The following is a 139,457-nucleotide window of genomic DNA, read 5'->3' on the forward strand; positions in this document are numbered from 1 at the left end:
CCATCATAAAATCCTGACGTGATATAGTCGCCGGCCGTCAGATATATCGGAGCGGCCGAGATGCTCAAAAATATCTGAACATGCACTCTAACGCCTTGACAATATAGGTGTGTTCAGCCATTTGTGAGCAGTTTCGCCGCTCCGATATATCTAATAGCTGTAAGTATGTGACTTGATTGACGTGAAACACACTTTAAAGTCACGCGGACCTAGCCGCCGCCATACAGTAGAAGTTCTACTTATATGGTCATGTAAAATTTCAGAATGTCTATTTAAAATGAGAGTGTAACTTCTAATGTATGGAGGATAACAAGAATCTGTAATTCTGGGCCCAAATTCGACATGTACAACTGTTAGATTTCTCATCCACGTCGAATCAACAGTTGATTTTATTGCATGTTGATTCTATCAAGTGTTGATTCGATAATATCTTTTGGTACCTACAACCAAAACTCAACTCTGAACTCGGGGTGGTTTGGTTTGGTTTGGTTGTCACCTAACTGTGGATTGCTAATGTCAAATTTTGACATTGTACGTATTCGAGAACTTATGATTTTTCCCACATCAACGGGAGATCAACACGATACGTCAAACGTCGCTTGTCGAATAGGGGTCCTGAGGGCCGAGGTGTTGCCTCCCTATCACACTTACGTACGATTTTACAAGTGCAACAGAGAGGCAAAACGTTGAACGTGGTTGGCGGTAGGCCCTCTGGAATAAGGACGCACACACGTCGCCTACGATAACTCTTGTCGCGGTAACGACGCGACTGGATTATTGTTACGACCACAATAAAGGCACTTGTCCCGCTGCGTTACGATATTGTTGTAATACCGCCGTCAGATACATCGGAGCGGCAGAGGTGCTCAAAAATATCTGAACACGCACTCTAGCGCCTTGACAATAGAGGCGTGTTCAGATATTTGCGAGCACTTTAGCCGCTCCGATGTATATGATAGCGACTGTAATATCGCATACACATTTGCCATTGGACGTGCTTCGTCTAATGACATCCAGTATTTCATATTGAAATAGCGCATAAAATATTTTTATGTTGATTAAGTAATGATTGCTAGTTGTAATGGCCTATTCTGTACAGAAATATAATGAATTTGATCACTCTGTATACGAAACTCCGTATAAAGTAACCTGTTTTCGTTGCGTTTCAGTGTTTCATACACAAGAATATGGGAATGAAGTTATTTTATTACATTTAATAGAGCTAAATTTGTAGCATTAAACATCAAAATACTGTGTCTTAGCTTAGTACCTACAACATTGATGGCGCCTGACGCTTTTGTTGATTAAGGCGTTTTTTAATGGCATATTATTTATATTCAGTAGCTACCTGAAGGAAAAGGAAAGTTGACATTAAAAACTATGTACCTATGTTATAAAAATAAATCTAAAAAGTTCATATTTTTCAACTTACCTCTAGCTCGTAACGTGGAACTTATTGAATCGCTTTTAGGCTCATAATCCTAGATAGTAAACCCGCGTATTTTCTTCATTATATTATCGAACTTGTGCGGTAATGTATGTTGAACCTTTTTTTATTGTTAGGTACTTTTTCTTACTGTGTTAACAATTAAAAGATGGGAAAAAAGTTTAGTTTTTTTTTCGTTTTAAACTATTAGGTAAGTGTAATGCGACATAAAATAGTAGAAAATAATAAAATTGAACTAAAAAAACCATATTAATGTTGTCATGTCAATTGTTGCCATGTTTAAGCATTTTACGTCAAAAATGTGACAGTTACGTAGGAAGTCAATAATCTTCTACAATTTCTTGTCGAGCAACATTTTTTGTTAAGGATTAAAATATTAATTAGAGTCAGACCAAAAAAAGTCTGCAGCGGATTTGATAGCCCACGCAGTGCAATTGTCATTTATACGTCATGATTTCATAGAAGTTTGACGTTTAAAATAACACGTGCACTGCGTGGGCTATCAAATCCGCTGCAGACTTTTCATGGACTGACTCTAGCTAGAATGCACGCTAATACAAACACTTACCATGTAAAAGCCATACGCCGCGGCGGAAAATTGCCGTAATCTCTATCTCTCTTAATTACGCGTTTTGTTAGCGATGCGTAGACCAGCTACCGGTGCATACCGGGCATGTATGAGCACCATAATGATGTACACGGGAGCTACCTGTGCAAAAACCTTTTTACCTCCCTCTAAAGCGTCCTATGGGCATGTTAAGGTGATTTTACATGAAGTACAAGATTTTCGTGTCGAAAATAGAATTGTCGTAACAAAGTAGAAGTTATTTTAACTCTATAAGCGATACCTATAATATCTTGAAATTCACTCATAAAGTGAGTATGCACTTTTGCAGCTCGCTGTATACTGTAAACCTTTTAACATGATGATGATTTTGTTAGTAGTAGGCATGATAAGTGTGTTTTTTTACCATACGTCTATGATAAATAGTTGATGCCATCACACTGTTAACTGACAGTTCGTAAACCTTCTTACAAAAGGCATAAGATTATAATTAATATCTGGGAAGCCGAGCTTTGCTCGGAAAATATATAAAAACTCAAGAATGTGCGTTTTCGCAGAGATATTTAAACCTAGATCGATTTATCGCCCCCGAAAACCCCTATATAGCAAATTTCAACGAAACCGTTAGAGCCGTTTCCGAGATCCCCAAAATATATACATATATAAATAAACAAGAATTGCTCGTTTAAAGGTATTAGATAGAAGATATGAATAAACATTTTTATCGCCTCCTAATACGATCTCATGCCCCAAAGATTCTCGGCGAAAACGTGCAAGAAATCGCTCTATGTAAACGGAACTTTAGAATTGCAAAACACATACACCTCTGTACCATGTGCCTTGTACCTATTATCTGGATAATACACTAACTCATTCCCATTACCTATGTACCAGTGCCTCAGAAAAACCAGTATGAGTTAGACCCCTGACTACTTATAATTGTTATAGGCTGCAAGGTAACAATAAAATGGTTGCTAAAGTATAGTATAAGTATGGGTAAGGTTCGTGGGAAAATTCATAACATTTTGGAGTCCAAGGGTCTAAAGTTGTTTAAAAATAACTCCGGTGTAATGGTTGTGCGCGATTATTATTAAAAGAAAAGAATTTCTGGGCGTTTAGCTTTTTACTTGCAAGAAATTGTTACTGAGATAAAGATGAACTAAATAAATAAGAGTATTTATAATTATGTGTAATAATATGAAACTATTCAGCTACCCAGCTACTTCTGCTCTCTAGTTTAACCAACCGACGTATTACGGATGGATATCTTTATCCACGTGATAAAATAACTGTCACTTTTTAACACCGTGGAATAGAAAGTGACGGACACCGTTTTATCACGCTGTCACGTAGACAAGACATGATATGATTGTCGCATCATATCCGCACTGAAGAAGGTTAAAATAGAAGTATAAGCGGCATTCGAACTAAATAATCTGATTTTTATGTTAAAGGAAAAGATTGATTGATTGATTGATCAAGAGGGACTAGACGGGTGATCTGTAAGCTCGCAAATTCAAGTCTTGGCCTGAACGGTGAATTTTTCCATTTATCCTTTGAATAAAAAAAATAGTATCCCTCGCAGACGTATCTAATAAAAATTATAATAAATAATAAATAATAATAAATATGATAGGACATTTTTTACACAAATTGACCAAGCCCCACGGTAAGCTCAAGAAGGCTTGTGTTGTGGGTACTCTCAGACAACGATATATATAATATATAAATACTTAAATACATAGAAAACAACCATGACTCAGGAACAAATATCTGTATCATCATACAAATAAATGCCCTTACCAGGATTCGAACCCGGGACCATCGGCTTCATAGGCAGGGTCACTATACCCACTAGGCCAGACCGGTCGTCAAAATTAAACCTATAAACACAATACATTTTTAGGTACATCTTATACATTTTTTTGACATTACTTAATACATACATACATGCATTTGACACCTCGCTCGTAAGTACGAGTACCCACTTAAATATTGGCGCTTATGAATCCCAATTGTGAGCAATTCCCCTGATTCGATTCTCGATTGTCTCGCCTAGTCGCCATTTATTATTAAAGGTTTATCTTCGGATTTTAAAATCTCAATTAAGGAATTAAAAGGCTTTTTATTTTATTTTATTTTATTTATCTTTGGATGGTAAGGGCGCCAGCATTGCTCTTCCAGCATTACTGTTGCAGCGTTGCTGCTACTACTGCAGAGTTGTACCATTTTATACTAGGTACAGTCAGCATAATAGCAGCGTATATATAAAACAACACCCCAAAAGTAACTGCCACCCTTCTTTTCCAAACAGAGATAGGTAGTATCTCGACATTTCGTTGATCCTAACTCATGTCTTATGAAACCCCCTTAATTTAGTTATTGTATCACATAATTTTGGTAATACAATGATTCCCTTAAAATATCCAAAAGTTCCATTATGGACAGGTTACAAAAACCCCATTCACTCTAAAGAAGCCGGTTAGTTAGTCTGGATTCCGTCAAAAGACAGTCAAGGGTATTGAAGTCAAAAAACTACAATAGACCGCCGCCTACTGGAAGCCACATACAAAACCCACACGTCTCGCTACCTGCCTCTGCCTTTAAAAAGGTCATAAGACGAGATAGTGTATTATATTCTCAAGTAGAAAAGAGCGCCGGCGAGTGTTGTTAGATGTAGTTAGATCTAATATAAAATGAGCTATAGACTTCTTAGTGCAACTTGCACCATCCCGCTAACCCGGGCTTAACCAATTTAACCATTGAAGTATATCTCAGGATTATACGAATACGGGCAATAAGAATGGGGCATGAATGGGGCCAGTACAGCGGTGTGACACCGCTACAACGCGATTGGTTGATGAGTTCGCATCACGCGCGCGATTGGTCGCAACTAATTACGTTAAACTGCACGATTGGATCGAATTCGTGAGTGGCACCGCTGAACTAGTGCCAGTACCATTTTTAGTGCCCGTAAGGCCCGTCCTTAGAGATGTATATGTCAATAGGCTTAACCGGTTAAACCGTTAACCCAGTGTCAAATACTGGTAACCATGGTAACTTCAGGTCTATGCGGTCAACCCCGGGTTAGTGGGATGGTGCAAGTAACCCCTAGAGACATAATCCTCACCTCCTCGTGCCAGTGTCAAACTCCCAGCTCACCGGTTAGCCAAGTGACAACCGCAGCTTACATTTTTAACCAGCTTCAAGATTTTGAACGAGGAAGTTCTCAATTCGTCTTCTCAAATTCTCAAAGTGTCAAATGGTTCAACTTCACAATTAGTTCCATTGTCATCCGATCCGATTGTCATTTAGTGATTAGATCCTGAAGAATTCGAGGGAACTCTTCAAATATTACAGGCAGATCTACCTATAACTCGTGCATTTTTTCTCGGAAGTCTCTTAGAGAAGTGGAATTGGTAGCATACTATGTCGTAAAGTCGATTTATTTTGTTACTGTGGCTAACCTTTCGTCTTTGCGCGTTTAGAATAATTCCCGTGGTCGCACGCCCGGGTGGCGGGGTGGGGGGCAGGTCAGAGGGGCCGTGAGAACGCGCGCGCGCCGCCGGTTCCCAGGCACGCGCCCGCGCAGCGCGCGCCGACGGCAGAGCCCAAGGCACAGCCCAAGATGGTTGTGGTTACGCGGGTGGGTGTGGGTAATTCTGCCCTGCTATGCCAATTAGCGTTCGAGTAGCTACGTTGGGGTACTAGATCAGTGCCCCAAACGCGTTAGTTCCGCGTAGCATTATTCCCGATCGCATTTTTCCCCACTCGCGTTAGTTCCGCGTAGCATTATTTCCGGTCGCATTTTTCCCCACTAGAGTTTGTTTTTCAAAAAACATTTAGTTCACAACTTAGCTAGACGGAGCCCCGCTTCGCGGGGCTCCTATTTTTGGACGGTTTGCCCTTCGGGCATCTGAAACTACCTAACGAACCTAACCTACCTAACCTATTAATTTAGTGTGACGTCCATGAAAACATTACACTTTGGGGAAAAAAGTGTAGGTAGGTTAGGTTCGTTAGGTAGCTTCAGATGCCCGAAGGGCAAACCGCCCAGAAATAGGAGCCCACAAAGCGGGGCTCCGTCTAAAAATGCGACCGGGAATAATGCTACGCGGAACTAACGCGAGTAGGGAAAAATGCGACCGGGAATAATGCTACGCGGAACTAACGCGAGTGGGGAAAAATGCGATCGGGAATAATGCTACGCGGAACTAACGCGGGTGGGGAAAAATGCGATCGGGAATAATGCTACGCGGAACTAACGCATTTGGGGCACTGATCTAGCTACTCTGAAATAACATATATATACCTTAAATTCTTTACCTGAAAATTCAATTTCCAACGTCATATTTATGTTTTCGACCCATGGATTTTCGACCACACGATAACCACGCTTTTGAGACAAGTGTCATGTAAGTACTTATAATATTATTGTTACCATTTAAAAAGTTTCAAATCTCAGTACCTACATTTATTAGCCCGAATCTAATATTTATGACATGATCAAATCAATTTTGATGTATCAGTCGACCAAACTCAGTTTTTTGGTTAGGTATGTTTCGACACGACATGATCGCTAATAAAAAATCTTTAGTAGATTTACAGAAGTTTATAATGACACACATTAACGCTGTTTTTGGGAAACTTGTTCTATTGGTTACAGTACGTACGTACCTGGAGGCGCACAGTGGTAAAGGAGGCTACACCAGTTGGCCTTGGCTGGGCGGAGCTGGAGGAGGCCGCGCTGGACCGCGTAAAATGGAAATCCCCTCCGAGAGCCTTATATCCCTGATGAGGGATAACAGGATATCATCATCATCATCATTGGTTACAGTTCTCTCGCACAAATAAATTCAACTGGTTGTCTATAGCTCGTACGACTGTTATACCTACAGTATCCCACTTATTACTTCTAAAAAAAATGGTTGTCTATAAAGTCGGTTTACGGACGATAATTTTGCGGATAACGTCATAAGAAAACGTGGCCGTAACGTTACCATGGAGATCTGTCCACAACGTTACCATAGAGATATGTCCACAACGTGACACTTTTTCGTGCATACTACCGGTGTTCATCGATTTATAAGACGTTATCACGTCAAAAATATATTTTAATTCCAATGTAATTATCTTCCAAACACCTCCACCTCCGTTAGGTGTACTGGGACGAGCATTCATTCGAAGCGAGGTCGCGGCGGTCGCGCGCCTCGTGGGCTAGTGTTAGATGCACACTTTCCTTCTCGCACTAAAACGACATTTCTACAGACACTTTCTATGGCACTTACGTCGTTTATCTTCTGTGATATGACATCAGTTCAAGAGAATAAAGTATTAAGAGTAGAGATTCTCGCCATCAGCGTTAGATGCACATTGTGTAACTTACCTAAAATGTCATATATCCAAGCATTTCTTATGACACATACGCCAGTTGTCGACTGCTAGCATAGAAATACTCAAGAGCATAACTAAAACGTCCTATCTCCAAAGTGTTCTAAGACACTTACTTCATTTATCAACGGAGGTCGTAAAGTTCAATAGAATAAAGTATTAAAGAGTATAGATTCTCGCTAGGTTCAAGTCTTTATGGATACAGTGGCAAAGATCATAAATATAGCCGCCGGTAGATAATTGAAAGCGGAGACTTATGCCGGGTTGCAAAGGCTGGATGTTGATGGTCGAATGTGAGGAGAAAAGCCGATGTGTCTGAGTCCCACTACATAGAGGTTTGATGTTTGTACATAGAGTCAGTTTTCCCTGCAATTTTTGACGTGATAAACATAATTTCGAAGGGGTAAGACATTGCCATTTAAGGTACCGTTAGGATACAGATAAGCAGGACTGCAGTAATTGCAGCCCGACAGTACTGCCGACTGCATTAATGTTAAAATGGAGACCATCATACACGTGCTGAATAGATTATTTGATAGATCGCAGCATCACAAACGATCATTTTTTGCTACTATGTAACAAACAGATACCTAATTAATATTATAGGTAATATAAATAAAGCATAAATAATGCGCACGCCTCTGACTTCTCGAATCACATTATTACTAATGATTTTCTGTACGAATAATCCATATTATATATTCTTTAACTTCACTTCGATCCTCTTCGATTTGACATTGATTTGGCACATCCCACATGCGCCAATGTTATAAATCAAATCCAGTTACGATTATTAAATTTCGAATGCGGTTTCTCACAGCCTCACATCAAAATATGATGAGCATAAACCGTAATTAGGTACCTGCAGGGGCTGCCTGTTGATTTAGTGCCGACGTCATTAGCGTTAACACTGCGTTTTCGTAACTACCGGCAGTACCATTTTTAGGGTTCCGTACCCGAAGGGTAAATACGGGACCCTATTACTAAGACTCCTCTGTCCGTCTGTCTGTCTGTCATTAGGCTGTGTGTCTCATGAACCGTGATAGCTAGAAAGTTGAAATTTTCACAGATGATGTATTTCTGTTGCCGCTATAAGAACAAATACTAATTTTGTACATTATTGTGTGTAAAACCTGTGCCTTTATGTGTGTAAAGAAGAAAAAGTTAACTTGGCGAAAAAAGTGTAGTAAAAAGACACATTTCCACTAAACATAGTTAAGAATCCTTGCTCCAGAAGACAAGACAAGACCTTCGATTAAAAACTTACTCAAATGGGTTCCAATTAGCGTAGGCTCCTTCCTACGAGACCACAGACAAAAACGGATACATAAATAATTATGTTAAACTAACACCCTTCTTCTTCTTTCGGGGTTAAATATAGGAATGTGATTAAATTTAGAAATTAATCGAATTTGGAAAATATGAATTTCATATCTGCACTACGTAAGCGCGATTTTTTCAGTCGTCAAACCTGATTTAAATAAAAATGGTATTTCCAAATAGGTCATATTATCAACTTTCGTTTAATATAATTTTCTTTAGGATTGCATGAAAAATATAAATGTTATTGAGCGGAGAAGCCAAACATGTGAAGTGATTCCGTTTCTTTGCTCGCGAGTGTAGATTCTAAATAAATGCATCCAGAACTTCCCAAAAACTACAGGCTGGCTTCGGACCTGGTTTACAAATCTTCATATACTTACTATAAACATTCAATATTTCACACATGGCTTCCCTGGAATTGCAAGCGGCTGAGTATAGCCTCTTGATTCTCCTAGATGACGTCATGATTCTCCTAGATGACGTCATGTCATTGTAACGATTTTTAAAGAATTATAAACTTCAAATTCCATATAAAACAGATATTAATGACACAACCTCACGAAGATAGGCCGCAGTATCCGCTTACCGCACGGCCACACTTAAAAAAAGAAAACTGCACCCACCTCAATTTTAAGGTAGGAGTTCTCCCCTTTGTGAGACCTCGTGCGACGGCGTCATTCCTAATTTATGCGCGGTCGTGCCGCCGCGGGCTCACCGCGTATTTCAAAAAGACGTATGTGCTTTTACGATACGATCAGATACGACGTTTTACTAATAAATGGCATCTGATGATGACTCGTGACGTGCCGCCCGCCGCCGCTTAAGCATTAGTTCTCAATACATGACATCACCAAGTTATGCTGGTCAGTTGGATGTACTAATATGTTACCAGTGGGGGGTTCTTGGTAAAATGGGCAGAGCACGTGCAAGGATGCGTGAATGCAGTCACGCCGTACAAATAGTGGCATTCTCAGGTAAATGCGATGTGCAACATGTTGGGTGATTGATATGTTTGGCTTTGGTTCCTAATCTGTCTATAGTGTGTAATACACCTTCACTTTGCTATAATATTCCGTTCCGTTCACGAAACACTTATTGGTCTATATCGCTGTACATACATTTGAAATAACACGTAGGTAAATGTGACCTGATCTTGTTGTTGTTCTTCTTCCTCAGACGTCATTTGACTTAATTATTAGCCAGTGTAGGTATACCTTCATCCTTCCCAACAAACATAATATCTTATATATTCTTCAAAAGTCTTCAGTTTGCGACGAGACTAGTGGAAGCAGAAGTATTCACTGGGTGAATAGGAATAGTTTTGAACTTTGAGTCAGATTTTAAAGGAATATTTCCGTGAGCACCACAAACGTTAAGGTTAGGTATATAACTACCTATTAATGTGTAAATCCTATATGATGAATGGTGACCAGCATTTGAGAGGATAGCGACAAAACGTATTTTTAAAATGTAACAAATCAAGTGCGATTAAAATAACTCCTGTTGTTGTAAAAAATATTGCCACGTTCGCTTCCTATTTTTCCTTAATATATTATTTCGTTCGTAACCTATACTCAACCACTCTATAAGATCTCAGACATGTCCCAACGCATGAAAGGGTGCTTAAATAAATTTTCAGAATAAATTATTGTAATAGCTACAAGTACAAGATTTTTAACGCCGACCGTCCCCAATTTAACAATTTTGATATCAATTTATCGGCAAGCATTTATTTAACATGCCGTGAAAAGACCTCTTATATTTTAAGCAAAAAAGTAGTATCTGTAAGACTTTCTATAGCACATACGTCTTTTTATATAAAGACACGGTTGAGTAGCGAGTGGCAGAGCGCACGATACGTCAGTCTGTCTGTCCGAGAGGATATCAGCTACGCCTTTCAGAGCCCACTGGCTATATAAAGTTATATTCAACGTTAATTTAAGTGTTACGGTCCGTATGATTATTGAAGACAACATACATTATGTTGGTCTTAAAGATATGGGCACAAGTTGACCCTCAAATTGCCACACTTTTAAATTAATCTCTTGATAATTAACCTTGCATTTATGACTGCTTCGTTTGTGTCTTATAGTAAAAATAAAATTGTCAGTAAAAATATGTTATGCCAAGTTCAGCGGTAAGGTGCATTGTAACGTCGAGAGCAGGGTAAGTAAGCAAGGGTAGGCCCTACTTACTGTAATCAAAGAGAATAAAGTCTATAGAGACGGATTGTCAAAGTAAATTATGTAGCCACTGTAAATTTACTGCCATCTTTTGACAGAACATAAAACTGTTAGAACGCCATTTGACTTTGATCCTTATTCTTTCAGTAATATGTGTTAACTTATTAAATATTAATATTCACGCCATCTACTCGACTATAGGCCAAAGGTATGGTTCCATGTTTTCGAGCGATGGCGCCACAACCTTCAGCCTATGCTCGAGTAGATGGCGTGAATATTAATATTTAAAAAGTTAACACATATCAGTTAAAGAATAAGGATCAAAGTTAAATGGCGTTCAAACAGGTTTAATCTTCTGTCGAAAGATGGCAGTAAATGAACTGTAGCTACATAATTTACCATGACAGTAACTCTCTTCTTCAAATCCTCTTTGCTGTAATGTTGCAACAATAGAAATTGCTTCTAGTTTATTCTACAAGATGTGACAGGTATATGTATACCTCATACAACTTAAATCTATTTTTCAGTGCCTTAAAAACAGCAAAAAGTCATCATTACACTCTTTTTCCAGAAATATCCTCGGACCCTGACAAAAAATGCCAATTTACTTTAATAAAAACACGTATGAAGCCACGTCATCGCAAATAACAAGCCCGATTCTCTCATTATCCGATGAAGATTGTTCTTTGTGGATATGCAATGCGAATTTCCACCGCATGATAATTTCGTATGTAATGAGCGGGTGCCAGCTTCCATCAGAGACCGTGAATAAAGACGTATCTAAGTGAAGCTTGATGTCAGATACGACGTTGTTGTGATGGAGAGAGTCTATTGAGTTTGTGAGACCGGCGATGCTACCGGAATTACTGCGTAATCAAAAGAGACGATTCTGCAGTTAGAGCAAATAAATGGCTCTTGATTTGTTCTTCAGCATTCTAAGATTTTCTATAGATAAAAACATTACATGATGAAATAATGTAGGTTAAAGTCAGGTCGTTCAGTGATATATCCAGGTGGTTTTGTATTTGGTTGGTTAGTCAATAAATGTTATAACTTAATATAACTACCCGAAAATGTACAAATTATTTGTTTACTTTTAATTAAGTACCTAAAGATGTATCAATTACGAAAGCGTATAAATTACGTCATCATATAACAACAGAAAAAATCTTACAGTACAAAAGGCCATAAGGCATTTTCTACCAGTTTACCTTAACCCTTAAATGCATGATTTTTTACTACCATTAGAAAGGTACACTACGAGGGTCGCACTGAAAGATTCGGGAATGGGACACTTAGAAATAACATAATAGAAACAGGCATATAATTTATAAAAATGTAACTCTTTATAAAACTTTTAAGGTATATTCCATTTGGTTGTCATTTGTATTTAAGAATTACTGGCAATTTGAAAATTGTATGTCGAACATTATTTGAATTTTTGGCCAAGTGATTTTTCGGATCATATTTTTAAACGGTTTTCAATATGCCCTCAGCGAACAAATAAAAGTTACAATGGGCTTCTGTTATTTTTTTATGAACTAGAGTTCATCGTACGCTCGTTTGCAGTTAAAATTAAATATGAAAGTCACTTTCATTTTATCCCATGGGTGATCTTAAAGAAGCATGTCATTCCAATCCAAAGCGACGTCAAAAATTCAAATCGCATTTGTGCTGTTAATTAAAAAGACTGCCAAAAAAGTTGCATATCGGCAGATTTCGACATTCCTAAATATTCATATGACAACAGTAAAAAAATCTTTTATATATATATATATATATATATATATATGTAAAAAAACTTCAATTCCGTTGGCTACTCCACGAATTTCATACAAAACCACTAAGGCCCCAAAATCGCCATACAAAAAGGACTTTGGGATTATGAGCCGTGTGCATTACAGAATGATTACTTTCAAAAGAAAATTTATATGCGTGGTCAGTTTGAGTTTAAGTATGCATTAAAATAAAGATTGACTGTCTAGATGCGACAGTTTTCTCTATTCCCGACATTTTCAGTGCAACCCTCGTATTTGTGATATACCTATGATAAAGTTTTTAAATATAAAATAATTACATATCCCGAAAAAACCGTTCAAAATCACATAAGTACTAAAAATTATCAAAGTGTGGATTTTTCCAAGTTTGCCGACTTTTCGTCTTAAAACGAATGTAATTTTTATAAATTAAAAATATTGCGTATAGGTATTTAACCCTTAAATCAGTACCCTATTAATTGACTTTTGGCATAAAGGTGCGTTCAAGAACGTAAGCCTTTTTATTTTAAAACTGTGAGCTGTCTAATGGTTTGTAGACATTTGGAAACACTATGCATTTAAGGGTTAAGCCTAAGCAGAGAGATTGTGAGCGGTGCTACAATAACCATAACAACAGCAAAAATACATGTGTAGGATAAAATTAACTTGATAAGGTTAGGTAACCATTTTCAAAGATTCTGGAACAAAAAAGTCATATTATGTAAGTAAGTATATTTTAGTTAAAACATATTGGGAAAATGTAAACGAAATTACGAGATGTTTACAAAATGCAACCATACTAAACAAGTTTTGCAAGATATCGTTATTTAAAATTGAAATTGATTCTGTATTACATATTCCATTGCATAAACGCTTATAGCCGGCCATCTTATTTTCAATTAAGCTCAGATCTGATCCTCTAATTGATCTGATAACTTGCGCGGTATCAATTATCTGGGTACCTAATAGTTTGTGATATTGATAGAGTAAAGTAAAAACTGTAAGAACCTTTGAACAGCGCGCAAAGCGGGACGTTTTGGTAACTCAAAATCTCATACAAAATTAAACTCGCAAACGCGAACGTCACGTCACGCTTTCGAATGAAATTTACACTAGGGACGGATTTAGTAAAAGTCGAAGGTGGAGATTGAAAAAATCAGTACAATTATTTACTACTAGCTTCAGTTCTGCCCGCTTAAAAAATGCAAAAAATATTCTAAATATGTTCCGGGTCTCAAACTAACTCCATACCACTTTTTTTTCAATCGGTTCAGCAGTTTAAACGTGAAGAGGTGACAGACAGACAGACAGACATACAAAGTTACTTTCACATACAATAGAAGTAAGGATTAGGTTCACCTATCTCTTGTGGATATACTAGAAATTTAGGGCTAAAACGCCAATTTATCTGATTGAACCTTTATCTGCATAAATTGGTACCTATATTGACATTCTCTTTTTTTCCCGGTTTTAACGGTCTGGGTCCTGGCCGAGGCGACTGACACTTCTGTTCTCTATAGACGTGATCACCTATCACCAGTCATAGTGATAAATCGAAGTGTCGGCAGCCTCGGCCCGGACCAGTGCCGTTCTGGCGTGCATAATACTTAAGTCTATGTGTAAGTGCTTGCTTTACGCTATAAGGTAGCCATTAAAATACGACACTTGAATTAAGCGTGTGAACTGGTGAAAGGATGAAGCTTAGGCCGAGATTCAAGGAGACGCAACATTAGCGTAACACACGTATAAATACACACACACACTAAATACAACATGCCTAGAAAAAGCTTTTATTTCTGTATCTTAAGAACAGTTACCTACTTGTTTTACGGGGCAAAGTTATTGTTTAACTCCTCATGGTAATATTGATACCCAACTTACCCAAGCAAGTGAAAGATTCCAAAATTGAATCACGAGCTAAGCGAGTACAAGTTTTACATACAAATCAGGAATGTTGCGGATGCAGATATTTTGACATCCGCGGATGCGGATGTCAGGATTAGGTACTTAAAAGACGTCAAACATAACATTTAGTAATTTTAATTTAAAAAAAATAAACGTTTAGTTTTTGTGCAAGAATATAGGTGCGATATATTTAATAAACAGTAACTTGGCGGATTTTTCTGGATCTAGACGATTTCGTTATAGGTAATGACGAAATTACCTACAGCACTTACGCCGCCACTAAGACGTTCCTGTACCGACTTGTTCGACATCCGCATCCGCATTAAGCTCCGCATTGATTTTATGCGGATGGGGATGGGGATGCGGATGCGGATTTTGAAAATAATGCGGAAGTTCCGCGGTTGCGGATGCGGATGGGAATATTCGCAACATCCCTGATACAAAGCTTCTAATACTCGCTCTATTGTCTCTGTGCATGTAATAATTTTTAGCAACGAAAATTAGTACCTACCTGACGTAGATATATTTTACGTAAATGTACGAGTCAAGTTTCACTTAATTCAAGCATATCGTTATAAAATGCGAGCGTTACTCCGACTGCATGGGAGCCGCTTTTTGGCAGCAGGTTCGTGCAAATCTTAATTCCCCTATAATTGTGCAACTTTTCCCATAAAATCCCCTACCTTTAAAGGCCCGAGCCCATAAAAAAGAATGTTACTTGTTCGATACTTGTTTTATTGTAAATTTCGATTGGGCAGCGTGTAATGACTGTAATAAGACGCGCTGCGGGCCCCATAAGTCACATACGCCAAGGAACGGGATTATAAGACAACGGATCATCATTATCTACCGTTTATATCGTCAATATACCACGGCTGGAGTCCGCCCGGCAGCGTCACTCCGAGGACTGGGTACCAACCAAGGGTGGGACTAGGTAGATTTCTGTCAGATTTGACCGTAAAAAAAAACTTCAACATTTATTCAGCAAATAGGCCACAAGGGCACTTTTACACGTCTTTTTTAATAACAATACATCAACAATTTTATGAAATACAACTGCAACTACCAATTCAAACTAATGTATTACAATTACTTAAAGATGTATATGGTCTCTTAATGTCGAATGCATAAAAAAAACTATAATAAATAATAATATAAAAAAGTACAAATACAAAAACACAAAAAAGAATCTATAATATTTCGATGTGTAAATGTCTCTAGATCAAGGGCGTATTTTGAAATTTGGCGCCCCGGGCCAATACGTTTCTCCGCCCCAGAAGTCAAGAAAGAAAAACAAAATGCAATCCGCCAGGGACGGCACGTGCCGCCCCCGGGGGTTGGCGCCCAGGGCCATGGCCCGGATGGCCCTAGGGTAAATACGCCCCTGCTCTAGATGATTGGTTAGAAAGATTGGTCAGTGGGGTTGGCAACTGTCAACTGTAGGTGATATATTTATATTTATTTATAAGTTAGAAAATTTCAAATATTTCCAGGAGATCCATCCACGCGACGACTTAATAATGTTCATCAATATTGATTCACTCAAAACGAAAGACGCCAGCCAGTCGCCTCGATAACAGCATTAAAAATCCTCTTATGACATAAATAACACCACACTCACGTTTCTCGATGCTCTCACAGTACTAGTCACGAACTTATACTTCACTTAATTAGCGTAAATAAGACAGTTTTGCGAAAAAAAACAACGCGAGCCGTGAAAAGGCCCTTGTTTCCACCGAACCGGATTCGAGGATTTAAAGTCGGCGTCTTAGGCCACACTTTATGTCACTGTTTATTTTTTAATGAGGTTTATCGTCTTGAATGTACACGCAAAAAATACAGGCCATATTTCAGTATTTATTTAAAATGTATAAACTTGTTCTTAATAATACTGGAGTTACATTAAGAGCTTTTTTGTAACTCGTAAGCATGTTCAAGCTATTTAACTTGGCCGTTTAGATAACAACTGTTATTGAAAACTGGGAATTCATCATATATAGAGTCTGTCTGGAAAGAGAAGAGTCGTAGAATGTATTGGATCCCATACATTTCACGACTCTTCTCAATCCACACAGACTCTATTATTTGTTTTGGGGAGTTTGGGTCAAACAGATCACTGTGTTATGTATTTCCTGTAGACATACACAAGAGTTAAGGGCTATAAAGGTTAATTTTCTTATTTAACCCTTATCCACGTGAAAAGGTCCTCCTTTTATTTAGAGAACTATGATAAAATCATTGCTTACATGCCCACAAGCTGTTAACTATTGCCCACAGGAGAGAAAAATGTACTGTTCGCGCGAACACACTAGTTTTCTCTCCTGTGGGCAATAGTTAACAGCTTGTGGGCATGAAAGTAATGATTTAATCATAGTTCTTTAAATAAAAGGAGGACCTTTTCACGTGGATAAGGGTTAAATAAGAAAATTAACCTTTATAGCCCTTAACTCTCGTGTATGTCTACAGGAAAGACATAACACAGTGATCTGTTTGACCCGTTTACGATATTTCACTTAATGCAGCAACTGAGTAACCTGATTTAAAAATATTTATAACGTAAATGAGTATCTTCCAATCAAGGCTCGGAAAACGCACCATTTGGAAGCATAACCCTGTTCCGTACAACAGAGACCTCCTTATACCAATGTCAACGATTAAATATGCCCCAATGACGCCCGTAGACTGTGAACGAACATTTTCGACTCATAAATGGGTCCTAAATTATGGTTATGTTTTCAAAATGACGGGAGTTGTTCCGAGCCTTTCTTCCAATACACAGAATGTAACCCCAATATCGATGCTTGAATAGTAACCATAAAAATCGATTAATCATCGGTCTTTTCGTTCAGTCCCATCATCGGCCCATCACTTTGAGAGCAACCCTTTTGCGATTTAAAAAAAAGTATGAATACGCATTACGCAAGTCACCGCGCGTATGAAACGTCACTTATTGAACGCATGGCGACGAAAGAAGTGAATTGGCATTTAAGAAAAATATATATCTACTTGCAATCTACTGTATTATCAAGGTATGAAGTCCGTATAGAATTGGCCTATAATTTGCTTTGTAATGCTACATCGCATAAATCTTCATAGCCGGCTTGGCTAAATCTGGGACTTTATAGGTAATTTTGTGTTTATTTTTATTTTAAGAGAAGTTAATTGCAAAGTTTCGAAAATCTACCGAGTCTAATGTAATCATGTCTATGAATTTTACTCATATTCATAGGTACCTATTAAAAACTTTTTATATATTAGTTGGTTGTCAATTTACTTATAATTGTATAAGTTTTATAACACCCAAAAGAATCTAGTTGCACTTTAAGAACAGTATTGACAATGCTCTCTGCTGACCTAATTTCAATTATTATATTATATCACTACCCATTAAAACCATTGCAGGTCTTCGTTAAAGTTAAGTGGCACACAATAAAAAGTAAATGAGTCTAAATTAGCCATTACGCAGAGGGTCAGAGACGATTGCCATTATTATGTGCTCTTAATGCGCGCATGTCGACAGTCAACTGGAAACATGTCCACTACTAATGATGCTGTGAAAAATACGTAATTTTTAAATACTTACAGGATGTTTTTGTTATGTTGACCCTGACAAGTTAATATCAAATTACTTAAATTAATTTTAATTTGTAATTTTAGTTTAGTTTTTGAATCTTTAATTCATAGTTAGTTTTAATGTTTTTAGGGTTCCGTACCCAAAGGGTAAAACGGGACCATATTACTAAGACTCCGCTGTCCGTCCGTCTGTCACCAGGCTGTATTTCACGAACCGTGATAGCTAGACAGTTGAAATTTTCACAGATGATGTATTTCTGTTGCCGCTATAACAACAAATACTAAAAACAGAATAAAATAAAGATTTAAGTGGGGCTCCCATACAACAAACGTGATTTTTAACCGAAGTTAAGCAACGTCGGGCGGGGTCAGTACTTGGATGGGTGACCGTTTTTTTTTGCCGTTTTTTGCATTATGGTACGGAACCCTTCGTGCGTGAGTCCGACTCGCTTTTGCCCGGTTTTTTTTTATTGCTATCAATTATTGTTAATTGTAATCCAAATTTTGATTAAATTTAAGTTAAATTTTAAATTAAATTAATTAATATGCATCTAGGTTAACATACGACCTTCAAACCTTCAAAAAAAAGCACACTCCCAATTCTAACCCCTCTGGTGTTGCGGGTGTCCATGGGTGACAGTAATCGCTTACCATCCGGCAATTCGTCTGCTCGTTTGCCTCCTTAATCGTAAAAAGAGGTACTTTTAGGCTGTGGTGGCTCCAATCCCGAAAACCGGAAAAAAAATTCAATTATTATATTTTATTACTTTATATACCGGTGTTTTCTTAGAACAGCTGATTTTTATTTAAGAATTTGGGTTTGTAAAGGTTGTCGAGTTAATAACTTCTAGTGTGGTCAAACAACAAACTTTCGTTCGTATTCTTAGCGTCTCTAAAATTCAACCTGTAGGTTATTAAGGTTTTATTATTTTTTATTTATTTATTCAGAAACTCTATTGCATTTTTATGCACTTGCCACATTCAAGAGTATGATTTTTTTTTCATAACTTAATTAGTCAATGACTACCCATCGAGATGATTCTGTAGATATGTAATTTATGACGAGCACTAACTCGATTACGTTACCATTTATTATTAACTACTTACAGGCTTTTTATGGTCATCTTTCATCTCGATTTGGCTTTATTATGCCTAGTTTTAGCTTAATCGAATGCCGTAAAGTGCTGGAAGAATGTCTTGCAAATTAAAGAAAATAAGAATGATTGAGGATTGAAACATATTTTTTCCTAAATACAAATATATAGGTACCCATATATAAGGTAAACATACTGGTGCTCGACGCGGTCCTAGTACATGTCATCTTGAAACTTAAGTCATTGTCAATACAGATGACAACAAGGTGTCATCTATTGGGCATTAGCATGTCGAGCACTAGTATGTTTACCTTACGTATGGAGTTTTTGAAAAGACATCTCTACTCGTTAAAAACATCACCAAAAGAAATACTCCCAAGAATTCTAAAAACGTCAAGTCACTGTGACGGTTAAAATCAATCATTATGGGGTAGCGATCAAACTATCGCGCACTCATCACTTCAGCCGACTACTTTACTTGAGACGGTTTTATCCGACTGAGGAAGTGAATGTTCCTAAAATGTGGGAATATACAACTTTAACTTATAACATGATTTGATTAAATTATTAAATGAAATACCATCCAAAAAATGCCACTACGAGTACATACAAAAATATGAGAAGCTTCCGAAATTTTTCAATGTAGAAATTTCGTAGTTTTGGAAGTCCTAGTAGACTTCATTAAATTTTATTGAATGTCCAATTGACCACCCGAAAAGGGGATAACGCTCAACAAAAACGACCCGTAATTAAAGTTATCCATAATTTCGCTACACTGATTCCGCTGCTTATTTATAGTTCTAAAGCCCTATAAATAAGTGTCTATAGGAAATGAAGACGTATAATTTAATTTCCCCATCCTAGTAACCGATAAAGCCTAAAGGTGGTCCAGTCGTGAGTGAAAGAGAGAGGCGACATAGCGTAGGTGCTATTTAGCCCTCAAGGTGGCAGGCTTCGTGACTTACCGGGCGCAACAATAAAGAAAAAACTGCGGCCGCCTTAAAAATGTTAAAATAAATAAAATGCACACGTCGGGGCTTATCTTACGGTTGAGCGCTGCACGCTGCGAGGACAGCGAAGGGTCGGCGTCCAGTGGGCTTGGAAATTATAATTTAGGTACCTACATTTTATTTTTATTATTTAAATACATTACCGTGGGGCTTAGTCAATTTGTGTAAAAAATGTCCTTAATATTTATTATTTATTTATTTACACGGCATCACAGCATATGCCAATACCGTAACAACCCGTACCGTACCGTTACCGTACCGTAATATCGTAACTGGTGAATTTCCAATGTAACTTGGAACTCCGGTAGCCGTTTAAGAAGTGTAACACTCTTAAGGTAGATGTCGCTAGGGTCCCCTTGACCCGTAATATGGTGGAAAGACTTGCTGGCTATGGATGAGGTCTTGGTGGCTCAGATGGCAGAGCGCAGGAGTATCGATCCAGAGGCCGTGAGTTCGTCTCACCCTAGACAGTAATTTTTCCACTTTTAAATTTATTCTAAGCGTAATATGCCAATACGTTAAAAGTCAAATGCAAGTGCTGGAAAGCCTTTCATCCATCATCTCACAAAACCTCAGACACTCCCGGCACACATTCGCCCATCTCCACGCAAACAAGTCACACTCTGGTGCTGATGTCAGGGGTGCATTGAGCAGCGATAATGCGCGGAGGAGTTCGAGTGGCGAGTTTCTGTGCGATACTGTGCGCGCCGCCAGCACGGCCAACAGTGTACATATCTAAACCTACCTTCTGGGTAGTAGAGTCCCTGGCAAGCTCGGTTCTCCATACAAACGTAGTTAAATTCGTTCTCATTTTAAAACGACTAGCTAGATTGCTCTGAAACTTTGTACTTACAATAAGATAAGGTATATCTAGATCTAGTCCTGTAATTAGTTTATGTAGCTTCAGATACATACCATAGTTAATAAAAATACAGCGAATTGAAGTTTTTCATACAATACATGTTTTTGCTCTATTTCGTTTGTTTTATAAACTGAAGCTATATAAATTAATTACAGGACTCGATATGCGATAGATATACCCTCATGTCGTTTTATGTGCAAAGTTTCTTTACAATAAAACAAATGAGAACGAACCATTTGTACGGGAAGGTGAAATTCGGCCGTGCTTGCTGGGGACTCTTAAAGAGGATAGTTTGTGACCGGTTCTCCATACAATCGTGTTCCCCGGTTTTAGTCCTGAATATTGACAACTAGGAAAATATTTTTTCACCATACTAGCTTGTAAAGGTTCCCTTTATTCTTCAAAAACAGATGAGAAGTTTGCATTTTGTCAACAAGTTTGCGAGTTGTGCAAATCTTAAGTTGTTTCCTCGTGTTGGTTTTTTGTCCCACTATCATCTTCGAGTTGTCCCGACCCTTGACGATTTTCCCCAGTTTATGTTTCTGCACTTACAAATTTTTATAGTATTATTTATTTTATGTAAATTTTTCTTCAGCATTTTATAAGTTTTCAAAGGAATTTATCACTTTTTAACTAATAAACAAAAATGCTTGCGACGCGGACATTGCAACTCAATTAGTAATTCAACAGAATTCGATTGCTTGATAAATAGATGACAGTTCGAGTCGTGATTTAATTGCAACCTTTTTACACAGCCATATTAAAAAGGAATTTTAAATCGGCAGTGTGCGTTACGCATGCGTGGCGTGTGCCGGCGGCAGGTGCGAGCGACCGGTCTGCGTTCGCGCCGGCCCTCAGACACGAAACAACTTAAGTCACATGTTAAATGCATGAAAATAGGACTATTCACATCAGAGCATGACCACTCTATGTCTAAAAGGGCATAAGTCACTGCGGTAAACGAATGGAGATAGGATTATTCGCATCTGAGCGTATACTGTTGTTCGCTCTACTGTCAAAAGGTAGTATGACAAAGACATTTGTATTGAGATGTGTCTTTTTGTTACAGTACGGCAGCACTGTGTACTGTCTTAATGATAAATAGATGAATAAGTCATGAGGTCTAAGGGATTTAGGCTATTTTAGTTTAAAGATGTGTTTGGTATTAGGAGAGCATTGATTTATCATGCTAATAGTGAATAATTTATGTAGGTATTAACCAAAAAAACAATGCCGCCTGAGATGAAAACGAAATGCTGCTTTTCGGTACTTAATAGAAAAAATTGGGGGACGCCGATCTACACACAAAAAAGCCTATTCCTTCAAGTTTACTAGTACTTATTTGACCAAAGTTTCGGTTCCGACAGGTTTCGGCATTTAAATCATGTTTCGGTCGAAGGTTCGATTTTGGCAAAAAAACTGCCGAACCGCGTCGAAACGTGTATTTTCGGTAGTGTCCGACCGAATTTTCGCTTTTGGTTTCCGCAGGTTACGGCAAAACTAAAGCAAATCTGAACCTTAGCTTAAAACCCGTTTTCCGTCGGTAAATATACATACTATGTATTTTTTTTATAAAGAAATACATACAGGTACAGTATCAAAAATGTTGCCAAACTGTATAACAGTTTGTTGGCGGTGGTACTACTGCTCACAACACGTGTATTAGCATAAGATTGTCCCATAATATTTATTTATTTCTTTCTCACAGCATCCGACCATGAGTTATATCTTCAGGGTGATCACAACCTTTGTCTGGGTTTCCAATCTGCCCATAAACTTTTACAACATTATCATAAAAGAACGCTTAAATGGCGGCTTGATTGCTGTTAAGTCTGATGCGAAAATGATTAGTCCATTAGTCGAAGGGTTTAAATGAGTGAAGGTTAAATAACAAATGTATTTTTATATCGAAAATGAGCAAGCTGCCTGATGGGAAGCGGTCATTGTCGCCCATGGACATAAAGAACATCAACATATACCTTTAATACACTAATGTGTACTCTTGACCCTCGTTACGCTAAAGAAATACCTCAGGAGATTCTTAGTTCAATCTAAATCCTGAACATTCATGTTATTACCTACTGCTGAGCATAGCTACCACCTTATCCCCAGAAGTGCCCCTGCGATCTTCCAAATGTCGTCTACCCAAGGAGCTAACGGACGCCAGGCGCTCCTTTCAGCCGAAAGCGGTCATCAATTCGTTAAAATTTTGGTCCATCTACTTGGCAACATGTCTCGCCCAACTCCATTTGAGTTTGGTATAGCCTGTGCGATTTCTAAGATCCAGTTCGCCATAGATTTACTATGGCGTACTTGATCTTATTAGAAAAGCCGACAGACTATAACACGTACGAGATAAATTTGACGAAATTTAGCTATTTTGCACGGATTCGAATTGGGTACTTAGTTCGAGAAATTGGTGAAAATTATATTTCGTCCGTAGGGTGTTTTAATGTTTTTTAAAGTTGTATTCAAGCGATTAACTTTTTATTTCACGATTTGTAGAAAAATAAAGTCGTATACTGGAAGGTCTACACTGAAGGTCGTGGGACGTTATGGTTCTATTAGGGCTTTGTTTAGGGTTCCGTATCCCATTAAAATACATGCAAAAAGGCAGACAAGGCCCTTGACTTCCGACTTCCGAGTTACAAATCCGTCTTAAAATAACTTTGAAAATGCAATCTTCCTAAATCACTCTTTCCGTCTTTTGTACTTAGAATTACTACTCACATCTTAGCCATCCGGTTGCGTTCCACTACGGCTTCAGAGCCCAGGGTCCGCTTGCCGATTTGATTTCTAGATTCCATTTTGTGATTTTGCACAGTGTTCAGAATCCTCTTTCGTGAAACCACTAGCGCGCATGTCAACTCTCCCAATGGGGTTTTTAAAACTACCTTAACTGGTATTTCATACAAATAAATGAAGATACGGAACTCTTACTTTTCAAACTAGGTTCACACTCAACTAAATGTTTATTTGGTAGCGTCGAAGCCGGTCACGACGGTGTAAGGCCGGTCCGCGGCGCGTGCATTCCTCTCCCAAACCAGAACGGCCTAACTTCTCACATAGTGCGTGTATATAAACCTTAACGGAATGTGTCGTGCAATTACAGAGATCGTGACGCGGCCGTCCTCTGCTTGCAAGCGGCGTAACGCACGCAAAATAGCGTCAGCGGTTTTTTTTTGTTGACAAATTGCCATAGAGTTTAAGGCTCGTGATCTAGGCGTTATTCATAAACGCACTACACGCTTCAAATAGCTAGACTAGAGTCTGTGCGGAAAGAGAAGAGTCGTAGAATGTACGGGTTCCCTTATATACATTCCACGACTCTTCTCTTTCCGCACAGACTCTATTAATCATTTAACTTAATTTGTTTGACTTATGTATGTATTGTATGTATTTGAAAGAAAGTGATAAAATATAAATTTGCTAATTGAGGCTTGTAAAGTTTTATAAAGCAAAATAAATCTCTAGATGCTAGCACATCTAGATGTGTAGTGCAGATACGCTTTTTTATTAGGGTTCCGTACCCAAAGGGGAAAAACGGAACCCTATTACTTACTAAGACTCCGCTGTCCGTCCGTCCGTCCGTCTGTCACCAGGCTGTACCTATCTCATGAACCGTGATAGCTAGGCAGTTGAAATTTTCACAGATGATGTATTTCTGTTGCCGCTATAACAACAAATACTAAAAAGTACGGAACCCTCGGTCGGCGAGTCCGACTCGCACTTGTCCGGTTTTTAACTATTTTTTCCGCGTAATAAATAAGCTTTCCGCCAATGCTCTACGCCATTTCCATCATCATCATTGATTAGATGGATGGTTGGTAATCCTCAACTGTACGTTTCACCAGAACCTTCCTGGTATGAAATAAACTGTCGCCCGCGGTATTTCCGGTCCGATACGACCTTCAAGAAAAGAGCGTACTCCCATCTTAAAGGCCGGCAACGCACTTGTTGTAGGTGTCCATGGTTGACGGTAATTACTAATTACCGAGCAGACAAATCGCCTGATAAATGAAATGAAATATGTTTATCGCGAGAACATAGTTTGATTGATACAATCGCAGGTCTTAAAATAAAAGTAGTCCATGGTAAGCAATCAGGCGATTTGTCTGCTTGGTTGCCTAAAAAAACCGGGCAAGTGCGAGTCGGACTCGCGCACGAAGGGTTCCCGTACCATAATGCAAAAAGCGGCAAAAAAAACGGTCACCCATCCAAGTACTGACCCCGCCCGACGTTGCTTAACTTTGGTCAAAAATCACGTTTGTTGTATGGGAGCCCCACTTAAATCTTTATTTTATTCTGTTTTTAGTATTTGTTGTTATAGCGGCAACAGAAATACATGATCTGTGAAAATTTCAACTGTCTAGCTATCACGGTTCGTGAGATACACCCTGGTGACAGTCGGACGGACAGACGGACGGACGGACAGCGGAGTCTTAGTAATAGGGTCCCGTTTTACCCCTAAAAAGGCAAAAGGTACATTTATGTTACCTACAGCTTTCTAAGTATTAAGAGAAACAGGGAAGTATGTAGTTACTTTGCAATCTCATTATGGCAGACGGATAGACAGACACGCCCGTTTTAAAAATCCACTATAAAAACCAAAATAAACTTAACTCATACTAAAAAAGTTTTTGACCCATTTGACTCATTTTTTTAACGACGAAATGCAATAAATAACATTGGCAACACTGTTTCAAGACTCGAAGTGCCTGCAGTAATAACCTTTTTACAATTCTGTGAAGTCTCTATAAACTAGCTTGGCAGCCAGGAACATATTTCACGTTCGGTTAATTGCCCATCATAATACTTAATTACATATAAAATTAGCGGGAATGCAACGCATATTGCTGTAGATTACCTTTCTTAGAGTTCGCATAGTAAAACACTTGTGAAAACTGGAGCTTATAATAACACGACGCTATTTAACTTGGCTATTAGATAATATTTGAAATGTAGTTGATAGATATTAAATACCTATGTAGTACGAAAATTCGGACCCAGGAAAGTTTAGTTTAAAGTTATTCGCTACGCTCGGTCGCTCGTAATCCAATTTTGGAATCTTTCGCTTGCTCGGGTATCAATATTAATTAACACAAGGAGTTAAAAAACAACTTTGCCGCCTTGTAAAACTAGTAACTAATTCTTTTTGCTCTCACATTTAGGTACCTGACTATGGGAAAGGTTATGATTTGAGTAGTCTATGGAGCCTTAAAGATATACTAGATAGAGTAGTCTCGAAACTACTGAACTAATTTTAGTTAACGAGGTGTCAGACTATTTATCTCTATGGTCCGGGTGACATTTATAAAAACACAGGTACAAAATAAACATAAACATATTTCATTTTTCAATTATTTTACAATAAAGAGTATTTATATTGTATTGTATTTTGCTTGTTTTGAGCACTCGGAAAGAAAGCGAGAACCCCGAATTCCATACAATCCGGACCGCCAAAAGGAAGCTGCAGTGCTGAAGGCTTGGTCCTCAGGTCAATAAGTTTGGAGATATTTATTTTATTATTTTATATTTAGGCATTCTTGTGGTTATTTGACTTTCATTTAAAGCTTAGATGCTCTCATTAAACTCTCCTCCATTTTCTATACTCAGAATTTTTACAAAGCCATTTTTCATGTATAAGACATAGTCTTATATAAAATAATCCATCTACAGGTAAATATCTGTGAATGGCCCGAAGCTGGTAAATCGAGCTATGGCCGCGACCTCGCCGGTTCTTCGAACATTAAATCGTACGGACTTAATGGTCAGTATCGAAATGACAAATGTATGTATCAAGCGTGATTATGATTATATGTGCTTACGTTTTATCCAATCATATATGTTTTACCTGAAAATCACAAAAGCTGAGCAAAATAGTAGTACAACGAGTGACATTACATGTTCAAAGCACATTTTTGAGACACATATTTGAATTAAGTATTATAATTTAGAACCATATGCGGTAAAGAGTTAAGTATTATATTATCAAAAAATAAATCAGAAATCGGATCGGATATTTAACATGCATTTTACACATGATAAGAGAGATAGATACGCATTTTTTGCACAATTGATAGCATTGAAATGGATATTATGGGGTCCCTTTGTTTCCCATAAAGTTTTAAGTCATAATGTATTGTTGGTCATATTATCGTTAGACATAAAACTGAAACCGTTAACTTTTCAGGATTTTCGTAAAGGTTATTTTGTAGATAGGTTAGGTTAAGTTTGTTTTGTGGCAATCCTGAAAAGTTACGCATTTCTGAGAAAAACTAATTATGACTAACGAAAATTCGGACAAACAATATATTATGACTTAAAACTATTTGGGAAACAATAGAGACCCGGATATTATAGCTGGTACAATGATATGGATGTTTCGTCATATTAGGATTTATTCATTCCTCTAGATTTTTTAACACTTAGCCACTTGTATAAAATGACTAGCAACCTGCCTCAATTATACACTTAAACCTTCCTCAAGAATCACTCTATAGATAGGTAAAAACCGCATTATAATCTGTTCAGAAGTTTTAGAGTTTAATGCGAACGTACATACACACAAACAGACAGACGCGTTTTATAAGGTGTAGTGAAACCAATACTTCAATCTCATTTAACATAACAACATTCTGCATAATAACATGCCTACTGTTACATCGAACATATTGCAAGCTTGCTAAAAAGATCAGTTATTGTGCCAAACTTCCAATTAAGTCCACTCGCTTCCTGACTGACGACATACAACCAACGCTAATTAGGTAGCGTATAAAACGAGCATTACTCCAAACACTTCAGATTGCCATCAAAGTTACGAGCCCCCTCAAAGCAGGTGCAACTGAGATTGTTGTGTGTTCACAAACACTTTGTATTGGTCTTGTGGACAATGTAAAAGGTCTCTCTCTCTCTCTTTGGTCGGTCCCTCGTGTCTGAGGAGTATAAGGGTTGCATCTGGAGCGGATGATCTGTCTCCACCGGTTTCTGTCCAACGCGTCTCTGAGGACCGTGTAGAAAGCAGAGGATGACGAGTCTTTAACTTGATCGGTCCATCTTATTGGTGAACGACCGCGTGATCTCCTGCCTGCGGTGTGTCCAATCACAATCAGTTTTACCAAACTTTCGTCGCCTCTGCGCACTGTGTGTCCGAAATATGACAGTATGCGCTGTTGGCATATGGTGGATAGACGAGTTTTCACTCGGAGCTGGGTTAGGATTGATGCATTCGTACGTCTCGCCGTCCAAGGTATTCGTAACATTCGTCTCCAGCACCACATCTCAAATGCATCAATCCTTTTTTTTTGTGTATGTTAAAGGTAACACGCCATATATGAAGACCCGTAACAAGGTTTTCAAGTATGTATCTATTTGACAATGACCCGGTGGACTCTAAAAGTCTGAATGCATTGACATGTTGTATCTAAGGACGGGCCTTACGGGCACTACGAATGGTGCTAGTTCAGCGGTGTCACTCACGAATTCGGGCCAATCGTGTAGTCTAACGGCTCGGCTACGACATTGCGCGATTCGCGACGGCGGCAACCATAGGTTGGAGAGAGACACAGCGATCGGACCTTTCGTTCCCACCTATGGTTACCGCCGCCACCGTCGCGACTCGCGCAATGTTGTGGCCGAGCCGTAACGCAACTACATAGTTGCTACCAATCGCGCGCGTGATGCGAACTCATCAATCAATCGCGGCGTGGCGTTAGACTGCAAAATTGGCTCGAATTCATGTGCGTGACACCACTGTACTGGCCCCATTCTTATTGTCCGTAAAGCCCGTCCTTAGATATATTATGTCAATGTTTGAATGTATAGTTGAATTTAACAAAGAGCATCCCGTAGGTAAGGCCTTTACGCAGTAATATATAAGTCAATGCCTTTATTACTTAGCCTTTTGAATAGCCAAGCTGAACTTTTAGCACATAATTCGGGAGCAAAAATATTTAGCGGATCGAAAATGGTTTCTTATACTCATTAAAAAGGATTTAAGACCTACTGTTTAAGAGTTCATTGGCATTTTTGTTCGTGAAACAACAACTAACTTAACAAGCTCTTAGTACTACTGGTATAAGTAGGTAGGTATTAATTATGCATTTCCCTACTATATATAAGTTAGGTTTCTTTTATGGTAATCCTGAAAAGTGACGCGTTTCTGAACCAAATAAATTATGACTAACGAAAATGCGGGCAAACTGTAGATTATGAATTTTTGGGAAACAATAGCGACCCACTTGTATTATTTATATTACATATGTATACTTATTTAGCCAAAAAATGTCGATAAAAACGTTTATGGCGTCATAAAATCGTATATAAACCGAGATAAGCATAAATAAATCCAGATTATGACCTCTATAATGTGTTTGACATTTAGCACAACCTATAGTTAGCGCATAAAACTATTTTCGTCTGGCGAATTCTTTCGTTAAATACTTAAGGCCCTAAAAATAGGTAGTAAAAAGCTTAATAACTTGAACCACAAAACTTTTTATAGAGTTTTTATAGAGCTTTTTGGGAATTTGTTGAAAATACCTACCAATTTTGACTAAACGGTTAAGTTTTGAATTCAACCGTCAAGGTGAAAGTGGGGTTAACATTTTGAACATAAAATATTCGGCATATCCCACACGGCAGTAGATTTCGGCGCAAAGGGTCTACCGCTAATATCGAAGTTCGCAAATTGCGGGCATCGTTCTATTTTACTCCAATTAAGGGCGTGATTAGAGTGACAGAGAAAGATGCCCGCAATTTGCGAACTTCGGTGTTCGCGGGGCACCGCTACGTTCAGATTGGGTAATTTTTATTTGGATGGAACATTCTTATCGCATGTATCTTTTAGTTTCGACACGTTTATGTAAAGTTTACATTGTTGAGTTATTAGAGGTAGCGTGCGGATAATTAATCGTACAAAGTATACGCTATTATACAGGATGTTAAATGATTTAAACACGGGTTTAAGGTTTAACACTGGTAGTGCTTTATTAACACGACCATTGCCTGTCATTATTTCGCGTGCGATTTATATTTGGATGCCAGAACTTTAATGTAAGTGAATAATCAAGGGAATATAAGTAAGTATGTAAGTGTTATTAAGTAATTAGCTTAGCTAGTCATCCTCGCGATAGACCGGGCCGTGTCCGGGCCGGATATTCCGGAGCTTACTTTTCTATGACATGACAGGCGATCACGCGATGCTTTCCATAGAAAACGATGCGCCGGAAGCTCCGGCCCGGGTACGGCCCGGTAACGTGAGTCATCCTTAATATAAGTAACAATAGTAATAGACTGTGGAGTTGTCATAACCATATTGAAGTAAATTTACAGATAAATTTATCAAATTATTCTTACTTGATAGAAATTTCTCCTTCAGTAACCAATTTGTTTTTCAGGATAAGAAAAATGAAAAGGCTTTTCTGTAGTTTCGTTTATTGGAAAATGTTCAAAATGGTGGAGATTGGCATAAAAGAAGGGTGCCAGTCTATGGCACTTAAGACTATTGTGAGTTCGCTGTAAAGAAGGACTCAATGAAGTATGTAAGTTTATTTTTATTTTTTTTAAGTTTATGAAGCTTTATCGCAAGGTCTACACTACAGCTCACAAAGCCACTAGTAATATCTGTACTAGATTTGCACCAATTACAAGCATATCTATGCTTATTTATTACCCTCACGTAAGCCTTAAGCTTCATGGATGTTCACTATTAAAGTACTATAGGTACGCTATAATCGAATCAGATCAGACTGAATCAGGTCAGATTGATGAAAGCAAGTTGCTATTAAGTAAAAAAATATGTGCTATTGTATAAAATACATATTCTTCTAGTATAATTAAAGTAGCAAAATTCAAATAACACTATTTATAAAAATTAATGCAACATTTTGCCTGTTCTTCCCGTCTGGCATTTCGCGGTTCATACAAAAAGTCACAACCGTGGCTATTACTTAGGCCGACGCCTGGTTACAGCGACATTTCGATGCTTAATTACCTGCGCGTTAATGCGTGCCGCAAAATAAATGGCCAGACGGAATTTTATCGGGCCGGCGTCGGCTCGGTTGCACATTTTAAAGTTATATGCCCATTTTCAGAGGCCGTATTCAAAGATTCAAACCGCGTTGAGTGGAGGAGCAGCCTTTTAAGAGGGGAAACCAATGATAGGTCCTGGTTTTAAAGGGGTCCCTTTGTTTCCCATAAAGTTTTAAGTCATAATGTATTGTTTGTCATATTATCGTTAGTCGTAAAACTGAAACCGTTAACTTTTCAGGAAGTTCGTAAGGTTATTCTATAGATAGGTTAGGTTAGGATAGGTTTGTTTTATGGCAATCCTGAAAAGTTACGCGTTTCTGAAAAAAACCAATTAGGTATGACTAACGAAAATTCAGACGAACAATACATTGTGACTTAAAACTATTTGGGAAACAATAGAGACCCGGTTTTAAAACGTCTAAAACACATGCGCGATGAGGGTCGCCTCGGTGCGGACCCTCAATTTACTTTTATTTGTCATAAATGTGGGCGACTGCGCCGTTCAAGGATCGGGTTATAGCCACGAGCGACGCTGTCGCTAGATAGTATAATTCATATATACTGCCTATATCATCTGTAAAGATGTACAAGGCCTGATGATGATGATGATTCAAAGATTACCACATAGTGTATCATCTCGCAAATTTTATAGAATTATCGATGTTGGGCCCCTGGATCTTAGAATTCACAATTAAATGATTGGCCGTGAAATGATCGGTTGGCCACATCATGAACAAGTCAAATGTAACCTAACAATTTCATGAAGTGATCTCTTAGTGGTACTAAAGGGGCCCACTGATTACCAGTTCGCCGGACGATATCAGCCTGTCAGTTAGAAGCAAAATTTGACAGCTCCGAAACTGACAGGCTGATATCGTCCGGCGAACTAGTAAACTGTCGGCCCCTTAAAATGGCATTTCATCGACATCGACACAATGTTGTTGAATATTTTTTTTGGTTTCATGTGTCATAAAATATTAATGAGACAGCATTAATTATTTTGTATTGTTAGGTACCAATTTGTAATTAAAATTATTTTTCGTTGAAATATAAAAATGTTACATAATGGAATCTGTGTTATTTTATTTTGATATATCGAGATAACTAGGTAGGTAAATTCGAGAAGTTACAAAAATACCTTGAATACCACTCCGGCTAGCGATGTGAATTTTATAAAAAGATACAGCCTTTTGTCTGAAGGTTCGGCTGCGTTCAAACTGTAAACCTACGCACTGCCTTATCGGGAGCGCTACATCACCTTCGATAGCAGGCGTGGTTGTTACGGATCCGAATGGATTCCCACCTACCTCCTATAGGTAAGTTTACACAAATCCACATTACAATATTGAAAAGAAAATGTATTACTAAAGCCCTATGAATACACCTTAACTAAAATTAACAATCTACATAATATTGAAGAAAACTAAAGGGGCCCACTGATTACTAGTTCGCCGGACGATATCAGCCTGTCAGTTAAACGCAAAATTTAAAGGGGCCCACAGATTTCCAGTTCGCCGGACGATATCAGCCTGTCAGTTGTTCGGAACTGTCACCTTTTGCGTTCAAACTGACAGGCCGATATCGTCCGGCGGACTGGTAATCCCCGTACAGAGAACCTGCCAGCTCCAAGGTTGCCAGTGGAGTTGACCATCCTTTTAGATTTTAGTAGTTTCTAAATTCTAAATTAAAAACAGCTAGTTGAAGAAATGACACCAACATGACAATGACACTTGACACTGTTGATCATAACCATAACAGTTTTATAACAATTTTTTAAAGTTCTAATCGCCCTCTAGGCTTCTTTAATCATAGGTACTGACCATTGAAAATCCTTTTAAATTGTTTTTATTACCCACCTGTTTTAGAGTGTGTTTATCTGTTTTCAATGGAAACTAAATTATCATCTCTAAATTTTTTCTTAATATTAATTCTACAGGAAGGTTTATTTATGTTTGTACCTGCTTTAACATTATCAATAGTAATTTACGAGCACAATTTTATGCTCATTAAATTGTAACTTCGTTAATAAAACTATGTTAACCTTGAATTAAACCTTTCCCAGATTTTTTAAACCGTCTGGCAATCTACATTTATTTTCAACTGGTTTTATAATTATCTTGAATCGTATGGTGTTACAACTCAACTGCGTCAAGATAAATACAATAAATAGTGAGACAAAGGTCAAACAAATTGTCGCAGTGTATTTACGAACGGGCCTTCACAGTCTAATTAAACTATTATAGTAGCGTCTACTCAAGCTATGGTTAAAGGAAAACAATGGACAAATATAGACATGCAATCAAAGTCCTCTACTCTGTATCTTTAGGTATGTAAATAAAAGTAAACAAATAATTTGTACATTTTCGGGTAGTTATAAAATTTATTGGTTAACCACCACAACAAAACCACCTGAATCTGTCACTGAACGACCTGACTTTAACCTACATTATTTGATCATGTAATGTTTTCATCTACCCTCAACTGGCTTAAGGAGCCATTTGAGGGTAGATTTTGTTTACTTTTATTTAAATACCTAAAGATACAGAGTATAGGTATCGATGAGCGGATGTGGTGGACGCTGATCTGCGCGAGCTCCAGGTTGAAGACTGGTGAGAAACGGCACAGGACCGGGATCAGTGGCGAGCAGTCGTGTTGGAGGCCAAGACACACTTAGGGTCCCTGCGTCAGAGGAGTAAGTAAGTCTCCACTACGTTGTCTCTTAAGCCATTAAAGGCTTAACAAATTGCCGAAGCTTTAAACAATTCCGACTACACTAATTAAACTATTACATTAGGTGTCTGCATTCCTTACGCGATAATCGAAGCAAAAACGAAATTGCGCTAAATTCAATTGGCCAATTCGATTTTTTCCTCTCATCAATTCAATTAAATCGACGAAGTTGTATAAAGGTATTAACACGCTTGGATAATAATAGAGTTAAGCCGTTTTGAAAGTAAATAGTTACTCCTAGTGGCTCTGAGCGTAATTGGAAAGATTAATGCTCGGAGTAAAAAATCGATTCTTTCTCTGGATCAGATTGGACATATTGAAGGCATGATCAGAATTAAGAGTCACACGAACCCATCGCTAAAAAGACGCTCCCATGCAATCCGAGTTACGCTCTCTTTTTAAATTATGGTACAATTGCATCTCGATACAATCTTGTGAGATTTGGCGTTTTAATGAAATTGTATGGAGATGACACATGTCATCATACTCATAATGTTTGAAAAATACTATTTTTCAACATTTACGTATTTTTTTTTTTTTAATACTATGTTACATTTATTTACATACAATATATATACAGTGGTACTACTAAACTAAATTAATAACTAGCTTAAATCTAAAATAGGCCCTTGAGGCATTGTACCAAGGATGCTGGCGGCATTTCCTCGCTGTATCGCAATGCTGATACGTTGTGCGAGGTAGCCGCCAGCTCTTCGGTCACCAGTTACGTCAACCAGACATTTACGTATTAACATATTTAATTATATCTAAATCGGGTACTAGTTTGCTTTGCTAAAAATTGTTACTCAATGAAAATAGAGCGAGTGTCTATAAGTTTTTTATATAGAACTTCTACTAAATTTTGAGTTTGGAGTTTTGTAGGGATCAGGACTGGTCATGCATCGACACAGAGAAGTTAGGTTTGAACTCCCTTACTTATACCTTTATTAGCGAAGTGTACGGAACCCCTAGTTGGCTCGATCACGGTATTCTTACCCGGGCGGCCGTGCATTCAGTGCGCGATGTGCGAGTCAAATATGACTCATTCTGGTCTGATCACTTCCCTCTTATCATTGAATGCGATTTAGAGTTATTAACGCCTAAACTGCTTAGCACAATAACCGCGAACAAAAAACTAGTTTGGGGAGAAAGAACGGAACAACAAGTTGAGCTTTATAAGAGGGAGGCTCATTCAAGACTGGGGCGTATAGACTTCGACCATAATTTCACAAACTGTGCAGATAGATATTGCAATAGCGTGGCTCATAGGCATATTCTGGACAACCTGTACAGTAATATTGTAAACGCATTAAGTGGGGCAGCAATGTGTGGTAAGGGTAGTAAAACGAAGGGAGCAAGGGGTAAACGTGTAATGGGGTGGAATGAACACGTCGTCGAGGCTCATCGGGTGGCCAGGGCGAGGTTTCTCGAATGGGTGTCTTGCGGTAAACCCCGGAGTGGTATGATGTTCGAGGAGATGTGTGTCAGTCGAAAAGCATTCAAATCTCGGTTAAAGTGGTGCCAAAATCACGAAGAGCAGTTAAAAATGGATGCTCTCGCTGAAAAACATTCTAAGGGCAACTTCCGGGGTTTTTGGCGTGACACAAAAAAGATGAACGCTCGCCCGGGTCTTCCTGTAAGTGTTGACGGGATGAGTGACCCCAAAAGGATTGCAGATGCCTTTAAGGATCATTTTCGTGTACAATCTCCGTTGGGTTCGGGGAGGAAGGCGCCCGATACTCTGACCGGCTTGGTGGGGGGGATGAGATTTACAGCTAAGGCAGTCGCACAGGCAATTAAATCTATCGCGAGAGGTAAATCCCCAGGCCATGACGGTCTGAGTGTCGAGCATCTCCTGCATGCTGGTCCACATATTGCAAGAGTCTTAGCTATGTTTTATAACCTTTGTCTGAGTCATTCATATATACCTACTGTTATGTTAAAAACGATAGTCGTTCCTGTAGTTAAAAATAAAACAGGAGACTTAACGGATAAAACTAACTATAGGCCAATTTCTTTGGCAACGATTATTGCTAAAGTATTTGACTGTTTGCTTAATACACAGTTAGAGAAATATCTGGAACTGCACGATAATCAGTTCGGGTTTCGGCCTCGACTGTCCACAGATAGTGCAATACTGTGTCTTAAGCATACGGTCAGATATTATACCGATCGTCAGACCCCGGTGTATGCCTGCTTCCTGGACCTCTCTAAGGCCTTTGACCTCGTGTCCTACAAAGTACTATGGGAAAAGATGGAGAACATTAACATGCCCAGGGAATTAATTAATATCTTTAAGTATTGGTATGGACACCAGGTCAATAGGGTCAGGGGGGCAGGTAAAACATCGGAGGAGTATGGGTTGGAGTGCGGGGTGAGGCAGGGGGGGTTGACCTCCCCCGCACTGTTCAATCTGTACATGAACGCACTAATCGGCGAGCTCAGCAGTCAGCATGTCGGTTGTCATGTGGATGGCGTGTGTGTGAACAACCTTAGCTACGCGGACGACATGGTGCTGTTGAGCGCGTCAGTGTGTGGTCTTAGAAGGTTGTTAACCCGTGGAGCGCCCTAAACAGACACGTGTGCTGGTAACTAGTATAGGAGTTCCATACTACGGTAATTCTGGGGCGCTCCAGGGGTTAAGAATCTGTGAGGAGTACGCCATGAGCCACGGCTTGAAATATAACGTTACTAAGAGCCAATGTATGGTCTTTGAGGCCGGCAGTAATCGACCATTGCATGTACCTGAGGTAACTCTGTATGGAACACCACTAGAAAGGGTAAAGAGTTTTAAATATTTAGGGCACATTGTTACTGTCGACCTGAAAGATAACGTTGATATTGAACGGGAGCGGAGGGCATTGTGTGTAAGGGCGAACATGTTGGCTCGCAGGTTTGCTCGGTGTTCCAGCGACGTGAAGTTGACGCTGTTCAAAGCCTACTGCACGTCGCTGTACACATGCAGCCTGTGGGCTAATTACACGCAAAAAGCATACAGTGCACTCCGCGTCCAATACAATAACGCGTTCCGGGCAGTGATGGGGCTGCCTCGCTACTGTAGCGCCTCGGGCATGTTCGCGGCGGCGCACACGGCGTGTTTTCATACCACGATGCGACTGCGCGCCGCGTCCTTGGTCCAGCGGGTGCGAGCCAGCCCCAACACAGTCCTAGCGATGATCGCGGACAGACTGGACTGTCCTTACATCATGCACTGCTGTGACAGGCATGTAATTAAGACTGGGATAGGATAGGATAGGGACTGAGTAATTTATAGCTTTTATTGTATTATTTATTGTTTTATTTATTCCAATTATAATAGTTCAAATTCAATTTTAATTTTAATTTTTAATTTTTGTTTATATTTATTTTATTAGTATTAATTGATAGGAATTTTTAAATGTTTATTTTTGGCATTTGTACAGTATTTTTAGGAATGACATATTTATTATACAACTGTTGACAACCAATTATGAGCCTTGTAGCTTGAAATAAATGAATTTTATTTTTTATTTTTATTTTTATTTTATTTATTTTTTAAATAGTTCTAATTTATTCTAATATTTATTATTTTGTTTTACTTAAAATAATAGCCGTTTGCACAATGTTAGACTTTATTGTCGTTAACTGTGTACAAATGTACTAGACCAATGTAGAAGAGCGAAGCTTCCTGTCACAGGTATTATACATACTTACTAGGAAGTCCCAACCATGAATGTGTTATGTTGTATATCATTAACGAAATAAATGCTTTTTGATTTTTGATTTTGATTTGTATTAGAATTTCTAGCAACGAAAACTATTACCAAACATATTATACGAGTAGGTATGTTACTTATTGTTCATGTTATGCCAGAATGTCTTTTAATGGGAGCGTAACTTCAATGAGATGGCGGCGGCTGGGATCGTAATGACTCTTAATCGAAGAAAATGTTTTTGTTCGCAGATAACATCACTGCACACAAGTCTGTTCAAATAGGTAATAGGAAATTGAAGTCAAGATAATATAATGCAATTCCAGTCCATTCGTTACGTTAAATCGATTAAGGTGTTAGTAGTATAAGGTGTTAGTAGTACTACGTCGGAAATAGATGCCTCAATCTCACTGTTCAAGGCCCTAGATCACGCGGTAGGCCTAAGAAACGCTGGCTGGACGTCGTGACAGCGGACAGGGAGAACAATCTCACACCCGAGGATGCCGAAGACCGGGCAAAGTCGAGAAGACTGAGCAGGAAAGCGGACCCTGGCGCCAGGCCGGGAAAAAGCTAGGTCGAAGAAGAGTATAAGGTGTTAGTAGTGGTGTTATTTGAATTATATTTGTACTTAATTTTTTTGAAGTGAAAACTTCATTAGCGGCGCTGAGCACTTTTTGTGATGGAGAAAAAATGTTAAACTCGCTAGAGCGTAAGACTTAAGACGTGACGTCACGTCACGTGTGACGGACACTGTTACAATGTCATCTTTTTTTATTTAAATGCCATCTAGTGAGTTTCCCTCAAACTGGTACTAATATAACTCTAGTACTCACAGTGATGTGCTTAGGGGTTTCAAGTAATGCGACGAAATAATGCTAGATGGCGTGAACCTCAATTATACATAGTGCTGCAAACATTTTGCACTAGTCATTGAGTTTTCACTTCTGCCGGTACTCCCGTAGTGCAACCCGTTGTTTTTTTTTTGTTAAACTACTGATAGCTTTTTTATCTCGTAGAATTTGGTAAGTAACAAATAATCATATATCTGACGGAGGCACGGGCGACGGCAGTGGGCATAGTACCTCAATGTATTACTTCACAGCTAAATCAGTATGCTACCTTTGCTACCAGTGCATGAAATAAACATTCGAACTCGTTAACCATACTAGTGCCTACTAAAATATCTAGGCGTTATTGGGATGTATTTGGATTGCACTCAAATAAAAGGATCGCATAAAATCGTTCAAGTCTTTATTCAAGTCAAGCTAGGCCGGCTCCAACCGTACACCTCTGACCCGAGAAGATTTAGCCCTATTTGGGACCGGCAACAAACTCGGCGGGACACGTCTTTTCAAAACAACACTTCTTCTCTTTATTTTACAAAGGTAAGGTTCTAATCACACGTAAGAAATCAAAATAACACTTGGAATAAAACACTTAGCTAAATGGTTAAAGAACGTTGGATTCTATAAGCTATCAGAATAATCCTTCAGGTATAAGCCTTCAGGAACGTGGCGAGTTAGGCACGAGGTTGGCTAACGAGTACGTCCGACTTCTAGCGCGGTCCGATCAAGACTCCCCACCAGCGGCGGAGCCTCGCTGCTCCAGTCCTCCCGCCTCAACGTCAAGTTGGTCAACCTGCTTGACCAGTCCACCAACATAACGACAAAAATACCAACTCGTGCCTACCTTCACCCAAGAGAAACCTCTTGACGTTCCAAAGCCTTCTACCTGTCATCTTAGTTCAACAATACGCCAATAGACGGCGTTACTCTCTACGTTATGAATTTCGTTACAACTTCCAAACAGCAAACATTGCTAGTAGCCAAACATTGCTAATCATTGTATACAGGCGTCTAAAACTATGAACTGTAACGCTGCAATACGTCCTTCTGGAGTCACGCCCCGACACGGCCGTCCTGCGGTTCACACGTCCCCGTGTGAGCGAGCCGTATCTGAAAAGGAAAATAAATTTGCAACAGTAATTGCTCTAAAGCTCGGTCAACCTGACCATGTGAATAATAATAAAGAGTTGACCATGTCACAAGGTATTGGCTTTATTTTATGACGGTAATGTACCAAAAGCATTCGCATTAAGATAACCGACAACAGATAGTTCATTAACCTTAAACATGATACACAATTTCAAGTCTATTTTCTCTCAAACTCTTTGCTTTACTGACCGATATTCCTGGACAATCCTCCAGGGGTGACCGAACTCCATGGACAACCCCGGAAGACGACCGACATTACTGGACAATCCTGGGGTAACCGACAGCCACCTTGCCTTAACCAGGTAATTCCGAGGACAACCCCAGGACGACCGACTTTCCTGGACAATCCTCAGGAACGACCGAAATCCATGGACAGTTCCTGAGGACGACCGATACTCCTGGACAATCCTGGGGTAACCGACAGCCACCTTGCCTTAACCAGGTAACTCCGAGGATAACCCGAGGACGACCGACTTTCCTGGACAATCCTCAAGAACGACCGAAATCCATGGACAGTTCCTGAGGATGACCGATATTCCGGATCTTTTCTCAAAGGCGACCGAAATCCATGGACAGCCCCCAAGAAAGACCAACACACATGAACAATCCTCAAGGACGACCGAACCTCCCGGTCAGCCCCTGAGCACAACAACAACCACAGAAACTCGCTCAAGAGTTCCAAACAGAAGCAAAACATCTCAAAATAATCCCAACGAAATGTGAACTGCTCACCAGGTCAATAAAGTATGATGCACGCGTCCAAGACAAAGGTGGTGGTGGTGAAGTCCAACCCAAGCACGACGGCTGATGCTTTCCGCCTTGCAGTTGGCGTTGCTGCAGCAGATGGCGAGATGCACGATGTGGTTTATCGTAGCTGGCTGATACTGAAATCATCATTTGCACGGTATCAGTTCCATCGTGTAAGTAGATTAAAATTCAAGGATTACGAGCGTGCTCTAGAAGAGGATACTAAAACATGTTATCAATGGATACAGGACTTAATTCTTTTATTTCAAATTAAAAGTTAAACTTCATTGAGTGTGTTTTGTTTTACTCTATGTATAAACACGTGTTCCAAAAGCTAATAAAACTCTTAAAAAAAAATAACACGAAAAGTGACAGCTAATTAGTTTAGCAATTACACTCAAAATAAAAATCACTAATAAACAATTAGAACGAAACCTGTCCTTTTATTTCCAAATCTCCAGCACAGAAGATACTGCACAGCTGCTTCTGTGTCAGGGGCGTAATGGTGTCTGCAAGTTCGCTCGGCTCTGGCTGCAGGACACTGTAACATCAATTTTCATATGCGTAGCTCATGTTTCCATAGTATGCACGATTTGTGATCTATCACGGCATTACGGGCAATAATTTGTCGCAATTTTATTAATTACTAAACGTAAAGATTACATAATCCTATGCATTGGCAAATCAGCAGGATCAATTTCTAACGGTGCATTGTATTTTTATGAAAAAATTTTTTTTGAGGGGAGATGCACAAGTGAGCGATGAAATAATATCACGTCGCGACAGCCAATATCTGGTTTTATTTAACAATATGGATTTCACATCAAAATAACTTAAGATCGCTTCGATTTAAATGGATTTTAAAAATTAATTGTATTTTCATGAAAAATCAATTATTGAGGGTAGATTCACAAGTGAGCGATGAAATAATATCACGTCGTGATGGTTAATACTTGGTTTTAATTAACAGTATGGATTTCAAATCAAAATAACTCAAGATCGCTTCGATTTAAATGGATTACAAAAATTAATTACAAAGAAACGTAACGATCCCAGAGATGACGTCACGTAACAACCGTTATGCTAGACTGCCTCAATCATAATTCACAATTTCACAATAATTCTCACCAAATAACATAATGAATTGCACTCACCTTTCAATGAAGGTTAGACACGTGAGCTTACCATTACCACGTGTCCAGATTATAGCATGTAGGTCCCCGAAACAAACCGGAAATACACCGCACTCCCAGCGCGTGGCTGTGTAAGCAATACACGAGACACGGGATCCCAACTTCTGATGACGGAGGCACGGGCGACGGCAGTGGGCATAGTACCTCAATGTATTACTTCACAGCTAAATCAGTATGCTACCTTTGCTACCAGTGCATGAAATAAACATTCGAACTCGTTAACCATACTAGTGCCTACTAAAATATCTAGGCGTTATTGGGATGTATTTGGATTGCACTCAAATAAAAGGATCGCATAAAATCGTTCAAGTCTTTATTCAAGTCAAGCTAGGCCGGCTCCAACCGTACACCTCTGACCCGAGAAGATTTAGCCCTATTTGGGACCGGCAACAAACTCGGCGGGACACGTCTTTTCAAAACAACACTTCTTCTCTTTATTTTACAAAGGTAAGGTTCTAATCACACGTAAGAAATCAAAATAACACTTGGAATAAAACACTTAGCTAAATGGTTAAAGAACGTTGGATTCTATAAGCTATCAGAATAATCCTTCAGGTATAAGCCTTCAGGAACGTGGCGAGTTAGGCACGAGGTTGGCTAACGAGTACGTCCGACTTCTAGCGCGGTCCGATCAAGACTCCCCACCAGCGGCGGAGCCTCGCTGCTCCAGTCCTCCCGCCTCAACGTCAAGTTGGTCAACCTGCTTGACCAGTCCACCAACATAACGACAAAAATACCAACTCGTGCCTACCTTCACCCAAGAGAAACCTCTTGACGTTCCAAAGCCTTCTACCTGTCATCTTAGTTCAACAATACGCCAATAGACGGCGTTACTCTCTACGTTATGAATTTCGTTACAACTTCCAAACAGCAAACATTGCTAGTAGCCAAACATTGCTAATCATTGTATACAGGCGTCTAAAACTATGAACTGTAACGCTGCAATACGTCCTTCTGGAGTCACGCCCCGACATATCTATGTACATATTGTAAGCAACCCAAATCTCATCGGTAACTGTCTAAAAACACCCACATTTTTTCACTCACAAACCTAATCTATATTTACTCAACATGATGCCCAGAAAAACTTCTGTTTACACACATTTACACTTTCGCAAACACTGATTGAGCCAGACCGCCAAAGAAACGGGTTCGAGCTAAACATCCCGGCGACATCGCACGTGCGCTGTGGGTGGTGTGTCTATGTTTTTTCATGTTTGAGGTCTGGCGGTGAATAGAACCTTACCTATGAGTAACACAGATGAGTAAATTAATCTGTTTCAACTAATTAGGTGCATGTCACATTTAATGGCACATGAAGTTTAGAAAATTTCTTAATTTCTTATCAGAGGTGCTACCGCAAAAACCGAAATTCGCAAATGGCGGGGATTCTCTTTTACTCCAGTGAAGGCGTAATTAGAGCGACAGAGAATGCCCGCAATTCGCGAACTTCGATTTTTGCGGTTATAGCCCTGTATCAATTTCAGAAGTTCATGAAATTTGTCTGTCATTATTTTTTGTCATATATTATACTTACTTAACTCAATTAGGTAAGCTGATTCCGAAAGTTTGAAACAATGTCCCATTTTTAATAGGTACGTACCAAGATTTTCGGTAATTTCCCTCTCCTTTAAATATTAATGTAAGGTGGTGGCACCGGTGCTCGGCGCGGTCCCAGTACATGTCATCTTGAAACTTAAGTCATTGTCAATAGAGGTGACAGCAGGGTGTCACCTATTGGGCATTAGCATGTCGAGCACTAGTACCACCACCTTAATTGATCTGGTAAAGAAAGGTAAGTAAATGTGGGTATTCTGATACAGAGGTTTTCCTTCGGCCTTTCTTTCCATCCTTTATTTAGACTTACCTACATTTATATTAATGTTGGTTGTATTTAAAAATATAAAAAACATACCTAAGTACTTTTGTTTATTTTAGTTTATTAGTTGAGCGCATCGCCAACAAACTGTTTTACAGTTTGGCGAAACTTTAATTATAGGTACACTGTTCTTTGTGTTTTGTTAAATAAGTAAAACAAAATACGCTTACCGATGGACTAATATTACTTAGTAATACAATATTTATATTACTTGATTAGGCACCAATAGAAGCATAACCAAAACACTGTTTTTGAGAAATTACGATTTAAAAGCAAACAGGAGGTGACCAATTTGGCCGCTTCAAATTGCTATTATTACGGCCATCGAAGTTGGCCACCCTGATGTTACAATTATTCTCTAAAATGCTTCGGAAGCCTTTATTAAATACTAAAATGTTTATTAAATGGCTATAGAGATATTATTTATGGGTGGCTTGAAGCTGTATTTTTGAGATAATTGTTAGTTCCTTTCTAAAGAAACGACTGTGGAATATCCAGGCCATCAGGAAAAGAAACATGGTAATAACTCAAATAACAGACCTAGGGCTAGATTCTAATTTATTTATTTTTTAAGATTATAAACTGGTTTTGATGCGACCTTCACAATCGCCTTGGTGATTGGAGCGCATCTAACGCACGACGCACGACTTTCACTTCATTTAACATCACATGCACTATTCAGATGGCCTACCGCTAACCACGTTCGACGTGTTGCCTCCCTGTCACACTTATGTACGAATTTACAAGTGCGACAGAGAGGCAACACGTCGAACGTGGCTCGCGGTAAGCCCTCAGCATCGTGGGCGACCCTCAAGGTCGTATCAAAAAGATCAAAACAAGTGAAATCTGTAACCGGCTCCTAACGTAGACACCTACTCCTCAAAATACATACATACATACAGTAATGTAAGTATGTAAGTACCGTAATTTTAGGACCATTTTTCTCGTATGGATATCGAAACCGCTCGCAATTTCGAGTAGGAATAACACAAATTATCAAAAAAACCAATGTAAAACTGTTTTGAAAATGGTCAAATAACCTTCAATTCCTATACCAATGGTCAGAATGAAGCTTACCGGCCGCAGCGACCACCTAAATAGTTCGTGGTTGGAATCACGGCGGTCTTGCACAAAAACGAGTACGAAATCCAGACCACCGCACAGAGGCCACCAAGGCAAATGTTTTAAAAAACCATACCACAAACAAGACATGACCTTCCGATGGACTTCTGAGTCATAAACACGCAGAAAAAGTTGTATCTTCTATTTTCAAAGTTGGGTCTGATTGCTGGCAATAAAAACGGACCCGACGCAGTTTCATTGGCATTTGATATACAAATGTTCTTAACTTAGCGCCACTTGCACTATCTCACTAACCCGGGGTTAAGCGGTTAAACCGTTAAGCCAGTATCAAATTGTACTGGTAACCATGGTAACTCCAGGTGGTTAAACATTAACCCCGGATTAAAACAAAAAAAATCTAAATTACGGGAAGGTACAAATAATACGGCTTGTTAAATTTGACAGACGTTTATGAAGACTTCTTCATGAAGATGAAATGGAGAAAGTTATACCCTTCTATAACTCTCTTCATTTTACCACCCTAAACTGCTGCCCTTGCTGTCTCCTACAGATTCATTTGTTTAAAAGCAGCCATAATAAAATTAATGAAGTCTTCTCTTAAACAAGGGCGGGTTCAGGGGGGAGAGGGCATGGGGGTCTTGACCCTTTCCTAGGCCCTGGGGCTAGGACAACAGTAGATATTTTTCTTAGCTGGCGACCTCCTCCGACTTTATAGTCAGGCGACTCCCCCTTCCCCCTGACTAGAACTGGATCCGCCCTTGAACGCTGCTGTTGATCTACTTTCAAGTGAATTATGCACAGAAAGAGACACGAAACGGGTGACACGTTATTCAAAGACTTAGCATAGCCCATAAACGGATAGGTCGAGACGAAACATCCAGTTTGAATAAAAGTTCTTGCTTCAAAGTCTTCAAACGAAGCTTGTTGTCTTTTCAATTAACTCGCAAACATGATCGTGACGTGAAAATGCCAAGCAAAATGTACCGAGCAGGTAATCAACAACACGATTAACTAACCATTCGTCAACCTTATTTCCAAAGACATAAGGTATAGGTATGGCCAATAAGTGTTTACATAGGCACGTAGTCAATCTGCATACAAGCGCCATGTTGGGTTCTCATTAGCTCTTGTCACGCGTCATAACACTGATTAATTGTGCATCTCACTGATACCCTGTGGAGATAAAAATACGTACAAATATGGTCGGTAGGGTTCCGTAGAGGTAGAAGTAGGAGAGTCTAAGGTCGTGACGAGTTTCATAAGGTTTAGATCAAATTCATTGTTAAACTTACCGCAGCACCAAGTGGGGAGATAAAAGTCAGGTACGTAGGTACCTGACTACCACGTAATTTTTATGCATAATACTACCTCTACTACTGTTGCGTTTCCCACTCCATAAGGCCGTGCAAGTACCTACACTTTCGGGTAACATGTCAGCTAAAAGACTTTTACTTCTGGCCAGGCCTGCCGCAAAGGTCTTCAACGACCAACGGTTGCCTGCTCTCTTGTCCACCTCCTAAATCTACCTTGTTGGAAGCTACTTGCTGCGTCTTCCGTTCTCATCATTTCACAGGATATCCTCTTCCAAACTTTCTTAAGTCTCTAATTCGTTAAGATAGCCAAATTGCGATCCTAGCTTGCTCCCGCTAAGTGATCAGCCTTCTTATTAAACCCTTCGTATACGGAACCCTAAAAAAAGGAATGACAAGAAGCAAGCATCGACCTTTCCGTAACGAGTAGCCGTCACTCAGCGGCCCGACTGAGCCTCGATCTTGACATGTTCAATTTACGTACCAACAGCAACACATTTAATTGACTAATTATGGACCCTATGTATTTGCTATAAGGGTTATGTGTAGGCTACGTTACATTTAAATGCAGCACGATGCATTCGTCCGACCGAATGATAGGTAATAAAGTCATGGAATCGAATGCTCTCAAAACGTTTAGGTATTGACGGAGTTATCGACCATTTTGGACGCGATGCCACGCACTGCCTAGTTGTTAATTATTATGTGTACATACGAGTATAGTACCTAGGTACCGTGTTTGTCAATTACTCATTCATTCTATTTTTTGTTGACCTAAAGATTTTCCACACCATATGTATTTTTTGCAAACTAAAAATAAATATCATTGTGCACGGGCTACCAAACGAATAGCAGAATAACCCAATTTATTTCTCAATCTCGTTAATACAGTAATTCAGGACGCTAAGCCTTAGTTAATCCCATCAAAATTGACTATTATTTAGCCAAAATTACAAGGATACAGTCATTAAGATTGACGTAAACAGTGGTTAGAAAAAATGCGGCCGCAGCGACCTGGGTGGCTCGCCAGATGTTTTAAATTCATAAAAAAATCACAACCATATCAATTACGGCTGGTCCTTAGAGCACGATATCGTGTATTACACACTTAAACCTTGTGAATTTTAATGCGAATCAGGGTAAACAAGTATTCATATTCAGTTTTTATTAATATCAATAAATGAAACGTGTAGTTCCATGCATTTGAGCTTTTTATTGGTGCGTTTATCGTTATCTTAATTAAAATAATAAACGAAGTAGCTTGAGATAAAGTAATCGCTTCGCCACCCAGCGTGGGGAGGCTTCGTGTGTTCACGAAATTAAATAATTAAGTCACGCTGGATCGAAGTTGGCAAATTGCCGTGGTCGGTGCCATAATTTGTGCAATAGTGTGTGATTAGTGTCCGAACAGTGCAAACATACGTAACAAATTATGTATTTGGACCACCGGCAGTATGTAATTAGTCGCCAAGGCAGGAGAGGTTGTAGAATTGGAGCAATTACTTACATTTACTTATTATTAAATACTTTCCATAAGAAAGACGCTCGTTTTTCCGTTCTATTATGATCCACATTTTCTACTGCTACTGACTATGGCTGGTACCAGTAGTACCGTAAAATCAAACTATATTCCAGTAGAATAAACTATTTCGCGATTTCTGGGTTGGTACCATAGTAAAAGTTGCTTAGTTAAATCCCAAATCCTCCCTGGCAACGGGAATACAGTTATTTTTTTGCCACCCTGTATATGGCCCACAAGTTCATCAGGTAGTTAAGTTTGAATTACCTACCAATCTTCTTTTTGGTGTGATGAAAAAATTAAGCCTTAGATTAGAACTGCGACATCCAAAAAATTATTCACACCAGGGGCCCATTTCTCGAACGGTATTAGACTAATATTATTAGTCCGCGAACTGTGAAGTCGTATGAGTTACCATGGCCCCATTTCTCGAACGGTATTAGACTAATATTATTAGTCCGCGAACTGTGAAGTCGTATGAGTTACCATGGCCCCATTTCTCGAACGGTATTAGACTAATATTATTAGTCCGCGAACTGTGAAGTCGTATGAGTTACCATGGCCCCATTTCTCGAACGGTATTAGACTAATATTATTAGTCCACGAACTGTCAAATCGTATGAGTTACCATAGCAACACACTAATAATATTAGACTAATATCGTTCGAGAAATGGGCCTGACGAATTAATTTGTATACAGTGAAACCTGTTTAATTGGCACCTGGATAAATGGAAAACCTCAATAATTGCAACCAAAAGTCCGGTCCCGGTCCCTTGAGACCAAAGGATAATTGAAAATATGGAACCTCTATAATTGCAATTTAGAGTTTAGGGCTTTTCGTAATTTTGCCTATGTAATTGACCACATCGCAACTATGACCTCTATAATTGACACTGTGCTAAAAAATCCGTTATTTTTGCTCTTCTTTTTACCTCTATTATTGAAACGAGTCTTACTTATTACCTCTGTAATTGAAATAATGTATGTAGTTGTAGACAGCAGAAACAATATTTTAATAGCAATGATCATTTTATTTATATCTTCATCCAGAATTCAATTTATTTATTGGGTATCTATCACAGCCTGTTGTAGTAGGTGAAATAATTTTGATTAAATCAAAAACAAAGTATGCTTTTTACATTCTAATAAAACTTTCTTCTACAATTCAAGGGATTTTTTAAACCCAAATGCGACTGTAATAAGAAAATAAAGTGGTGATTAATGTAGTGTAAAAGTGCAAGTATAAACAGATGCTATATATAGACCAGAAACCCAGAACGGAAGCGTGTAAATCTACTTTCAATGGTTACTTGCACCTCCATAAAATAAATTTGTCAGGACGCAACCTCTATTAATGAAAACCTCTATAATTGACACAACGATTTTTTGAACCTCGTTAATTGACACGACCTGCTTAAATGAAAAACCTGGTTAATTGACAAAAAATGGCCGGTCCCTTGATATTGCAATTATCCAGGTTCCACTGTAATAGTTTTGGTAAATACTTACTTAAGTACATATCAAATCTGTTATGTAGCGAGACACGACACCTACTTATTCACAAGAGGCTATATCAAGTTCATAAGTGTTTTGTTTACAGTAATTTATGTAAATACCCTACCAGGAAGGCGATTGACATGAGTGTCAACTCGTTAATGCTATCTTGTAAATCGCTTCAGGCATTATTAAAGGTACTTATGCCTACACATAGTTACAGTCTCATATTAAATATGTTTTTCGTTCTATAGTATTTTACCTTGTATAATTTTTAATTTAATTTAATGTATGTTAAATGTAAGATGTAGTGTTTGGAAAATATGTGTCCTCCCGAATAACTTGGCGGAAAATTGGTAACTTAGTGGTATCTTAGGCATAAGATAGGTAGTTAATTAGTTAATATACTTACGACAAATAAAATTACGTTCTAGACTTTGACTTCTTTATAGGTACTTATGTTTATATAAAAGCGTTTTAGTGTTTTATTTCATTAAAATAAAACAAATAAGTCGCTTAATTTAAGCAAGTTATTTTCTTGGTTATTGCGAGTTTCATTGCATTTTATATTAATTACATAGGTAGGTTATTACGGCAGGACGGACTTATCTTTATTTCATCAATAATAAAAGTAAGAAATACTGAAAGCGTAATTTCATACAAGTTATTAAAAAAAATATCTTTAAAAAAGCATTTATGGTAAAAAATCCGATAGCTTTATTCATAATCATTGGATTTTAAAAACTGTTTAATGTACTTACTTATTCATTCTTTTTTTCTGCGTAAGTACCTACTTTAAGTTTATGCCTCGTAAAGTATTTGTTTAAGTATTTAAATATTTCACTTAATACAATTTGATTGCTGATTCGAAGAACGCTGGAGATCGTCGTGGGCCGTATACTCGTTTGCAAATTATGTGGTATTTCTTTTTATATATATGTTTTATGTTTTTAGAGTTGTGATTGTGATGTTGGATTTCTATTTATATGTATATCGATAAAAAAGGGATTTTCTTGGGATCAAATAAAATACTTTAATATATATTGTTATCATAAATGTATTTCTATTTTACTTAAATGGCATATTCTTTTAGGTACATTTAGCTCTTAGTTTTAGAAACTGTACACTTTTAGGTACCTTATACAACATTAGAGGCATCTTAGTATTTAATATCACGATATATACTCTAATATACTTTATTCGAAGACAAAAAAAGGTAATACGTTCCTGTTAGACACAATAAAAGTTCTTAATATTTTAATTTAGGTTATATCTTAAATATGTTTGCACATAATAGTTGTTACACACCTATACATGTGTGGTAGTCGTGTAACATTTACAAAAAGTTGAAAGAGTTTTCAGAAATTTCACAGGAAACAAAGGAAACTTTCATTTTGGAAATGAACACATCAATCGCCATACAAAAATATGCGAAATTTCCGAATTTTTTCCATTTGGAAATTTTGGAAACTTTGGAAACTTACCGATGGTACATCAATACACACATAGGTACTTATTAGATATATTTTTAAAATAAAATTTACTTTAGCAATGCCTTCGGTTATATCTTCAAAACATTACAATATCTTAGCTTAAATCTACAACTGATTTACTAAGGTTCTCAGCTTAAAAACGCATGTATGTAAAAAATATACTAAGGAAATAAAATAAAATATGAATGATGACAATCTTTACTATATAATATATCTATGTATATGACACAAAATCTTGACATAAACATGCTGAAGTCAGTACAAGGTGATCATCAGTGCAAAAATGAGGTTTATTCCCGCGTGTTACCATCATATTACCACTGGTAACATCTGAGATTACTTTTCTCTACTTTTACCAATGTTATAAATATAGAAACAAAGCAAAGGGTTTAAGATGAACATAACCCCAGGTGTTACCAGAGCGCCAACAATATGGTGTTAGGGCATGAATACCGAAATTGAGGAATTCCAAAATGCCGGAATATCGGACTGATTTATACGATATTGCAATACCGGAATTGAAAACGACCACAATCGGATTTTCCTTATGGATTTTTTTTTAATATGCCTTGAACCATTTTTTGCAATGATAATGAAACTAATTGAAAAAGAAAGATTTTGTGTATATGTAACGCAAATTACAACAAACAAAAATATAATCTACACAAGGAAAAAAACACTTAAATGGTCAATATCAATACCGGTATTAATTCCGGAATTCCAGTATTAGTACAATGGCCCCATTATCGAATTTCAAAACGAGTATTGAGAATCGTCGGACATTGGATGCCCTAAATAGTGGTAACCGCTGGTAATATCCTGAAAGAGATGGTTTACAACGCTAAATTTCTTTTAGAGATAAATTTTCACTTATTACAACATATATTTCTGTTTGCTGGATTCCGCTTTAGGTAACTTATAAAGGAAGACACTATTCGACTGTTTTATTTCGGTAACAAGCTAAATAATTGAGCATTTATTAAATTAACCTACTAATTTAAACTAACTTAAAAAGAACTAAGTGAATTAAGTGATAAAAAGTGCTCGAAAGAAAAAAAAAGTGGTTTGGCATAGTTTTTACTAAAATAGAGATTAAATAGAATTGGCAAATTTTTTTTTAAATTAGAATGGCTAGTGTTTATTTATATTTTAATAAAACATCAAAGACAAAACACGAAACAAATGAGTCATAACATATGTTTACTTTGTATGTATGTTATACTTTGTTTGCTACTTTTATTATACTCAAGCGCCAACAACTCATTTTTTCTCAAGCACTTAAGATAAACATAAATTATTATAATCTCACTTAGATCTAAGTAATGGAAGACTATTCGATTTTGCTGTAAGGCACACAGAATTCTTTAAATGGACAGTTACCTATTTAATTAAGTCGTTTAAATATCTTATTTAAGTGTTTGTCGCTAGCGATAACATTATTATGTGTTAGCAAAGCCGATAACCGAGTGGTTTAAGAGTCACACAAACCCGCCGACAAAAAAGCCGCTCCCTCACAATCAAAGTTACACTCCTATTTTAAAATGACAAGCTTAAAAGAGCGCGTACCTTCATTGTATGGCGGTGGCTTGGTTCGTAGGTATAACTCTTAATGAAGACATGAAATTGTAGGTGGATATTTGAGATGTTTATAGGCCTCCAGGGTAATTAAATTTTCTATTTAAAAAGATGATTTGCTTGTATTGAGAAAAAAACATCTAATTTAAATTTCTTAAGAACACAAAAGCACAAAAGCTTAAAAATTGTTCTTAGTTTTTTTATTTTATTGATTGATAGTATATCTATATCCTCACTGAGTCACTGAGTCACTGTATGTTAATAAAATGCATAATATAAAATCCATTAAGGTTTTTATACATAAACCTCATAAGTAGGTAATACAAATTATCGATACCAGTAGGTATCGATATCGATTGAAAAAATAATTTAGCCAAGGCCTACAAATGTCAAAATTCACGTCCAAAATTGGATTTCTGTATAAATAATGGAGCGACTTACAGAAATAACACAATATAATGTTTGTTTAGGATTATTTACTGTGTTAAAATATATCGAACATACCGTTCTCTCACATAATCATACGAAATACTGCCTCAGATGTCTTTCACAAATTTACAAACCATAACTAAGAGCTTAACAAGGAAAACTAAATCAATACACCGTTAAAATTAAAATAAAGGCCGAGAGGCCGATTCTACGATTCTAATTTAAAAAATGTTGTGGTTATGAGCTAGTTTTGACACGACCTCGATTGTCTTGGTGATTGGCGCGCATTTATTTGACGTTCATAAGCGCATTGTAATATGCCTACTTGAATAAACTATTTTTTATCTTTTATCTTTATCATCTCACGCACGACTTTCACTTCATTTCGCATGCACCAAGGCAAGAGCAATCTTCAAAGCAGGGACCATTACCGGTATAACTAAAAATATAAATATCTCATAGCTTTCACAATATTTCTTTGATATTATATAATAGTATTTAGGTAAGCAAAATGATTGATCACATTAGCTGAATTAAGTGCATGTACATAAACAACCGTGATACCGAAATTGAATACCGGTTTATTTGTATGAAAATTTTACCGGTATTGGGTCCCTGCTTCAAAGTCTTATCAAAATAAGATCAAAACTGTAACAAGTTGTTAAACCAGAATCCGACTCCGAATGAAATTTAAATACATACAGTCAGCAGCAGAAGTTGCTAAGCGGGCGAGGTGTTCAAAATTACCTTGACACGCTCTTATTCTCTTAACAATAAAATCGCGTCAAGATCATTTTGAACACCTGGCCCGCTTAGCAACTTCTGCTGCTGACTGTACTTTAAAATATCGCACACATACTCGTACTGGCCATGCAAGTAACTTGAGGAAAATTTACACGTTCAATATTTACAAACATATCTAAATAAAACACACACGCTTTATTTAATCTAGGAACTTCATTCTTGCCACTCACAGACTTAAAAGTATATCACAGAATCCAATAAGTATTATGCTTATGCTCTTTTTGAGAATTCCGAATGGAAATGTCATTGTGAATACTTGAAAAAAAATGTGATGTAAGTTAAGACAGTGGGATTGACTTTACACTGGCTAGAAATTACATCATCATCAAAGGTGCTCACAAATATTTGAACACGCCTCTATTCTCAAGGCGTTAGAGTGTTCATATATCTTTGAGCTCCTCGGCCGCTCCTATATATATCTGATGACGACTAAACCACATAAAAATCAACAACCAGAAACACTGTGAACCGACATTCCTTCAGAATTCTCAAAAAAAGCGTTACAAAACACTGTCACCACGGTCTCCACGGTTTATCCTCCGTCGTCTTCCTTGTAACTAAAGCTAAAGGCGCTGGATCGTCAGCAGGTGGAGGCGAGCTCCATCCAGAGCTGGCTGGCGAGAAGCACCTGGGTTCTGACGAGGCGGAGGACGCTCGAGGGGAGAGGGGGACGAGGTTCGGAACTGCTCCAAGAGCGTTGGCGCTGACGCCGGCTGGGAGGACCAGGGCTATGTCGCCGTTGGAGAGGCGCGTTGGAACGAGGCGTACTCCGGAGCCGGGGCCCGCTGAAAGAGGAAACTTATTAGAATTGCAAACCTATTAAATTCTAAGACCGATAGCCATTTTATAGTTGCGTTTTGCGTTACAATGGTAGTGTCATCGAATCGAAACTTGAACGCAATCGAACTTGGGATATTGCTTTTACTAAAGCAGAGTAAGGATCTCGTTTTGATAGCGATAAGATATCACATTGTTTTGCTTTACAATGACGGATTGCCCCCTAGTATTATCTAGATCATTTATCTACTATAAAATTGTTTGAGCTAAATTTTACAGGTCAACTAAATAAACAATGATACTTCGCAAATGGAATCATTTGCTTGTAAAAAACTCGCCATTTGTAAGCATTGCGTTATTCATGCAAAAACATTACCTATAACTTCCAATTATTTCGACATTATACTTTTGCCATAATACGAAGACTGAGTATTTTTATAAAAAATACAGAACTGCCTAAAAAAAAGTGATAACTAACCCGATATTAAAATAGTAGAATGCGGAATAGCGGTCGCGTCCTCAGCATCAGACGGCGGTGTTGGCGCGCCCGGGGGCCTTGCCCCCTCCACATTCCCCTCCAAATGCTTCACCAGCCGCTTCCTCAAGCCGGCCTCCAGGCCCGGGAACCGGGACACTTCGGACAGACAATGCCGGTAGCCGGCACGAAACCGGTCCGGGGATGCCTCGGTCCGGAGACCTTCCAGATGCTTCACGGTCATCTCGAGGATGTCGGCCTTTTCGAGCTTCGAGTGTCTGGCTGGCTGTAACAAGAATGGGAGATGTGATGGCTGCTGTGGAAAGAATACCTAGCTTTGATGTTTTTTTTTAAATCTCCAAGCGCGATAGAGACAAATGATAATATTAACCTCTTTTCTGTGCATGGTAAGGATTTCTGTGCATTTTTTTGTAAACGATATTTTTTGCTCTAAACAGCCGGCCTAGCCAAGGTGTCAATGATAGCTATCGCTTCGACAATGCAACGCTTAGTGTCAGTTGTGTCTCTATATCAATCTTCTAGTTATATTAGTGTGACAGTGACAGTTGCGTTTTACTATAGCGTTGCGTTGCTACGCGGCCTGCACAACCGAGATTTGAACCCTGTAGGGAAGACTGAGGTGAGTTGAAATCGAAACAGACGTAAGTTAATCGTCTTGAAGCAGGGACGCATATTGAGCGACCCGCAGACGATGGGATGTGGCCGTCGCGGCTACACATCATTAGGGTTCCGTACCCAAAAGGTAAAACGGGACCCTATTACTAAGACTTCGCTGTCCGTCCGTCCGTCTGTCTGTCACCAGGCTGTATCTCACGAACCGTGATAGCTAGACAGTTGAAATTTTCACAGATGATGTATTTCTGTTGCCGCTATAACAACAAATACTAAAAACAGACACACAGACAGACAACAGTCGGGCGTGGTCAGTACTTGGATGGGTGACCGTTTTTTTTGCATTTTTTTCCGTTTTTTTTTTTTCATTATGGTACGGAACCCTTCGTGCACGAGTCCGACTCGCACTTGCCCGGTTTTTTTTCCACTGGTGATAGCAACACAACAAATGTCTGTCCATTAACCTATTTTTAGAAATGATTTACTCAAGTTACTCTATTGCCTATAAATAAACTGCTATTATATAGCACATTACAGGAGGTATCTTTACCACTTAAAATAAATACAGGTACCTATTATTGTATCGCTACGGGAAACGAATTAAGCGATCAATATGTCAATCATGATTTTTTATATCATTATATTTTATGCGACCCAATTATATGGCTAACAGGAGGTATGTTCTCGTTGAAAAAGCCAAAGGACTCGGCTATATGTCACTTAGTGTTTTTCATCTGTCAATGTGATGCCTACTTAAGCCTTATACGTAACATCGTTACTTAAATGACAATGTCATTATCTGCCCAGTTTGTTTATGTATTTTTTCGTGGCGTACAATTGAGGGCTTCCAGTTCGTTGAGACAATAATAATCGTTTGAATAAATAAATAAAAATAAATGCATAACTAATAAAGTTGATTTATTTCCTTATGACGTAAATATAATGGCAAAAATGGACGATCTACCCATATTAAATTTAAAAAAATGTATTAAGTTCCTGTTGTATACGAGATATAAATTATCTATTAACATTTAGAAGTCGTCATCTAACAAAAAAATTGCTACCATAAAACTAGCCAACTATAGTCCCGTTTAGTAAGAGTCAGACTGCACTATCTATATAGATTTTTTTTTAATTCTAGTTAGCATGCCAGCTAGGACGACTGAATTAAGTAAGGTGTGTGAATCCTTTAACTTGAATAATCGTATCTTCGTTCAAACTGTCAAATCGTATGGGTTGCCATGACAACACACTAATAACATTAGAATAATATCGTTTGAGAAATGGGCCCCAGGTGTGAACATTATTTAAAATTTAAATGACGCAGCTCCGAGGCAAAATATTTTCATAAAAGGAAGAAAAAACTCACACAAAACTAAAAATTGATATTGAAACTTATTTACCTAACGTGTTGAACTTGTGAACCATAGTAAAGTTGTAGTATTGTACTATACTCCTAAATCCCAGCGTCATGTTTGCAGTTTTGAATTTAGAACCTTCTTTTTTTCTATTATAGTTCAACATTCGATTTGCTAATGTCCTTTTAAAAGGTCATCGGGACGTAGGAGGCTATAGTTGGGTGGTTTTGCGGTGATTGGTTACTAAATAGGAATTTTCTCCCTTTTCGCAGTTACCAAATGGAACTTAAGGCGAAGTCATTAACCAACGGTTTACTTACGTCTTTTTTCATGGCATCCAATATGAGCGCCTTCAGTTCGTTGAGACAATTATTGATACGCGCTCGCCTCCTCTTCTCCATTATCGGCTTATTGCTCTGCAACAAAGAAACACTCATTATGAATATTACTGCAAAAAATATTTTTTGAAGACTGCCTCCTGTAGATTCCGCATAATGAGCATTCCACGGGGTGCCCTGCGTGTGTTGCGACTTTTTTTCGGCATTTAAAGCAGGCGATTATTTTTCTGTGTATATTTTTGACCATTTGTCATAGAAAAGGAAACTCTTAAACCTGCAAATCTTCAGAAAATTCGCGTTTGTACGGAACAAACGGTACACAATTTCCCGGAATGCTCCATAATCTCAAATGTACTGGGAAAAATGCATAGGTATACGTATGCATAGGTATAGGTATTATGCATCGGGGATCTTGCATTTTGGCAGAAAATTTGAGTTAAAAGAATACACAGGCCTATTCGGATTTCGAGATAATCACAAGATCTTGAGACGATTTAGAGATCAACTATCTACATTAGATATCGACTAGATGTGACTTGGATATCTAAGTCATAACTTGTCAAAATCGTTCAAGAGGACCTTCAGAATCGCGGAAACGTCAAATTTGACATATCTATCTTACAAATATCTTTAAATTATCCGTATCGTAACTTGTTGAAGTCTAGTAGAAATCTAATTCATTTTCCGAATCGAGCTGACAGGCATGATACACAGCATATGGAAGAATTAGAAATTAAAAACTATTATTTAATTATTTAGTTTAAGTATTAGAAATTAGTGTTTCTTATTATTTTAATGGACATTAGATATGAGCGCCGCGCCGGCGCGCCGCCGCCGCCGACAAAATTTTCGCGCCGCCGCCGCCGACGCTGCGCTATCGGCGTGGCATCGGCGTGACCTTGTTAGATAACTTAGATAGTACTACTTTCAGAATCAGAAATATATATTTTATTTAGTTTAGATGTTTAACAGCGCCAGTCTGAATAGCTTATAGACATTCAAAAGGTATTGTAAGTTGTAACTTATTGTATAATAAATAACTAAATAAATAAATAAATAATTATAGGTCCATATAATTAAAAAATATTGATGGTAAATTCAAACTTTTCTGTTTGGTAACCGCGCTAGTACTGTTAGGGCAACGAAATGACTAATTTTGCCAGCTGGCTAGCTCATCCGTCATCATCTCGGCCATAAGACGTCCACTGCTGAACATAGGCCTCCCCCTTGGACCTCCATACGTACCGGTTGGAAGCGACCCGCATCCAGCGTCTTCCGGCGACATTAATACGGTCGTCTGTCCATCTTGTGGGTGGACGACCTACGCTGCGCTTGCTAGTCCATGGTCTCCACTCGAGCACTTTTCGACCCCATCGGCCATCTTCTCTGCGTGCTCATCCGTCATTCACCGCGAATTTAATCATTGCAAGCATGGATTGAATGTCTTTAAAAGGGGTTAATTTCAGATATTAAGTGTTTTCACGCCCAAAGGTCCGGCCGTTGGCTAAATGCTTGGTCATTAGATCTTCTCCGATCTTAGCTTCACTGCAGCACGGCCTTTAACCTCGCACCAATGCACCTGCAGGAAAGCTCCAGGTCTTTAACACTATGGCCTCGGTCTTTATCGGCCTTCGGACTTGCTTACACTGGACCTATAGTTCAATTCCAAGCTCTGCTCTCTTGCAGCTTGGCCTTCGGCCTCGCACAGAGGCGCGCCGTAATCGGCGCTCCGGGCATTCGGCCGTCGGCCAAGCTCACACTTGGCATTACCTGCAGCTTCTGGCCTCGCATGGGAAGGCGTCGGAAACAGGTCTTCGGTGTTAGGTGGAGCTCGGCCCTGGACCTCACTTTTTGACATAAATCTGTTTTTTGGGTCGTAATTGGTTAATGACGGAGCTTGATTTTCCTCACTTCGGCTCTTTGGACTGTCGACCAGACGTTTCCCTGATACAGTCAATCCGCTACTTTTTACTAAGCACAAAAGATAAGGGCCTCGCAAAGATCTTCCGGCCAGGGCCTCGCCAAGATTAAGACCGCCTCTGATGCCGCGCGATACTGTTCATACTTTATAAAACTTTTTTCGTACCTTTATTGAATAAATCTTGCTTGAAATTGAAAAATGCACTTATTTTATAACTTCCTTACAGCAAAAACATGTTAACGGGTAAAATTTTGGTTTGAATTCGTTTTTCATTAATCAAAGGTGTTTTTCAAGGCCACGCCGCCGATTCGCCGCCGCCGCCGACCGATTTTGACCGGCGCGCCGCCGCCGGCTAAATGCCTATCGGCGCTCATATCTAATGGACATACGCACTAGGTCGTACAGTTTTCGCAGACATAGACACAACATGACACAACTGAGTTGTAATGTAATTCTGAGTTGTAATTCATGCTAAGAGGGCCTGCCGCGAACGACGCGAACACCGAAGTTGGCAAATAGCGGGCATCTTGCTCTTTTACTTCAATTAAGGAAAAAAAGGAGTAATTACAGTGACAGAGAAAGATGCCCGCAATTTGCGTACTTGCATCGCGAGCATTCGTAATTTATAAATATGCTGTATCTAGCGTGTAAGTTATCTGTGCTCCTCTGTAAGGATGAGACGGTCCGCTGCACATTTTGTCTTCAGTGTAATTTAATTTGCATTAAAGACTGACAGGTGAAGGTTGCGTACCATCCTCCACAATATTTGCTGGCACATCGTAAACCATATTACAAAGCCGTAAGGTTCATTAATGGGCATTTAAGTCTATTGCTGTGAGTCACTTGAAGTTTTACGAGTAATGTTCTCTTGCTTGACCTTATACGTTGTACTTAAATGATTTTCAATTATTCTCGGTAACGAACAAAAATTTTTCCCTGGACAAGTGCAATTGTATATGCATACGCATTGTTTGGATTTTTTTTTTTACTTTTCGGTACTTAATCATTAATCTTCATATTTTGACGTGACTATTTATTGATTAAAATTAAATATTATAGGCTTAGACCTAGTTCGTTAGTAGGTCTGACCTACTAACTAACTGTGTGTGTTGGCACAGTACACTAAGAACAGTAGTGAATCTAAGGCCGCTCAGCAAGTTATTTACCTACTCTTGCGTTGGCGCTTAGGGTTGTCACTTTTATTTTTAGTTAAATATTATTTGCGTATTATGAGTAACACTAGGTTTCTATGTATATAATATAATGTAATGTTCTAACAATTCATAAATGACGTATAAATAAAACGCTTTTTAAATATTTACATTAGGAAATGGCATTTATTAAAAAAATTATAAATTCAATACAGAAAAAAAGTTCCTCCGGTTTCTGCATGTTCGGAACGCTTTACTGTTAGCGGTTAAAGTAAATTCTCATCCTTACGTATAACATTAGTACAAAGGTTTTAGGGAAGCATGGGCAGGGCATCGTAAATTCTATCTTTTAATTGTTCCTAAATTGACGTGCCGATTTTAATGTTGATGTGGTCCTTTTCAAACGCTTTGCGAAACACCTTCTACATCCTTCCTATATTCACGACGAAGTCATCGGGTGGGACTATGAGTAATTTCGATCTGTACCATAATTCCTGTAATTAATGTATTGTGAAGAATGACAAGTCCGGGTTTGAGGAGTCGTTATTGTGACACCCAAAGACACTACAATATTTTTTTCCTCTGTTCGAAGTCATGATCAAAAAATTAAGGCCGTTAAGAGCAGGCAAATGCGAGCAGGCGTGCAGCGTACTCGAATGCGCGCGATCACAGTCGCGGTACGGCCCACACAGCCGCCACCGTATTCCCCCATATATTATGCTAATGTGTGCGTGGCAGCGCGTGCGTACACGGCGCCCGGCGCGCACGCACACATTCAAGCCGGCAGCGCCACATTTCTATGAAGATTCACTACTGTTCTTGTACTGTGGTGTTGGTAACTGGTCACCAAATAGGAATTTTCTCAGTAAGCAAGTGTTACCAAATGGAACTTAAGGCGAAGTCATTAACCAACGATTTACTTACGTCTTTTTTCATGGCATCCAATATGAGCGCCTTCAGTTCGTTGAGACTAGTTAGAACTAAAAATACATATTATTATTAAAATATAGGTACTTTAACTGGCACTTTAACCCTTAAATGCATAGTGTAGGATGTATTTATTTGTTCCTGTATATTATTTCAATAGTTAAACTAATCCATTTTCCGAATTTGTACTTAAATTTACGCAGTATTTTAATTTATAAAAATTGCATTTGTTTTAAGACGAAATGTGAGAAAACTTGGAAAAACCGGAAGTTGATGATTTTTAGTGTGTGATTTAGGGCAGATTTTTCGGGGTTTGTAATTATTTTATATTTAAAAGCTTTATCATAGGAATATCACAAATAGTGTACCTTTCTGATGGCAGTAAGATTTTTCCTATACCTACCCCTTACTAATAATTATATATTTACATATATGTGATTTAGCCTATGCAACTTCTAACACTGATTTCGCAGTGAAAATCAATGTGTTATTTTTTTGTATTTTTCCTAGAACCACAGCAGAATTATATGCTACATATATTATATTCATTTCGGCAAAAAGATAAAATCATGCATTTAAGGGTAGTAGTAGTAGTAGTAATCACTTTATTGTACACAACACAGGTTTACAAAAATAAATTACAGTAATGGAAGTACAAAGGCGAAGGAAGGAAGGAAGGAAGGAAGGAAGGGAGGAAAGGGGAAGGGGAAGGAGGCGGGTTAATGGTTAATCTATTATTCAAAAGCGTCTAATCGTTCACACCGTTGATTAAATCATAATAATTCAATTAGTTTAAAATATAAGAGTTTACGATTTTTTTACTATTAGCCTGAAGCATGTCTATGGTATGGTGACGCAGTGGTAGGTTAGGTAGTGAAAATTTGGCAACACAAAATTGAAATCTAAATATCAGTTGTATGCTAAATATGTATCTCAAAAATCCCAAAACCCTTAACGTAAGTGAGGTTTCAATCACAATAACAAGAGTTATGGACATTGGACAATGTGATTGAGTTCTAAATAACCGTCGTTATCGTTATACATATATACGTCCCACGCGAACATTATTGCCGGACCAAGTACGGCGTACGACAAAAACAGACATTAATCTCATGTTACGGAGTAAAACGCAGTAAAGAAACGCATATACTCCGTATAGGTACCTACAGAATGTAAGTATGTTCAGTTCAGACTTCAGAGCATAAGCGGAACAAAATGCACCAAGACTAAATGTCAAATGTTTTGACTCAAAACGCCAGCTAGAGAATGTGGAAATGTTTAACGATTATGCATAATCGTAGAGGCAAATATGTATAAGTACATGTTTCAATTATACTTGTAAATGTAACTCAATACATTTAGCTAAGTATAGACGTTATTGCAGGTACCTATGTAGGTACTTACTACTGTACAGTAGTAAGGCCTAAAGTTTGGTTACGGCCAGAAATCCGCGTTCGCAATGGTTTCCAGCAGCGGCAGCGACATGCGCGGTACGAACGAGGAAAAGTGCACGTAACACATTGATCGTTAGGATTATTATAGCAACGGATTTGCCATGTTCGCCGAACGCGCCGGCGCGTGGCGTCCCTAATCGACCTAATCGTGCGTCACGTGGTGCGGCGCGCGTGACGCTCGCCGCGTCACCGGCTTCAATCATGACGGCCTTCACCTTGGGACGCACGCGCGCTCTGCTATCATAGATCACGGTATCTGTATCTCTAGTCGTGCGAGTAGGTAGTATACTGATACTACCTACTCGCACGACTATCAACACACCTTTCGGCCACGAATGGCACGGCGAAGGAGTAAAAGTGCACGTGACACACAACACAGATATTTAGATCGATAATAGGATCATTATACAAACCGATTTGCTCACCGTCTCCAATCACGATGACCTTTACCTTGGGAGCTTGGGACGCACGCGACACGCTGTATTATCATAGAACACGGTATCTCTAGTACAGTCAGCTGCAGAGAAAAGGTACCCCTCTGCACAGAAGTTTGTATACAAAGGTGCTAATTGAATAGTATTGTTGACTGTACTTATCGATAATCGAATTGAGGTGACGGTATTTGTAGTCGGAGTAACATCACGTAAGAATCATTTTTTGACCGAGCGTTAGCGAAGATGTTCGTTTCTGCTTGAGCAAATATGCTTTCATATGTCCGGTTATTCTCCTCTGTAGGTCGCAATGCTTGTGTGTCACAGAAAACTTGTGTGTTCGTCCGAACTGTACGGTTTTCTCTCCTGTGGGCAATAGTTAACAGCTTGTGGACATGTAGGTAATGATTTTATCATACTTATCCAAATAAAAGGAGTACCTACATTTTCATGTGGATAAGGGTTAAATAGGAAAATTAACCTTTGTAGCCCTTAACTTTTGGGTATGTCTACAGGAAAGACGCGAACACACTTTTGTGTTTGACCCACCTATCTGGTTTCTGGTATTCTGGATAATCTGGGTAACTGACCCCTTCATTTATAATAATTTGTGAATTATTGGTAGGTATAATTATTATAATTACGGACGATTACCTCAAATTTATGCACATTTTATGTCATATTATATTAGTCGCGACGGGAAAGTGTAACTGCATGACTGAGAGACGTTTTAGTCTACGTCAAAAACAATGAGAGCATTATAATAACACCTACACTCCTCTGATCTTTAGTAGACCTTATTGTATGTACAATAAAGGTTACGAAGAGTCAGCTCACTGTGTAGGATATATTTAAATACAGCGGCAGGCTGGCGCCACAGTGTTAATTCTAATTAACGATCGTGCCATGACATTATACGCCAGAACTAGCAACAGTAAAGGCACACAACAGTACGGTTACCATCAGTTTGTCACTGACATAAACGCCGTCGAGAACGTAATTTACTTTCTATACATCTCGCTCGCACTCGCATATTAGTGCAAACGGGATGTATAGAAAGTAAATTACGTTCTCGACGGCGTTTATGTCAGTGACAAACTGATGGTAACCGGACGTAACGTACAGATACGATTGCAGCATGGGCTGAAGGTCACTGCGTGTCTAGCACATTCATTGCCACTAAGTGCTACGGGTTACGCTCGTAGCGCGTACCCACGGTTTCGCCATATGGAGGGCGTAGTCGCTACGAACAGTGTACCCGACAGTCGGGTTCTTGGCCCTGAATGTGCTAGAGTTAGACCAAGAAAAGTCTGCAGCGATTTTGGTAGCCCACGCAGTGTAAGTGTTATATTAAACGTCAAACTTCGTTTTCGTCGAATTTATGACGTATAAATAACACTTGCACTGCGTGGGCTATCAATATCGCTGCAGACTTTTCTTGGTCTAACATTATACAGAAATTGCTTTATAATGTATGCAGTTATGAGAGATCTAGCGTCTTCTGAGCGTCGTCGTCTAATAAGCGCTATGGAAAATGGCGTCGCTGCGCGGTTGCGCCAACGTTGCCTCAAGCAGCAGCCAACAGCCATAGAGTTACTAGACGCTGACGCTCGGGTGACGCAATTGTGGGGAGTCTCTCTAAATGTCAACTGAAACATCAGCTTACATTACGTCCTAGTGTTACCATCCTTTAGATCTCGTAAATTGATTTACCTTAATATTTATTTCCTTTCCTAAATCATTAATACCTACATTATTCCTAACCTAGACCTTTTCCTTGGCTTGCCGATACAGCCGCAGTATTACTTACTAATTTTGCACCGATTCCTTATTAATAATAAGTTACTATTAATACAGGCAAGGGTCTTGCATCCTCTTTCTTTTGCAGTCTTTACGAACACCTAAAATCTTTTTGACATATACATATTGCCCAGCAGCCCATAGCCATACGACTTCAACGCGTGTCAGCCGGCCTACCGCGAACCATGTTCGACGTGTTGCCTCCCTGTCACACTTACATACGAATTTACAAATGCGACAGAGAGGCAACACGTCGAGCGTGGTTCGCGATAGTCCCTCAGATAGCCACTGCGCGATATTTCGGTAGTTTCCTGGACAGTCAAAATGAAACGGTCTTTTACGATTTGGCAGAGCAAGCAGCTGGGCAGCGCCAACCCGGAACGGTACTTTAATTTGTCTGCGACGCGTGGAGTTTCGACGAAAAATAAATAGCACCAAAAACATTACGTTGCCAAGACTAACAAGCTTTTACTCTAAACCACAGAATAACTAATAGTTACTACCGTACAGAAAATTCACTCCTTCACAAAAGAGAGATTTAGGTATAAAATTATACCTATACTCGCCGCCTGCAATAAAATTTAAACTTATAAGGGCGATTGTGCACTACAATGAATTTTACTGTCCGGCAGTCCGAGTTTTTACGGTCCGATATGCTAGCCGTGCTACAACATATAATGGCGAACTTACCATGGTCAAAACGAGGCATCAATATAAAGGGAAAAGTTTTAAGTAACTTAAGGTTCGCTGATGACATTATACTGTTTGCAGAAAGCCCTTTACAATTAAGCACCATGATAAACGACCTTAATGAAGCCAGTATAAAAATTGGACTAGAAATGAACCTTGAAAAAACGAAAGTTATGACGAATTCACACACTGTACCAATTTTAGTAAATAATATACCTCTTGAGTTCGTCGAGAGCTACGTATATCTGGGAAAACAAATCTCTTTCAGCAAAGATAGAAACTCTACGGAGGTCGACCGAAGAATAGCAATCAGCTGGAAGAAATACTGGGCAAATAAAGAAATTTTTAAATCGCAACTCCCTCTGCCTACCAAAAAAATAGTGATGGATTCGGAAATACTACCATGCCTCACCTATGGTTGCCAAACTTGGACGTTCGATTACACAACCAAACAAAAAATACAAACTACGCAGAGGCGAATGGAGAGAAGCCTACTAAGCATAAAATTAAAGGACAGAGTGAGGAATGATGATATTAGAAGAAAAACAAAAATTACAGACGCTTTAACATTCTCACTCCAGAGAAAGTGGAAATGGGCAGGACACGTTGCCAGATATAGAGACGACAGATGGACCATACGAACAGTAAAGTGGTCTGGGCCGCAGGGCTCAAGAGGCAAAGGCCGACCACGTGGCAGATGGTCAGACGAGCTAGTAGAAACGGCGGGTCCAAAATGGCTAGAGACAGCCCAAAATAGAGAGGAGTGGAATTCCTTGGGGGAGGCTTTTACCCGAAAGGGGCCCACATATCTTTTAAGTTAATTTCTAAGTTATCTTTTACTTTACTGTTATATATCTATTTTGTTTGAAGTATGTGTGGTAGAAATAAAGCTTTTTTATTATTATTATTTTTTATTATGGCACGCCATTAAATGTATATAGTAGCTTGTGCACTAGACGTAATTTTACCGTCCGTCATTTTACTTTTCGCCATTCCGGACAGTTTTTTTCCGGTCCGAGATGACAGCTATGAAAAACGTGTTTACCTATGCTTGTGCACTGCGTCTGGAATTAGTAATTATTCATGACTTGGCCGGGCGGGGGCTGGCTAGGGGGGGTGTGTGTTTCTTGCTACTACGCTGCACCTGCGAGTAAAAAGACGGACAAGTGCACAAGCCAATCATCCGTTTTTTTCATGCCATACCGGACCATGAATGTGCACAATCGCCCTAACTGCGCACGAACCGTGAATCTTCTTTGCGCGAGCGCCGCCACGTGACACGACTATCGTGCGGTCGAGCGGCAGCCCACTGCCATACGCCTCCCGCCCCGGGCGGCCCGCCGGCCAAATGTACCTAAACTGCGTAGTGACACCCCCCTGTCTAAACTAAAAAGTGATCAGATTTCGTAGATCTCTGCATCTGCACAGATTCTGAAGTGACAAAGTGTGGCTTTAGAGCCACCACACACTAGCGTCTCCCGAGCGTCGCGGCGTCTAATCAACTCTATGGCTGCTGCTCGACACAACGTTGGCACACTGGCAACTACGCACAGCGACATCATTTCATTTTTCATAGCGCTGACTAGGCGCCGACGCTTGAAAGACTCTAGAGTGTAGGGTGGCACTTCATAGGAGTTTGATATTTATGGTGGGTAGAAGTCTCTACACTCTGACACTGCAATGTCTGTGCAGAATAAGCTTAGCAGCTCTTGCACCTCTGCGACCTTTAACCCGTCAACTCAGTGAATCCTGAATATTTGAAGGTTCGTCATAGCATTGTAATACCACTAGAATTGCATTCTGCATTGGCCGCTTACTAATGGGTGGACCTTGCGCTTATTAGCCACCGTCGCAGTAAAACTGTAATCGCACCATTAGGAAAGCACTCAGCGGCATCATGAAAGCGTTTAATTATGGCGATTGGCGTCACACCCGCGCCATGTCCGTCCACTTAAGGGCAGCGCGCACCGCCTACGCCATAAACATGTCGGGTTTATATGTAGGTAGCTGTAGTTTCTATCTGCGACTTAGTCTGCGTATAACATGTTATTCTCATTAAACTTGACAAACCCCTACTAGATTTAATTTTTACAAATTACGGAAAGGGACATACGATTATCGAAGGCATTTTTTAACTGCCAAACAGATCCTATCGAGTATTCTCGGATCAGTTCGGCTCAGCATTGCTTCGAGCAATCATTAGGGTTGACACAACTTGACGTCCCTTTGTGTGTACGATCAGCCTTTGACACCCGAACGTCACCTTTTTAGCGACCACGCTAGGTTCGCAAGGTTCTGTACAGATGTACTGGATAATTATTTTCCATCATATTTTCACGGAAACGTACGAACGTATCTTGCTATTTCAGTCAGTCTCGGTACAAAAAGTACTGAGGTCGACTGAAGTAGCATGATAAAGACGAACGTTTTCAAGTAAATACGATGGAAAACAATTATGCACGACATCTGTAACGTTGACACAACTAGCAGATAACAAGAAACAGGAAGAACAATGAAATGCAAAATAGAGCTAAAGCAACAATAATAAAAGGAAAGCCATTGTAAATAAATAAAGGTAGGCTAAAGACTCATAATATATAACAAATATGGCAAACAACAAACCCATAGTCTAATAAAACATGGTCTTCCATTCCCAGAGTGACACGGGCCTACGTCACAACAACATGGCCGCTATATATAGCGCTATCGCATATTATCATATAGCGCTGTCGCATGATGACGTAGGCCCGTGTCAGTTAGGTGACCTAGAAAAGACGGGAATGGAGTACCAGGCGGAGTATATTATTATACCATGAACAAACCAGTTAATTTAAATCATCACGACAATTACGAGTAGGTATAAACCATTATGGGCACGGTTCAGGTAAATAACTATGAACTATGATAGGAGAACAACTATGTTGTTTTTGTATATATGCGACGTTAGTCATAAACATAAAAAAATCTTTCTTTTTTAGCGGGGCCTATTAATTTGGAACACAATGGGGTAACTTTGCGCCCCTAAGAGACGTAAGTCAACTACTAAGCAAAAATACCCCAAACAATGGGTATATTTTGCTCCTTATTCATTCCTTCAGAATCTTCAGATACATAAAACAATATTTCATGACATCGATTTACCGATAAAAATAATATGTTCTTTAGATAAAATGTTCTGCTAAATATCAATTCTTCTGAATAGGTATTTAAATTCAAAAATATTCAAAATTTTCTAAATGTGGAACAAAGTAGCACCATTTTACTCTTGTAGGTTTCTTTATAGAAAATTATATATTATGTTGGCTATAGAAGTTATATTATACCATGAAGTAGTGTGCAGTGTACGCTTCTCTAGGTGGCACGCGGCGAGGCGCAGCGTGTCGCTAAGCCCATTTCCCTCTGACGCACAGCATTTGATTTTCAAATATTGCGCTAGTTTTCCTAGACGACAGCTGGACCGACCAAGCTGAAATGACCCTTAAGGTAAAACGGGTGTTTTATATGGAAAGGAACACAGCGGGAGTTCATCCGTTTATGGATGGTCGGATGTAATACACTAGCCTCTATTCGCGGCATCGGCACAAAAGATAGCTAATTTTAAAAAAATAACCTATACATATACGAGTATGACTTTCGATCCGGAGGTTGTGGGTTCAAACCCAGGCTTGTACCAATGAATTTTTCGGAACTTACGAAATTTGATATTTGCCAGTCGCTTTTCGGTGAAGGAAAACATCGTGAGGAAACCGGACTAATCCCAACAAGGCCTAATTTCCCCTCTGGGTTAGAAGGTCAGATGGCAGTCGCTTTCGTAAAGACTAGTGCCTACTCCAATTCTCGGGATTCGTTTCCAAGCAGACCCCAGGCTCCCAGGAGCCGTGGCAAAAAGCCGGGATAACGCAAGGAAGAAGTAGACATATACGAGTAGGTATAAGTACGGATTATAAACCATACGTATTATAAACAAACCGTCTCGTATTGACATCCTGCGCGTCCACACACGTATACCTATATCGTTAAATTTTCCTTACACGCTTATCGGCATGCATGTAGTGCAGCCTGCAGCCATAATCGATATATGCCGCACGTGTTGTGATTCACCGAGAATATAACAGTAGCTGAATAATGCATGAACGTTTCAATGCACCACGAGACTCATTCATGCGAGTTGGAAGATTTCGTAGAAATGTCTAGACCATGGTTTGGTTTAAAAAAAGGGTAAAAGGTGAAATGTGAAGGGTAAAGGGTGAAATGTGATATACATGTCGTAGCCTGATCATAGATATTGATCATACATTAAATGCCATTTTAGAATGATCACTTCATGACAACTTCAATGCCAACCGATCGTTTCAATGAAATGATTGCCACATCATGAAATTATCATGTGGCCACGACATAGACATACTTAAGAACAATAAAAAAAACGGGTTGCACTCCGGGAGTTTATATAATATTAATACTAGAAATAAACATAAGCTCGCAGTGCCCTTCACTCGGCTCCATAAAATTAAAAAATCATTCATGGGTAATTGTGTAAGATTTTATAATAAACTTCCAAACCATATTACTGAATTATCTATCAATAAATTTAAGAATTATGTAAAGCGTAAACTTATTTCTAAAGCTTATTATACCACACAAGACTACATGAATGATATTACAACGTGGGATTAATTGTTATTCGAAATGATTATTTATTTATTAGGTATATTTGATAATTGATGAGGAAATGGATATTCCGATGTAATACTATCTACTTCTTTTGTTACTTATGCTTTTTTTATTGACATTTAGATTTCATTCTAGAAATTCTAGACTAGTATTTTTCTATACAATGTTTTAATGTTTGACGATCCTTTTGTGAAATTTTTAGTGTTAAATTTGATATGTATAATAATCCAATTTTATTATGGAATAATATTAACATCAATAAATTGCTCTGATAATTAGATTAAGATTAATTACGATTCATAAGAGCTTGTTGCTAGGCCTACAGTCTCATCTGCATTAAAAACTGAAAATATAACCTAAAGCACTTGCAATAAGATTGAAAATTCAATATCCCGTTTCACCCGTGTTCTTGGCTAATGAGTAACATTATGTATGCAAAGAGACTGGGCGCGTGCCAGTGCAAATGTTCACATTGCTTAACAGGTTCACAACTTCACTAAATGACCAGCACGGATATGATGGTCGTTCTTGTCTACGTGACAGCGTGATAAAACGGTGTCCGTCACTTTCTATCCCACTGTGTTAAAAAGTGACAGTTATTATATCACGTGGATAAAGATGGATAAAGCCATCCATAATACGCCGACAGGACCCGTATTCGACAAGCGACTTTTGACGTATCGTGTTATTCTCCCGTTGATGTGGGAAAAATCAGAAGTTCTCGAATACGTACAATGTCAATATTTGACATTAGCAATTCACAGTTAGGTGACAACCAAACCAAACCGAACCACCCCGAGTTCAGTGTTGAGTTTTGGTTGTACCTACCAAATGATATTATCCACAGTGACCACAGTTGATCGAATCAACACTTTATAGAATCAACAATATCAACATGCAGTAAAATCAACTGTTGATTTGACGTGGATGCGAAATATAACAGTTGTACATGTCGAATTTGGCCCCAGAAGTCTAACCTATGACTACGTATAGGTGTTATCAGGCTTAAGAATCTCAGGAACCTGCCTTCAAAAAGCCGTTCCCATAAAATCGAAGTCACCCACGGCCTCGCACTTATAGGGGCCTCGCAAAGCCAACCTTGTTATTGCCTTGGGAAAACACATTGAAAAGGGCCTCGCAGATTTGGTTTCACCCAAGGCTAGATTGGTCCAAGTTATTTATTTCTTATGCATTCTCCGATTTCCTAGTATGTATTATAATTTCTAGCAATGAAAACTGGGACCAGATAGACAGAATATTTAATGTTATTTCAAAATGTCCTTAAAATGAGAGCGTACCTTCGATTGTATCGTGGCGGCTGGGTTCGTTTTACTCTTAATGTCATGTTATACTGGACCCTGGCTGATATTCGAGTCGGGAGTGGTGTGTGAATGTAAGGCGGAGTAAAATAGACGGTGTCTGGCGCTACGTAACTACGGGCGCGAATGAGTTTCCCGACTTGTGGTCGCTGAAAGTCTCAACTGAATTTTAAACGACGCGCCATATAACTTAAAACTTCATAGACTCGTGCAGCCCTACAACTGAATTTTAAACGACGCGCCATATAACTTTTATCAAATATTAAAAGAAATGAAATATCGTGGGTTACAGTTTTATCATTTTTAGGGTTCCGTACCCAAAGGGTAAAAACGGGACCCTATTACCAAGACTCCACTGTCTGTCTGTCTGTCGGTCTGTTTGCTGTCACCAGGCTGTATTTCATGTTTCGTGATAGCTAATAAACAGTTGAAATTTTCACAGGTGATGTATTTCTGTTGCCGCTATAACAACAATTACTAAAAAGTGCGGAACCCTCGGTGGGCGAGTCCGACTCGCACTTGTCCGGTTTTTTAAAATAGCTTTACTGTGCTGAATTTAATAGGTACCTATCTTCTACCGAATTTCTACCTTTCTACCTACCGGTAGTATTATTGATTATTGGGGTGCTCGGATCGATGAACTTTAACATGTATCTTAGGGATATATGAGCAAACGAATATCAACGGTTTATTAAATTCTACATACTGGAACTTATATTAAACTATTAGAAAATGAGCCTACTTTTGCCGCGCTTTCCCGTTTCTTTTGATTCCGACTATATTATCCAGTTAAAGTGCAAACCGGTGGTAGTGCATAGAATATGTGTCACATGTGGGCTCGTCACGTGCGTGCGTGCGGCGCCGGTAATCTATTCCCGCGTTACGTAAACGTCACGTTGATCGGCTGTCTATTTATCGCGGTGTACACCTACTGCATCTATGTGTGGGAGTGAATCGGCGAAATATGAGTGTGTTCTGATGGTACTTAGTCTAAACAATAACAGTTTGTGCAGTATCAGAGCTGGAAGACTAGCAAAGTGGCAAACGTTTATAGAAAGCGCCAGTCGATACTTAAATAGAGTCCGACCAAGCTAATTTCGCTTGGCCTTTGCAATGTCATCATTACAGGATACAACCGATAAAAGGCTTAGATGATGAAATGAAATGTTAGGGTATAGAACAGCGGTCGGCAACAAGCGGCCCGCGGGCCGCATGCGGCCCGCGAACCTCTCGGTTGCGGCCCGCGAGCCTCCCTGGTTATTTTGTATGTACTTACTCGTAATATTGACAAACGACAATATCTGCTAAAGTAACAAATATTACCAAAGTGCGGCCCGCGTCAACTTCGTTAACTACTATGTGGCCCTTGGCTGCTAAAAGGTTGCCGACCGCTGGTATAGAAGATGACACATGTACATGTGTCTTAGTACCTTAACCTATCCCCCGTCGCGTTACGTAAACGTCACGTTGATTTTAACGTCTATTTATCGGTCGTCGTTTATTTATCGCAGTAGGTGTCTATATGTGGGAGTGAGTCAAGATATGAAACCGGCAAACTAATTGTGTAATGTTTTCGGTTTTGCAAACAAAAGATTTGTTGGTGTAAGTGGTGGGTACCTCGCAATACAATCACCCAAAGGTTGAGGGTTAGAAATAGAAGCAGACATCAACTGCTTTTATCATTAAAAACCTATCATTGCCACCTTATACTAGCAATTCAACAGCTATCTGATATCAAAGCTTCTCAGAATTCTCTAAATAAAATCTAGTGACGTTTCAGTCTGAGCGGTAACAGTCTGAGACGTTGGCACATAAAGTTGGCACACGTTTTACTGTCTAGCGCCGTATATCAGAAGGTTTACGACGCACTATAATATAGTATTTTTTAAGCGGTGAACAAACGTACGGCTTGACAAATATGTATAGCTAACGTTGCCTATTGATAGTATGGACGCTTGCAACTTCAAGACCAACAAGGGTGTCTTTAGCGCATGGCTTAAGAGCCAACGGGAGTGGTCATTTCTCCATACAAACGTACTCCGCGTTTTCCTCCGTGGTTTTTGAAGCTAGAGCAATGATTTTTTCAACACAGATTTATATTGTCAATATCTGTGTCGGACCGTTTTGCTTTTTTTGATATTTTTGTTTTTTAAGGCGCTAGAGCCCTTAAAAAATGGCCAAAATGACCTAATTGACTATGCCGCAATGAGAGGCGTGGCATTCAAAACTGATATCAATTAGCCAAAAAAGCAAAACGGTCCGACACAGATAATTTCATAATCATTTAGATTTCCAAATTTGGTTACGATTGGTTAAGTTTTGGAGGAGGAAACAGAGGAGTACGAAACCTCGATTTTTGAGATTTTTACGCAGGATTTTTCGCCTTGTCCTTATCGCACTACTTTTAAATGCCGCTTCCGTTAGCGAGACGGGTATATTTACCTAAAATATTTAAAACTCAGCTCCTGTTTCGTCTTAAAACCCTGCACACTCCATTTTTGGACAGTCTCCTACTGTAATCCGTTGAGAAAACCAGAAGCTCAAACGGCAGGTGATTTCAATAGCTAAATAGCAGGAGGCATTCTTTGGACCAGAAGTGAGTAGTGGCGTAGCTAGGCTTGGGCGAAGTGGATCCTCGCCCACGGCCTCGCGCCTAAAGGGGCCTCGCGGAAGGCAACCTTGTTTAATATCTTGGGAATACACATTGATAGGAAAGGGCTTCGCAGATGCGACTTCGCCCACGGCTAGACTAGTTCACGCTATGCCACTGGAAGTGAGCGACTATTTATGTTCTAGAATGTGAGGAAAACCCAAACATCACTAGTGTAATGTTATGATATGCTCGGTTTATCTCAACCTTTGCGTGACCTGGCGCTAACGTGGTTCTTGCTAAACTAAAATAAGACTTTATCCCAAACAAATTAGAACTGAATTTACACAAGCACGTCATTGCGTTACAGCCTGCTTAAAATTAGAACGCATTTAGTCGACAGTTAAATTCAATAAAATTTGAATCCTATCACGATCGAATTGAGTTAAAATTGCCGTGAGCTTGAAAGCGATTTGATGTTCTTTTGTTTCGCAGGTGTTGGCGCTAGCTGGCGAGTCGCGTGCCAAGTCTGACTTGATATCCAAAAGGTCTTATCTCCATATAGTTTATATAGTGATTAGGCCTTTTGGTATTTGATAGTGATGCGTGGGAGCGGACGGGCTTCCGGCACGCGCGTATATACGACACGTGGCTATCGACGTCCTTGTCTGTAGTACGAATGCTTATAGCATTAAGAATTAGTGAGACTGCTTTAGAATTTTAGTCACGCCGTGTGAAGAGTTCACGACCAACTTTTGCCATAAAGCTTGAAGGGCTGAAGACCGGATGCGCAATGCAGCAAGGTTTTAACTCGCTGCATAAGTTTAAGGTATATAAATATAGCTTCGAGCACGGCACAAAATACTAAGAAATGTAGAGTATTGCAAAACATTGTAGATTTTGACTGATAAAAAAGCAGTTCGGCCCAGTAGTTCAAAGAATCCTTATGTCTTACCTCTAAACTATATTATATGTCTCTGATATTGGAAATTATCTATATAACGTTATGGTAACATCGATTAACAGACACCTCGATATTTCATTTTGTCAATCTTTGCCATGAAAAGTATGTCTGGTCGTGTCTTTGAAGGTTTAACAACGAGCTCTACATTACTCCGTTATCGGCTTCATACAATACGATTACACCACCTAGATCGCCCTAATCAAATCAATACACATGGTTCTAGCGCCTCCGTTCCGTGGCCGTAGGCGGCGCGTAGGCGCACGCACGGTCTAGTGATGTTATCGCGATGATGGATGCCTTTAATAGCTTCCCACCGATCCCACGCCCTCCCTAGTAATTATAAGGACTTAGTCATTTTAGATAAGACTTGAGGTGACATTTATAGTGTAGAGCGATGATTAAAAATCTGTAGTAATCGAGAATTTTATATCAAATTCGACATTTCCAGCAGTAATGTCGCGGTGCACCAGTAATGCAGTCTGAATTCAAACGTCACCTTAAGTTTCAATTTTTATAATAAGCTGCACGCCAGCAATTCAACCAGTCACTAGTAAATCATAATTTCTCACCAACTGCCTCAGTGGTATACCTATTGCGTCTAAGATCTAAGGTCGGTGCGCAGTAGCCGACTATGGTGAGTCATGCGTGGGCGCAAGTTAATTGTCGTGAGAACACCGCACACGCCCAGACGCCTACGGCAGACGAATTATAATGGGCACATTGGAACAACAAGGATTAAAGGGTAACGAAGAGGCACTTATGTGGCCACTCGTAGACCTTGATGTCACGATCGAGTTAAAGCCGTCTTGTTGTATGGAAAAAATGACGTAATTTATGAACGGTCCCTTAGTCACCGCTAAATTATAAAGTCAGACGAGCCACATCCGAACTTTTAAGATCTCAAGTTGAGAAAATCTGGCCCATAGATCGCTTGGCCAGTTCGGCCACCTGGACCACGGTGGCAAAATTCGATCCATGCCGCGTAGCCCGCTGGTACTGGAGACCTTGGTCTCTTTTTCTTTCGTATATAACATCTATTTCAGTTTATCTCAAGTTGATTTGATTCTTGAAATGTTAAATCAAGTAATTCAGTAAAGATCGGACGCCGCTCCAGCCCTGTGTGGGCGGGCGACGCAGTGGGCGCCGACGCCACGAGGCACTTACTGAAGCTCGCTAAATTAGGCGAGTAATTACCATGAGAAATAGTGTTTTGCGGAAAGAGAAGAGTCGTGGAATATAAGGAAACATTCTATGATTCGTCTCTTTCCGCACAGACTAGAAAAACAACCGAGTTACCTATGTATTAGGTATTATACAGTCGATGTTAAAGCTCTATGTAAGCTCTATGTTTATATTTTTCGCCTAAATTAGATAGGAGTAAGGTGCAATAGTGTAAACCATGTGTAAACATATCTTTGACGCCGACTGTAGGTATTTATAAATAACAATCGGATAAAACGGCAGTGCATAGAAAAATATAATACCTACCTACTCTTTTCTTATTTGACGATTTGAGTTTAATCATCGCGCCAACGGTTGCAAGCTCCTGTTCCTCCTAAAAAGGACACCATTTAATTAACGTCATGTTCACATTACATTTTCCCGTGTTCTTGAATAGACCGTCATCGCCTTCTGCCTCACACGAAAAGCAGATCAGATTTATCGTTCGCGATCAAAGAGGAAACAGAAAGCCTTATAATTCACTAGGCGACCGTATTACACCGCGCTCCCTATAGGTACTCGTATTAAGCTAGGCATAGGCACACACTTGGCACACACTTAGCCCCGTACAGATTGTCATAATGCATTGCATGCGTTGCGTGCGTAAGATATGTGTCCCTGCCTTTATTCGTACACGAAAGCTTGACAAAACAGTTTACAGGGTCGTGCCAAAAGATAACGCTTCGTCAATAATCACATCACTAACGCCACGCTAACGAGCCTTTTTCCATGCGCACGACCAGCGTGTTTTTACACGCTTGCACGATCAGCGTGACGCGCTGGTTTGCGCGCGTGCGCGGAAAATTAGCGTGGACAATACCTAGTGAGGCGGTAAAATTGTCAGTGAGTGTCCGCTTAGGTGTCTACATTTGTTTTATGCCTAAACTTGGTAGATGAAAAAGTTAACAAATGCTAGCTAGACTTTGGAGGGTGCCATGCGTGCAAACAGTCTTACAAAAGGAATTGCCAAAGACTGGGCGTAGTGGAAGAGGAAAGTCAGAAAGCGAACATTGGAAAATGAAATTTCGTTATTTGCCTCTCAATCAATAGCGCGAATATGCAACGGAGAGGCAGATAACGAAAATGTATATTTAGTAAGTACAAAGTTCTCGTAGGGCCTCTAATCCCCGAAGCCACCGCGAAAACGCTAACACAAAAGAATCAAGCCTTAAGGCTTCTAGTATTTACCAATGACTATACCAATATTGACCCACAGAGCAGTAGGTCTGGGGGCATGATAGGAGGTATTAAAGCCGACTCGGTCCCTTAGGTAACGGAAGCGTCCAACGTGTGACTGCGGACAATACTGCCCCGCCACGGATAACTACAGCAAGTACATAGGTAAACGAATCCTAGTGGACCGTGAACTCCAATAAGAACCCCAGTATAGCACTCATGGTTTTGAAATCCATGTGCAGTCTTGGATTTATCTTTGATAAAAAAAAATTTAATTCGATTTGCAGTAAAATTTCACAATAATAGGAACCTCAAGCTAGTAGGTAATATGAAATGAAAGGTTTTACTTTGTTTACAGCTGTTTTAAGAGGAAAACACAAAACACACTCCGTGCACACTAAGGAGGCAGCTAGCAACCTGAAAACATTGCTAGGCTTCGTGGAAGAGCTGGGGTAGTTAGGGTTTCTCGCAAAATAGGCACAAAAATTACCCAGAAGACTTTTCTAACTAAGGTTTTGCTTTCAAAGTGGTTACATTTTCATTGAGACAAAGAAACAGTTTTAAAACAACACCATTAAAAATAAAATTATCTCAATAACACTCATGTTCAGATCGGTTGCCAGATCGAAAGGCGCTATTATCGGGAAACAATATCAATTTTTCGGGATTTTGGGACTTAAATTGGGAAAAAAAATACATTAAAATTAAAGTAATTATATTAAAAACAACGATATTTTACATTACTGGCACTACGTCAGCTCGTTCGCTTGACGACAGTTCGGAACTTGAAATTATAATTTTATAACGTGAAGCTGTTTTTCGGGACAATTTTCACTTTGTCGGGAATCGAGAACACATGCTAAAAATCGGGAGAATCCCGCCAAATCCCGATCATCTGGCAACCCTAGTTCAGTGCATGTTCAGATATTTATGAGCAGCTTATCTGATGGCGACAGTAGGTAATCCAACTCTGAACAGTACTTACTGAACCAGCTTTTATAACAATGTGAGTTTTTTCATAAAAACTAACCTGCTCACTACCACTGCTGATAAGCAGGTAGTTTCCTAATCTTATCTACAGTCTAACACTCTTGTTTGACTCTTGTACGACGTCGCACCTTCAGTAGCTGTTTTTATATTTTTATAACTAGGCGGTAACATGAAATGTGTTAAAAAGATAACATAAGATTAAAAAATAGTAATAATCGTTGGTGTTTAATTAGTTTTTTACGCGTTGATGTCTTTTTGTAGTTTGTTTAGCATTAAGTGTATGTATTAATTTTATTATACATTTTTAATAATCCCGACAGTTCCTTTCTTAAAGCTTTCCAACATCATAAAATTATCTAAGCACCATCCCACTAACCCGGGGTTAACCGGTTAAACTGTTAAATTGTACTGGTAACCATGATAACTCCAGTTTTAACCGGTTAACCCCGGGTTAGTGAATGGTGCAAGTGGCCCTAAAGAGGTTAAATATAAGCAAATAAATACTAATTATAAAACATTAAAACCGTTTGTACTAATCAAGCGACACTGGAAAATAAATGAAAATCGGTCCTCTAGTTTTTACCAGATAGCGTGGTGCAAAAGAGCGTAGGTACCGAATTAACTTTTCATATGATTTTTGATAAGTAATATTAGTACATAGTACACTAAGGATAGTTACAAGGAAGTATACTGTGTATCAGTGTTTTTAAACTGTGGGTACTGTGGGTACGCTCCTATAAGGGTGTCGCGGAGGCTGGCAAATAGTGATTGAAAAATAAAAAAAGAAGAGTTAGCGACGTCGCGAAAATTGGAATAATACCCAGGGGTCGTCAACTCGTCACGCATGGAAAAGGTTGAAAAACACTGCTGTAAAAGTATAATCACGACTGAAAACCGATCACTTGAAAAACTCAAAATTTTCCACAGCAAAAATAAAATTACAAAAGAAAAATTCACGTCACTCAAAAAAAATCTCGACTTACCCTCCTATTCTCTGCTTTTTTCTCCGGCACGGCCGGCTGCCCGACACCGGTCACCATTGTCACTGTCACTCACTGTGTCATCACGGGCGTGCGATGCGCTGCGCGTTCGGCGCGCGACTGCCGTGGCGCCCGTGGCGACTGGCGACTGGCGATGGCGTTCGGCGCGGCACGCGTCGCGCGTGGCGACACGCGACCCGGCACGGGGTTTCGTCTAATGGCTAATTTGCATAGGTGTGACGAGTTAGGTGTTCGATTTTTTTCTACGTTATATTAAAATAAGGTAGACGACAGACGTCCGAATGCTCGCCACTGTCAGTGGTGATAGTAGGGTGTCATCTATTGGGGCATTTTAGATTAAGAACTTAGACTTAATTCATTTACATACCTACCTATGTCAGGTGCGACGATTTTAGTATCGCAATTTATTATGAATATTATGATGCAAGGTTACGTACGCGTGGTGACACGCGACCGGCACGGGGTTTCGTCTAATATTTCAGGTGTGAGGATTTTTAATAGGTGTATGTTCGATGTTACCTATTGCAATTTTTCGCTGGGTTTTAATAATGATGTGGATTGTGGGATTGCGTACGTGTGGCGACACACGACCGGCATCGGCACGGGGTTTGGGTTTAATTTACATAGGTGTGACAAGGTTCAGGTGTTCGATGTATAATATAACAGGTTTTTCTAAGTTATAAATGCTTTAAGTAAAGATTTCTACCGTAAGTTGTCGCATATATGCTCCATCATGTAGTTGAGCTGATCTGTGGGCTACATGGTACGTCTTACTTCCACAAGCGAGCACATGAGGGCATGGCGGATAATGTAAGTAAGTACCTACCTACAAAAGTTTAACGCATGCATGTCGATGTCACCATGGTCTAATAAAACATGGTCTTCTATTCCCAGAGTGACACGGGCCTACGTCACAATAACATTGGCACTTTATTTCAACATAACATGTTACATGGGTACATTATACCTATGGTTAATAAGTTAAAATATTTCTTTATAATATTATAATTTTCATTTATATGTATTTTATCTTAAATTTTACAATAACACGTCATTTTTAATTATTCGTTAGCAATATCTTCCGATTCACGAATGAAATTTCAGACGTTCGGGTAATTCTGTTTACATTACTGGCAACACAGGATAGCGCTGTCACATTTGACAATTCGGATCTAGATAACTTCATGCCCTGACCGTCATCCTTGTCGAACGCGTGTTAATTGTTATTTCCTTCTCGCTCAGTGTCAGCAGTCGCAGTGTTTTCCAAACTTTTCACGTCGTAAGCTTGGTAATTAATGTGTAACTGTGAATTCGTTTTTCAAACGTTTGTCTTGTATAGATAAATAAAGTTTAATTTAATACATTCGATTTGTTTTATTTTACTATGTTTCTACATGAATAACTTAAAATTAATGCCGTTAAAATAATTTTCACCGTTGGTTAAAATTCTCCCACATTTTAAAGTTTGAGAACCTGTAAACAGCATGATGACGTAGGCCCGTGTCAGTTAGGTCATACGCGAATCTCAGAATAGAGTACCAGGCGGAGTATATTATTATACCATGGATGTCACCCTCATTTGGTCACTGCCATGTCACCGCACACAGCGCACACCTTTTGCTTTACCTTACCTCACTAAAAATTAAACGACTGTAAATGTCAGCTTAACAATATTTCATTGTGGAGTAGGTAGTCATCACTTTGATTTTAAAGTACTGAGGTAAGTACCTATGCATAATATACCTATCTAGATGCGCATAGGCACCGAATGTAGACTAGAGGGAATACTACGCAGCGCAATGAGATTTTAGCTTATTTCCAGTTGTACAAATGTCCGTTTAATTTTAATAGCAATGGCGTTTCAACTAAAGAACCATAATGTCTTGGCGAATCAGCTACTCGTGCATATTGTTAGATCCACAACTTTCTGAATAAGTGTAGCCCTTTTCATCCAACGCTTGGCTTCCAAGAAATTCTCTCATTTTATAGATTTTTATGCCACGACGCGTTGTAAGGAACAGCAGCACATCAATTTATAAGCACGCGGTTGGTTTATGCGATAGACGCAATGTGAACGCATGCAATCACGGAATGTAAAGGCCCCAGTACACAGTGGTCAAGGAAGGTCCATAGCAAGCCATCGCCATTGTGTACAGGGGGCACTGGCGGACGACTGCCATCAGTTGATGTCTATCGTGGTGCCCAATCGGGAAGTTGTCGTTTTTTATGACAATTCTAATAGGGAATCGTGACGTAGGGTGTTCACACCTTCGCCCATGGCAGTGGCTTGGCATGGCCCCTCGTTAGCCACTGTGTACTGGGCTACTGGGGCTTTAAGGAAAATGACAATGCGCTTAAGTACCACTGCGTTTGCCGCGTAAAACAATATACGGTTATTAGATCATCTGATTTAAAATGGGTGTGCTGCGTTGAGCGCATAAAACAACCGCGCGCTTATAAGCAGTGACTGGATCTTCGCGGTATTTGTTTAGTCTATGTTGTAGCCAAACCAAACCTAGTATAGAACCACAGGTGTGGTGCTGGTGTGTGGTTGTACATATATACTCGCAACGTGACTTTATCTTAATAGCGTCGGCGCACGCGCTTACTATTTAAATGCTGACATCATCGCATCATCCGCGTCGTTCCGATCGGTAGCGTGCATAGTCGAGTCGAATACTCGGGTGAACTTGTATAATACCTACCTGCTTACACGATGATACACGTATTAGGGAAGTCATACATCACGATTTCCCCGGACTCTCTAATAATAATTATTATTATTATTATATTATTGCCCGCAGGGCAGCTTGTGGCGAGCTGTTGGGGAGTAACGACCCCACGGACCCGAGTACTCCTGAGAGTCGGTCAGGGTCTCCGTCTCCGGCGTGTTTTCGTCGGCCGGAGTGGACCCGCAGGACTCTCAGCTCTGGCTTGCCTTCATTGGCCGTCCAGAGAGGAGTCGCTAGAGCTATATGCTCCAGGGGTGGAAGTGAAACATGCATAAGACGCGAGTTGGCACAGTGGCTGGAAACAGCCACTGGGTAGAAAGCGGCGCACACCTCTCGACACCCCTGAACCGCTCACACCGATGTTGCTCCTGGTCGTCTTCGCGACGGCAGTTTCAGGGGCCCATCTAGTGCGCGGCAAGTCACCACCTGCCTCGATAACTTGTGTAAACATTGTTATGGAAGGTGTCCGTACGTCTTTGTAATAACCCAGTCTCATAGTCCACCTAAACTTCAATCCATAGACCAGTATACTGTTCTCTTTTTCTACAATAGTCCCAATGCCTGCTGAGACCGGTTCATGGGTGTCTATTGTTGCACCTGTGAACGGGTTCCAGCAGGCGTTCTACATGACATAAAAGCTCTCCAAGGGGCCTCTACGTGTTGGATCTGTGTCCCCACGCAAGCCTATCAAAAAACCGGGATTATAGGCCCGTGATATCCAAGGAGATACAAGTAATTATTGTAATAAATTTTCAAAATGGCGGAGGCTTCGGGGTTCGCGAAGCCTACAGCTTAGGTGTAGTCTTCATTTGGAACTTTTAGAAGCTGCACTTATCATAATAATATATTATTTATTGTGCGCCACATAATGAAAAGAGAATACAGAAAAAGAACACACATAACCAACCAGCCCAACTCCTCAAGGAATTCTATCACACTGATGTTGAAGTAGGACCCTGGGGGAGATCGCTTGGAGATCCGAGATGTTTTGTCATGTATGCAGCTACTTCGCTGCATTCCAGCACAACATGAGAGGCCGTCTCTTCTGCCTCCATGCACACTAATTGGCATGGGGCATGGGGACTGTCTGCACCGGGGCATTTTCGCGAGAAGAGACCCAACCAACTTTTTTTCGAAAATAGGAAAATTTAATGTGTTTTTCTACTCATAATCACGAGCTCTTTCGATCCTACTACAAGAAAAAAAAGCGTCCCAAATTTTGTTTTTCCAATCCGTAACCATTTTTCAAACACTTTGTACCTACGTCTTGTAACCGCCTAATGGAGAGTAAGTATTGACTGGTAAAATTTCTGAAAATTATAGAACATTTTTTTTCTCCTAGATCTAAAGAGTTCGTTATTCTGAGTAGGAAAAATATTAAATTTACCTACCTTAGAAAAACAGTTAATTGGATCTCTTCTCGCGAAAATGCCCACCGCCTGAGTTTGTAAGTATTATTGAAGGTTTGTATCAACAACGCAAATAAGAATTTAAAGGTCACGAAACACTGGCCAACGCCAAAATTCAACTCTCACGCTCTCTCTATAGGTAGTAAGTTAGTAACACGCCGCCGTCGCATCTCTCGCCGCCTAATGTATTGACACTGCGCATAAATTTGTTCGCGTCGGCCTCCGCGCCGGCACTTCAAAGCGACCGCCTCCCGCAGTGGTGTGTGACTGTAGTTTAGGTAATGATACCCCGGCGTGTTGTGTGCAATAAAGGGGTTTTTACTTCAACATAAGTACCTGGTCTATGTTAATTTTTGAAACGTATTAACAGTTTTGAATGATTCACGGTCAGTTTCACTAGACTTATCCGAAGCTCGAAAACGATACAAAAGGTAACCACGGTCCATATCCCGGTCGATATAAGTCTCGTCGAACGTGCTGTTTTCTATTTGTTACTCTAAAACAGGCTTCGTAGTGCTTTAGGCTATCTTATCTTATCGTTTTCGGGGACCCTTGCGGATACACTTCGACCCCTAGGGATCTTTTGTGCAATCAATTAACCCCTAATAGGAAAGATCCGTCAACTACTCAAAAGCTTTTCCCACCATCTCCATGTGCCGGATGATGGAGCTCATGGGTAGCGTTTTAAAGTCCTTTGGTTCCACATATCCTGCTCCAAAGTCCTTCATTCTTTGTCTGGTGTTTTAGGGTATACAGAAACATTTTATCATTAAATCAAATAAAAAACAGACGTTAAAATAATACGCGAAATGCCTTTCTCGCAGCGATATCTCATTGAAATTGCATTGCTAATCAATTAAAGCAGGCGTTAAAATGGTTCCGTACCTACCTAGTTGTTCCGGGATTTACAGATGTATGCTTCCCTAATTTCCTACTTACCTAATAACTAACACTAGGTCTCATTTTGAAACGACATTCTGCAATAACATGGACATGAACATTCAAGAAATTGTAATTTGTGCTGTAGTTTTGTATGTAAAACTTCTCCTCGCTCTAACTTCTTTATATAACAACTAGCTGACCCGGTGAACTTCGTATCACCTTTGGTATCACCTATCTATATTATGTCTCCTTTTGGCACGTCACGGATTAGCCTGGCCGCACACGCTCAGAATTTTATGTAGGTACTGATTGACATGATGTGTAAGCGAGACAGCACCATGCATTTGTAGAGCGACGTCCCGATCCCACCTGTCATTCCGTACGGAAACATAATGAACATTCCGAACGCCTGCAGCCAGGCCTGAAAAAAATTGTTATCGATTAGTCCCTCTACTATACAGGGTGACTTTAAATTGGTAATACAAAATGAATGTTTTACATATATCTTCCCTTCATTAAGCCCCTCAATTAAGACTCAACTTTTAAAATAATTAAAAGTATTTTTTCACACCACCTATTCGGAAAAGAGCTTTTTCTTCCCTGCTAGGAGGGATCAAAGTGGCACTTTTCTTCCCTGCTAGGAGGGATCAAAGTAACACTTTTCTGTTCTAGCACACTATTTTTACATTTTTTTGCACATTATTTTTTTAGCTTAAATAATCTGTTTAAGCATCAGATTGTGTCAATACTAAGATTTTTTAATTTTCCTCATAGTTGATGTGAAAAGCAGTATGTGTCACACGGTATCAAAATTATTTCGTCTTAGGCGTTAACACTTGAATCCCTCATTACTCTCAGAATTCTACTTTAGAATCCATCGCTTCATTCAGGATTCAATGTACGCCCTTGACGGAAATATATCATTTTGATCCCTTGTAACACAAACTACTATTTTTTTATTCATCCAATTTTTTTAGGCTTCACATTATCCTAACATAATAATTAACAAAGAAGGTTAAATAATTTCAAATGAACACTTTCCTTTTTGGTTATCAATCACCTGTCAGAGTATTTAATATGAAGTAAATGTGTTTTGATTAGTAATTGTCACTTGTCAATTGAAAATTAGATTTTCTGCAAATTTTGATTTTACAATAAATTTTTAAATAAAACAATACCTGAGAAACGTGTTTGCTACAAAAGGTGCAGGAGCAAAATTTGGAGAACCTCCATTTCCAGCAAGATTGTGCGCCAGCACAGTTAACTCTAATTACTTAGTGTGCGATATCATTTAGACCAAGAGTTCCCTGGCAGATGGATTGGACGCAACGGCCCAGTCGCATAGCCGCCTCGAAGTCCCGATCTTCGCACAGGAATTAAATACCCTCGATGAAGTTCGCCAAAAGATAATTGAGGTGTTCAATTCTGTGAAACCAATGAATTTATTCTTGGCAGACTAAATAATCTCAAGAGCTCATTTTCAATACATCTTAAAATACGTTTAGTTAAAGTAGGTGCACACTTATCTACTAATTGAAAGTGTTGAAACGTAGGTCTTGTTGTGTGTTACATTCGGTAGCTAGATTACGTATATTAATAAATGATCGCTTATTATTTACCATAGATTGGATCAGGGTACTTAAAACTAAACCGCTTAACTTAATGCCAGTCCAGACGGGAACAGTCTTGCTCCAATCTGATTAAATTGTTTGATCAAATCGGTGGTGTGGTGTGGTTGCAAACTCCATTTTGCTTGCCGATTCCCTTTTATTCGATTGTAAAGGTCCCAGTACACAATGGGCCATCGCCGGCCACTCCAAGGGACGCAGCCATGCGGTAGAATGAGATAGCAATATGACTTGCTCCCTCTAACGCATAAATGCGTCCCTTGGAGTGGCCGGCGATAGCCCATTGTCTACTGGGGCCTTAAGATTATGACCGATAAAATAGAGGTGCTAACTTCAAAATCTGTTCTTATTTCTTGTACACATTACAAATGTAACCTGTAATGGTGTGCAGGCCCCAATTTCACCACGGTGACAGGTGCGACAATTGTAAAATCACTGTTGCTGACGTCAAAGGCATCTATGGGCTACGGTTACCACTTACCATCGGGCGGGCCGTATTCCTGTTTGCCACCATCATTGTATTATTTAAAAAATCTTTATTATATCGGAAAAAAACAGATATTTCTTTTGCGAGGTTTCTGACAATTGTCAAGATTTAGAAGAATTGTAGGTAATTCTTGACAGGTAATGAGTTATATGTCGGAATTTCGTGACAATTGTAGTGTTTCTTGTGACAATTGTCATAAACTTAGCAAGAGAAATATCTGTTTTTTTCCCGATATTATAAAGTTTTTTTAAATAAAACAATGATGGTGGCAAACAGGAATACGGCCCGCCCGATGGTAAGCGGTAACCGTAGCCCATGGATGCCTGTGACGTCAGCAACAGTGATGTTTTACAATTGTCGCACCTGTCACCGTGGTGAAATTGGAGCCAGATGTCAACTTTCTAACATTAATTGTAGTTTCGGTTCTGCGTGATGATGATGAGTCAGTCAGTCAGTCAGGGTTCCATACCCGAAGGGTAAAAACGGGACCCTATTACTAAGACTTCGCTGTCCGTCTGTCTGTCTGTCACCTGGCTGTATCTCATGAACCGTGATAGCTAGACAGCTGAAATTTTCACAGATGATGTATTTCTGTTGCCACTATGACAACAAACAGAACAACATAAATATGTAAGTAAGGTCCTATACAACAAACGTGATTTTTTGATGATTTTTGCGTAATGGAACGGAACCCCTCGTGCGCGAGTCCGACTCGCACTTTTTTTTAAATCCTGTTGGCACCTCAGACAGTGGCGAGACACTCCTGACTTCGGGCAGGGGTGCGAAACTCCTGACTTCGGGCAAACTCGGCTCCGTTCGGCTCAGCATTGCTGCGAGCAGTTATTAGGGTTGCTACCATTTGACGTCCTTTTGCATGCACGACCACAGATAAGATAATGACTTGAATTTTGACAACCCTAAATAGCCGAAAGGGATAGTACCATACATTAAAAAGGGATAGCAAGATTCATACCTGAATCGCTGTCAAACTTCGGTTTTGTAGGAAGTGTCCATTATGTACTTACGGTAGTACCAAAGAGTAAAGGCCCCAGTACACAATGGGCCATCGCCGGCCACTCCAAGGCACGCATTTATGCGTTAGAGGGAGCAAGTGATATTGCTATCTCATTCTACTGCATGGCTGCGTCCCTTAGAGTGGCCGGCGATGGCCCATTGTGTACTGGGGCCTTAAGGTAGTACTATTATTTAGTACGTATGTATTTGTTGGTTGTCATTTTGTTTATGGCTGCGTTCGAAACTGTTTAACAGGGAGTTTATAATCGCTCCATTTGACAAACGATAAGCCTCATCACTATAATGCATGCATAAATAAAAATATGTCAATCCTTTGTCATTACTGTCACTATTTTACAATTTCAAAATCTCAAATACGGGGTATATCTTGTCGATATATCTATATTGTGGATATATCTTGTCGATTCGAAACCCTTTTTAAAATACGTTATTTAAAGAAGAGAGAGAGTTTACCTTATCGACGGGATGAAGATCAAATGTTTGACAGGTAAGATACCTAGGAACATTTTGTATGGGAATGATCATTCTTTCATTATTTTGTTTTCGTAAATTTTTTCAATGTTTTTAATGGTTATTCTGCTATTCTAGGCCGAGACTAATCCAACAAATCAAAAACCATGAAAATCGGTCCAGCCGTTCTCGAGTTATGGATGCTGGAACAAACACGACTTTGTTTTATATATATAGATGTTTAGAAACGAAAAGTTTAATGGACTTACCAGAAACTAATGTCGTTTTAAAATGAGAGCGTAACTTAGATTGTATGAGAGCGGCTTTTTGACAGCGGGTTCGTGTAGTCACACTTAAAGTAGCTAACACACTACCGCACCGCACCAAGGTCATTGTGGGACGCACCCATAAGTAAGAGGGAGAAAGAGATATCACTTTCTCCCTCTTACTTATGGGTGCGTCCCACAATGACCTTGGTGCGGTGCGATAGTGTGTTAGCTACTTAATAGTGGTAATACACTATCGCACCGCACCAAGGTCATTGTGCGACGCACCCATAAGTAAGAGCGAGAACGCGTTATTAAAGTCCACGAATGACAAAAATTATAGTCACAGGCGTCACAGCCAAAAAAGGCAGGATTTTGTAGTCATTAGATGATAAAAACATACAATTCAAGTCATAAATAAATAACCGAAAATAACCGTAACCGGTTATTCGAGTTTCCAATATTCGGTTATGAAATTTTGTCAAAATATTCGGTTATAACCGAATATTTCGGTTACGGTTATAACCGATTTGCATTCCCTAAAAATGTATTACCTACCTAAGTTGGAACCTAAGGCCCCATTCGCACGACAGCTTAAAAAGCGTTGCGTTAAAACCCGACGTTGGCGCTTTTTTACCGTTTCTAATATTTATGTTCATATGAACGCTTAAAAATCACTTGTGAGTCGTACTGCCACGTAGGCATCTCAGCAAAGCCATACTTTATTTGCTATTACGACGTATTATTTGAATATAGCTTGAATATTTCAGGATTTTGTAAGCATAAGTTGACATTTTTAAGGTGAAACTAATAATAATCATGACGATTGACACCAAAAATTGACACTTGACAGCGAACTGACAGCAGCGCCGGCGCTTTTTTAACGCTTGTGAGAACAGATACACGGAGTTCCGTATGCTCTATTCAATTTGACGCCAACGCTCAACGCCGAAAATCGAACAGTGCTCGATAAAAAAGCGCCGTGCTTAAAAACCGCCTTCGTGTGAATACATACATGGTTATCCATTTGTGTCATTCAAACGCTTTTTTAACGCGCGTCGAAAAAGCTGCCGTGCGAACGGGGCCTAAGGCCCCATTCGCACGACAGCTTAAAAAGCGTTGCGTTAAAACCCGACGTTGGCGCTTTTTTACTGTTTCCAATATTTGTGTTCATATGAACGCTTAAAAATCACTTGTGAGTCGTACTGACACGTACGCATCTCAGCAAAGCCATACTTTATTTGCTATTACGACGTATTATTTGAATATAGCTTGAATATTTCAGGAATTTGTAAGCATAAGTTGACATTTTTAAGGTGAAACTAATAATAATCTTGACGATTGACACCAAAAATTGACACTTGACAGCCAACTGACAGCAGCGCCGGCGCTTTTTCAACGCTTGTGAGAACAGATACACGGATTTCCGTATGGTCTATTCAATTTGACGCCAACGCTCAACGCCGAAAATCGAACAGTGCTCGATAAAAAAGCGCCGCGCTTAAAAACCGCCTTCGTGTGAATACATACATGGTTATCCATTTGTGTCATTCAAACGCTTTTTTAACGCGCGTTGAAAAAGCTGCCGTGCGAACGGGGCCTAAATGTACGAAGCGATTCATTAAAATAAACAGTTATCGCGGTTGCTAAACTTGCAAAGGCCTGAGTTACACTTGTAAGTTTTACTTACGTAAGTAGGGACACGGCTATACTACAGAATGAGAGATGAATATCGTTATCTCATTCTAACAAATAGCTTTGTCCCTACTTACGTAAGTAAAACTTACAAGTGTAACTCAGGCCTAAGGCCCCATTCGCACGACAGCTTAAAAAGCGTTGCGTTAAAACCCGACGTTGGCGCTTTTTTACCGTTTCCAATATTTGTGTTCATATGAACGCTTAAAAATCACTTGTGAGTCGTACTGCCACGTACGCATCTCAGCAAAGCCATACTTTATTTGCTATTACGACGTATTATTTGAATATAGCTTGAATATTTCAGGAATTTGTAAGCATAAGTTGACAGTTTTAGGCCCCATTCGCACGACAGCTTAAAAAGCGTTGCGTTAAAACCCGACGTTGGCGCTTTTTTACCGTTTCCAATATTTGTGTTCATACGAACGCTTAAAAATCACTTGTGAGTCGTACTGTCACGTACGCATCTCAGCAAAGCCATACTTTATTTGCTATTACGACGTATTATTTGAATATAGCTTGAATATTTCAGGAATTTGTAAGCATAAGTTGACATTTTTAAGGTGAAACTAATAATAATCTTGACGATTGACACCAAAAATTGACACTTGACAGCCAACTGACAGCAGCGCCGGCGCTTTTTTAACGCTTGTGAGAACAGATACACGGAGATCCGTATGCTCTATTCAATTTGACGCCAACGCTCAACGCCGAAAATCGAACAGTGCTCGATAAAAAAGCGCCGCGCTTAAAAATCGCCTTCGTGTGAATACATACATGGTTATCCATTTGCGTCATTCAAACGCGTTTTTAACGCGCGTTGAAAAAGCTGCCGTGCGAACGGGGCCTTAAGGTGAAACTAATAATAATCTTGACGATTGACACCAAAAATTGACACTTGACAGCCAACTGACAGCAGCGCCGGCGCTTTTTCAACGCTTGTGAGAACAGATACACGGATTTCCGTATGGTCTATTCAATTTGACGCCAACGCTCAACGCCGAAAATCGAACAGTGCTCGATAAAAAAGCGCCGCGCTTAAAAACCGCCTTCGTGTGAATACATACATGGTTATCCATTTGTGTCATTCAAACGCTTTTTTAACGCGCGTTGAAAAAGCTGCCGTGCAAACGGGGCCTACACCCTAAACTTCTAAACACTTCAAAGAATTAAATTTCGCACGGATCCCGATGAACTTTTTTTATTCAGTGTTGCCATGAAGTTGACTTGTGTTAACTTTTTCTCCGGCGTTTTTAAGGTTAACTGAAATAAGCTCAATAAGTTTTGACAACTAGATAGCGAAGGTAGGGAAGATTTTTATGGTCAATTGTTTTCATTATCTTATCGCATTATCAATGCGTTAATTATCTTATTGTTTTTCTTAATGAGCGTCATTTCAATCTAAGCTTCTATCCACGGATGTTGTTGACATACTTTACTAGAAAGAGAAGTTTTAATTGAATTTATTCTCGCGGGTACTCAAGAGTTAACAGTAAAATAATTACATTTATTGTATCTTTAAATTAACGGATGGGAAGATTGTTAGCTAGACCTTTTCTATTATTCTTGCCGGGTACGCCAAGCTTTCGCAAGATGAGCATCGACATTGGAGGTAAGTAATTAATTAAAAAAAAACCACAATCATGCACATTAAATTATTGGAGTTTACTTCTATAACTTTCTGGTTTTAATAACATAATGATGTGAGATTGACTTTAACTGGCTTATTTAGTATGAGCTATGGTTTTAATAATTAAGTAATATAAACCCAGTCCAATTGTCATGTCTGTAATTAAATTACTTACCTACTTCTTTAAAATTAATAACTGAATGTAGCCAGATTAATGTGTTACTTTTTTAAAGGAATGAGAATCAAATACAAGGACAAGGATGAGACGTTTCTGGAAAAACACCTGGTCTCAAAGGAGCCTTTTGGTCAATTTAAGGCTTGGTTTGAAGAGGCCTGCACTAAAAAGGAAATCCTTGAGCCAAATGCTATGTGCTTAGCCACTGTGTCGCCGTAAGTTGTCATTTTTGTTTATCTCTTAGTAATATGTAGTTGTAGAAGAATACATTTTAATCATAGTTCTACAAAACTTTAGAATTATGTGGCACCATGTTTCTAATTTTCCATTTAATTTTACTTTAAGCTACATTTATTACATGCTGAACTGTATCTCATGTTGTAATGATTTCTTAATATTTTTTTGTTTTGTTCTTATTATTACTTTCACATTTAACCATATAAAGACTTCATGTATTTAAACCATAATTAACTTTCTTGCCTGGTTATTCAGGCATGAAGTTGAATCTAAATAAGCAACAACTTTTGATCATAAAGACCTTGAAAAGACTTACCACTGAAAGGAGTTACTAAGTTTTAAGCTAAATCTAAACAATATAAATATGTTTACAAAAAAGTAAGGTTTAGTGTTTTAGAGTATGTTTGTCTTTTTCTTTGGTAAACTTAACTAACTTAACCTTAGAACTTAACAGCCAACACTGTTTATATATTTTTTTTTGTATCTTGTTACAGGCAAGGTTTTCCTTCAGCCAGATTTGTTTTACTGAAAGGTTATGGAAAGGAGGGCTTCAAGTTTTTCACTAACTATGAAAGTAGAAAGGCTAGAGAATTGGTAAGTGGTATTTTTTCTTCTAATGTGAATCTGTTTCTAGGTATTTCCTTGTTATGATTCAGATTTATTTATTTCATTATACCCTTACATCTGATTTTTTGGACTATGTCAATTTACACAGATAAGATAAAAAAAGAAACAATATTAAAGCAATTTGATATAGGAGTTAATAATATGACTTTTTTCAGGATCTCAATCCAAATGTAGCGGCTACCTTTTACTGGGAAGTCCTAAACAGATCCATAAGGATCGAAGGTCAAGTAGAAAAGCTGTCAGAAGGGGAATCAACAACATACTTCCATTCCCGGCCGGTCCCAAGCCAGATTGCGGCCTGCGCTAGCCATCAGAGCACTCCAATAGAGTCGAGGGATGTGCTGTGTGAGCGAGAGAGCATATTGGAGGCTCAGTACCTGATACCTGAAAAGGAAGTTCCTAAGCCAAACTATTGGTAAGTTACAATTTTCTGTTTCTCATCATGAGAAAACGACTAGCCCTACATAAGTTATGGAGCCAGCAAAACTTAAAACTGACAACCTCAGATTTGGAAGCAATTTAATAAACACTTCAAACAAAAAGACTATGTATAAAGAAAATCTCCTTTAGTTTAGATTTTGCGAGATTGCGTGTTACATTACAGTATTTCATGCATGGGTCAGCAGTAAGTCTCAACTATCCTAACTTAAATATTTATTACTTGTTACAGGGGTGGCTACATCATTCGTCCACGAGCTATAGAGTTCTGGCAGGGCCAACGGGACCGTCTTCATGACAGGATCAGGTTCAGGAAGCCAAATGTAGGCGAACAGCCAGACGGGAAGCTACTCCATGAGGGGGAGGATGGATGGGTTTATGAGAGACTCTCGCCATAAGTTTCTACTGCAAATGTGAAATTATGCAGTTTTTTCGTTTCTTTTATTGTGTAATTCATGAGCAAATTATATCAGCTTAGTGCTGAAATTATAGGCTAGTAAAGTTGTAATTATTTAAGTTTCAAGCAGATTGAATCAGTTTTATAATGGTATAAAGATCAATTTTAATGTAGGTATGAATATTATGGATAAGAAAGTCTTCCAATGGTAATTATAATAACTTTTATTTACAATGTTGATGTTTTACACTGCTTTTGTTATATTTAAATTAAATAAATAAATGTCATGTCTTTTTCGTCAGTTTTAATATTTCCCTAAGTATACCTCCTGTGCTTTTCCAACAGACTTTGCTTTCCAAAAGCCCATTTTTCTCTACACTTGTTTCAAACTGCCTTGTGCCACCGCCCACTCCAAAATAGCAGGTTTTAGCAGCCACATACACTTCTCCGTCTTTACTTAATCTTTTTACAAAGAGATCAATTAGCTTATCATAATTTGTGGTGTTATAAATAGTCTCAGATGTCAATATGATGTCAAAAACTTCAGTATCCTCTAGTTTATTATTGAATGAGGCCCAGTCCCCAGAGTAGAATTTGCATTTACTTATGTCCAGTGATTTTTCATTTTCTTCAATGTTAAGTAAAACATTGGGTATTGTAACACATTCTAGTATTTCCTTGTTCTGAAAAAGAAAACAATATTTTTTAATTAAATTTAATTAAATAAAAAAATAAAATTGGCTTTGCACCATAGAAGGTAGGATCCTATAGAATTGGTAAATGCATGCTTCCGTGAGGGACAAAACATACACAATGCGACACTATGATTGGTCGAATTTATTTGTTGCCCACCATAATCCATACCAAATTTACAGTGGGGAACAAATAAAATGTGAGACTGTGACAAGGACAGACAATCTTTCGCTGCTACTCCTACTGAAAGATACTAAGACTATCCTGTTCAGTCACTTCCCCCCACCTTTCATGCCAGATCCAGTTATATACTAGATTCATGCTTTGCACTAGGCTTTATACTTACATAATCCTGAAATGTCACTAAAGCATCCTTTAAAAAAGTGTAAATGCCAAGAATGCCAGCACCACAGCCAAGATCCAGAACTTTTTTATTTTGAAATTGGATTCCAGTCTGATTCTCAAGATATTCTATTAAATCATATGTGCATTCCCATATTTTAAGACCACCTGTAAAAAAAAGTAAATAAAATTACTTCAAATCTTGAAAACCTAATACCCAGGGACCAAATCTTGATTTTTAGGGTTCCGTACCCAAAGGGTAAAAACGGGACCCTATTACTAAGACTCCGCTGTCCATCCGTCCGTCCATCTGTCACCAGGCTGTATCTCATGAACCGTGATAGCTAAGCAGTTGAAATTTTCACAGATGATGTATTTCTGTTGCCGCTATAACAACAAATACTAAAAAGTACGGAACCCTCGGTGGGCGAGTCCGACTCGCACAGTTTATTTTGTATATTCCAATTAGATTCTACTTTGAGATTCTGTTATTATATTAGTAATGAATACTGAATAGAACTGTCCAATAGATATTAAATTTAAAAGTATTAACCCACCTTCGTATTTACCGGCAACTAGGTCTTTGTTTTCTTTCTCTGCTAATTCAACAGCATTTATGAACTCATTACCCCCAGTGTACATTTTGTTGAGTGCCTCCGAGGCCACCACATGACCGATCTCCACATCTCCGCAGGCGAACATCCTAGCATGCGCTACGAGATCCTCAATATCTTCTATTTGTTTGTTTGGTGTAACTTCTTCACATTGTAACCAAACAATTTCTTCATTTGATTCTTCTATTTTATATTTCGTAGCATCTCCATCATTGGAAAAGTTGAATTTAAACGTGGACATTGTTGTGACTGTATTTTTTTAAATATTAACTAGAAACATTAAATTTTCATTGTAATCAGAATAATATAATTATTTTATTGGGGACGAGAGTGGGGACGAGCGACAGAGATACAAGAAACCGACACCACGTGTATTTGACAAACTGTCACTGTCATTTCTCATTTTTATCGATTTGACGTTTGAGACCAAACCATGGAGTTATAAGAAGGAGTGACCTGTCACTTTTTTTGCCATACTAAATTGAACCTTATCACAGAGCCAGAAAGACGTTCGTACCAGTACAGAGAAAACGGTCCACTTGAGATAGCAAAGGTGGGCCGCGGTGTCTCACTCGCACATGTTGCCAATGTTAAAAATATACCATTGCGGTAGTATTTATATCAATATACTACTAAAATTAAATACCTTCTTATATTATTTAAGTGCTATATTCAGAGTATGGTTCTGATATCTTTTAGGAAATTTGTAAATAATTATGATGTCAATATTATTAACTGATTTAACCAAGCATGTGCACAACAATAAAAAACACTAATTTTGATATGGTAGACATTGTAGTAGTAAGTTTGAATATTAATTGGTATCCCTAACCTGATGACATATTTACAAAACACGTGAATGCAAAATTTCTTAAAAATGGTGAAGAAATGTTGCGTTAAAGGTTGTGGGAGTGAAATAATTTCTAATTGTGTAATATCGTTTCACAAGGAAGCCACAATTATTACATTTCACGATAAAAATACAAGTTAGACATTGTCAAACTAATTAGGGTTACCATGATGTCGGCACGATGAGAACCAGTTTTACCACTTCCTTTATGGTTTTACACAATTCTTATTACGTACTTAAACGTAAGTTTTCATAAATAGGTATGTATTTATTTCGGCATGTTTAAATTGGTGAAATGAGAGCCAATACAGAATAAATAATTGCAAAAATTTAAATCCAAAGTCCTTAAACATTACAGACACATTTATAAATTGTTATAATAATAAAAAAACACATAGATAATAAAAGAAAAATAGAAGTTTATCGTAATTTACTGACTTTTGGGACGATACCAGAAACGTTACTGGGAATTTAGCCCTCATAAGCACGAGCGCTTTTTCAACGCGCGTAAAGCCCCCTCCAGACTATCCGCGTGAATCGCGGACGAAGCCGCGAACGCGAGTGTGTAGTCGATTTCGCTGTCTGCGAAAATCTACTCCACACTCGCGTTCGCGGCTTCGCCCGCGATTCACGCGCATAGTCTGGAGGGGGCTTTACGAAAGGCGTTGAATCCGTTCACACGCTAAATTCGATGTAACGACCAACGCTTAAAGTCGAAAAAAAAAACAAGGCTTGATAAAAAGCGCCACCACCATCGTGTGAACAAATACACATGTTTCCATTTGTTTCATTCTAACGCGCTTTTTTAACGCGCGTTGAAAAAGCGCTCGTGCGTATGAGGGCTTACCCTCTTTGGAAAATTTACTGGGAACGGCACATCACTAGTTTCTTTACATTTCACGACTCTTCTCTTTTCGCACAGATGGCCTACCACCGTGAACACCGAAGTTCGCAAATTACGGGCATCTTTCTCTTTTACTCCTATAAAGGAGTAATTACAGTGACAGCGAAAGATGCTCGCAATTTGCGAACTTCGGTGTTTATGGTTTTCGGTGACGCCGAAATAATTTTTAGCTTGAAGTAAGATTTTTACTATTGTACGTATGTTAGTTTGTAAGGTATGTATCTATGGGCCTTAGTCGCCTGATAATAAATGATATTTATTTTTTTAATTTAATTTATGCTCCAGTGACAAGCGTCCTAGTTAAAAACTATAACAAACGGGCGTAGCGGATCCACGCGACCCTGAGGCAGTGGCGGATTTGCTCTAAGGTCGAGTAGGCCCGGGCCTAGGGTGGCAGTCTATATGATGGGTGCTGAGAAAGGGGCGTCTAGTGCTTGCTACAGGGCCTACCCCAAACCACTTTCGACATTTTGTCTCTCTGTCGCACTTGTAAATTCGTACGTAAGTGTGACAGAGAGGCAACACGTCGAACTTGGTTCGCGGTAGACCCTCTGGTTCTGTCACCATATCTGTCTCTCTATCTCTGTCACTTATACCCGTGTTCTTGACAGACGTTACGGCGGACCACATTCCTGACGATCCACCATGTTCGTGGTCCAGTGCGCCTATTAGCAACAGCTTTTAGAACAACTAAATTAAGTGCCTAAGGTTGTGTGAACCGTTTTACAGAAGAGAAAAAAAACTATATCCTTCCCTTTTCAGGCCATAATACTAGTACAGCGAAAATACAGTATGATTCTCTATAACTATGCACGAATAAGAAAAGATCCTGGCCAAACTATATATTCAATGTTATCCTAATATCCCACATACATATGACTTATGGTCACCCTAATTAGAAAGAGATGCAACGGCCCACCTTGACTTCTCATGTGGACACACTTTTTGGCTAATGTACTCTGTCCGGTTTACTCTCTAGGTCCGTGGGTGCACCTTACAGGATATAACCAAACGGAGACGCCATGTCTATAATTTTCGGTACAAAATAGTCTGCCGTTTTTTGTGGGGGAGGGGCATGTCAAATGTATACGTAACCGCAGAAGAAATAATAGTACTACCGTACAGAAAGGACACTTCTTACAAACCCGAAGTTTGACAGCAGTTCAGGGTCGAATCATGCTATCTCTTTCTAATATATAGCACTGTCCCTTTCGGCTATTTAGGGTTGTCAAAATTCAAGTGATTATCTTATCTGTGGTCGTGCACGCACAAGGAAGTCAAGTGGTGCCAACCCTAATAATTGCTCGGAGCAATGCTGAGCCGAACCACAGTACAAGAACAGTAGTGAATCTTCATAGAAATGTGCCGCCGCCGGCTTGAATGTGTGCGTGCGCGCCGGGCGCCGTGTACGCACGCGCTGCCACGCACACATTAGCATAATATACGGGGGAATACGGTGGCGGCAGTGTGGGCCGTACCGCGACTGTGATCGCGCGCATTCGAGTACGCTACCCGCCCGCTCGCATTTGTCTGCTCTGACGGTAGGCCTTAATTTTATTGATCATGACTATGAACAGAGGCAATAGTATAAGTAAAACAAGATTGAATATCACTATTGTATACAATACTTTTTCTACGAATCAACAAAAATAATACTTTAAACTAGTAGAATCATACAAACAAACCAAACCAAAAGTATACAGCTAAGATACGGGAGCAGCCGCGATACCTTCATAATACTGGTACGCGCCCCGGCCACCGCGTTAGTTGGTCAATGACACCTTCTCGTAACTCATGAGACCCTGGTACTTGCTCCGCGCTAAATTCAATTTTTAGACAGTTATTTTCTCGATTTTGGCCACCATAGCCTATGGAGACTAACAAGCAACACTAAGTGGTTTTCGTAGTCTATGGATGTTGCTATATTAAGGGTGTCACATGCGCGTTTCTGACTTATGAACCAATTGTTTCTACTATACAACCTAAAATTAATAATTAATTTGAGCTATGGTTTTGTTTCGTCCTCTTGACCGCGGCGAGCTGTGATTGGTCAATTTCATTATAGTTGACTAAACTGTATCGAAATGAATATTATAGTTGAGTTGGGACCCGTACATTAAAAATACCCATTTGCAGTTTGGTATATGAAATCTTAATTCAAAAATTACAGTCGACGAGTAGTAAAAAAATATTATAGTGTCTCAATAACGACTCCTCAAACCCGGACTTGTCATTCTTCATAATACCTACTTGCCCATGCTTCCCTAAAACCTTTTTACTAAAGTTATACGTAAAGCGCCCTCCACACTCATGCGCGAATCGCGGCGAGAAGCCGCGAACACGAGTGTGGAGTTTTGAACGCAGACCTGCGAAATCGACTCCACACTCGCGTTCGCGACTTCGCGCCGCGATTCGCTCACGAGTGTGGAGCGGGCTTAAGGATGAGAATTTACTTTAAGAACCGCAAACAATAAAACGTTCCGAACATGCAGAAACCGGAGGATTTTTTTTCTGTATCGAATTTATAATTTGTTTAATAACTGCCATTTCCTAATGTAAATATTTAAAAAGCGTTTTATTTATACTTCATTTATGGATTGATAGAACATTTCATTATATTATAATAAATAGAAACGTAGTGCTACTCATAATACGCAAATAATATTTAACTAAAAATAAAAGTGACAACCCTAAGCGCCAACGCAAAAGTAGGCAAATAACTTGCCGAGCGGCCTTAGATTCACTACTGTTCTTAGTGTACTGTGGCCGAACGGAGCCGAGTTCGACCGAAGTCAGGAGCAGGCTGACGCAACTAGGAACAAAAAAAGGTTTTGCATGGACTTCAGTGACCTAGCCATAGCAAAAAAAAAACAAAATAAAACGTCAGTGCTATTTATCTGTCAAGTCAACTGTCAGCCACATTGCTTTGTTGCTTGTCATGGCGGTTCGTAGGTTTTACTTACGTATTTCTTGCAATTTCTTTTTTAAAAGCCTTCGTTATTTTCCAAAACAGTCAAACGTGATAAGAACATACAGTGAGTCAATAGATTTTGTTTAAATGCCACCGAAAACTAATAGAGGGAGAGCTAGCCACGGAAATAGGTATGCAATTTATAGAGTAACGAAATCCCTCTAGTTAGTATGCCATACTATCATTATGAATTAATCTGGGCGCCTGGCAGCTGTCTAGCGGTGGGTGTGGGAGTGGATGGGCAACAAAGTGGTTGTAAAATCAATTGAAGGTGTGCAATTTATAGAGCTCTGTGTTTGGTGTGATATAATAGCTAATTATGTATTTAATTCAAATATAACAATGCCAGGCGTTTTATTTGGGGGAAAAGTAGTGCCAGGCGATGAAAATACACAATCACTTGTGCGCCTGCAGGAAGATCACGAGCAAATTGCACTCGCCTCACAATCTATGCGTAAAGCAATTGTGAGTACTTCCTGCAGGCGCACAAGTGATTGTGTATTTTCATCGCCTGGCACTACTTTTCCCCCAAATAAAACGCCTGGCATTGTTATATTTGAATTAAATACATAATTAGCTATTATATCACACCAAACACAGAGCTCTATAAATTGCACACCTTCAATTGATTTTACAACCACTTTGTTGCCCATCCACTCCCACACCCACCGCTAGACAGCTGCCAGGCGCCCGGATTAATTAATAATGAATGTATGGCATACTAACTAGAGGGATTTCGTTGCTCTATACATTGCATACCTATTGACGTGGCTAGCTCTTAGACCATAAGTTGTTTCAGTACGAAATATGTGGCAATTGATACGCTCGAGAAAATCACAAAAAAGGAAGTTTATGGCGAAATTTCCATTAGATGAAGACCGGTAAGTATTGCTTTAGATACTTTTAGCCTTATTTTGGTGTAGCAGGCTATAAAGACATCGAAAATTAGATATTTCATATCCACTTTCATTGTGAACTAGTGATGTACTACAAGTATCGATACGAAGTATCGATATCGACTGCAGCCTAATTTTTTATCAATGTAAACAAAATAAAATGAGTGAATTTCCTGGTATACAACATGACTATAATTATTTCTCCGAATATTTTTAGTGAAAAATTATTTATCATCTGTGCATTAATGGAATGGACATTATATTATATATTTTTGGAATCTAGTAATAGGGGATATTACTGCAATGTTCTGCCGCCAGAGTGCAGTACTATCAACTCCAGTAAATTTATAGACTAACTTATACATACTCTGCCTTAAACTGTTTTTTACCAAGTTTTCACAGACAATAAATTATTATGACATTGATGCATCAAGGCGGTTTGTTAACAAGGTCCTAAGTACTGGTAAACGCGAAAATCGAAGTTTAGTTATCCGCCTTTTTATCGCTCGAATATGCAAGAGTGATAGAGAGGATAACGAAGTTTCGGTTTTCTTGTTTCGCGGTAGACCCCCAGATTGTGACAGATAGTGGTAGTGGCGCTACCTACGCAGAGTTTTGCGTGATATTCTCTATTATTTAATATTTTAACCTAAAATATAAGAAAGAGTATGTATATCTGTTTTAATTATTAAATGTTTTCAAATGCAGGCAGTGGCGCAAATAAGTTGTAAAGGAAGACTTAATTTTATTATTCAAGAATTATATATAGAAAAAAAAAATCATTTAATCAGTTGAACACACATTTTCCTCTGTTACCTGTGGACCGTCGGACCGTCGGGATGTATTTGAAATTAATTATATTAAATTATTAATAAAAACATTTTACATATTTTAATTTTAACAAATAAAAATCGTGTTCACATTTAAGCCCAACCATGTATTAGTCCACTAAAAGTCCACACTATATATAACATACGACTTAAATGTGGACTCGATTCTAACCTGATTTCTAGTACGAAATTAGTTGTCAGGGGCCCATGTTTCAACCCTCCCCAATTTATCGATATCGATAAAATACGTAAGCGTGTGGCATACTACACTATTTAAGTCTGTTATGTTGGTACTATTGTTCTTTGACAGTTCTTTGTCATACATGTTGGTAATGATTGGAACACCAAACATAGACACAGACTAATCAAATCGCTAGTATGGAAGTCCCGTCTCTTAAAACGTAGTGATTATATTCTCTTTGGTCAGGAGTGTCTCCCCACTGACGTAACGTCAAAATAGCCATGTCAGATAAACGTCAGTCCATACATGTGGTTGACCATTGGCCGCCTATTTTCGACAGAGGGGAACGCCTATTAATGACCACTCCGACCGGCACTGAAGATTTTTGACAAACCATTAGGCCCCGTTCGCACGGCAGCTTTTTCAACGCGCGTTAAAAAAGCGTTTGAATGACACAAATGGATAACCATGTATGTATTCACACGAAGGCGGTTTTTAAGCGCGGCGCTTTTTTATCGAGCACTGTTCGATTTTCGGCGTTGAGCGTTGGCGTCAAATTGAATAGACCATACGGAAATCCGTGTATCTGTTCTCACAAGCGTTGAAAAAGCGCCGGCGCTGCTGTCAGTTGGCTGTCAAGTGTCAATTTTTGGTGTCAATCGTCAAGATTATTAATAGTTTCACCTTAAAAATGTCAACTTATGCTTACAAATTCCTGAAATATTCAAGCTATATTCAAATAATACGTCGTAATAGCAAATAAAGTATGGCTTTGCTGAGACGCGTACGTGGCAGTACGACTCACAAGTGATTTTTAAGCGTTCATATGAACACAAATATTGGAAACGGTAAAAAAGCGCCAACGTCGGGTTTTAACGCAACGCTTTTTAAGCTGTCGTGCGAATGGGGCCGAGATGGGTAACTCAGGCGTGATAGATAAAAAAGATATATATCTTTCTCGTTTCATGAATCACTCTTCTTGTCTTTACGAATCCGAATGTATCAGTATATCCGTACCGCTCACTCCCTCGGCAACGATTTACTAAAGCGAAAGCGATGACTCGGTCGCGCGTCGACCGAAGTAAAGCCAAGCGCGCACCACGACTTTTTGTCGCGCGATAATTTAGTCGCAGAAATGTAACGTATGTGTTTATATGGCAGTGCGCGCATATGCGACAAAAAAATCGCAGCGATTTTAAAATTGTGATTTGTCACATTTTTCCGCGACTGCTCGCGACGCGATTGTCGCAAAGTGAATTGCGGCATACGGAGTTGTATGGCCCCGCGCGCACTGCGATAATAAAATCGCACCCGGACCTCAGTCGGCATATCGCTCTCCAAGCGTCAACATGTCGGAACCTGCTGCTGAAGACGCTAGATGTTGACCATTTAATTATGGAAATAGAAGGAGATCACCTTTGTGGTATAAATACTCAAAGTCATACAGCGATCACATATTAAAGACAACGTTTCATGACAAACGACTGGTACGAAATCCATGTTGAGAATGAACAAACCGCGACTTTTTCATCGCAGTGCGCGCAGTGAATTTTCTGCGATATATTACAGCGCGATTCTAAAATCGTGTCGCAAAAACTAAAATCGTGGTGCGCGCTTAGGCCCCATTCGCACGACAGCTTAAAAAGTGTTGCGTTAAAACCCGACGTTGGCGCTTTTTTACCGTTTCCAATATTTGTGTTCATATGAACGCTTTAAAATCACTTGTGAGTCGTAATGCCACGTACGCATCTCAGCAAAGCCATACTTTATTTGCTATTACGACGTATTATTTGAATATAGCTTGAATATTTCAGGAATTTGTAAGCATAAGTTGACATTTTTAAGGTGAAACTAATAATAATCTTGACGATTGACACCAAAAATTGACACTTGACAGCCAACTGACAGCAGCGCCGGCGCTTTTTTAACGCTTGTGAGAACAGATACACGGAGTTCCGTATGCTCTATTCAATTTGACGCCAACGCTCAACGCCGAAAATCGAACAGTGCTCGATAAAAAAGCGCCGCGCTTAAAAACCGCCTTCGTGTGAATACATACATGGTTATCCATTGGTGTCATTCAAACGCTTTTTAACGCGCGTTGAAAAAGCTGCCGTGCGAACGGGGCCTAGGCTAACACGAACGAGCGACAGCGGTCGTTCAGTTCAGGCGGATCCGGACGCGTCATTCGCTATTCCGCGGGAACGAGAAGTAGATACTATAGTATAGTATTTCTCGCTCGCGCAGGATGCAATGCATATCCTAATTTAGGATTGTGCATATGCAATGATGAGTTATTAATTCGGTTAATGAGTTAAATTGCATTGCATTTAATAAAATGTAAACAAAAAGCAATAAGGTATTTTATTACGCAAATATATTCTTGCGCATGACAATGCGAACCAAATCAAGCTTCCTTGTGAATGTACCAATCTATATCCATCATGATACAAAATGAAAATGTCGCCACGTTATAATAACAATTCTGTCTCTCTCTCATTCATAAGATGACGCAAAGTCAGTAAGTGTTGATACAGTTACGAGCGGGATAACTGATACACACGGATATAAAGATATAAAAGAGTGATACATATCCCAGTGGTAAAAAGATATATATCAATCTTTTCCCTCTACTGACACATTTCGCCCATCTCTAAACCATATTGGAACCATATTTAGCTATTGTAAAGGTTGATATAACTTTGCTACAAACAAACGGGACGAGCGACATGCTAGGGTATGTGTAACCTGTACACTGACTGCAGCCATGTTTGTATAAGCTGGTCAAGCAGATCTTGTCAGTAATAAAAGGCGCGAAATTCAAATTTTCTATGGGATGATATCCCTTCACGCCTACATTTTTCAAATTTGCCGCCTTTTTCTACTGACAAGATCTGCTTGACCAGCTTATAATCTTTCATGTGAAAGAAAGGGACAAACTCCGTTTAAGTCATCTCTCACTCTCACTTGCATAAGTGCACCGTCTTGTTAAAACGTCTTTGTTTGAGACATGTTAATTTTAATATGGCAACACTTGCCTGTATGTTCGAGATAATTTTAAAAACGTTCAAATTATTTTCTGTTTTCAGTTGCATTGGTTGCGTTCATAGAAAAGTATATTTTTGTTAATTTGTACGAAGAGTTTTAACCATGTTTTAACGGCAATGTCACAAAAGTCATGGATGGCACAAAAAATAAAAAAAATATAAGAATATAATTTGTATTAGCGTCTGCCCATTTCACCATCCTTTAATTTCCATATAATGTCTTCACGTAATGATGTGGAACTCGGAAGGCTCTTAGATTCGGTAGGATGCATAATTATAATTGATTAGGAGCTATTATCATTGAACGCAGCTAAAACCAAACCAAATTCAATTCATGGTTTGTAGTGACGAATTGTTGAATTAGCTATTATATTTAGTGGAATTCAACGCCTTTAGATACAATAAGTGAATCGAATAAGTTGTATTCTAGTAATTAATATCGATAGAATAATGACGGACGTTGCGAAAAAGGTAAACTGTTCCACTTAGCAGCGTTATTTGTTTGACACGAGTTAGGGACAATGAAGTGTGCGTGACCTTACACTTTCCGAGTAAAGTACGTCTAAATATAACCGTAGTGTGATTTCGTGCCACCTGTGGCTAAATAACAAAGTTTAGAGTATCCCTAAAGCTATTTCTTGTATGTTAGGACAGTAGTATGGTGTGTATGGAAGTCAACATAACCTCTTTTGTCGGCCATCGAAGTTGTTTCGATGCGCGTGTCGAGTAGGCCGCCTGCACTTAATCTCTTTACTTCTACTTGCAATGTTTCAGGTGCAGGAGTACAAAGATTCTCTCAAGCAGAAGGCCGAGCATTTAATAATAAAAGGCTTCCCCGAGAAGATAGTGAAGTTGAATGAACTTCTGGAAACGTCAAATTTCCAAAATCGAGATTTCGCTGATGTTCATCAGGTATGTGTATAAAATTGTATTACCCTTAGGGTTACATATCAGAATACCGAAAATCGATTTACCTAATGTTGAACCTATGCTCGAAATACCTAAAACCGATTTACCTAATACACGAAATACCTAAAGCTAATATACACGTCTAATACACGAAACACCTAATGTTGATATACCTAATGCACGAATTACCTATTAAGGGGCCATCCATTAATTACGTCACACGAATTTCTAGGTTTTTTGACCCCTCCCCCCCTCCTTGTCACACTTGGTCACTTTTGGTAAACCCCTCCCCCCTAGTGTGACGTCACATTTCTTCAACGAAATCGGCAATTATTTATTTAATATTTTATGAAAATATTTTTGACAAAAGAAATATTAGTAATTTTATAACCCAACATTGATTAAGAAATAAAATTAAACTAATTAAAACGATTATCGTTTCAACAACTTGTTATTTAACTGTATAGCGAATAAAATAATTTAAGGTGGTTCGCCTAGGTTACTCAAAACTTAACTCTCGCTAGATGGCACCACTTTTGCAAAATTTCAGGTTTTATTTTTTTGTGAAATGGTCATGGTATTTGTATACTTAAAAGTATGTTTCGCGCACTCTTTAAATAAATATTGAACTATTAAAATAAACATTGAATACTTCATTGTGCAAAAACCACCTTTTTAATTCGACGGAGTGTTGCTGTCACGCTTTTTCCTACTATTACTCACACATGCAAACAGTGTTTCCGTGATCCTTGTAATAGACAATTTCACACAACGTAAGTATGTTGCAATAGCGTAACGGTATGTTCGTGGAAATACGTGCAAGAGGATTGGGGTTCAAGACTGGTGCGAGTAGGTAATTTCTTTTTGTTTATTTTAGTCTTTTTGTGTTATCTTACCTTTAAACAAGCAATTATTATATATATATTTTTATTTATATATTTGGATGATATCAGAAACGGCTCTAACGATTTCAATGAAATTTGCTATAAGGGGTTGGATCTCTTAGCTAGGTCTGATCTGTGAGAAAACGCGCATTTTTGAGTTTTTATATGTTTTCTAAGCTTTGGTCGGTCTCCCAGATATTCAATCTCTTCTTCCTCGCGTGGGGTCCGCTTGGCATCTAATCCCAGAATTGGCATGGGCACTAGTTTTTACGAAAGCGACTGCCCTGACCTTCCAACCCAGAGAGTTAACTTATTGGGATTAGTCCAGTTTCCTCACATTGTTTTCTTTCACCGAAAAATAGGTATCGGTATATAAATAGGTTTCGGTATATAAATAGGTTTCGGTAAATAGGTAACAAATGATATTTCGTACCAAATATCATTGGTACGAGCTGGGGTTAGAACCCGCGACCTCCGGATTGCAAGTCGCACGCGCTTTCCGCTAGGCCACCACCGCTCCCCCAGATATTCAGTATTAGTTGGTATTAGGGTATGTGCGGAAAGAGAAGAGTCGTAGAATGTATGGGCTCCCCTACATTTCAAGACTCTTCTCTTTCCGCACAGACTCTATCAATAAATTACTTTATCAACGTTTTCAAAAAAAATATTCAATACCTGATTTTCACAGCTTTTAGGGTTCCGTACCCAAAGGGTAAAACGGGACCCTATTACTAAGACTCCGCTGTCCGTCCGTCCGTCCGTCTGTATGTCACCAGGCTGTATCTCACGAACCGTGATAGCTAGACAGTTGAAATTTTCACAGATGATGTATTTCTGTTGCCGCTATAACAACAAATATTAGGTCATTACCTATGAAATTGGCGTTTTGTTCGGAGAATTTCAACAAAACACGAATTTCCATACAATTAATTTTGCGGATATTTTTTTGATGGCTAATTCAAACCAAACAAAATTTTTCCAGTAATTTTTGACACCTTTAAGGTATGTTTTCAATATCTCCATTTCTTGAAAATTGGTACCATTAGAAAAATATAAGTAATTTTAATACTCGAACCGACAGCACATGAAAAGACCTATTTTCAAGGCTTAATTCTGAACACTTAACAATAAAAAATAACAATTAATTGTATGTAAAATCGTTGTTTATTGAGTGCACTGTAGTTTTATTGTAATTGTGTATGTACTTTTGTAAAAAAAAAAAACTAGGATCAGACTTATATCTATGAACAAAAACGCCAATTTCATAGGTAAGGACCTAATACTAAAAACAGAATAAAATAAAGATTTAAGTGGGGCTCCCATACAACAAACGTGATTTTTGACCGAAGTTAAGCAACGTCGGGCGGGGTCAGTACTTGGATGGGTGACCCTTTTTTATAGATAATGGTACGGAACCCTTCGTTTGCGAGTCCGACTCGCACTTGGCCGGTTTTACCTAAAATAAAATGAAAACATTTATTTAAGTATTTTTTTTATTTTGAATTCAAGTACAAGTACATTTTTTTCATATTTGTTATCCGTAGTAGTCCCTGTACCTGAAAGAAATATAATATCATGAATCATGATAGGAAAAAATCTCTGATGTAATAGGAAGAAAGATGATGCAACAATATGGATTCTAATAATGTTATAATCGAGTTATAATTTACTTACCTGGTAGTAACTGTAAAAAAAAAAAAAAAAAAAAAAAAAAAAAAAAAATATTTTCAACCACAGGAAATATTATACATTTCTTTTTTATTGCAGTGAGGATGTCCTGATTGTAAAAATCAAAGAGATTAGGTAGAGTACAATTTCTAATTATCTTTGTAAAAAATAAACAAATACGCGTAGTCATTCGCTTTTTGAAAATAAGAAAAAATAAATAAACATATAAAAAAAAACAATACGAAATTTAGGTGTAAAAAAATTACAAAAAGTTATATCCCAGCATACAATGCTGGGGATCGAACCGGGAACTTTCCGATTGAAAGCAAAAAAGCGACTGTTTGCAAAACACGCCATGATAGTTCTTAGCTAAGCTGACGAATTTCGGGTACTTATTCTCGCTTCAGTCAATTAAGTACCTGTCAACAAAATTGCACTAAACATGACGGCACTCCAAATTCGCGCCGTGGTCAGCCCGGCAACGTCGGAAATAGTATGGCAACGTCGCAAATGTATCTGTACACGACATTTGTGACACACACATACGTAAAATTGATGAAAATTTAACTATGATTATTGCATGATTTCTGTATGAAACATTGTTTTCCTATTAATTTCGCGCAAATGAATATTCGAAAGTAGATAAATGCGGAAATATTTATGTACTAATAGTGTGTAGTGACTTAATGCAATGCGATTGAATTTTGTATGAAAATCGAACCACCTTAAATAAATTTTGGGTTACTGATGAAGTTAAAAGTGACGTCACAAAGTTTGTGACTCCCCCCTCCCCCTTGTCACAATATGTCACATTTTCTTGACCCCCTCCCTCCCCCTAAACGTGTGATGTAATTAATGGATGACCCCTTAAAGCTGATATACCTATTGCACGAAATGTCTAAGGCTGACATACCTAATGCACGAATAACCTAGTCAGTATAGCTAATGAATTAATGATCAAATTACCTAAAGTTAATATACCTAGTGGATTTGTAAATACCATTTGTTAATAAAACAAATATAATTTATGTCAAACAAGTGCTATTGTAATGTGCTTCTTTGCTATACTAAATAAATAAACCTATTACAACATTTACGACATGCTTACACAGTTTAATTATTTTTTTATGATAAGAACTAATCATAATAGTACATTTCGATGCTAGTGCGGAAGGTATGTCATTACTTCACGAGTACCGAGATATCTTGCCACGAGCCGCAGGCGAGTGGGAAGACTCGGGACGAGTGAAGAATGACATTTCCGCACGTGTATCGAACGACGTTTTTTAATACAGTTGCGAAAAAATAAGTAAAACATTGTTAATCGTACACTAAACAAAAGTGGTAACAGTGACAGCTCGCTTAGACGTCGTCTTTAAGTATATTATATCTATGGGCGTTTGGCAGCTATTCCGTTCCATTCAGACAACTTATTAAGAACGGAATTTTCAATATTCAATATTAAAAAATAAACGTGTTATAATGATGAAGAGGTAAGTATTAAAATATGAAATATGTATATTTTTCATATTCTTACATTAACAGTAGGTTTTTATGCTGATTACGACGTTTAAAGGAAACTAATATTAACACTCATCAATAAGTAGTCGTGAATTGGAACAAGTATAAATTTAAAAAAATTGGAAAAGTAAAAAGCACTAGTTCGAGATAACCAACTTTCCGCACGCTAAACAGCTACGTAATGTAGCACTTTTTGAGCAACTGTATTAAAAAAAAAATTATAAACTGTAAGCAAGTTGATACGTAATGCAAAGGATTTTTTCAGTGGGGCATGAGCAAAATGTGGTTAAATCTCAAAAAAAAGTATCGTAACTTCGCTGCTGACTTTAAAATAAGTAAATATAATAAATCATCTACATACCAATATAATTCCTTTTAAGTTTTACAATAAAAAATTGAGTTTTTTTTTTTAAACAGCTTCCAAATCAGTGTTCTAAAAGTTGATTCACCCATATTGCGAAACTGTGTGATTGCTTGTATTATTGAATATAAAAAAAATATTCTTCATGGTTTATAATATTATAATGACATTTTAGCTTTGAAATATACTATTAGATAAAATTTCTAACACCAACTCATCTTTCCAGGACCTAAACATTCCAGTACCCCCGCCAGCCGCCTCCCAAACTGAACCACAAGCCAAGAGACCCAGGGTGGACTCCTCAGAGACATCCAGTCACTCGAGCTTCGACGGGACTAGAGTATATGCGCTGCCAAATGGCTCTGTTCCATGTAACAAGCCTCTCAGCGACCTCATACATCTTGTTAAACCACACATTCGGGAGCTTGTTGAAGACTCCAATTTGGTAAGTGAAAATACTACTGTTGTATCTAACTTTCTCCAGTGGTGGATTTGCCCTAAGGCTCAGTAGGCCCGGGCCTAGGGCGGCCAGACATTAGGGGCGGCAGTCTATATGGTGAGTGCTGAGAAAAAGGGCTGCTGGTGTTTACTACAGGGCTAGGGCCTAGGGCGGTCAACTTTAGGCTTTAACTTTAGGCATTAGGCTTAAAGTCATTATTAGAAGCATGTGAAATCTTACTGCTCCATAACTTTGAGGCAGAGATGTGCATTATTCGAATACATTTTTATCGGAATAATCATTCGAATAAACAATAATTCACGATATTTTTATTCACGAATGATTTATCCGCGAATAAATCATTCGACCGCTTTTCAAATGACGAATAATTTAATCGTTATTTCATTCGAATAAATCCTCGAAAAATATTTAAGTTTTTTGGCTTATTCCATTCAACTGCATTCATGTTAATTTTTTCCTTTTCCAGTTGAAAATGTGGATCTCGTTCATGATCCCAAAGATCGAAGACGGCAACAACTTCGGCGTGTCAATACAAGAGGACACGTTAGCGGAGATACAGTCGGTCGAGTCCGAGGCCGCGGCTTTCTTCGACCAGATCTCGCGGTACTTCATCTCGAGGGCGAAGATTGTCTCCAAAGTGGCCAAGTATCCACATATTGATGATTATAGAAGAGCTGTTAGAGTGAGTAGTTTTGTACAATATTGTTATTATATTTAATACAAGAGGCACGTTAGCGGAGATATCCAGTCGGTCGAATCCAAGGCCGCGGCATTTTGGGACCAGATCTTGCGGTACTTCATCTCCAGGGCGAAGGTCTCCAAATTGGCGAAGTATCCACATATTGATGAGTACAAAAGAGCTGTTAGAGTGAGTAGATTGTTTTGTTCCATTCTCCTTAAGTCAAATCGCAAGACCCTATGGCTATGAACCCTATGCGTTCAATGTTTATGACGGGATTCATATAATTTTGCGTTGGATATTAATTCAATTGCATGTCAGACTAATTGTAGACAATTTGTGATTCATGTTAGTTGGTCAAGGGTGACTTTACTAATGAATTGTATCTCATTGCAATATCACAAAAGTCGAAAGTGAAGCTTATTGAATTGATATAAAACCTTTCTTTCTCTCCATGATATTGTTTGTCATAAAATTCATGGAACTCATAAAATTTTGTGCCCCCAAAGGGCGATTGTGCACTACAATGAATTTTACTGTCCGGTAGTCCGAGTTTTTACGGTCCGATATGGCACGCCATTAAATGTATATAGTAGCTTGTGCACTAGACGTAATTTTACCGTCCGACATTTTGCTTTTCCCCATTCCGGACAGTTTTTTTCCGGTCCGAGATGACGGCTATGAAAAACGTGTTTATGCTTGTGCACTGCGTCTGGAATTAGTATTATTCATGACTTGGCCGGGGCGGGGGCGGGCTAGGGGGGGTGTGTGTTTCATGCCACTGCGCCGCACCTGCGAGTAAAAAAACGGACAAGTCCACAAGCCAATCATCCGTTTTTTTCATGTCACTGCGCCGCACCTGCAAGTAAAAAGACGGACAAGTGCATAAGCCAATCATCCGTTTATTTCACGCCATATCGGACCATGAAAACTCGGACTGCCGGACAGTAAAATTCATTGTAGTGCACAATCGCCCAAATAGTTGTGTGTAAGATCATTCTGTAATTGTAGAAAAGTGATTATAATCCCGCCTGGCGACTATGGGAGCCATTCGTTTCTCTACAGTTGATATAATTATACAGTAGGCGTTCGGTATTCCGGCAGTTCCATGAATTCGGAATAGGGGGAAAATCCCAGGTGCCAAATTACCGAGCGTCTACTAACAATTAACAATTTAAAAGCCTCCTGCGAAATTTCCGGACCAATACGACCTTCAAGAAATCTTAAAAGCCTACAACGCAATTACCCTCTCTCTTACTCTGGTGTTGCGGGTTTCCATGGGGGACGGTAATCGCTTATCATCAGGCGATTCGTCTGCTCGTTTGCCTCCTATATCATAAAAAATAAGAATATCAAAAGAAAAAATCTACAGTGTGGAAAGATTTTCTAAAACTCGCTTGCCTCCCCCGGGACTCGAACCGACTAAAAATTCAAAAAAATAAAAACTCGCAATTTTATTCTAGTAGTCGATACAGTTAATGTTAATGATAACATTTCTCCAAGAAACATTAGGTCTTACACTCGTCTGTCGTACAAAATATCATAAAATCTAATATTTAGTACTCAAGATTTTTTTAAACAAGCCAAATTGAAGAAAAAAAGGAAAAATACTTTGAATGCAGTTTTGTTTCTTTTTAAAAATAAAGGAATGTCTCCTTTAAGTAAAATGAGCCAGCTTAAGGATTTAAGGTAGTTTCCCTCCAGGGCCCGACTTATCTTTCCACCTTGTATACTCCACTAAGCGCCACTTGCACCATTCCACTAACCCGGAGATGGTTCAACCGGTAAACCCCGGGTTAGTGGGATGGTGCAAGTGGCGCTAAGTCATAACTCTGGCAATCGCAAAGAAAATTTTAGAAGGAAACCCTTATTTCAGGAACTGGACGAGAAGGAGTACCTGTCCCTGTGGCTGGTGATGTGCGAGATCCGCAACCGCTACTGCTCGCTGCACGACATCGTCATCAAGAACCTCGAGAAAATCAAGAAACCCCGCTCGTCTAACGCCGAGAGCCTGTACTAAACATAAATAGGCGCACACGTTTTGTATGACGTTTTTTGAACGGTTATTGAGCGTGTAATGTTTCCTATAGTAAGATATTTTGCAACTCCAAATAATGTCATGAGAGAGAAACATAGTTTATTTTGCTATATGGGTTTCTCTGGCCCCAATATTTTACTTACTCCATCTAACCTTATGCAACATGTTTTTGTACAAAACAGAGCACTCCTTCATGTCATTTTGTCTCACTCAGTGAGCAAAATCGCATTTCGTTGTCTGTTTTTAAGCAGCAAAGTAGTGTTCGAGCTGCTTAGGTGAAAAATAATTTGTCTATGTCCACTACTAGTCCATTCTAATATTATATATTGGAAATCTAAGAATAAGAAAATCAACTAAATGTCAAGTCAAATTTAAATGTAAGTACCTTATTTGCATAATAAAGGCAATGCATTACTTTTCTATAGTGAGAGACGCAACATGAATGTTTGGGCTAATAATGCAACGTGAATTACATCAGTAGTCATATTTGCAAGAATCATATTGTAGGAAACATTACACGATTATGTAAAAAAAGGGTTAGATAAAACCATTTAGTCACATAATGTAATGATGCAAGATTTTCAATATAATATCAAGCCGTCTTATTTTTTATTCACTGATTTGCCTTTCAGTACAAATTGACATTATTTTTACCGCTCAAAACAATAATTATACTTACTTAATTTTACTATAATTATACAGTAAAATTCTGGACCCTTTCGTCAAGTAACTGTTCCAAAATTATTGCAAACTGTTACCTCTACAATGATTTTGTAAGGGTTGTTGACCCACGGGGTGTAGAAATTTACTATCTCTTTGTATGTCTGCTGGCTGTATCTCTTGAACTATAGACAGTTTAAATTTTAGAAAAAAGGGTTCCTAGACATGAATTCAACAGTTTTTGTGTTGTATGAATTTCCATATTAATGAAACCCCTTAATTGTCCAACGTGGCTCTACAAAACAATAATTATACTTACTTAACTTGACTACAATTACACAGTAAAATTCTACACCCCTTCGGTAAGTGATTCTTACAAAATTATTGCAAAAAGTTACCTTTGCAATAATTTTATTATTACAAAGTGTTACCTTTACAATGATTTTGTAAGGGTTGCTCACCCAAGGGGTGTAGAATTTTACTATCTCTGTCTGCTGGCTGTATCTCTTGAATTTAACACAGTTGAAATTTTAAGTGAAAAAAAGGGTCCCTAGATATGAATTTGAGGATTTTTTGTGTTGAATGATTTTATGGAACCCTCAATTATATGTGATACAAACACTTGGCTGGTTATTATATTTTGGAACGAAACAATTTTAAATTGTGTTAAAAATACCCATTCATTTAATAAAGAGTGGACGCGTAGCACGAGAAATTTGGTACATTGACCCGCCTGTACCTATCTCTATTGCACGCGCATAATTATATTGCTGCCCGCGCGCACAGTGTCATTGAACCAGGTATGTTGCGGATGCAGATTTTTTGACATCCGCGGATGCGGATAATAAAGGCTCACATCCGCGGATGCGGATGTCAAGATTAGATACTTAAAAACACGTCAAATATTACATTTTAGTAGTTTTTGATCAAAAAAGCGAAACTTTAGTATTTGAGCAAGAATATAGGTGCGTTTTATTTATTAAACAGTAACTTGGCCGACTTTTCTGGATCTAGACGATTTCGTTATAGGTAATGATGAAATTACCTAGCACTTACGCCGCCGCTAAGACGTTCCTGTACCGACTTGTACGTCATCCGCATCCGCATTAAGCTCCGCATCGATTTTATGCGGATGCGGATGCGAATTTTGGAAATAATGCGAAAGTTCCGCGGTTGCGGATGCGGATGCGAATATTCGCAACATCCCTGCATTGAACCCCGTCATCATCGGCGAGACAGCAATATAATTACTCGCGTGCGATAAGATACGAACAGGCGGAGCAATGTACGAAATTCCTTGTGCTATGCGTCCTTTCTTTAGCAATAGATTAATGACATCAGTAGACTTATCTATATAATTTCTTAAGTACGCCAATAGTCAGACTAACTGCAACTACTTTAAACCGACAGAGTATGGAGGCACCTCTACGAGTATAACACAACAGTCAAATTGCCATGAAAATTTGTGACACTCCTCACTTTGCCTCTATAAAATCGGTGCAGAGTTTGCTTAGACGGACTAAGTATTTCAATTAATGTAATTTTACTATGTATATATTAAGATTCTACCAGAGTGAATAAAAAACTAGATGCTTGTGGTACAGTAGTAAAATTGGACAGATTGTCTGTATTAATCCTAGTATTTCTGATGTCTCGTACCTATATAGGTATGATCGCTATAGGCCTATTCAATACATGTACCAGTGACGCTTTAACCTCTAAACCTCTCTAAATCTTAAGTAAGTAGCATATTATAAAAACTTGAATAACTACGTATGTTATTTTGAGGGGTCTCTATTGTTTCCCAAATAGTTTTAAGTCATAATGTATTGTTTGTCCGAATTTTCGTTGGTCATAATTGGTTTTTTCTCAGAAACGAGTAACTTTTCAGGATTAACATAAAACAAACCTAACCTAACCTATCTATAGAATAACCTTACGAAAGTCCTGAAAAGTTAACGGTTTCAGTTTTATGACTAACGATAATATGACAAACAAAACATAAGTTAAAACTTTATGGGAAACAAAGGGAACCCTATTTTCATATCTATTTTGGGAAAGTGCGTTTAATATTTGGAATTACTAAAGATTTTATTTTGATCTGCAGAGAAAAATGTCTAAAGGTAAAACCTGTGCATGATATTTTAATTAAAATGTATAGCCTGACCAGGAATATAATTAAAATCACGCGCCATGTTGCGGAATTTCACTGGAACTATTTTTTACTTACTAGGTATACTGAACTGTTACCCTATACATGAGAATAACAGCGCCCTCTTGGCAATGATCAATTGATCATATATTACTAGTCAGGCATTAAACGCCATCGTCGACAAGGAAATACCGATTTACGAAGTTTTCCATTAGGCATTTTTCACGGAGGATTTTTTTTTCGAAAATATAAACCTCACGCTGTAGTTTGTCTGTCTTTAGGATTTTCATTAATAAACGTTTTTTTTTAACTGCCTACCTATTTCGTACGTAGTTATTTATATTTTCCAAATTTTGCTACATAAGAGTAAAATGCATCTTCACAAGCCTCCATACCATACATTCGACCCATCACCTATTCTGTAAGTTGAAACGTACCATCGACATCAAATATGTATACATTTTTCGCCTAATACCAACGATATAAAGCTCAAAATTGTATGCATATTTTTGAGATCATTTTCCATTTTCATTTGAAGTGCCTGTGTTATTAAAGGATTGTAGAGATCCGAGCACTGACGTGATATGTCGAGCCGATAGTCTCATTAATTTAAATATGTACCCAATACCAATAAATATACATTTCTAAATATGTATCTGTGTTTGTTAATTTGTGGACCTTATCATCATTGATTACTTTTCTATAAAATACAGTATTCTTTTATTAATAGTTACACCTAAAAGGGCAACACTAGTGTTGCTAATTTATGTCTGTAACTATATTTGTTTTTAGAGAGGGACTCTAAAAAGGACTAAATTGCCAGCCAAAAAGCCACCTTCATTTTTGAATTTATTGCTTCATCAATGTTTGATTTATAAGCAATCATGCTTATATATTTTGTAATAAATAAGGAAAGGGGCATGGTATTCATATATTCAATAGACCTACTCATTCATGGTACACCATAAATTAACAGATTTTTATTTAAAAATCGTAAGCTCGGAGTAATTAACAATGGAGCCAAAGAGAATATAATCACTACGTTTTAAGAGACGGGAGTTCCATATATTTGTGCGAAAAAATGAAAAGTACGAGAGTATAGTCCTAATACTACCAATATAAGGAAATTGAGTGTTACCATCACTAAACGTCACTGACACATGACAGGTATCAACGACAGTGATGTGAAAATTCGATAATAGTGATGCCAGTAATTTAAAATGCTTGTTATCGATATCGATGAAATTATTGCACGGACGCGTAGCCTTGGTTGGTTCAGGATTTCAGGTTTTAGGAGTTTGATAAAAAAGCGAGAGCTGAGAAATACCTTAAAAATCTGACTTCGTTTACATTATACATTACATTACTTTATACCGTACTCGATAAATAAAATATATACAACTCAGTAAAACAGACACGATTACATGTACCTTGAGCTCTCGCTTATTTATCCACATTTATGAAATAATAGAACACTTTTTCTCTAATACTTTCATCTTTAATCGTTTACAATGACAATTTTTTCCAAAAATAATAGTTATAGATGTAAAAAAAAACATTCAATTTGATAATTACCCGGATACAAATAAAAAGGGGTTACTATAACAATTTAAACTAATGCAAAACTCTGTTCAGTTTCCTGATGCTCAAAAGGACGTTTATTTACGTTTACAATAATTACAAACTTCATCCACGGACCTTTTAACTTTCAGGTTTCTTAAGAAATATCATTAATTTTTGGCACACGACTTTTTTTAGTCAGAGTCTCACCAATGTTCTCAGATATTTGCTTGACTCCACTACATGAGCCCTGTTTTTGGTGCCTAGTTAATTGTATTTTATAATGGAACATTTTGCCTTCGTATGTGAGGTAATATGAATTCCCAATTAACAGGAACAAATCTTACTTCATAATTATCGCCACCTCATCTTTCTTGAATACTTAGGATTACTCAGTTACTTTACTTGGTGTGTCTGCTCTACTACTACTACTTGCTACTGCTCACCATCTGGCGGGTCGTATGCTTGTTTGCCACCGACTTCGTAAAAGTACACTATTTATTTATTATGCAATTTTTTCATATACCCATTATGAATATGAATAAAATTTTAATTCTGATTTTAATGTTTGTGTTGTTAGTTCTAGATACTTTTCTCTTGTTCCATTTATTTATTTTTCTTGTTAGGCTAGGTCATTTATAACATGAATATAAAAGTAAAATATAAAAACACAAAAAAAAAACAAAAAATAAGTATAAACACATTATAAAAAACCTAACCTAGGGTGCCGCCAGCAGCGGGGCAAGGCCCAAGCTGCCGGTGGTCAGGGCCGCAGAGAGAGGAACCGGCGGACTATCCGCGCCGTGTCCAAGATCACCGCCTTCTGCATCTGACCCTTGATCCAACCACCTAGCGAGAGTCTCTCAAGATGTTGGTCGAGACTCTTCGCTATTACACCGTTCACTGAAACGACTATCGGGACAATGATCGTCGAATCAACATCCCACATAGCGGTTATCTCGTGAGCCAAGTCTAGGTACTTACTGGACTTGTCCTTCTCGGCTTTCACGAGATTCTCATCATGTTTATTATTATACTAGCTGGTCTTCGCGTGGAATATGATCCGTGCCGTTTTCTCAGTTACCTACTTATCTAAACTCTAAAAACTAACCCCAGCAACACTCTACGCACTCGGAAACTGCTTATGTTAAATCTTTCAGCAACTTCTTACTGCCATAGTCTTGTTTGCAGCAGTGCCACCTCTAGAGCTGCTCCTTCTGGCCTGATATCCATGTTCAAGGGTTTTTTCTTGCTGTAACGGTTCATTAGTAACCTCAGTGACCTCTGGAGAGCGAATAAACCATAACTAACATTTACCCTCCATTTTATACCCGTCCCGCATTGCACAACAACGGACCGATTAAAATTGGATCTCGGCCCTTTTTTAAACAAAACGCTTATGTTCGGCGATGGTTGCTTTTACGGACAATGACGATTTATCATCTTAAAGTTCATTAATTGCGCTTTTAAATGATACCAATATTGATAGGGTACAATGCATTAGATAAGAGCTATATTTGCTTGAAACAAATTTTTCGCGAGGTGCGATTTTTTTGACGCCGAGTGTATAATTCAAAATAAACCCCTTATAAACCGCAAACAATTTGAATGAATGACATAAATTAACACCTGACTTTTAGCTTGTTTTTAAATTTTTGGTTAGCCAGACTTTACTTCGATATACCCTGTTGTTGACCTTTTTTTACAGTGTCTGCTAAAGGGTCTTCTAATTCCGCGAACATTCTATTTTTAATACGGCATTCGTTTCTGATTAATAAGAGGCTTAGTCGCCTCAGCAGTCGGTCAGTCATTGTTGCTTGATGGTCTCCACACATCCACGATAAATTAGTACCGCAAATCATGACAGTAATTGCATATTTGCATATGTCTCTAACATGCAATCGTGTCGCCACTTCCGACTCAAATATTTTTGTTGCATTATCAATTGCCTCGCAAAGTTGTAAAGTGGGGTATGTTAGAGAAGTTTCATCGTTCCACCACTCTCTAAACGCTATATAATTGTATATAGAATTTGGTTTTGGAAAAGACACTTTCATCGACTTTATACATTTTTGACAGGTAACATCTTTCAAGAGGACCTTGGCCAGATAACCACTCACATAAACAGTCGGCTGCTTATCGAATCCCTTGAACATTTCCTCCATTTCTTCCATTTCGTGCTCAAAATTTTGTTCCTCAGGAATGTGCAAGACATATGGAATGCTTTCATTCAAATTTTGAAGGTGGTGATCAGATAATAAGTCTACCGATGTAGACTCTTTTTGGTCATGTTTTTTTGCAAAAACAATATCGTGAAAATCGAATAAAATCTCGTTCTCGTCTTTTTCACAGTTCGATCCTCTACTAGTAGGTGTACTAAGGCGGGTGAGTATTGCAGATTTTAATGCCGCAGTAAAATGGTGACACGTCGGGTTATTGTTGGTCGGGCTGTGTTGTCGTATAATGCCGAATAAATTTTCCAATGAGTCTTGATTGCATTGCCGCAAATTCAAATATTTAAAATTTTTGGACTCTACATATTTCCATATGTCTTGCAAGGAGGATATAGTTGTGATGTATCCATTTACACATCGGACATTCCTTAGCCTAAGTTGGCTGTTGGATTTGAGGAAATGGAGAGTCTTTAATTTTTTTTTATATTTTATCCAACATTCATGATGGTAACTGTTTTTTGTAACGTTTTGTCGTATTCCTTTTTTAATATCTTTGTGAGATGATGGCCCATTAGTGCAGTCAAATAACCTGTCTAAATCTTCAACTATATGCGCCGTTTCTAAAATTTCTTTGTTTTTTTCTTTATTTTCAGCGCTTTCAGCTAGTAACTTTAATATTGCAGCAGTTGTGTTACTTAATATTTGGGCAGCTAGCTTGACTTTCATTTTCGTCCTATATTTGGGGCTCACATGTGCTTTTGTGATCTTCGTGAAGTGAAGCGTACTTTGATTTTTTTCCTGCAATTCTACCAAATGAGTCCATTTCGCTGTTTTATTGTCCATTTTTAACAAGCCACCTTCGAGAAAATTATTTCGTAATGACTTAAATAGATGAGGCACGTCATATACAATAAACACTTTTTCATCGTCTAACATAAAATAATTAGATTCTGCAGGTTCACCGCTGAGGTTTTTGAGCAAATTCATCGCACCCACATTTGTGGGTCCCTGGTCGCATACTGTCGCTATCACCTTGTAACCAGCCTCATGTACAGCTCGAATTGCAGTCTTTATAATACTGACTAATGTTTGAGTAGAAATCGTTCCCTTGACGAAATAGTGAGCAATGGGTTGCTTAATTTTTTTATGAAGACCTTGAAGCATCAAAACCAGGGCATGATTTGCAATTTTTTCAGATCGATCCCCTTGACCGCCCAGATCTTCATAGCCATCGACTTCGTCTGTAGCACTGTTATAAATAAGTCTTTTTTTCAAGGCTATTTCGTCAAATAAAAGAACACATATTTTATTTTGGGCTGACAGGGTTTCTGCTTTTTTTTTTAAATGTGCCATAACAGAAATATCGATGCCAGGTGCCATTTTCATGTTTTCTAAAACAGTTTGCAATGTCCTAACACTTGGCATCGGTAGAAGTTGGCTAAGATATCTATAAGCCTTGGGCGATTTCTTATATATGGCAAGAGCTACACTTATACACTTTTATTTAACTTGGTCCAGCGTTGACCTTTTGGTTTGCGATTTTGATTTTTGACTGAAGATTGAAGAATGCTTTTTAATACGGGTAATGTGGTCGTAATTTTTTCTATTTGACGAATTTTTTTATTCAGATTCTTTATTTCATTTTTGCTTTTCTTTAATTTTTTCAGTAGCTTGATTTTTCGAGGCGTCATTAGGTTCACAGATCCCGTTTCCGTAGAAGATTCTGTAACAACCGAAATTGTGTTATGTATGTTCACTCATTATAATAAGTTACAATATGTATTAAGGTTCATAGTGTCATAACTTACTTGGGTTACACGGCTTTTTCCTTTTAGGACTAATCTTATTAGGATCTGAAACATACATAAGAAATGTTATATATAGGTGGAAATCGGCCTGTTTTGAAAAAAAGTCTTCTAAATACCTAAAACTGGTATGGATTTGAAAGAATATTAAACCTACTATAATTGGTTTTCAATAACTGTAGTCATAACTTTAGTCATTTTCAAAATACATAATTCAAAACATGATTTTTTACACATCGTTTTTACCACACGATTTTTTTTTTAGCTCGGTAGCAGTAGAAGAGTCGTGGTTACATGCATAAATTCAATTTCAACCCACTCTTTTGCTGTTCGGCGTTAGGTCTTATGCGAGGCCTTCTGCCTTACAGCAAAGTTGATCTTCTGCCCAGTGCCGGATTAACCAATAAGCAAAACAAGCACGTGCTTAGTATCGATATCGGTATTTGTAACGGCTGAAAAATGCAAATTCCGAAAAATGCACAAAAACTATATTATTTGTATTTAAAAAACGGAAAGTAGGTACACATATAAAAAAAATGAGCGCAAGAGACGTGCGGTTGGCGCAGAATCTAATTCGGAAACAACTCGGGTTTGTTCGGAAATGCATAGGTGCATCCCCCGGCTCCCCGCACCCACCTATCTCAGCTATTACACATTCATTGACGCTGTTAATGAGATAGTATTTGCATCGCGAACATACCCCCCCCCCCCCCCCCTAGTGCTGCTCTAGCAGCACTCATCCCCTATCGGAAGGTGAGCGACGTGTGTGGCAGATCTGGTAAGTATTCCCGTTCTGGTTTTAATCCTCACCATACGGATCCGCCCGTCTCTTCCAGGTATAACTTCTTGTATTATTCCCCTTGGCCACACATTGCGAGGCCCGTCTGGCTCTACAATAAGCACGAGGTCTCCAACTTGCAATGGCCTCTGCTCTGCTTGCCATTTCTTTCGCGACACCAGTTCAGGCAGAACCTCCCTCACCCAACGCTTCCAGTATTGGTCAGCAAGGAGCTGAGCTATGAATGAAATGAATGAATGAAATGAAAATCTTTATTTCAGGCAACTAGGGGCCCATACATAAATACCTTAAAAGTAGCATACATATTATAAAAATATGTATATTTTAAAACTAAACACTACAAATCACATTATGGCTGCGATGCATTACGCAACCCCGCATTTCTGCTCTCTCCATGGTAACATCTTTCTCAATGGTATGTTTTCTACATTTTTTTACAAAGGTAAGTACCATATTAGACCTAAGTAGGCGCAAACACGAAGAAAACCTTGTTGGGTTCGGCACAGGTAAGTCAAGTTCATTATTTTGTATCATAATTACGAATTCTAAATCATCTATTTTTTATTTCAGGGTTCAGTACATCGGTTGGCCAGTCACACTCATCACGTTGGAGAAAGTTAGGTCCATGAAGCCATTCGTTTTCCAAAATGCGGCAGTCATAGTTTATTCGCGTGCCCAAGTCCGCTATGTTTAATATTGTAGGCACGTACCTCCATTCACTAATGAGCGTCATATCGTCAATCTCGCCTAATCGATGTGCTATGTACGGTTTATAGGCACGCGCGGCATTCCTTATCCAATGCAATGCAGAGTACAACTTGAATCACTCCAGAAGGTTCGTCGCTCGGCCTTTATCTTATGTTCTTTTGTTATCGTATCTGCTAAGCGAGCAGATAATACAGCAGCTTGTAATTCCGCCCTAGGAATCGATAAGGTTTTATTAGGCACCAGCATCACACGACTTCTGCTAGTTATAAATTCAATATATATATATATGTATGTACTTATTTATTGGCACGACTTTTATTAACACAACACTTTCGGAGGTACAGTCAACATGAGTAACGACTTGAGTTTCCGTATTTTCAGTCTCGGGCGGCTCCTCTACGACGGGGTTGCTGCTTGATGTCCCACGATTATTCGGAACGAGATGCAATAAGCGGTGATGCGCTTCGTGCATTTATCAATATCGCATACTGGCGCCGGGCACAGCTGTTTATCGTGATGACGTAATAGGCACTTGTAACATAGTCCAGACCGTTTCACATAGCTCCAGCGATCTTTTTTTAATGATTTTTTAAATTTCTTACACTCTGTGAGATTGTGATCAGATCCGTGACAATAACGACACTTAGTATAATTTTGTTCACTTTGTAGTAGTATAGTTTTAGTGGTGATATTATTGTCCGTGTATTTACGTTTAAAATTGTCCTTTGGAGCATTAATTAACGTAACACTGCACTTTGATATTTTAATAGCTTCTTCGTTGAGAAAATCCGATAGTTGATCGAGTCTAGTCGTGGTACTTGCGTGGTGTTGTGTGAGTACCGGTAATCCACCCATTTAGACAAAAGAATGGTAGGCAGTAGATAACACAACTGTGATTAGACTCGAGTCTTCGAGGTGGTTTTCACGGTTAAGTGCGAGCTGGCAAGCCTGGCCCCTGGGTACCCTCGTTCCGTTCAGTGACTGGCCGTGACTCTAATTCTTGCTGACTTCGCTACACCCATTTAGCATCCTCACTGCGATTGGAAACTAAACTGTCGGCCTCCGATGAATGTGGACTGTAATCGTTATTTAATTCCGCTACCAACCGCTTGTCAATTAACTCCATCCTAATTCGTGCTTTCTGTTCCGCCGCTTCTAACTCCAGCTTCTTTCTGCGCGCTTCTACAGAAGATACAGAAGATAGCTTTGTTTTCGATATACTAACGGCGCGCTCAGATGTGCGAGTTTTATCCGTCTTGACGGTACGCGATCACTGATGTCGTATCCAATATTCGTTTCTGTGATGTTGGAGGTTCATTTTGTTCATCTTTAGCTTCGGTATCCTGCGGCATATCGGAACGGACGCATGTTTTGTCAGTACTTATGCTATCCATGCACGGTAAAAAATCATATATTTTAAAATATTTTGCAAACGACTACAGTTATTATAAACCAATAATAGCACGTTCAATACTATTTCAAACGACACCTCATATGAATCGATCGGTCCCATAGGATTCAGGATGTGAACAAATATCAATGCTGGTCGGCCGCCCAATTTCCCTCCTTTGTTTCGATACGTCCCCCCCTCCATAAGCTATAACCGGTCAATTCGTATCCTAGAGACCACGAGGAATAACATCCATACTAGTTTTAGGTATTTAGAAGAGATGTAGACGAAAATCGTGAAGGAGAGGACTTTTGTTTAATTTTCCTATACACTATTATGCAAAGCACTAAAATTGTAAGTTATAGGTTTTAACTTAATAACAATCTATAAATTCACATAAAACTTACTTGGACTACATGGTCTTTTCCTGTTAGAATTCGACGTCAAAGGCTCAGAATTTGACGTAGAAGGCTCAGAATTCGACGTTGAAGGCACAGAATTCGACTTTGAAGGCTCTGCAACACGTAAAAGGGATGTCATGCTAGGTCTCCAAGTTAGTTAGGTAATAATAACCATTTTAAAAGTCACGTCAAATTTAGCATTACATCACACTACAAATTGGTTAAAATGGTACCTTTTTTGTTTTGTTTAAAAGTGGTGTGGAAATCTTACCAGGTGTTACATCGTAAGGTCGGCAATAGTCATGCTCCATCTCTGGATTATATATTAAAGGCGTTGGCGCTGTCAAACCTGTAAAATGTACCATATTCATTTAATTGCACTCACGTGGATAAAAAGAAGACATTTGTATGATAGTGATATAAAATGTCAATCCTGGTAACTTAAATAACAATCTATAAATTCACATAAAACTTACTTGGGCTACATGGTCTTTTTCTCTTAGAATTCGACGTCGAAGGCTCAGAATTCGATGTTGAAGGTTTAGAATTCGACGTTAAAGGCTCAGTATTCGACTTTGAATGCTCTGAAACACACAAGAGGGATTTCATGCTAGGTCTCAAAGTTAGTTAGGTAATCTTCTGGACTTCTGGCCGAAAGGTGTCGTGTTTCGGAGGTTTCGGGGCAAACTGCCGAATCTGACACAAGAGGAGCGGATACAACGGAGCCACGCCGTTTTATCGACTAAATAGTAGTTAGTTTTAAGTTTCTTAATCTCGAGTTCCTAATGCTAGTAAGTATATAGTAATCTTAGTTAGGTACTTTCTGATGTAATGGGTAAAACATAATTTAGAAAGGGTCACTTCTGTGGACAATAGGTACTATAAAAGGTAACGACTGTGGTTTATATATATCCCGTTTTTCTCATTTGAGTCTCAAGTAGGTATTGAATGATATATTCTGCCTGTAAAGGTGCTGCGTAAAAAAATGCTTTTAGATTCCCTTAAATGCGATGGCTACAGGAAAGACACGAACGAGTTTGCTATAAAACGTGTATTACCCGTATAAAATATCTATTCTCGTAATTTTGGTGTGTTATTTACAAAAAAATTGTACCTAATCGTTACATTCATTACTCCAAAATGAATTGATCATTTAATTATTTAAATAGGTGTGACGCTGACGATCAAATGCTGCATTCAAGTTCATCTAGATACAGTGAATCATTATGACCCCAAATAATCTTTACAGATTAATTTAGATAGTATCCAAAATTATTATAATACATCACGCATTCGCGAGATGTGCGACTTCGGTATTCAAACACAAAGCAATAGTACAAGAGTCTAACTAAATGCGAAGGTCGAAGGCTGCGCTCTACGTAAGGCCGAAGGCAAGAAGCGTCCAGGATGTCAGTGCTTTAACACAGAACAATAGTTACAAGTGTCTAAATGCGAAGGCCGAAGGCCGAACTCCGCGTTGGGCCGAAGGCCCGAAGCGTCCAGTCTGTCAGTTCTGTGTTTAACCACTGACATCCTGGACGCTTCGGCCTTCGCATTTAGACACTTGTACTATTGTTCTGTGTTATAGCACTTAAATCCTGGACGCTTCGGACCTTCGGCCCAACGCGGAGTTCGGCCTTCGGCCTTCGCATTTAGACACTTGTAACTATTGTTCTGTGTTAAAGCACTGACATCCTGGACGCTTCTTGCCTTCGGCCTTACGTAGAGCGCAGCCTTCGACCTTCGCATTTAGTTAGACTCTTGTACTATTGCTTTGTGTTTGAATACCGAAGTCGCACATCTCGCGAATGCGTGATGTATTATAATAATTTTGGATACTATCTAAATTAATCTGTAAAGATTATTTGGGGTCATAATGATTCACTGTATCTAGATGAACTTGAATGCAGCATTTGATCGTCAGCGTCACACCTATTTAAATAATTAAATGATCAATTCATTTTGGAGTAATGAATGTAACGATTAGGTACAATTTTTTTGTAAATAACACACCAAAATTACGAGAATAGATATTTTATACGGGTAATACACGTTTTATAGCAAACTCGTTCGTGTCTTTCCTGTAGCCATCGCATTTAAGGGAATCTAAAAGCATTTTTTTACGCAGCACCTTTACAGGCAGAATATATCATTCAATACCTACTTGAGACTCAAATGAGAAAAACGGGATATATATAAACCACAGTCGTTACCTTTTATAGTACCTATTGTCCACAGAAGTGACCCTTTCTAAATTATGTTTTACCCATTACATCAGAAAGTACCTAACTAAGATTACTATATACTTACTAGCATTAGGAACTCGGGATTGTCAAGCAGCCGTCATACGTTACGCTACGTCTTACGTAGGCGAACAACGCGCGAACGCGGCGCGGCGCGGCGCGGCGAAAGCGGCCGCCGCCGCGCCGCGCCGCGCCGCGCCGCCTGACATTCGCGTGCAAATCGCGCCGCACCGCGTTCGCAACGAGATCGCTTACGTAGGACACTTCTATGGGCATCAAAGGATTGATTTCGCCGCGCCGCGCCGCGCCGCGTTCGCGCGTTGTTCGCCTACGTAAGACGTAGCGTTATATGTGTTCTATCAAAGTAACTCACGCCGCCGCGCCGCCTTAGATGCTAATGCATTATTTGAGGAGATGAGCATATATTACTATGGTGAATGTGGTATTAAAAGAACCGTTATTGCTTTATCTTACTATTTCAGGTATATTTTGTCAGTTTTGCGCCCTATTTTTCGCACACGGTGGCCTCAAACAAGAGCAGTGATAAGAATTCTGTAAAATCTGTCACATTTTTATTTTTTAACAGCTTATTGTAATTCCACGTACTTTATTTTACTCATATTTCATTAAAATAAAGTAAGATCTATCAAATGACATGAATGAAAATCGGTTAATGGGCTGATGAGTCATTACTAAATGAACACTGAAAATAGGGGTCATTTTTGCTCCGAATACGTCGTGTCTAGCGCAGAATCAGCGCCATCTATGTCAGCGGCACGTACTGTTCCGAGTAATGGCTACTTTCTTCTACATATCTGTATCAAAACTATGTTTATAGGTATTATAGTTTCGGAGATATAAGCCGCCGCGCCATAACACTTTTTCGTTACATCGGTTTTTGATCCGAGCCCCTCTACGGGTTTTTAAAGACGTTTACCTACGTTTCACGTCAAAAATAAAAACGAATAGGTATACTTACTGTTTTCTTTGATTCCCTGGCAGATTTATAACCATTTAACCACATTAGTTTAGTCAAATACCGTAACCTAGTAAGATATTACTATCTTACTAGGAATATGATTATGTATAATACGTATTATACGGCATATAACTATATCCCTAGGCTTATAACTATATAACTATGCCTCCGCCGCACCGCTGTACTCCTACCTACAAATTATTTCACTAAACTTAATCCAGTAATATAACTATATCACTAAACTAAAGATGTATTATATGTAGATTCCTAGTAAGATAGTAATGAATCGCTTTCGTATAACTATGTTACGACATATAATTATATCTCTAGGGTTATAACTATATAACGGCTTTATCTATCTTACTGCGACATATATATTATATTAAATAATCGTTTAAATTAAGTTGTCCATTGATATATAAGTATTGTCAATAAATTAGTAAAATAGCTTACCAATGCCCATTCCAATATGAGGTATAGCTGGTACTGCGCTAAATACAAAAATATGACATGTAACCAATATTTTGATCTAAGTATAGACAGCTTTACAAAGACTTAACTTACCATCTACATCTACATTCAGTAGCTCTGGAGTATTAGTCAGATCCATCAGCACTCGATGTTGGCTAGGCAGCACGTCCCTTTTTTGTCCTAAGAAGAAAAAGGAATAAAATATGTTGGTATTATATGTAAGTATAAGATATTCATGTTAATAATCGAATGCATTTGACTATAATAGTATCTTACGTAAACAAATGAATTTTAAACATGGAGGCCATTTTTGGGGGTAAATGAGAAAATTAAAATGATGTTTTACACTATATTGTGTTACATATCAAATGAAAGACCTCATTTTGAGAATCTCAGTTATTTGTCATTTTAAAATAAATAGTTTAGAAGTTATTTTAGAAAATAGCCAAAAAATTGGAAAAACATTTTAAAAATATGTATTTACCTATAGTAGGGTGGTTCAAAAAACATTTTTTTTTATTTTCCGACGGGCCATCCCCTTATTTTGTTACACTTATTATGCTGATAAAATACACCTAGTTTCGTAATTTTATCTCAACTACAAGGGGGTGCTCAACCACTTTATTTTGTATGTTGTATGAAAACCAAAAAACAGAAGTATTTATTATTCAGATTTTTATTTAAGTATCTGTTTTCACATTATTTGCACATGTATTGTGATGTATAAGTTTTTAAGTAGAAAAACAGTTTTATTTCTATTTTTTATAATTTTTCGAAAAGTAAGATTTTTAGAATTTCACCTAAAAAATCATAAAAAATAGAAATAAAAATAGTTTTTCATCAAATAACTTTTAAATCACACTTTCAAATAATGTGAAAACTACTACTTACATAAAACTGAAAAAAATAATAACTTGTTTCTTTTGTAATTCATACAACTTTGAAAAATTTCAAAGTGTTTGAGCATCCCCTTGTAGTTGAGATAAGATTACAAAACTTGGCATATTTAGTCAACAGAACACGTGTAATATTTAAAGGTAATTCGCTCGCGATTCAGATATAAAAAACACATTGTAAAAATTGGGTAATATACAGAACCCTTAGAATTGGAATGCGAGTCCGACTCGCACTTGGCCGGTTTTTCAGTAGAGTACTTTTAACTAAGTATAGTTCTTACCCATTATTGTTTGCGTGGTGGTTGACGCAGAATCTAACGCAGACACATGGGCCTGTTTTTTCTTCATCGGATTGGGCGACGGAGCTGAAATTGATAAAATACAGTATAATAATTAATTATAATTTCGTTTAGTTTGAAAGGGAAGAGAATGAGCAGAATACTACAAATAATTTAATGTACGCATGAACCATTATTAAAGTTTTTGGCAAAATATTCTCTAATGGTACAAGCTTTTATCGCTGTCTGTACCACACAATAAGTAATAGTACTACAGTAATATAGAAAGTTCACTCCTTCACAAAAGTCAGATTTAGGTATAAGATTATGCAAGCCGCCTTCCGCCTGCAAGCAAAATTGAAACTTATAAACGCGCACGAACCGTGAATCTTCTTTGCGCGCCGCAGTTTTATGACCGAGCTGTGAGTGTCGGCACGGGGTTGTCACTTGACAAGTTTTTGTACCTACTGATTTATTATATTTAAGATAAAAATGTAGAGCGACCGGTAGCCTAGCGGTATGAGCGTGCGACTTTCAATCCGGAGGTCGCGGGTTCAAACCCCGGCTCGTACCAATGTGTTTTTCGGACCTTATGTACAAAATATCATTTGATATTTGCCAGTCGCTTTTCGGTGAAGGAAAACATCGTGAGGAAACCGGACTAATCTCAATAAGGTCTAGTTTACCCTCTGGGTTGGAAGGTCTGATGGCAGTCGCTTTCGTAAAAACTAGTGCCCACGCCAATTACTTTACCTGCCAAGCGGACCCTAGGCTCCCATTAGCCGTGGCAAAAATGCCGGGATAACGCGAGGAAGATGATGATAATGTAGGAAATACAAACGTTGATTTTGTAAACATATTTTTTTTCCGGAGGCATACCTATTTCCGTGAGAATCAGACATAATAATAGTTAGCGTTGTTTTATCACAAAGTTCCCATGGCCACCTCCTGTCTCCTCTCCATCATCAAATCAGCTCCATGTCATTCCATTAATTTTACATATATATATATATATATATATATATATATATGCAAAATTTCAGCTCAATTAGTAATGGGAAAGTTGCTCAAACTTAGCCTCCTAGATTGGACCCACAATAACTAACATACATGCATACTAACAGGGCAAGTTAAATCAATAAAAGTTTCTAAAAAGATGAGGAAATTGAAATTGCCATAAGTAAGTATACCACATCATACTAAACTCAACCTGCAAAAGTGTATCAAGTCACGTGCATAAAGTACGACCTACAGACACCTACGTATCTGAAAATTATAATATGTAAGTACTTTGCCTTGTAGGTACATGATCTCCGGTTCGATATCCTAAGAAACCTATGAGTCCTAAGACTAATCCAAATAAGCCCTATTTTCATTGTTAAAGGTCAATAGCAGAAGCTTAAGTTAAAATTCGTGCCTGCGCTAATTTTTGGGATTAAAATGCATTTGTAACACACTAAGATGATGAAGATTAGTAGTCTAGTATAGGTAAACAAGAAACATAAGAATAAAATACAAATACTTACCAATTACATTTTGCTTTGTGGATGGCGCAAGAGGAGTTTTGCTTACTGAAGGTGGTACTGGCGCCACTTCCTCTATGCGGCTTGGCGCTGAAGCTGAAATACATCAAAACAAGCATTCGATAAATATATAATTACTCGTAGTACATACTCAGATGTTTGTTCTCGAGTATGGATATTTTTATATATTTATATACTCCGCAATAAAGAATTCATTTATTATTCATTTTATACAATCATAATATTACACAACATTAATACAATTATTGTAAAAAAACCCTAAAAATAATTCAAATAAAACTTAACCTACACAAAGCTTAAAATAACCCACCCTGCATCGTACCTGGCTCAAAGGTCCCCATAATGCCTGCAGCGTTCCCCCGCTGAACTGCTATGGAGACCTGTTGAACCAAGTACGACCCAGAGCGAGGATCACCACCTCTCTCCCGCAAACGCCGGCCTATTTCCCCAAAAAGTCGGAGAGCTTCGACTCCCCACGGCCCCGCTGTCTCCAGTGCTACCGGCACAAAATCGTAAGCGCATGCCAGTGCGGAGTATTTAACGTGCTTTTGCTTGGCAGCAGTCTCCGCCGCCGAACCAGCACAACGCATGGTCTGCCCTAAATGGGATGCAGCAAACGTGCTCACGCAAGTTGCATCCCACAAGAGGCAGCGTCCTCTCCGCCACGGAACCAACGTAAGGCCGTCCGGCCTCTTCCCATCCGTGCGACTGAGACCCGGCGGCTCCAACACACAGGGAACGTTTGCCGAAACCATGGCCCTCCGCACAATCTCATTTATAGAGTGGTGTCTCGGAAAACGGCCAGCGCATCGTCGGCAACTCAAGCCATGATGCCCGTTCTCCGCCACCCATGCTCCGCAGCCACAGCGGTGAGGCTCACACACCTTTGCCCCCAATCTGAGTGCCACAGCTATTCTCAGCGAGTCATTGTCTAGCATGGTACCCAGTTGAGGTGAGGGCAATGCATGGAGCCACGCCCCTGATTCTGGCTCCGCGATGGCCTTGAGACGCGCCAGATCTGCTCCCGAGGCACCAGACACCAATGAGCTGTATACATGTCTGCTCCGCACGGCGTCCCATTAGGTTAGGCTAGGTCATTTATATACTTAACTATTGATATATTATATTATACCTACTAGTGACTTCCCTCGGCTTTGCATGGATAGTTTTAGGGTAGTAAAATGTAATTTTTAAAGGCCTATGTTTTTTAATTAGCATAAAGCCCTACTGCTGGGCGGGGTGGAACTACGCATGTGGCGTGGGTGCAAAAACGCTTCTTACCAAAAAGTAGGTAGGTAAATACTTCCACAGCAATGCACGCGTGGCCTGTTCCGAATTGCCGCCCACCCACGTACACGCTAGCGCTCATGGCAGGCGAAACCCCACTGCGGCGCACGCAGAGCACGCCACGGACAAATGCCGTACATGGTGGGGGAGCGGGGGACATGAGAGCTGTGCACCTTGTTTGTAGTTATTAAAACCATGAGGCCTATGCTCAGCAGTGGGCGATAAAGGGCTGATCTGATATGATGATGATGATGATGAAAACCATGGTGGCTACTTGCTTACCATTAGGCGGGCGGGGTATGCTTGTTTGCCAGATTGCCACCGAAGTGGTATAAAAAATCATAGGCTACGGTGATTGCTTACAATCAGGCGGGCCGCATGCTTGTTTGCCAGCGATGTGGTATAGAAAAAACATAGGCTACGGTGACAGCTCACCATCTGGCGGGTCGTATGCTTGTTTGCCACCGACTTCGTAAAAGTACACTATTTATTTATTATGCAATTTTTTCATATACCCATTATGAATATGAATAAAATTTTAATTCTGATTTTAATGTTTGTGTTGTTAGTTCTAGATACTTTTCTCTTGTTCCATTTATTTATTTTTCTTCTTAGGCTAGGTCATTCATAACATGAATATAAAAGTAAAATACAAAAACACAAAAAAAAACAAAAATAATAACTATAAACACATTATAAAAAACCTAACCTAGGGTGCCGCCAGCAGCGGGACAAGGCCCAAGCTGCCGGTGGTCAGGGCCGCAGAGAGAGGAACCGGCGGACTATCCGCGCCGTGTCCAAGATCACCGCCTTCTGCATCTGACCCTTGATCCAACCACCTAGCGAGAGTCTCTCAAGATGTTGGTCGAGACTCTTCGCTATTACACCGTTCACTGAAACGACTATCGGGACAATGATCGTCGAATCAACATCCCACATAGCGGTTATCTCGTGAGCCAAGTCTAGGTACTTACTGGACTTGTCCTTCTCGGCTTTCACGAGATTCTCATCATGTTTATTATTATACTAGCTGTCTTCGCGTGGAATATGATCCGTGCCGTTTTCTCAGTTATCTACTTATCTGTCTCGTTAAATACGTTCCAACATACTGATACCTAAATGAGTGCCGAGTTTTGTAGATAATTAAAATGTGCATGCACATTTTATCCTTTCCCTTTCGGCACACTATTGGGCGAATTAAAAAAAAAATTGGGTGTAAAGGTTACCGTGAAAACGTAATACACAGAAGGATAGAGGTACTTTCGCAAGTTTCGCTTTAGCTAGTATGGGTAAAATGTATACAGGTAGTAGCTCATTTTGAGCAAGATTCTATAAGTAATTAGGTACCTTCGACTATTGCCAGCGGAGTTGTGCTACACGCAGGCAGCACAGGTGCAGCAGGGCTCTCTTCTTCCATGGCAATTGGGGCTGAAGCTGAATGATTATAAAACATGCAATACAGTACACTTAATAGTTCAAGCAAAGACAATTTTTATTTTGCATATTAAACGTCATTGCAGAAAAATACTGGCCTATTTATTATTCTTACATTACAATTTGATAAAATATATGTACTTTTTTCATATTTTATATTGCTTACAAGTTTTACAGCCTAGATGTACTCGTATGTATGTACTTAAAAGACTTCTATGAGTTGTATGGGTACTTTAAAATAAAGATTATCATGTCATAAGTAAACAATGAAAACCATTATAAACTTCCACTACTTCTGAGATATTGATATTAAAATAGTGTCAGTGCTAGACAAAATATGTCCTTCCTTTCTAGAATTTCTAATCTAGAATTTCTAGATCAACGGAAAATTAAAATTAAATTTTGATTCCCTTGAGAGTGACGAAATATTATTAATTGTTTTTTTTTTGTGGCATAAACAGCCATAACTTTTTTGAGCGTTAACTTAGAAGTTTGATTTTTTCAGAGCTTTAAGGGACTGTAGACCTGAGTATATGGTTTTTACTTCAACTAAAGGGTCTTGACAGACAGACAGATGGACGGACGGACGGCCTGTTGCCTCCTATATATGGGTGATCCTAAGGGTTCCGTTTTTTCCATTAGATGTACGGAATTCTAAAATTGTAAAGCTACCAGAGGCACGAGATCGTAAGTGGGTGCTGATGTTTACCTCAATATATTTGTTTAAAAATGATCAACTTACTCATTATATTTTGGGTTGTGGCTGCCATATTCTGCATTTTGGATGATGACGCAATTGCAGCTGTTGCAATATTGTCAACCATGGGTGTAGGAGCCAAAGCTGAAATATTAATAAAAATAGTATAATGAATACTTTTCAATAAATTCATTTAAGAAAAAACAAGCACCAAAAGTTAAAACAAAAACAAAACAACAAAACAAAAACAACAAACAACAAAAAACAAGCTTTTGCTCTCTATTCTAGGTTAGATTTTTAAAGGATGATTAGTTAAATTCGTATACCTTTAAACAAGCAATTCTTGTATATTTATTTATTTCGGGAATCTCGGAAACGGCTCTAACGATTTTGATGAAATTTGCTATATGGGGGCGAAAAATCGATCTAGCTAGGTCTTATCTCTAGGAAAACACGCATTTTTGAGTTTTTATATGTTATCCGAGCAAAGCTTGGTCTCCCAGATATTATTAATTATAAAAATAGTTTTTTTAACTGATTAATTAGTGATTACACATACCTTTGCTTGCAACATGTTGAAGAAAATCTTTTAATTGATGGTCACTCAATGGTTGTGCAGAGAGGTGCAGCTTAGGGTAAGCCCTTTTTTTCAGGCGATTGCCTTTTTTGTTGAAGTCCTTTGCTTTGAAGTGATCTCCACAAACAAAACGTCCTTGGTGAAGCTTTTCAATTGGTATATGCACTAGATCTTCTTTACCAACAATTTGAACCCAAGATCTACACCTGCAAAAAAACATAATTCTAATTCAATTGGTATATGCACTAGATCTTCTTTACCAACAATTTGAACCCAAGTTCTACACCTGCAAAAAAAACATAATTCTAATTATTATATCTTGACTATATATAGAGGTCTAAATTTTTAAAAAGTTAATGGTTTCTAAAGACTATGATTTCAAACTGAATTAGATAGATAATAGACAGATAGATAGAAAGGTTGTTATGGAGATAGTTTGAGAACCTGAGAAGGACATAGGATAGTTTTTATAAATCATCATTAACATTTTACACAGACAAAGTAACGGGCAGAAGCTAGTATACATATAATATTATGCTACTTTGGCTGTCACTGTATTTATTTGATTCTGACAGTACATCATGAGACAAATAAAGTTAGGATAAACCCTTTTTTAATTTAAATGTAATTTATTTCATTATCTGATACATTTTACATATTATGTATGTATAAAACTTTAAGAAACTAAAACCCATTCTGAGCCATGCCGGGTCCAAAGGTCCCCATCATACTAGCAGCGTTACCCCGCTTTATGGCGATGGAGACCTGTTGGATAAGCCATGACTCAGAACAGGGGTCATTCCCCTTTTTTTAATTGTTTAGGGGTATATAATATATGTCCAAGTTTCAAAACATCGGATTCACAATGCCATGCTATGCCTATGAAATGGTCCAAATATTTATGTTTATGAGAAAGATGGCACTGCTACTAATTTAACTATGAAACAAATATTGAATTTTTACTACATTTATTATTGACCCCGGGAACAAATAACTAGAAAGTACAATGTACTTGGCTTGGAAACCTATCTGTAATTATCAAAATAAAAAATATGATACATGTTTGTTGCCAATTAGTTCTGCTAATGTTGCCCTAACCCTAAAAGCTTTTGAAACTATGGGAATTCCTGAAATACAGGAAATATGACATCTGGACATTTTGACACCATGATATGACATGTGGACGTTTTTTACATTTTGGACATTGTGAGACCTAGACATTTTGACATTAGGGCATCATAACATCCGGACTTATAGACATCTGTATTATTACATCTGGACTTTCCGTCATTAGGACATTATTACATTCGGACTAATTGACGATGGACATTATGACACCTAGCCTATCTGACACTTGGACATATATGCCCCTAAACAATTTGAATAGATCGATCAATTTGTGAATACACACTTGTGGAAATAATCACTCTGAAAGTGAAGACTTTTATACAGGGGGGAAATTTATTGACGAATATAAATATGTTAAATCAATATGATAAAAGTAGATTCATAATTTAACAAAAAGTATTCACAATCAGTTGAGCCGTTTTTGTGTTTTCAATAAAAATAATATTTTCTTGTGGTTATTACAGATGGCAGATTAGAGCAAGCCAGGCGCAGAAGGCCCTAGCCAACTAGAGTTAGACTAAAGCTAACTTCACTGTGATTTTTATAGCCATGACAGTGCACATGTTATTTAAATATCAATCTCATACAAGTTTTATGTTAAATCACATTTTCTCCGTCTGGGCTATCACAATCACTACCAATTTAGCCTGGGCTAAGTCTATCAGTACAGTCCTGAGATAGCTCATTTATATGAGATAGATACTTCCCAACAGTGCACCAATTAATTGTGCGCAAGCAAGCAACTGATACTTGTGAAAAATCTGTTCACGATTAAAAAATTACAATGTTTTTTTTTTATCATTGTCATCGATGGTCTACAGCTCATATTTTATTTATTATTAGGTACTTGTAAAGCAGGCAGGCAATTCCAATAAGGGGCTGTCCATAAATTACGTCATCGATTTTTGACGATTTTTGACCCCCCCCCCCCCCTATAATCATCCAAAAATCATGCTTCAAATGGCCCCATTTCCTCCTACTTCATGCTACCGTCATCCGATGTCCAGACCCCCCCCCCCCCCCCCTAATTTGAAATGACGTAATTTATGAATAGCCCCTAACTGATAAATGTATGATCTTCTTCTTCTTGTTCGTGTTAGGGGCTATATAAGGCTCTAAAGCCTATGTATCACTGCAACCATCACTGATCTATTGTAATCGCCACCTCTGTGAGGATGTGCAAGGACGTCTCCTCTACCTCCATACAGAGACGCCCCAAAAAATATATGATACTCAGAGTGAAATTTATTTATACTTAAATACTTTTATATGCTGTGGAGTATGTGCTTCTAGTGATTTACGCATTCATGATAGATGACGCATCGTCATAAATGCCATGAACGAAGATTAGGAAAATGAGAAACAAATTTTACATAAGAATATTACAGACAAACTAAGACAGAGAGTGAAACCCGACAACTCAATATATTTATTTAGTAAATAATTGCTTGTAAATCTTATAATGACAAACATACCTTTGCTCATCAATCGGGAAATTGGCAAAGAATCCCGGCCTGTGTCGTTCTTGATGGTGGAAAGCAGTGATAGAATAATACAAGTGTATTGATGCAATATTAATATGTTTTTATTTAGAGAGAAAACATTCTTACATGTTACACGATTGATAGATATACATCAAAATAGAAAACATGTCACAAGAACAAATTCAAATATCAATGACAGCGTAGACAGCCAGCACTTTCCAACACCTTCTCCTGATGGATGCTCATGTGGCTGCAGTATGCACTATCCACACATTAGTGTCTTGCAGTGTCCAGCGAACTTCACTTTACCTAAAGGCTTTGTCATTATATCCGCTAGCTGTACTTCGGTTGGGCAGTAGTTTATATTGATCAGCCCTTGCACAAAGTGTTCATGTATGAAATGGTATCGCACGTCTATATGCTTAGATCTTTTGTTGCAGGATCCAGATTTTACTAGCTGTATTGAGCTTTGATTGTCAACATGCAGATTAACTTTTGCTTCTATATCTGTTATTTCCTTTAAGAACGATTTTAGGTATAACGCTTCTTTACAGCATTCTGCTGCAGCAATAAATTCAGCTTCTGTAGATGAAAGGGACACTATGGGTTGTCTCTTGGATGCCCATGAAACAGGTCCATTTGCTATCATAAGTACTGAGCCAGATGTGCTTCGTCTCGTCTTCGGATCTCCCGCATAGTCAGAGTCCGAGTAAGCATTTATGATTTCTAACGGGCTATTTCTTTTAAACAGTATACCCTTCTCTTTAGTTCCAACTAGATATCTGAATATCCTCTTCACTTTTACGACATCTTGTTTAGTCGGATTTTCAACATTTCTGCTAACTAAATTTACAGCCTGTGCGATGTCAGGTCTCGTTCTGGTCGATAGATACAGTAGACTCCCCACTGCCTCTCTATAGGGGTATTCCTTCTCCTGAGGAGTTTCCTGTGTCGACTTGGCATCGTTGCTTCCAGGTGTGTCACAAGATTTAGCATCTTTCATATTATATTTTTCCAAAATATCGTTAATATAGGTCTTCTGCGTCAACCTTATTCCTTCTTTGGAGTTATGAATTTCCATACCCAGGTAAGTATTTGGATTTTCATTTCTTTTCATCTCGAATTTGGTTTCAAGTTTTTTTAAAATGCAGTCTATCTTTTTTCGGTCTTTTCCTATGACAAGTCCATCGTCAACAAACAATCCGATTATTATTGACTTGTCTTCGTTTACGAATACGCATCTTTCGGTTTTGATTGTCTTGAAACCTAAATCAAACATCGCTCGGGTAAAGGTTTTATTCCATGTGAACGGAGCTTGTTTTAATCCGTATAATGATTTTCGTAATCGACAAACTTTTTCCGTTCCATTACGGCCAATGTCATAGCCAACAGGTAGTTTCATGTAAACTTCATCTGTCAGTTCGCCGTATAAGAAAGCGGTCTTGACATCAAAAAGTCATGAAGTAGTAATTTTTAGATGCGGCAACGGCTAATAATGTCTTTAGAGCAGATTGACTATAAATACAACTGGGCTATAAATTTCTACTATATAGATACAACTGGGCTATAAATTTCTTCAAAATCCAGGTTACCTTTCTGCTCGCAGCCACGTACGACTAATCTCGCCTTGTACGTACCGTCATCTTTTATTCTAAATACCCATTTGTTGGACAGAATCTTGTGTCCTTTGGCTTCTGACTTGTCAACTATTACCCACGTGTTGTTCTTTTCGAGTGAATCCTTCTCAGATTGAATTGCCTTCTCCCAATTTCGCTTGTCCGTGCTTGTCACAGCTTCTTCATAAGTAAGTAGCGAGCAGTCAGTTTTATTTTCAGACGTAGACATAGTAACACAACTGCTTAGCTCGTAATCTCGTGTC

The 139,457-nt window shown here is 38.7% G+C and overlaps 5 protein-coding genes across 6 annotated transcripts; 2 read left to right on the forward strand and 3 right to left on the reverse strand.

Annotated features, from left to right (window-relative positions):
• Positions 1 to 49,825: 49,825 nt before the first annotated feature.
• LOC134796404 (protein hairy) lies at positions 49,826 to 79,089 on the reverse strand. Its single transcript, XM_063768604.1, has 4 exons — positions 78,958 to 79,089; positions 56,649 to 56,744; positions 54,341 to 54,623; positions 49,826 to 53,870 (listed from the first exon to the last, which is right to left on the reverse strand). The coding sequence occupies exons 1-4, from the start codon at positions 79,012 to 79,014 to the stop codon at positions 53,599 to 53,601; spliced, it is 708 nt and encodes a 235-aa protein (XP_063624674.1). The 5' UTR covers positions 79,015 to 79,089; the 3' UTR covers positions 49,826 to 53,598.
• An 11,777-nt stretch (positions 79,090 to 90,866) lies between these two features.
• On the forward strand, positions 90,867 to 93,354 carry LOC134795956 (pyridoxine/pyridoxamine 5'-phosphate oxidase-like). Its single transcript, XM_063767847.1, has 5 exons — positions 90,867 to 91,171; positions 91,423 to 91,579; positions 92,096 to 92,195; positions 92,384 to 92,643; positions 92,899 to 93,354. The coding sequence occupies exons 1-5, from the start codon at positions 91,090 to 91,092 to the stop codon at positions 93,062 to 93,064; spliced, it is 765 nt and encodes a 254-aa protein (XP_063623917.1). The 5' UTR covers positions 90,867 to 91,089; the 3' UTR covers positions 93,065 to 93,354.
• LOC134795955 (histidine protein methyltransferase 1 homolog) lies at positions 93,272 to 95,031 on the reverse strand. Its single transcript, XM_063767846.1, has 3 exons — positions 94,656 to 95,031; positions 94,103 to 94,266; positions 93,272 to 93,746 (listed from the first exon to the last, which is right to left on the reverse strand). The coding sequence occupies exons 1-3, from the start codon at positions 94,951 to 94,953 to the stop codon at positions 93,348 to 93,350; spliced, it is 861 nt and encodes a 286-aa protein (XP_063623916.1). The 5' UTR covers positions 94,954 to 95,031; the 3' UTR covers positions 93,272 to 93,347.
• A 9,662-nt stretch (positions 95,032 to 104,693) lies between these two features.
• LOC134796402 (proteasome activator complex subunit 3) lies at positions 104,694 to 116,378 on the forward strand. Of its 2 annotated transcripts, none has more exons than XM_063768602.1 (6): positions 104,694 to 104,862; positions 105,172 to 105,303; positions 109,961 to 110,179; positions 110,661 to 110,876; positions 112,750 to 113,637; positions 113,939 to 116,378. In XM_063768602.1, the coding sequence occupies exons 1-5, from the start codon at positions 104,842 to 104,844 to the stop codon at positions 112,891 to 112,893; spliced, it is 732 nt and encodes a 243-aa protein (XP_063624672.1). In that variant the 5' UTR covers positions 104,694 to 104,841; the 3' UTR covers positions 112,894 to 113,637; positions 113,939 to 116,378. The 2 variants fall into 2 exon arrangements, with proteins under 2 accessions (XP_063624672.1, XP_063624671.1); XM_063768601.1 differs by having other exon boundaries at positions 104,695 to 104,862; positions 105,166 to 105,303.
• A 2,575-nt stretch (positions 116,379 to 118,953) lies between these two features.
• LOC134796529 (uncharacterized) lies at positions 118,954 to 120,860 on the reverse strand. The gene has a single exon (XM_063768714.1). It carries the CDS (start codon positions 120,841 to 120,843, stop codon positions 118,954 to 118,956), a length of 1,890 nt encoding a protein of 629 aa, XP_063624784.1. The 5' UTR covers positions 120,844 to 120,860.
• Between the last annotated feature and the right edge of the window lie 18,597 nt (positions 120,861 to 139,457).

The sequence above is a fragment of the Cydia splendana genome, chromosome 13, assembly GCF_910591565.1.
Source record: "Cydia splendana chromosome 13, ilCydSple1.2, whole genome shotgun sequence".
Classification (NCBI taxonomy): Eukaryota; Metazoa; Arthropoda; class Insecta; order Lepidoptera; family Tortricidae; genus Cydia; species Cydia splendana.

Excerpts from the sequence above, each read along its gene's own strand:
- LOC134795956 (XM_063767847.1), top strand. The coding sequence starts at position 91,090 with ATGGGAAGATTGTTAGCTAGACCTTTTCTATTATTCTTGCCGGGTACG. Across the intron at positions 92,196-92,383 it reads GTAGAAAGGCTAGAGAATTG|GATCTCAATCCAAATGTAGC; the intron begins GTAAGTGGTATT and ends GACTTTTTTCAG. Across the intron at positions 92,644-92,898 it reads GTTCCTAAGCCAAACTATTG|GGGTGGCTACATCATTCGTC; the intron begins GTAAGTTACAAT and ends TACTTGTTACAG.
- LOC134796402 (XM_063768601.1), top strand. The coding sequence starts at position 104,842 with ATGACGGACGTTGCGAAAAAG. Across the intron at positions 104,863-105,165 it reads TGACGGACGTTGCGAAAAAG|GTGCAGGAGTACAAAGATTC; the intron begins GTAAACTGTTCC and ends GCAATGTTTCAG. Across the intron at positions 105,304-109,960 it reads ATTTCGCTGATGTTCATCAG|GACCTAAACATTCCAGTACC; the intron begins GTATGTGTATAA and ends TCATCTTTCCAG.
- LOC134796529 (XM_063768714.1), bottom strand. The coding sequence starts at position 120,843 with ATGAAAATGGCACCTGGCATCGATATTTCTGTTATGGCACATTTAAAA.
- LOC134795955 (XM_063767846.1), bottom strand. The coding sequence starts at position 94,953 with ATGTCCACGTTTAAATTCAACTTTTCCAATGATGGAGATGCTACGAAA. Across the intron at positions 94,267-94,655 it reads AGTTGCCGGTAAATACGAAG|GTGGTCTTAAAATATGGGAA; the intron begins GTGGGTTAATAC and ends TTTTTTTTACAG. Across the intron at positions 93,747-94,102 it reads TAGTGACATTTCAGGATTAT|AACAAGGAAATACTAGAATG; the intron begins GTAAGTATAAAG and ends TTTCTTTTTCAG.
- LOC134796404 (XM_063768604.1), bottom strand. The coding sequence starts at position 79,014 with ATGGTGACCGGTGTCGGGCAGCCGGCCGTGCCGGAGAAAAAAGCAGAG. Across the intron at positions 56,745-78,957 it reads AAAAAGCAGAGAATAGGAGG|AGCAATAAGCCGATAATGGA; the intron begins GTAAGTCGAGAT and ends TCTTTGTTGCAG. Across the intron at positions 53,871-54,340 it reads TTCTACTATTTTAATATCGG|CGGGCCCCGGCTCCGGAGTA; the intron begins GTTAGTTATCAC and ends TTCCTCTTTCAG.